This window comes from Dromiciops gliroides, chromosome 2 (assembly GCF_019393635.1).
Source record: "Dromiciops gliroides isolate mDroGli1 chromosome 2, mDroGli1.pri, whole genome shotgun sequence".
Taxonomy (NCBI): Eukaryota; Metazoa; Chordata; class Mammalia; order Microbiotheria; family Microbiotheriidae; genus Dromiciops; species Dromiciops gliroides.
The window spans coordinates 148340628-148458338 of record NC_057862.1 but is presented as its reverse complement, the minus strand read 5'-3'; the positions used below and the strand labels follow the sequence as shown (position 1 = coordinate 148458338).

The 117711-nt window shown below is 44.4% G+C and overlaps 2 protein-coding genes across 3 annotated transcripts; one reads left to right on the top strand and one right to left on the bottom strand.

Moving 5' to 3' along the window:
* Positions 1-63218: 63218 nt before the first annotated feature.
* Positions 63219-63944, top strand: LOC122743711 (ubiquitin-conjugating enzyme E2 C-like). The gene is made up of 2 exons (XM_043988831.1): positions 63219-63322; positions 63490-63944. Exons 1-2 carry the CDS (start codon positions 63219-63221, stop codon positions 63761-63763), a joined length of 378 nt encoding a protein of 125 aa, XP_043844766.1. The 3' UTR covers positions 63764-63944.
* A 12861-nt stretch (positions 63945-76805) lies between these two features.
* Positions 76806-115373, bottom strand: PLEKHO2 (pleckstrin homology domain containing O2). 2 transcript variants are annotated; one of them, XM_043986395.1, is made up of 6 exons: positions 115219-115373; positions 106102-106251; positions 98497-98613; positions 87576-87680; positions 84223-84321; positions 76806-78057 (listed from the first exon to the last, which is right to left on the bottom strand). In XM_043986395.1, the coding sequence occupies exons 1-6, from the start codon at positions 115228-115230 to the stop codon at positions 76843-76845; spliced, it is 1698 nt and encodes a 565-aa protein (XP_043842330.1). In that variant the 5' UTR covers positions 115231-115373; the 3' UTR covers positions 76806-76842. The 2 variants fall into 2 exon arrangements, with proteins under 2 accessions (XP_043842330.1, XP_043842329.1); XM_043986394.1 differs by lacking the exon at positions 115219-115373 and adding an exon at positions 106422-106568.
* Positions 115374-117711: the final 2338 nt, after the last annotated feature.

Below are 117711 nucleotides of genomic sequence, written 5' to 3'. Positions count from 1 at the left end.
AGGAGGGCAGGAACTGTCTTAAATAAACATTTCATCTTTCTGGAGCCAGAAAGATCTGGATTTAGATCCTGCCTTCATCACTTCTAACTGTGGTACCACGGGCAAGTCATTCAAACTCTCCGAAATTCAGTTTCTTGAATAAGGTAAAGACAAAAATGCCTCTCTCTCTCTCTCTCTCTCTCTCTCTCTCTCTCTCTCTCTCACTGGGGCAGCTAGGTGGTACAGTAGATAGAGTGCTGGACAGAGTGCTGGACCTGGAGTCAGGAAGACTCATCTTCCTGAGTTCAAATCTGGCCTCAGACACTTATTATCTGTATGACCCTGGGCAAGTCACTTAACCCTGTTTGCCTCAGTTTCCTCATCTGTAAAATGAGCTGGAGAAGGAAATGGCAAGCCACTCCAGTATCTTTGCCAAGAAAACCCCCAAATAGGGATGAGACAGAACTGAACAACAAAACACCTCTCTCATAAGGTTTTTGTGGCACTCAAAAGAAATAATTTATAGAAAACTTGGCAAAGTTTAAACTGCTACAGTATTGAAATGTCAGTTATGGTATTATCATCATCTCCCCCAAAATGAAGGATATTACCCTGAACACAGTAGGCCCATAACTGTAAATGTAACCTAACACCTTTACCCCACAGGAAAATGAAGTAACACTTAAGATGTGAGGAAGAGCTACTGTACCAAACCAGACCACACACAGAGGAAACCCCTTCTGAAGACCACACAATTTTGAAAGCACTGAATCATATCTTACAAGATATCTTAGAAAAAGGACCACACTAAAGGAGGGGGTAAAAGATTGGACCTAGGGTATAGGAAACTCTCTGGTAAAGAATCTCCCTCTTCTGATGAAAGTCTATACCTTCTCTGCAACTTCTGGTCTTGGACAATTGCCTAGAGCACTGGGAGGTTAAGTCATTTGCCTAGGGTCACACAGTTAGTGCACACTAGGGATAGCCTTGAGCCCAGTTCATTGTCCAGGTAGCTCTGATGCTGGCTTTCTATTTAAAAAAAAAATAGAGGGGCAGCTAGGTTGTGCAGTGGTTAAAGCACCCGCCCTGAATTCAGGAGGACCTGAGTTCAAATCTGGCCTCAGACCCTTGACACTTACTAGCTGTGTGACCCTGGGCAAGTCACTTAACCCCAACTGCCTCACCAAAAAAAATAAATAAGTAAAGAGAAAAAGTTATAATGTTGGATAGCTCTAAATACACAATCTTATGGTCCTACCTCCTACCCCCAAAGATAATCAAGAAGATATCAGTAATACTAACCCACAGGCTGCCTTTCTCATCACTATGACATCTCTATGAGAATGATCTACTAAAGATAGTAACTCTGGCACTCCAAAGCATCTGTGATCTCATTGATGTGGCTAATCTCTCCAGTGATACTTTCCACCCATCAGTGCCTTCTCATTCTGTGAGACTGACCCTTGACCACATCCTCACATAAATTCTCCACAGGGGATCTACCCAAGGTAGTGGGAGTCTTCTTTTAGAGTCTAAGAAACTGTTTCATGTTGTTTGTCCTTCATTCTTGAAGAGGACTGTGACATTGGAGTGATGTCATGACTTGCAATGAATTGGATTTAAGTGAAGGAGTGCTGTGCAAGGTCACTAACCTCACTCTCTCCTCCAGAGCCATCTGAGTCCAGTGGCAAGATAAATATCAGGACAACTAGAGATGGCCCCAAGATGTTTAAGGCAATTGGAGTTAAGTGACTTGCCCAGGGTCACATAGCTAGTAAGTGTCTGAGGTGAGATTTGAACTCATGTCCTTATGACTCCAGGGCCATGCTTTATCCACGGTGCCACTTACCTGCCCCAAGCAATCCCCTGCTGTCATGACATGACCATCCCACCTTCTCTTCTTCCAGTCAAAAATTTATGTCTTTGATGTTATTCATTCTGTTGCTTTTCTGTCATGACTGGTAATAATCACAATCTACTCTCACCTATCCAGTGTTTTTCAACTGTCTTTTGGGTCACTAGTGGCTTTAATTTATCAGAAGCCGTGGTATTCCATGATTTGCCACTGTGTGTGCTCCCTCCAAAAACATTAAATATTAAAAAATTGTCGGGGCAGCTAGGTGGCACAGTGGATAGAGCACTGGCCCTGGATTCAGGAGGACCTGACACTTGACATTTACTAGCTATGTGACTCTGGGCAAGTCACTTAACCCCAATTGCCTCACAAAAAACATCAAAGCTCTAAATATTAAATATTAAAAATTGTTGTTGTTCAGTCGTGTTTGACTCTTGGTGACCCTATCTGGAGTTTTCTTGGCAAAGATACTGAAGTGGTTTGCCATTTCCTTCTCCAACCCATTTTATAGATGAGGAAACTAAGGCAAACAGGGTTAAGTGACTTGCCCAGGGTCACACAGCTACTAAGTGTCTGAGGATAAATTTGAACTCAGGAAGATGAGTCTTCCTGATTCCAAGCCCAGTGCTCTATCCACTGAGCCACCTCACTGCCCCTAAATATTAAACTTTTTTTTTTTTTTAGTGAGGCAATTGGGGTTAAGTGACTTGCCCAGGGTCACACAGCTAGTAAGTGTTAAGTGTCTGAGGTCGGATTTGAACTCAGGAACTCCCGACTCCAGGGCCGGTGCTCTATCCACTGTGCCACCTAGCTGCCCCAATATTAAACTTTTTAAAACGGGCCTTCTTTTCAGAAAGAAGCTTGGTGTCATTTCAATAACCTGCAATGACTAATTCTCCTTTCCTATACTATTCTGCACCTAGTCCATTTTCACACATTGTACCTGTCCAAGAGATGTATTCTGGTGGAGCAGTTCTGTGGGCTGACTATTCTACTCCATATCATAGATTACAAATAGGCATCCTTCATCCTCTGTGGATGGTTAAGCCAAATTCTCTAGAATGATTAAGGATCTCATTTAGGAAGCTCTTCAGTGTTCCAGGGACTGTGGCATTCATTCAGCACATTGTCAAACAGAAGTGACCAAAGAATCTCATCATCTATGGGAAATTGGCGGGGGGGGGGGGGGGGGGGGTCAGTGGAACTGGGGGGGGGGTAAATATAATGAGTTCTATTGGAAATGTTGAATTTTAGATGCCATGGGGCAGCTAGGTGGCTCAGTGGATAGATAAAGCACCAGTCCTGGATTCAGGAGGACCTGAATTCAAATCCAACCTCAGACACTTGATACTTACTAGCTATGTGACCCTGGGCAAGTCACTTAACCCTCATTGCCCCGCCAAAAAAAAAAAAGAGTTTTAGATGCCCAGAAGGAAACAATCAACCTCTACACCTTTGTACAAATGGTAGCCCAGATCTGGAATCTGCCTCTCCATCTCCACCCCTTGGAATGTTTAAAGTAAAGTTCACAACCTACATGAGACCTTTGATTTCAGAGCATCAAATTGTCATTTTAAAGGATCCCCTCCAACAAGGTGTGTTCCCTATATGTGTCAAAAAACAAACAAGATTCCTTGAAAAATGTAACAGCAGCACTAATTTTGTTTGGTGACCCTCTAATTATTCCTATCAAGCACAGCATAGGTGCGAGGTGGCACAGTGGATAACGTTCTAGGCCTGGAGTCAGGAAGTACCCTCTTCCTGAGTTCAAATCTGACCTCATACATTTACATGGTCATCAAATAGTTGGGCACGACTGAACCACAAATAGCATAAGACAAGGGGATGGATGCCTGGCTACCAAAGGTGTTTGCCATCATGAAAAATATCCAGCACAGAGTTCAAATTGGGAATATTCTTGATGAAAACAGGAGAAGGGAACCAACAAGTTTTCTCGAATGACTATCATAAATCACATTTTTACAGTCACATAACTGACTGTGAGGTAGGTGCTCAGAGTATCAGACCCCAGGTTTATTTTTTCTTGCTTGTAAAAAGCACTTGACTCAGAAGTGAGCAGAGCCAAGACAACTGTTTCTACAGTGATGATGACATCATTAAGGAAAATAAAAGACAAACGATTATGTGTTTTGATTTTTTTTTCCAATTTGCTGGAGAAGAGAAAATAAATGCATGTTCCTAAAAAAAATTTTTTTAATTGTCAAGTAGAAAAAGCATTACACTTGCTCTGTTTGGCCCCAAAAGGAGAAGGAGGAGCAATGGGTAGTGGTAAGAAAAAGGCAGATTTAGTCTCAAAGTTAGGAAAAAAATTTCCCAACAGTTAGAACTATCTAAAAAGGAGCATGGGCTGCCTTGGGTTCTCTCACTAGAGGCCTTCAAGCACCGTTTGGACGGGCTTTTGTTAGTTATATTACGACTCTAGGATTCCCTATTTCACCAGATACTGGCATATTTGGGGGAGGTTCCAGCAAGAGCCTAGACGAAGATCCCTTCAAGCCAACCTAGACGCCACCTCATGGATCTTTGGAGCAACTACACACTCAGCCCAAGCAAGCCTGACAGCGTTATAGACTATTTACACCTTCCCATAAGCGTCATTCTTAAATCTCCCTCTTAAATCACGTTGAGTCCAAGCCTTTATCTTTGATTTTCACTTTCTTCAGCCCAATTTCCCTGGCATGTTTGGAAGAGACTGTGTCAGCTGATCCAATACCCTGTTTGTACAAGCAGTTGCTATCCTGTAAGCTTCTTGCCTGAAGATGAGGTGATAAGGAGGGGGTCTTTCCTCCCCCTCTCATCCTCTGAGTGTGATCCAGGGGACAATAGCAGAAAACATCTCCTTCTCCTGGAGAGAGAAACAGGGACAGAGACAGAGACAGAGAAAGAGACAGACACAGACAGACACAGACACAGACACAGACACAGACACAGACAGAGAAAGAGACAGACACAGACACAGAGAGAGAGAGAGAGAGAGAGAGAGAGAGAGAGAGAGAGAGAGAGAGAGAGAGAGAGAGAAGAGAGAGAGAGAGAGAGAGGAAATCAAATCAGGATGACTTTTGGCAAGAAATCTCTTCCTACCACTAACAGTGATTAGTCAGGGTCCTGCTCTTTGGTCTTTTCCGCTGTGGGGCAGTCCCAATAGAGCTCGTTGTCTGTGCTACAAGGAAACACTTAAGTCCCAAAGGACTAACTGATGAACTGGAGCTCAGAGCTCCAGACACACAGCCAGCAAATAAATGGTCCTGATGGCTGTTGTCCTTCCTGTAATTTATCTTCATCAGGCAGACAGTGCAAGACCTCAGGTCAGCCTCCAAACATCACAAGTAGGGGGAAAGATGGTTTACACTGGGGAAGCGTCAGTGGCAACAATAACAATGATTAATATTGGTAGCCTAAAACTTCACCAAGACTTTTGGGACATCCTGTATTAAGGTTAACAGAATTTTTGGTTTTGTGGGTGTTGTTATTGGTGGTGGTGGTGGTGGTGTTTTACATACAGCATGAGGCTTACTACTTGTGTGACCCAGGACAAAAATCACTCAACCTCACTGGGCCTCAGTTTCCGCATCTGTAAAATGAAAACTTTGGACTAGCTGGCCTCTGAGGCTCTTTCTAGCTGTAGATTTCTAATCTTTTGGTTTCATTCAAACCTGATAACAACCTTGTAAGGTAAGTATTACAGATTTTTTTTTCATTTTACATTTCATTAGAGGGAAACTGAGGCAGTTTAAGTGACTCCTCCAGAATTACACAAATAGTAAATGTCTGTGGCTGAATTCAAATCTGGGTCTCCCTGATTGCAAGTCCAACATTCTGTTCACTGTGTTTTATTGACCTCAAGTCACTGAATAGTTTCTCTCTAACAGGTAAGTGGAGCAGTGGGTGGAGAGCACTGGGCCTGGAATCTGGAGAGACTGAGTTCAAATCTGGCCTCAGACACTTACTATCTGTGTGACCCTGGGCAATTCTGAGGTTAACTCTGTCTCACTTTCCTCCTTAACTGTGAAATGGGGAGAATAACACCTATATACTAGGGTTGTTAGGATCAAGTAAGATAAAATGCATAAAGTACTTAGCACAATGCCTGGTACATAGTAAGACACTCAACAGATGCTTATTCCTGTCCTTTTTTTTTTTTTTTTTTTTTGGTGAGGCAACGAGGGTTAAGTGACTTGCCCAGGGTCATACAGCTAGTAAATGTCAACTGTCTGAGGCCAGATTTTAACTCAGGTCCTCCTGAATCCAGGGCCAGTGCTTTATTCTCTTTGACACCTAGCTGCCCCTATTCCCTGCCTTCTTCCTCCCCACCTCCACCCCCCCAATCCTGATTGCAATCAAAATCCAATTTGGAATGCACTGCCCCTCTAGCCACTATTCAAAGCTCAGTTCAACATAGGAAAGTCAGAATTTGTTTTGCTTGATTATGTTACCAGGATTTTGTTTTTCTCCTTTTTTCCATTGTGGGTTGGAGGTTATTATTACATATTATTATTGGAGGGAGAGAACATTGATTCTTGTTCACTGAAAAATATAATTTAAGTTTAAAAAATTTTAAAGCTCAGTTCAAACTCTACCTCTTCCATAATTCCCCTGACCAGTTCAATCTACAAATGATGGGGGGGCAAGGGGAAGAGGGGTGTTGGGTTGGCTCAGGGGCAGCTAGGTGCCACAGTGGATAAAGCACGGGCCCTGGATTCAGGGGGACCTGAGTTAAAATCCAGCCTCAGACACTTGACACTCACTAGCTGTATGACCCTGAGCAAGTTACTTAACCCTCCTTGCCCCTCAAAAAGAAAAAAACAAAATAACCATGAGATTTCAAATGAAAGACATTGGTTTGAGTGTCAGCTGTACAAACATAGACAAGTCATATAAATTCTCTGGATTCTATTATTGTTTCTATGCACTTAACTCTCAGATCTATGTGTCTAGCCCTAACCTTCTGCTCTCCATCTTGAATCCACAACTGCCTATTGGACATCTTGAACTTAGTGTTCCTTGGATATCTTAAACTCAACAGGTCTTAAACCAAATTCATTTACTCTGGCCCCAAACCCTCCCCTCTTCCTAAGTGCCCTGTCTCTGTCAAAGGTACCACCACCTTCTCAGTAATCTAAGCTTGTAACCTTGGTGTCTTCCTCAACTTGTCACTATCTCTCACCTCCCATAGCTAAACTGTTGCCAAGTCCTGTCAATTCTACATTCATAACATTTCTTTTTTGTTCATTTGTTTTTTGTTTGTCTTTTTGCAGGGTAATGAGGGTTAAGTGACTTGCCCAGGATCACACAGCTAGTAAGTGTCAAGTGTCTGAGGCTGGATTTGAACTCAGGTCCTCCTGAATCCAGGGTTGGTGCTTCATCCACTGTTCCACCTAGCTATTCCCCATAACATTTCTTAAACATGACCCCTTCTCTCCTCTAACACTGTGACTACCCCAGTGTGGGCCCTCCTGGACCATTGCAATAGCTTTCAAGTTGGTCTCCCCATCTCAAGTGTCTCCCCACTCCAGTCTGTCTTCCATTCATCTCTCAAATTGATCATCCCTCCCTCTCCTAAATTCAATTAGCTGTAGTGTTTCCCCATTACCTCCAGGAACAAATACAAAATCCTCTGTTGGCTTTGAAAACCCTTCATAACATGACCCCTCCCTCCTACCTTTCTGGGCTTCATATACCTTATGCCTCTTCCCACCCCCAGGTTACTGAGATTCAGTGGCACTGGCCTCTTTGCTTCTCTTCAGACAAGATGCCCTATCACCCAACTCAAAGCATTTTCACTAGTTATCTGCCATGCTTTTGACCATCTTTCCTCTTTATCTCTCCCTTCTGGCTTCCTTCACATCTCAGCTAAAGGCTGACCTTTTCTACAAAGCCTTTACCAGTCCTCCTTTAATCTTAGTGCCTTCCCTTGGCTGATAATCTCTCATTTACTCTGTGTATATCTTGTTTGTATATTTTGTTGTTCAGTTGTTTCAGTCATGTCTGACTTTTCATGACTCCATGGAGTTTTCTTTGCCTGAGGCCAGATTTGAATTCTGGAAGATTGAGTCTCTATCCACTGCATCACCTAGCTGCTCTATATGTTGATGTATGTATATTGTCTCCCTCATTAGAATATGAGCCCCTAAAAAAAAAAAGAATGTAAGAATGTGAGCTCCTGGAGAGCAGGGACCACAGGTGTTTGGCATATTGCCTAGCATACAGTAGGTAATAATAAATGCTTTGTTTACTGACCGTTCTTGAGGTATCTCAGTTGTGTCCAATTCTTCATGACCCCATTTGGGGTCTTCTTGACAAAGATACTGGACTGGTTTGCCATTTCCTTCTCCAGCTCATTTTATAGATGAGGAAACTGAGGCAAACGGGTGACGTGACTTGCCCAAGGTCACACAGCTAGTAAATGTCTGAGACCAGGTTTGAACTCAGGAAGATGAGTCTTCCTGACTTCAGGCCCAGCATGCTATCTACTGTGCCACCCAACTGTCCTTGTTGACTGAATAAGCATCTATTTTCTTATCTGCAAAAATGAAAATAACAACAGTTATGCTGCTACAGGCTTTCAGAGTTTGTGGCAAGGTTCAAAGGTTCAAAGATCCATGTGCTTTGTATCCATGGATCTAAAGGCTGGCACTTTATTTTACACCAACTTGTATCATTGCCTCATTGTCTGATATATGTTCATCTTATGTTCTGAAATAGACTACAAGTCCCAACAGTCCCCAGAGAACATAACTTCTACAGGAGTACCCAGTAAAGCAATGGGCACATAGTAGCTATTCAAACATCATTGACTTGATTCATGGGCTTCGTGGGAACTTTGGGTTAGAAGCAAGAGTCTGCTAGAAGCAGATTCTTACATTTTGGGTATAAGCACTTATGCCTTGGAAATCAGCAAACATTATAAATAATGGTGTGATTTATCCGGATTTACATTTATTTTTTAAAAACCATTAAGATGCACAACCTGGCTAATGTGGAAATGTTTCGCATGGCTGCTCATGTATAGCTTATATTAAATTGCTTGAGTTCTTGGCGGGGGGAGGGAGGGAGGAGGAGAATTTGGAATACAAAGTTTTTAAAAATTGATGTCAAAATTTGTATTCTACATGTAATTTGGGAAAATAAAATTCTAAATAATAAAAAACCATTAAGATGAACAATCCCAAGGGCAGCTAGGTGGCACAGTGGATAAAGCACCGGTCCTGGAGTCAGGAGAACCTGAGTTCAAATCTAGTCTCAGACACTAGACACTTACTAGCTATGTGACCTTGGGCAAGTCACTTAACCCTCACTGCCCCACAAAAAAAAAAAAAAGATGAAAAATTACTTTTTAAAAATTTTGGTCTAGAACTCTAATTTCATCAGTAGAGACAACTCCTTATGTGTAGAAACTCCTATGGGCAGGTCATCTGTAATCTATAGTCATTTAGAGAGTTGTCTGAGATCACTGAGAAGTTAAATGAGGACTTAAACATAGGTATTCCTGGATAGAGTGTTGGGCCCAGAGTCAGGGATCTTCTTCCTAAGTTCAAATCTGGTCTGAGACACTTACTAGCTGTGTGACCCTGGGCAAGTCACTTAATCCTGTTTGCCTCAGTTTCCTCATCTGTAAAACAAGCTAGAGAAGGAAATGGTAACCACTCTAGTATCTAGTATCTTTGCCAAGAAAATCCCAAATGGAGTCACAGGGTCAGACATGACTGAAAACACTAAACAACAACAACAATACATGTACATAAGAAAGAGGACTAAACTTGGTACATGAGTTCAAATCTCAACTGTCACTTACTATATGTATGACCTTAGGCAAGTCTCTTGACCTCTTTGAGGCTCAGTTTTCTCATCTGCAAAATGAGAGATTGGACAAGATAGCCTGTGGGGTCCTTTTTACCTCTAAATCCATAAATTTAGATCTGATTCCATGATGGGCTACCTATCCAATCACTGTATATCATTTTTCTTTTTTTTTTTAGTGAGGCAATTGGGGTTAAGTGACTTGCCCAGGGTCTGAGGCCGGATTTAAACTCAGGTACTCCTGACTCCAGGGCCAGTGCTCTATCCACTGTGCCACCTAGCTGCCCCTAATCACTGTATATCTTAACCCAACATTAACTGATATCTAGTCATTTCTCTAAAGAAACTGAGGAAAGTGATTTGTCCAAAGTCATATAAATAGTAAGAGTCAGGATTTGAATATCAAACTTCATGCACAGAATCCCTTTCAGCATGCTGCCTCTCTGTGAGTAGTCTCAGAAAAATATCACAAGATGAGAAATTAAATATTGCCTTTAGAAAACTATCAGAAACAATTGGGGGATGACTGAACAAGTTGTGGTAAATGATTATGATGGAATACTATTGTGATGTGAGAAATGATGAGCAGGATGGTTTCAGAAAAGCCTGGGAAGATTTATATGAACTGATGCAGGGTGAAGTGAACAGAACCAGGAGAACATTGAATACAGTTAGTTATAGCAGTATTGTAACAATGATCAACTGTGAAAGACTTGGCTGCTCTTATGAATACAATGATCCAAGACAATTCTGTAGGACTCATGATGAAAAAATGCTCTCCACCCCCAGAGAAAGAACTGATGAAGTCTGAGTGCAAATTAAAGTATATTTTTTTCACTTTCTTTTTCTTGCCTTTTTTTTTTTTGCAACATGGCTAATATGGAAGTGATTTGGATGATTTCACATGTATAATTGATATCATATTGCTTGCCTTCTCAGTGGGTAGAGGAAGGACTAGAGGAAGGGAGAGAATTTGGAACTCAAATTTTTTAAAAAATGAATGTTAAAAATAGGCAATACATTTATTAAAAGAAGAAAAACTGCTCTGCACAAAGCACCATGCTAGGCACTAGGGAATGATTAAAATGTTAAAGTAAACATAATAAAACAGAAAATAAAAATATCAGAAAAAGGCCAGTTACTTCCATTGTCTGCTAGTGTCTAGCACATAGTAAGTGCTTGTTGAATGATTCATTCCTTTAGGATGCCTCAAAGAATTGGCAGGTTGGCTGAGAGATAAGTTGATTACCAAACTGCCATAGTTTTTCTCTCCACATGGGGGTGCCAATGCTGCTGACAGAGAAGTCATGAGACTGCCTTCATTGATTTGAAAGTCTGAATAAACTCCCTGGATTTCTAATATTTGTCAAGAAAGAGGAACTTTCCCAAAAGTCAAGAGTTGTATTGAAACACGAGTTTAGCTGTAGCTCAAAGAGGAAGCTAGGAAGTTATGAAAGCTGAACTCTCCCTACTTTAGGGAGATTCTAAAGATAGACCCCCAGCATAGTCTTAGGGAGCCAGGGGCCAGGTAACTTCTAAGGCCAGACCCCTCCCCTCAGTTCCTCAATCACAGAGGACATACAAGAGGCTCCATGGATAAAACACTCCTTTAAAGCCCAAAGCAGAGGCCCAGGAGTTTCGTCCAAGTCTCACCAAGGCAGATTTCACAGAAGAAAGCCTTGTGCAGGAGAACTGGGTGAGATGCCATTTTTTTCCAACAAAAACCCCAAAGCATTTCTGAAGTCAAATATTAGTGAGATAGAGCTGGTTTACTTCATGTGGATGTTCAGCGTTTATAGAGTCCCTCCTGTTTACAGAGCCTTGTGGGAGAAGCCTTTTCCCTCCTCCTGCTTCCAGTCTAGGCTGATACAACACATAAGCAAATCAGTACAGAGCCAGTTAGAATGTGATGTGTGTCACAGAAGGGACTTCGGAGAAAGGAGAGGCCAGTTCTCTGAAAGGGCACAGATTCCTATATTTCCCTGCTACGTGACACCATCAACCACCTTCTCCTGGCTATGAGCTCCCTTAGCCTTCCTGACATGGAAAGAAGAGTAATGGGAATTTATTTTATAGTCCACAGAACTCATCCCTCTTCCAAACTTCCCCATTTCCATCAAGAGTACCACCCTTGGGGCAGCTAGGTGGCACAGTTGATAAAGCTCTGGCCCTGGATTCAGAAGTGCCTGAGTTCAAATCCGGCCTCAGACACTTGACACTTACTAGCTGTGTGACCCTGGGCAAGTCACTTAACCCCCATTGCCCCGCAAAAAACCAAACAAACAAAGAGTACCACCCTTCTTCTAGTCACCCTGATTCATAGCCTTAGAGTTACTTACTCTTGGCTCTTCACTCTCCCTCATTCTTCACATTCCGTATTCTGGCAGGTCTTGTCAATTCAACTTTTACATCATTTTTCACATCTGTCATTTTCTGTCCACTTGAATAACCTCTATTTTGGTTGAGGCTCTCATTACCTTTTTTTTTGGTGAGGCAATTGGGGTTAAGTGACTTGCCCAGGATCACACAGCTAGTAAGTGTCAAGTGTCTGAGGTCGGATTTGAACTCAGGTCCTCCTGACTCCAGAGCTCTAACCACTGCCCCACCTAGCTGCCTTTCTCATTACCTTTTGCCTAGACAATGACAATAGCCTCCTAACTGGCATCTCTTCTTCCATTCTCTCTGCCCTCCAATCCATCCTTCACGTAGAATCACAAAATTTAAGAGTAGTTGCCATCTAGTCCAACCCATACATGAAAGGAATCCCCATTATAGCATTGTTGTTGTTGTTGTTGTTGTTGTTTGTCCTTCCTTGGAGAAGACCATGACATCAGGAGGTGATGTCATGACCTACAGTGAATTGGATTTAAATGAGGCAGGGCTGTGTGCAATGTCACCAACCTCACTCTCCCCTCCAGAGTCATCTGGGTTCAATGGCAAGTTATACATCAGGACAACTGGAGATGGCCCCAGATGTTTAAGGCAATCGGGATTAAGTGACTTGCCCAGGGTCACACACCATTATAAGATACCAGGCAATTGATCACCCAGTCTCCACTTAAAGACCATCAGAGAGGGGGACCCACCACTATCTCCCAAAGCAGCCCACTCTACTTTGGGCCAGCTCTAATTGCTAGGATAATTTTCCTGTTGTTTAGTCATTTTTCAGTCCTATCTGACTCTTCATAACTCCATTTGGGGTTTTCTTGGCAGGGATACTGGAATGGTTTGCCATTTCCTTCTCCAGCTCATTTTACCAATGAGGAAATTGAGGCAAACAGGGTTAAATGGCTTGTGTCTGAGACCGGATTTGAATTCAGGAAAATGAGTCTTCCTGACTCCAGGCCTGGCACTCTATCCACTGCATCTCCAATCTAGCAGTACAGAGGTTTAACTCCAATCCACTCAAAAGCCAACCTATCTAAGTCTACTGTCAGCTGGAAATCTCCCATCACTGCTACTTCCTCTCTACTGATTTATGATGGGAGGGATGGTCCTAGGCTGCAAGATCTGGAAGGGAAATTTGTTTTTCACATTTCTCTGTAGCACTGTTGTTGTGAGGATTAAAATGTGATGTCTGTAAAGAGATTTGCAAACTTCGAAGCCCTAGATAAGTGTTGATATTATTGCATGAAGAACACAGGGAATGTTCAGGGTATTTCTAAGGGGACAGCCTCTGCCTTTGGCGCTCACCGCTGACCTTGTTTCCAATTTGCTGGTGCAGGAGCACGGCAGTAGATCTTTCTTTCAGATTATCACCTGGCAGCATTTTTGGTTTCATTTTCTGAAAGCCTAAATTAGTTATGCCCCATTCTCCCTCCACCCTCTAAATTCTTTCCTTTTCTCCTCCTTTCTCCCCTAGACTAACCCTCCCCATCTCTTCCTTTCTTCCACTTCCTTCTTCTCCTATTCCTCCCTCCTCCCTAGCCTTCCTCCCTTTTGCCCCCAAACCTCTTCCCTCCCACTTCATCATTCTTCCTCTCTACCTCTTCCCTTCCTCCTCTGCATCTTTCCTCCCTCTCATCTATTCCTCCCTCCCCTTTTGCCTTCCTCTTCCCCGTCTCCCTCCATCAATTCCTTCTTTCCTCCTCCCTCTCTCTCTATTAATCTCCTTTCTTTCCACTCCCTTTGCCCCCCTTTCCTCCCCAGAAGCACAGACTGAGGTGGAAGAGACCCCCGAGGTCATATAGTTTAACCTGTACCCTTCCACCACTCTGGATTCCCTCCCTCCTTGTTTCCCCTGTCCTTTCCCACTTCCCATTTCTCCTTCCTCTTTCCCCTGGCCCTCCTTCTCTTCCCCACCCAGAAACCCAGAATGAGACCCAGAGCCCTGTACTAAGCGATCATAGCTTCTTGCGAGCTGGGCTCTGTGGAGGGGAGGGAGCCTGCTTTGGAGGAGGGGAAAGTTTTAGGTGGAAATAAGGAGGATCAGATCTGAGGGACAAAAGGGCTGCCTTCTCCAAAATGCTCACCCCGCCCCCACCCCCAGCACTCTAGAGGGATTTATGAGATACGTGCATTTTCTGTCCCGGCAGAGCAGTTGTGGTATAAAGAGTGATAGACACAAGTCAGGAGACCTGAGGCTAGATAATCATTCGGGTCTCGTCCAGCTCTGAGGATAGGATTCTCTGACTCAGAAGGAGGTGGAAGGATGGGGTGGGGAGGTGGTTAGGAGAAACTCAAGCATTCTTCCGTCCTCTTACAAAGAAACCCAGATAATCTCTGGTGACCTACCGACAAATGCTGTCCTCCAGGGCATGAGGGTGGCTACCCACATTAAAGAGTTACCCCTCCCTTCACTTTGGGATTGTATGTCTTGAGGCCACTCTGTGCAGATTAGGGGAGGCTAGCAGGCTGGTGCTCTGAGCCTGGACAGTGCCTCTGACACCCACCCCAAACCCTCACCCTCCTTTAACTGCCTACCCCCTTGTCTTTTCTGTAAAATGAGTCTCCCTTTGTATTAGGTTTCAACTAACCCCTCTCAGAGATCAGTGGGGCCTATATGCAAAGGCCATTTATATGGTATGACTTCAGGGGTGCTGAGATAGTCCTGCTTGAAACATCTTCCCTTAGCAATTATCCGGGTGCCTGAAATTCCACCATTAGGGACGCATTCTTTTGGGTTAGTATGGCACAAACATTTATTAAGCATTTAATGGTGTTTAGATACTTAGGAAGAAGAGAAAAAATAAATAAATAACACAAGGTCCCCATCCCCAAAGAGCTTCCCTTCTAGGAGGTGAATAAAACATGAACACAAAACTAAATAGAGGGGGCAGCTAGGTGGCACAGTGGATAAAGCACCAGCCCTGGAATCAGGAGTACCTGAGTTCAAATCCAGCCTCGGGCACTTGACACTTACTAGCTGGGTAACCCTGGGCAAATCACTTAACCCTCATTGCCAAGCAAAAACAGTAACACCACCAAAAACAAACACACACACACACACAGAAAACCTAAATAGAACTGGGGCATCTAGGTGGTGCAATGGATAAAGCATGGATCCTGGATTCAGGAGAACATGAGTTCAAATCCAACCACAGACACTTGCCACTTACTAGCTGTGTGACCCTGGGCAAGTCACTTAATCCCCATTGCCCCCCCAAAACAAAACTATACTAAACTAAACTAACTAAACAGAACTAAAACAAAATAGAATATACATGGTAAGGGCATGAGAAAGCAACAAATAAGGCTCTATGTTGGCTGTCCCCTTTAAAAGGGAGAACGTCCTGAGGGGATAAGCAAAGTGAAGTTCTCTCAAATCATCCATACCTTAATGTGAATTAGTGACTATGACACTTCTTTAGCTAGGAGCAGAGCAGCCAGAGAATGAGTTCTGATGGAGGAAGACAAAGGAGTCTTTTTGGAATGGTAGGGGAAAGGGAGGGGAGAGACAGAATTTAGAACTGGAGAGAGAGAGCAGTTTCCAGTGGGGTGAGAGGAGGGAAGAGAAAAAGGAAGGAAACATGCATTTATTAAGCATCTACTATATGCCATCTGATGTGCTAAGGACTTTGCAAATATGATCTCATTTGATTCTCACAACAATCCTGGGAGATAGTTGCTATTGATCTCCACTTTAAAATTGAGGAAACTGAGACAGAAAGGTTAAGTGACTTGCCCAGGATCACAGAGCTAGTATCTGAGGCTAGATTTTAACTCAGGTCTTCGGGATTCCAGGCCCACCACCTCTCCACTGAGCCACCTAGCTACCAGGTTTTAGAGAGGCATAACAGGAGAATGTGTCCTCAGAGAAGGAGGGCTTCAGGAATTTTAGACGACAGCCTAGGCCAGGACTTGGGATTCTCAGTGAATGCTGTCAGGAGAATGTGAACAGAGCCACCGAGACCTGAGTCTCTGGACACTCTGCCTTATTCTGACCCGGCTTCCTGGGGACAGCTGAAGCTGGTGGACTCTGGCTTATATTATGCTTCTGATAAGATGTTATGAACAGTATAAAGACAGTACCACATATACTGGTCCCAAAAACTGGGCAGAGACTAGAAAACTAAACCTGAACCGAGCAGCTGAAACCAAAAGAGAAAAAGAACCCCACACAGAAAATGCTCAAGGGTGGGGAACTCAGTTTCAAAGAGAACAGAGGTTTCTGTGTTTTCTCCTTACGGGATAAACCAAGGGTAACTGCAGGCGGTCTTGGCCACCTCTGTGGCCCCAGTTACTCTGAGGTCTGAGGCCCTCCCCCCTCATACCCTCTGAGCCTCTGTAGAAATCCTGTGCCCTGTTCACATGGTTGGGAGAACAGGACTGCATCAGTTGGCCAGTCAGTTGGGAGCTACATTTTTGTGCATCCAGAGACATTCAACCCAGAAAGACAAACCACCACCACCATCATCATCATTTTCACCTGGACCTGTGATTTTATCAGCATAGGGAACCCCTTTTGACAAATTGCCTTTACCAATACAGATTGGCATCTCCTCTCTGTTATAGTTTTAGAGATGCCTGGAGAATTGGGATAGGTTAAAGGATTTGCTCAGGGTCATATAACCAATATATATCACAGACAGGATTTGAACCCAGATCTTCCCAATTCCAAGGCCAGTTCCTTATCTACTATGAGTTGCTGATTGTCTAAAGAATAATACTAACACAATACTATAATACTAATACTAATACTAATTAATACTAATACCAGCTAGGTGGCACAGTGGATCAGTCTCATACACTGCCTAGCTGTTGTTGTTTGTCCTTCATTTTCTTTCTTCTTTCTTCTTTTTTTTTTAATTTTTAATTTTTTTTTTTTTTAGTGAGGCAACTGGGGTTAAGTGACTTGCCCAGGGTCACACAGCTAGTAAGTGTTAAGTGTCTGAGGCCAGATTTGAACTCAGGTACTCCTGACTCCAGGGTTGGTGCTCTATCCACTGTGCCACCTAGCTGCCCCTGTCCTTCATTTTTGAAGAGGAGGTGATGTCATGACTTGCAGTAAACTGGATTTAAGTGAGGAAGGGCTGTGCAAAGTCACCAACCTCACTCTTTCCTCTAGAGCCATCTGGGTCCAGTGGCAAGATATACATCAGGATGACTGGAGATGACCCTGGATGGTTGTTGTTTTTTCAAGACAATTGGGGTTAAATGACTTGCTCAGGGGGCAGCTAGGTGGAGCAGTGGATAGAGCACCAGCCTTGGAGTCAGGAGTACCTGAGTTCAAATCCGGCCTCAGACACTTAACACTTACTACCTGTGTGACCCTGGACAAGTCACTTAACCCCAATTGCCTCACTAAATGACTTGCTCAGGGTCACAGAGCTAGTAAGTATCTGAGGTGAGATTTGAACTCAGGTCCTCTTGACTCCAGGACCAGGGTTCTATCCACTTAGCCACCTAGCTGAGCCACTTCCTAGCTAGTGATTCTGAACAAATCACTCAAATTTCTGCTTGCCTCAGTTTCCCCAATTGTACAATAAGGATAATAACCGTGTCGACTTTACAAGGATTGTTTTGAGGATCAAATGAGACTCTTTGTAAAATGAGGATCAAATGAGACACTTTGTAAAACAGTGCTTAGCACCATGCCTGGCATGTAGTAGGCACTATATAAATGTTTATTCCCTTCCCTTCCACCACAACCACCACCACCACCACCACCACCACCATCATCAATTACTAAGGAAAAGAATGTGCCGGTAAACCATTGCTGTTTATTTTAGAGAAACTCAGTGTGATTATTTAAAAACAAATGTTTGACTGGCACAGTGATAGAGCCAAAGACTTTGAAATCCCCAGGCTGAAAGGAATGACCAGGAGGCATCCAGTGAAGTTTATCTTGACAAAGGGTAAAATTTCTCAAAGAAGTTTTGGCAGCTAGGTGGTCCAGCCGACAGAGAGATGGGCCTGGATTCAGGAAGACGAGTTCAAATTCAATCCCAGACACTTACTAGTTCTGTGACCTTGAACAAATCACTTAACATCTGTCTGCCTCAGTTTCCTCAACTGTAAAATAGAGATAATAATAGCACCCACCTCATGCTAGTAAGAGCATGTGAGAATCTGATGAAATAGTATTTGTAAAGGCACTTAGCACAGTGCCTGACACACAGAAGCCCGCTCCTTCCAGGCAGCAGGGAGTAGTACAAAGTGCTCTAGACTTGGGGTCAGGACGGGACTATTTGTGTAACTTTGGCCAAATCACTTAATTTCTCTGAGGCTCAGTTTTCTCATCTATAAAATGGTGATAATAATATTTGTACTACCTCTCCCAGGGTTACTATGAGAGGGCTCTAAATAAACACAAACAGCTATTGTTATTACAATTAGATTCTGAATAAACTATGAGGAGATTACCCTTTTTTGTTCTGTTCCAGAATACTAGATTTAGAGCAGGAAAGGATCTTAATGACTACATAGTTTCCCCCATTAGATTGTAAGCCCCTTGAGGGCACTCTCTTTTACCTCTTTTTGTATCACTGGTGATTAGCACAGTACCTGACACATAGCAGGCACTTAATAAATGTTTATTGTTTGAGGGGAAGCTAGGTGGCACAGTGGATAGAGCACCAGCCCTGAAGTCAGGAGTAGTTGAGTTCAAATCTGACCTCAGACACTTAATACTTACTGGCTGTGTGACCCTGGGCAAGTCACTTAACCCCAGTTGCCTCACTAAAAAAAAAAAATTAAAAATTAAAAAAAAAAGAAGAAAGAAGAAAGAAAATGAAGGACAAACAACAACAGCTAGGCAGTCACTTAACCCCAATTGCCTCTCTCTCTCACACATACACACACAAACACACACACACACACACAAAAGAAATGTTTATTGATTGATTGGTAGTCCAGTGGTTCTCAAATGGCCGAGATAGACGTGCTGTGAATTACATGGAAGTTACACTTGCAATCATATGTATACGATAGAGTCTCCCTCTATTTCCTACTATGCCCCATTCCTCTCAGCAAAAAACAATGCTGTGTCATGCGTACAAGAACACTTGAGAACCATTGATGTAGTCCAGCCTCTTCATTTATAGGCAGGGAACATATGTGTGCTGCCCATGTAGGTTATGTATATCCACATTGGTTGTCAAAATGTGGCTCAAGGATGGATTGATAGATAACTCTGGAATCTTGTACTACACTTACCCTTCCCCCTCCCCACCCCCCCATGAGAGGAACCAGAAAAGGAGTCATAAGGCTGGACAATCTGTTCTCTGAAAAGGGGGGGCACCAGACTAGAATTATATCTGCTCCCCTAAATATTATTTTATGCTTTTTTTTAGGTTCAAACCACTTTCCTGATCAGTATCCCTTGAAAGGGAAAGGGTCACACCAAGCTTACCCCTGCAGGCTCTTGACTCATTCTCACCAAATGCTAGTTATACAAAAGACCACAACAGGGGCAGCTAGGTGGCGCAGTGGATAAAGCACCGGCCCTGGAGTCAGGAGTACCTGAGTTCAAATCTGACCTCGGAACATTGACACTTACTAGCTGTGTGACCCTGGACAAGTCACTTAACCCCAATTGCCTCACCAAAAAAAAAAATAAATAAATAAGAACAAAAGACCACAACAGAGAATATTGAGTAAGCCCATTTATCAAAGCAGATGGCAAACAGAATTGGAGACATTATATAAATTAGAATAGGGGGCAGCTAGGTGGCGCAGTGGATAAGGCACCAACCTTGGATTCAGGAGGACCTGAGTTCAAACCCAGCCTCAGACACTTACTAGCTGTGTGACCCTGGGCAAGTCACTTAACCCCAATTGCCTCACCAAAAAAAAAAATAAGAAGAAGAACAAAAGACCACAACAAATAGAGAATATTGAGTAAGCCCATTTATCAAAGCAGATGGCAAACAGAATTGGGGACATTATATAAATTAGAATAGGGGGCAGCTAGGTGGCGCAGTGGATAAGGCACCAACCTTGGATTCAGGAGGACCTGAGTTCAAACCCAGCCTCAGACACTTACTAGCTGTGTGACCCTGGGCAAGTCACTTAACCCCCATTGCCCTGCAAAAAAAAAAATTATAAAAAAAAATAGAATATACCAGAAAATGCACAGAGTAAATAAGTTCTGACACTGGGGGAAAAAAATCTCATCTCAACTGAGAGAGAGGTCTTCTTCAGCTCATCCAAAGGGAAATTCCCCAAAGTCTCTAGGGAGACAAACTGGAGGGGCAGCTAGGTGGCAAAGTGGATAGAGCACCGGCCCTGGAGTCAGGAGGACCTGAGTTCAAATCTGACCTCAGACACTTTACACTTACTGGCTGTGTGACCCTAGGCAAGTCACTTAACCCAATTGCCTCACCAAAAAAAAAAAAGAGAGAGAGAGAGAGACAAACTAGAAATCAAGGGCGTGTAGAAGTGCCCACTCCTACTCCTCTGCTTATCTACCATTTCCCAAACTCTTTTCTCTTTCTCCAAATGTCTTTTCCCCAATGGGAGTCTGGAATTCCATATGTATTTCTCTCAAAGCAGGAATGAAGAATCTCTCTCCTCTCAAAACAAACAAACAAAAAACAAACCCAACAACTCCACCCCTCCCATGGGTACACAAAGAATCATTCTCTCTACCAATCCAGAATCACACCTAAGCAGCAGCATGCATACACAGTCAGGTATGGATGACACAAAGATTGGTTTTTCTTAATTGTCCTTGTTCAAAGGAGGGTCCAACAAGGAATGCGGTCAGTTGGTGGTATGTTGTAAATATGTAAACATCAAGGGACAGGGAGATGAGAGAATGAAAATAAATGTCTATTAATAGAACTAAATAATAAAAATTTTAAATTTAATGTGAAAAAATAAATATGAAAGCCAAATATCTTAGGGCTTCACAGTGGACAGGTAGACTGTGATATACCAGTAGGGGACCCCTGATACAGGTTTTCAGGATCCGGAGTACTCAGTGCATCCTTTGGAAGAGATGAAGTTTGATCCTGAATTAGGTCTCCCAGGTAAATCACCTTTTAACTTAACTTAAAGAGCAGTTAGGTGGTGAAGTGGAGAGAGAGACAAAGTGCCTGGCCTGGAGTCAGGAAGACCTAAATTCAAATCCAGCCTCAGATACTTACTAGCTATGTGACCCGGGGCAAGTCACTTAACCCTGTTTGTCTGTAAAAATGAAGTGGAGAGGGGGCGGCTAGGTGGCGCAGTGGATAAAGCACCAGCTCTGGATTCAGGAGTTCCTGAGTTCAAATCCGGCCTCAGACACTTGACACTTACTAGCTGTGTGACCTTGGGCAAGTCACTTAACCCTCATTGCCCCGCCAAAAAAAAAAAATGAGGTGGAGAAGGAAAAAATGGCAAACCACTTGAGTATCTATGCCAAGAAAACCCCAAATGGGGTCATGAAGAGTCAAATGACTGATGACAAACAACAACAAAATTAACATGCAAAGGTTACTATGGTTCCTGTTCTCCTCTGGCTTGCCACCATAAAGGAGACTTTGCAGGCCATGGAGGCCAATCCTTCTCATGATCCCAAGGTCACAGAAGAGTTAAGTGACAGAGCCAGGATTTGAACCCAGGTCCTCCAATCCTAAATCCAATGCTTAAATTCTAAATTTTTTTTTCGCTCGCTCACTGGCTCGCTCGGCACACAGACGCTGACTCAGGTTCGATAGCATGGTCCTTGGTGATCGGCCTGGTCCTCCGTAATAGCACGTGCTTGATGCGGTTCTCAGCCTCAGAGGTGACCTTGGGTTTTTGGTAAATTCTATACGGAATATAGACTAAGCTTAGATCTAAGACTATTTATTTGTATTTCTACTTTCCTATCTCTCTAATCAACATCACCTTGTTTTGTTGGCTAATTAATTCCCAAACAATAAAAGCTCTAACTAAAGCTCAGAGGCTTCTTTCACTTACTGGTCTGGGAAATATATAAGGGAAAGGTTAAAGGGGAGTTTAATGCTCTTGTATCCAATTTTAAATCTCAAAGTTTGCCAGTTAAAAAACCCAAGCCTGGGCCAGATGGTAAACCTGTTTATCGTTTTGTGCAAGATCTTAGAGCGATTAATTATTATGTTATTCCTAGACATGCTATAGTGGCTTCCCCTTCTATGATAATTTCTTCCATTCCTTGCCAATCTACATGCTTCACAGTGGTAGACCTCTGCTCTGCTTTTTGCTCTGCTTTTTTCTCCATACCAGTACATGAGGACTTTCAATATTTATTTGCTTTTACCTGGAAAAATACACAGTGGACCTGGACTAGACTCTCACAGGGATTTGTAGACAGTCCCACATTATTTTCCCAAATTTTACAGCAGGATCTGGCCTCCATTACCTTTAAAGGTTCCACACTAGTACAATATGTTGATGACTTACTTTTGGCCTCCCCTAATGCTAAAATTTGTCAGGAAGATAGCTGTCACTTACTGCTGGAGCTGCACAAGAGAGGACACAAAAGCTCTAACTAAAGCTCAGAGGCTTCTTTCACTTACTGGTCTGGGAGATATATAAGGGAAAGGTTAAAGGGGAGTTTAATGCTCTTGTATCCAATTTTAAATCTCACATGGAGGCCAATCCTTCTCATGATCCCAAGGTCACAGAAGAGTTAAGTGACAGAGCCAGGATTTGAACCCAGGTCCTCCAATTCTAAATTGTAATGCTTCATTACGTCCTACATGAAGAAGGACAAATGACTGATATTATGAACTAACATTGTGATCCAAATTACTACCGGGTGCACTGAGAGGCCTAAGGTGATATAATTATTAACTGGTGGATGTAGTAGCCAATCTCCAAAAGAGGAGTGATATTTAACATTAGATGGGTCTCCAAGGCTACATCTGGCAGGCCTTACCAAACTTTGAAGGCTCCAAGCACAGGCATGGCTATGAGTCATGGCTCCCTTCTATGTGACAAGTCTAACCAGGATGACAGAAAGTTAGATTGAGGGCTAGAAAGGACCTTGAAGATCATCTAATTCAACACCCTCCCCATCTTAGGGATGAGAAAACTGAACTCCAAAGAGGTTCTATGACTTGCCCCATGAAATGCCAGAGTCAAAATTGGAACTCCAGTCCTCAAAATCAAATGCTGTTTTCTCTACACCACAGTGTCTATCCAGCTCAGCCCAGAGAAATTCATCACCTTTGCCACACCCTGGCCAGACCAGAGACACCATAGAAATAAAAAAATCTTGACTTGGGTTTAAGGGCTGGACAGATTACTGTCCCTCTGCCAAGGCCCCCCCCACAGAAACTTCTGAGGAAACACTAAGCAAGAAGATAGTTATGAAATATCAGAAGGGCCCTAATTGATCCTGCACAGGAAGTCAGTCTTTTTTTTTTTTTTTTGCTGTGAGCCGGCTAAACCACAGGGGCTAATAACATGTACACACACACACACACACACACACACACACACACACACATACATAATCTTTTCTATGGAGATTCACTGTAGATCAGAGACAGCATCACACAGCCTGTCTCTGGCCTCAGACTCTAGCTGTGTGACCCTGGGCAAGTCACTTAACCCTGTTTGCCTCAGTTTCCTCATCTGTAAAATGGGAATAATAATCATAGTACCTATCTGCCAGGGTTGTTGTGAGGATCAAATGAGATGATGTTTGTAAATCACCTACCACAGTGCCTGACACATGGTAGGAACTTAATAAATATTGACTGATTGAAGCAAGAGTTGGGCCTCCCTGTCTTTCCTCTAGACACTAATCCACAGAGGACTCCTGAAAGTCTCTCCCCACCCTTATCCACGGGGCTGTCCCTGGCTGCTCCCTGGGTAAGCCACCATCATCCTTCCTCCTCCCAAGTCCTCTTACAGTCCCCTTCCTGTCCCACAGTGCTTCCCCAAAATGCCTCTGCCAACTTCCTGTGGGATGAAGCAGAAATGGGTGACTGGCCGAGTGACCCTCTGTGTGGGCTGAGTGGGACTTTTGGGGTGGTTTTTTTTTCCCTAAATTGAAGGCTGGTTCCCAAATTGCCCACACTTTCTAAAACTGAAAGAGCAGGTGAACTCTGACACTTTGTAAATCTGAGGCTCACAGGCCTCTTGCTGTCCTCGCCCAAGACTATGGGAGCTTCCAAATGAGCCCAATTAGATGGAGTGGTGAGGTGAAAGGTACATTGATTCCACAAGATAGCTCTTGTTCAGGACCTCCTAACTTGGAGGAGCTTTTTAAAATATTTCAATCACTTTATTTCAGCTTCCTTTGTAATCCTGGGTATTTTATTGTATACACTTAAAAACATGGTTCTGAAGAAGCTTTACCAGACCGCTAAAAGGGTCCATAATATTCACACATAATAATAGCTCACATTTATAGAGCGCCTACTGTATGCCACAGACTGTGCCAAGTTTGCTTTACAAATATCTTATTTTATCCTCACAACAACCCTGGGAGATAGGTCTTATTATTATCTCCATTTTACAGTTGAGGAAACTGAAGCAAAGAAAGGTGAAGTGACTTTCCCCTCGTGGTCCCCAACACTCCTGAATGTAATGGGAATCAGATTTAAAATATAATTAGAGAGGCAGCTAGGTGGTTCAGTGGATAGAGCACTGGCCCTGGATTCAGGAGAACCTGAGTTTAAATCCGGCCTCAGACACTTTACACACTTACTAGCTGTGTGACCCTGGGCAAGTCACTTAACCCCAACTGCCTCACCAAAAAAAAAAAAATTATATATATATAAATTGGGAAATACTTAACAAAAATAAATAAAAATGCAATAAAACATAGATAATGTTGATATGTGGTTTTCTAAGTTAACATTTGCCCCCCAGGGATCCTTATATATGATTTAGTGCCCCCCTCATTCCTAGTTGAGTTTGATACCACTGTTCAACACTAACCCAAACCATTATTCATGTTTTCCCCTGCCTTCCTCTGCCCCACCCCCAAAATAGCCTCAGGGACCAATATTTGCTTCCAGATCTTTTGTTCCACCATGATCTCTGGGTGAAATATGGCTCCAGTGTCAGAAATCACTAAGCAGGAACATTTGGGTATAGAAGATTCAGGAGGGGATGGGAGAAACACACACACACACACACACACACACACACACACACACACAGAATTCCAAAAAGACTAGTCTTTCCTGGCAGGAGGTCATGTTAGGTCATTGCTTTTCCCCCAAAGAAGCTCTCTTGAAGTAAGAGACATAGCATCCTCTGGGGCTTCGATCTAGGACCTTGCTATACATATAGCAGAAGGGTACGGGCAACACCTGGAACTGAACACAAGACCAGGTGACTGGGGCCTGGGAAGCTGGCGAATGGTCATGTCAGGACAAGATGTGGGTCAGAGGACAGACTGGGAACAGGCAAACCCAGTGTCCAAGGAATTTGGCAGGCAGTATAGTCCAGAAGCCCAGCAGAGTCAGGAATTGGGAAGTCTGTAATTGGAGGAGGGTAATAGAGATCAGCATCCCTGGGAAAGACCCCAAACAAGGAGTATGTAGTATTGCCAGCTGCAAGACAAGGACTCAACACCACCAGGCCAGATCTTTGCTCAGGCCAGGGAGCACAGAGGCGGTGAGACGGGTCTCCAGAGGTCCTTAGCCAATTCATTATCTTTCCACTGAGAAAGCCAGAACCACTCCCTGAAGCTTTGACAATCAGGGAGCTTGCTCCAACAGTCATGGGCTATGTGAGGTGTTGCCTCCTCTAAATAAAATGCTAAGTCCTTGAGGATAAGAATTGTTCCATTTTTACCTTTATGGACCCAGAACCTACCATGATGTCTGGCTCATTGCACTTAAGAAATGCTGATCTACTGAAGATTGATTGAGTTGGAGTAGCCCAAGGCAGGAGGAAGAAGCTGTGGTGAGGGGACAGATGGATCTTGGCAGGGAGGACAGGGAAGAGTGGGGATGATGAGGCCAGAGGGGAAGGATTGCTCGGAGGCCAAATACTCAATGAAAACCAACCCGATGAGGAGAGTAGCCTGCTTCTTGGTACCATTCTAGCAGCTGCCCCCTAGCTTAAGACTGAGCGGCAACATGGTAAAAGTAGATAGAGTGATGGACTTGGAGTCAGGAAGATCTGGATTTGAATCCCACCTCATTATGGGACCCAGAGCCAGTTGCTTAACCTTTCTCATCTTGGGAGTTCAACTATAAATTGTGTCCATTTGCATGATAGAACTTTTCTATGTGGGGACACAATCCAGACTCCCCTTTCTCCCTGCGCCCCCTCCCAGCTTCCTCTCCCCCTCCCCTCCCCCCAAAAAACATGCCTTCAAGTTTTAGAACCTCAATCATGCAGATAACTCTATGCTTGCTCCTGGGTAAGATCTGACAATCTAGTCGCCTTTGGCCCCACTCACCTCATTTAGAATGTAAGCTTCTAGAAGGTAGGGACTGCCTTACCTTTTGTATTGGATCTCCAGCATATGATACAGTATTTGGTAATAAACACTTAACAGATGCTTTTTCACTTGTATGTAAAATGCTTGGTAAACTTTAAGACCTGAATAAAATATGACCTATTGTCTAACCAAGCCTTCCATGAGCTCCTCAAAACCAGTTTCTACCATTGACTGGTAGTTTTCCTTTCCTCAAGTATCGCATCATCATCTCTTGTCCCCTCTTTTCCCTCTTCCCACAAAGTAGGAGAAGAGATTTGGAGCTGAGACTTTAGAAGTTCACCTAGTGCACCCCTCCCTTCATTTTACAGATGAAAAAACTGAATGATTTGTCCAAGGTCAAATAGGCATTAAGTGGTGGATAGTGGATTTGAACCCAGGGCCTCTGACTTCAGTTCCAGTACTTTACTATGCTCTCTCAAAGTCCTACTTATAGCTGCTGGCCTGTCCACCTGAGACGGGTCATCTAGACTGCTTCAGGAGAGGAAGCCGGTGGGCACCCTAGGTAAGCCAGCCCTCCCCACAAGAATAAAGCTGGCAAAGGGCATCCTGACTGCACAGGGCTGTCCATCAGTTGTTTGGTGGAGGAATGAGCCAGGGAATGAAAAGGACAATTGGGGCCCAACCTCTAGCTTGTCGTGTGTTCAAGATGAGAGATAATGATTACAGAGCTCACACTTGGCGTGGCCAAGGAAGGGTGCTTTGGTTTAGCAAATCCAGATTACATATTTATACACATATATACATACACATATGCATGTGCATATACATACATGCGTACACATGTGTGTGCATGTGTGTGCACATGCATAATGTATAAAGCACTTTACGTGTATGTACGTGTGTATGCATGTATGCATATGTGTGTGTGAAGTGCTTTACATACCTTAAAATAAGATATAACTGGCTTCCAAGCAAGCCTGGGGACTTTTTCTTGCTGCTGTCTATGTAAAAGGAAATGTGGCTCTGGACTGATGGAGAGAAGGATGCTGGATGGGATGCAGGTGGAGAATGGTTCTCTAGGGATGTGGAGGAGACAGAGTAGCAAATGACTGCCGTCCCTGGGAATCTGGCTCCATCAGGTCTCTGAGCCTGCCTGTAATTCTGGAGACTGATAGCATGTTCTTCTTCCTGGTGAGAATGTTCTTTCTTCTCATAGTTTGGGTTATCTCATCTCCCTCTCAGCCAAAGAGCTCATTCCCTCTTGTATATTCTTAGTATGTTCTAATCTGCATAAGTCCTCAAATTTCTATTTCCTATTTATTTATATAAATAGGTTTACCAGCTATCCCCCTATCTGTGATGGACTTTTGCATCGTTAGATTTTTTTTTTAATAATAAACATTTTTATTTAAAGTTTTGAGTTCCAAATTCTATCCCTCCTTCCCTGCCTCCCCTCCCCATCCCTGAGGTGGTAAGCAGATATTGGTTATATCTATGCAATTATGCAAAACATTACCATACGGCATCACTAGTATTTGGTGAGTGTGAGCTAAGGATTCCCCTTCCGCCTAAAAAGCAATGGGGAAGCAACTTTCCTTCTGAGTCAAAATTTGTATATGGAGATCAGATATAGTTGGGGGAAGACAGAGATAGATATGATTCAAGCCCAGTACCTTCTCGGAAACTGGAGAATCAGATCAAATAGCACCCAGTCTCTCAGCACTCCTGTTCTGTTTCTACCTGTCCCTTACCTCCCCCCTCCTTATACCCCTTAGTGGGGTATAGCAACAAGAAAAACTCCTCACGACCTAACCTGGCAGCCTTGCCTGCCCTATCTAGATCCCCACAAATATAAAAAATTCCACATCCTCCATGAGTTCTCTCTAGTGGCTGCCAATGAGCCAATAAGATTTTGTTATCTCTCTCCCCTTTCCCCCCACCAAGGAGCAGAATGCAGGCTTCTGGAGGTTGCCGGGTCTTTGTAATCTGTATCCCCCAAAGCCTTGCCCGTGCCAAGGAAATAGCAGGAATTTAAATATTCACTGAACTGAATTGAATGGGACCCTCCTTCTTAACTTAGCCCTACCATAGATAATATAGGGAAGAAAGAGCTTACAGGGGCAGCTAGGTGGCACAGTGGATAGAGCACCAGCCCTGGAGTCAGGAGGATCTGAGTTCAAATCCGACCTCAGACACTTGACATTTAACTAGCAAGTCACTTAACCCCTACTGCCTCACACCGCCCCCCCCCCCCAAAAAAAAAGAGCTTAGGGATGATTTGGTCCAGGGCCTAAATTTTATATATGTTAGGATCATAGAATTTAGAGATGGAAAGGATCATAGTAGATATGTGGAAGCATGTTTAAAAACAAAAACCTTTTCAGTTCAACTGAAAAGACTTACCTGAAGGAAGGTAACTTCTTCAGTACTTAAACTTCTCAGGAAACAATGCCCTCTACTAAAATCTACCCCGCCCCCCTTCTCTTAGGAAAGTGATCAAGAACAAAAGTTATAACCCCAGGAAATGGATTAAAAGTGATAAATAAATTTAGAAAGAGAAATGGGTCAGATTCAGTTAAAGTTCTCACCTTCCTGTAGGCCAGAAGGACTTACTGTATACCTCTGACCCACATAAAGGCAACTGTACTCTTTTCCCCAAGGTCTTGAAGAGAATAGGGTTTTTTGGTCAGTGGAAAGAGGTCCTTTAGATTGCTTCAGGTCACCTTTGACCAGTTTGAGGAAAGCCCTGGAAGGGAGAGATCAAAGAGGGATTGGGTAGAGGATGATTGCCTGAAAGATAAAGTGCCTCTTTTACTAGTGAAAGGAGAATGTTAACCTTAAGCTATGTAGCTAGGTTTCCCCATATTGTGAAATTGGCCTCAAGATTCCCATAAAAATTTAGGGCTGACCTATCACCCACCCACACTACATTCAATAAACTCCAGTGGCTTTCTGTTACTTCTAGGATCAAACCCTCTATTTGTTTCTGGAAGCCTTTTATAACCTGGTGCAGCGGCTAGGGGACACTGGCCTCAGACACTGACTAGCTGTGTGACCCTGGGCAAGTCACTTAACCCTGTTTTCCTGTTTCTTCATCTGTAAAATGAGTTGGAGAAGGAAATGGCAAACCATCTTTGCCAAGAAAATTCCAGATGGGGTCACGGGGAGTCGGACACAACTGAAAACAACTAAAGAACAACATAACCTAGCTCCTTATTACCTTTCCAGACTTACCTGTTATCTCCTCCACATATTCTGTGATCCAATGACAATGGCCTCCTTGATGTTCCTCCGACAAGATACTTCATCACAACTTCAAGCATTTTCAACAACTGCCCCTCAGACCTATAACGCTCCATTTCTGCTTCCTCACTTCCAAAGGCACCTAGGTGGCCCAATGAATATAATGATGGGCCTCAACAGGAAGACCTGAGTTCAAATTGGACCTCAGACACTCTCTGGCTGTGTGGACCACAGGAAAGTCACTTAACCTCTGTTTGCCCCAGTTTCTTCAACTGTAAAATGAGGATAATAGCACCACCTATCTCCCACAGTTATTGTAAGGGTGAGATATTTGGAAAGTGTTTAGCATAGTGTCTGGTATACAGTAGGTGTTTAATAAATGCCACTTTTCCTTCCTTCCTATAGTCTCACCTTCTGCAAGAAGTTTTTCCCAGACCTCTTTTTTTTTTTTTGCAGTCCAATTGGGGTTAAGTGACTTGCCCAGGGTCACACAGCTAGTAAGTGTTAAGTGTCTGAGGTCATATTTGAACTCAGGTCCTCCTGAATCCAGGGCCAGTGCTCTATCCACTGTGCCACCTAGCTGCCCCCTTTCCCAGACCTCTTTAATCTTTTTTTGTCTTGTTTTGTTTTTGTTTTTTTGCAGGTCAATGGGGGTTAAGTGACTTGCCCAGGGTCACACAGCTAGTAAGTGTCAAGTGTCTGAGGCCGGATTTGAACTCAGGTACTCCTGAATCCAGGGCCGGTGCTTTATCCACTGCACCACCTAGCCACCCCAGACCTCTTTAATCTTAATGCCTCCCCTCTGAGATTACTCCCAATTTATTCTGTCTATATCTTGTTTAGTTATTTACATGTTGTCTTCCCCATTAGACTGGGAGATCCTTGAGAGCAAGATTTTTTTTTTTTGCCTTTCTTTGTATCCCATCTCTTAATACAATGCCTGACAGGGGGCAGCTAGATGGCGCAGTGGTAAAGCACCAGCCCTGGATTCAGGAGTACCTGAGTTCAAATCCGGCCTCAGATACTTGACACTTACTTAGCTGTGTGACCCTGGGCAAGTCACTTAACCCTCATTGCCCTGCAAAAAAATAAAAACAAAACAAAAAAAATACAATGCCTGACACACAGTAGATGCTTACTACTTGTTGACTGAGAGTGAAACTGCATTCCACAGTGGTTCTTCCAAACCTTCTCACCTCTCCTCATATCTCCCATGGTTCTTCCTTCTCTCACTCTCTCCGTAGAGATCATTAGTGGCAAAGCTGGGATTAGATGCCTGGTCTCCTGCCTCCTGGCCCTATGCTCTTTCCCACTATAGCAGGCTGCTCCTCTTGTCTATGCCTGTTTAGCTGTGAGGGAAAACAATCTTCTCAATAATTCTCAGGAACTCAGCAGCGATGTGACAAAGGCTCGTTTATTCCCTTCTCTTGAGCAGGAGGCACCCTAGTGTGCAGCAAGTGGGTGCAAAGAATGGGGGCTCGCAAGCTCTGTTTTAAGCCCTAGTCCCTAACGTGAATGGACACTCCCCTTTTTCATCATTGGTCTGATTACTCAAGGGTTACAATCTATGCACAAAAACTAGCTAATCAGAACACAGTATTCCCATCCCTAATCAGTTCTTCCTTATATGGGCACAACTCAGGAGTGAACCTTATTGAGACCAGGGCTCCTTGAACCATGTGATTTTGTTAGGCAGAGGGAGAGGAGGGGATTCGAGACCTTTGTCCTAAAAACAGGTCAGGTGGAGTATGATTGATTGTTATATCCTCATTGAGAGGAGACAACTACCCATTTTCTCACATTAGTTAGGAGACCATTGCCTCTAGCCACTGCCCCTTTAGCTGCCCCATACCACCCTTATCCCCCCTCCAAGGTCTATAGGAATCTCACCTCCTATCATTCCTCCCTGACCCCAAATTATACATTTATTCTTATTTTCATATGGTCTTTGTTACCATACCTGATCATTTAAGCATTGCAGGGGTTACTTAAGAAATACCTCTTACTAGGGAGGGTTATTTCCTTCAGATATATATCCACTATAGGTAAGAAACAAATCCAGGATTATTTTTTCTTTATAAGATTGGAGATCTCTAACTTGAAGCAGACACAGGGGAGTAGTTTCAGGAATGTGATACGGCAGAAGCACCAGAAGAGCAGGCTGGGCAGCTGAGGTATAGTTCCCATTCCCTCCACTAATCCTCATGACTTTGATGTGGGATGGAATTAGGGTGATCAAATTGATCGTGATGTGTCCCAAAGACTCAGTGAGTCAGTTTCTCAAGTTTTATTGAAAGACTGTCGACCACAGGGAGAGAACCAGAAAAATGGAAAGGTATCTCTGGAATAAGGAAAGAAAAGACTTATATTTATAGTCTAGATAAATTGATTATCAGTCTCATTATAATAATCTCCACTTTAGGGAGGTACAGGGGAGGGTTTAGCCTAATTTGGAGTTCCTGGGGTCCTAAACTGACCCCTGGGGCGGGTGCCTTTTTCCATGGAGGTGTGTTTTGGGGGTTTACATGTCTTAAGGTGAACTGGGGACAAATTTGGCCTTTTCTGCACGTTACCTCAATTTGCCAAGGTCAGAGTGTCCCTGTGTTTTTCATTCTCAGGCCTAGTTTCTGGGTATTAACATTTATCAGTTAAGATTTTTATAGCCTGTCCCTATGTTTTTGTTGTAGTTAGGTGATCTGTGACCTGTCTCTTTATGTTTTTGTTATGTGTGTTGATTAATGGGGGTAATTAATAGGAGTCAGACCTCCAGGTACCGAGAACCTAGGCCCTGACTTTGATGAGGGCCCAAGTCTTAAGTTATCCATTAATCCCTTTCAGAACTGGGGTCTGCAAGTTATAGTCCCTCTTGGAGCTCAGATCTAAATTAAAGCTTGGATCTTAGGTTTGTCTGTTAACCCCTTTTAGGTACTATTGATAGCTACTATTGATAGGTTATCTGTTAACCCTTTTAGCCTCCTCCATCAACCTTAGACAAGTCATTTAACCCAAGGCCTCAGTTGCTTCATCTATAAATCAGGAAATGTGAGAGTGCTGAAGTTGGAGTCAGGAAGACCTGAGTTAAAGTCTTTCCTCAGATTCCTATTAGCTGTATGACCCTTAGCAAGTGACTTAACCTCTCTGATCCTCATTTTCCTCATCTCTAAAATGGGGAGAATCGGGGCAGCTAGGTGGCGCAGTGGATAAAGCACCAGCCCTGGATTCAGGAGGACCTGAGTTCAAATCCGGCCTCAGACACTTGACACTTACTAGCTGTGTGACCCTGGGCAAGTCACTTAACCCCCATTGCCCTGCAGAAAAACAACAACAACAAAAAAAAAAACAACCTAAAATGGGGAGAATCGTATCATTGGCTTCACATGGAATGATGTTTATTAAGCACTCTCCAAAACTGATCTCCTAAGGTTCCTCCCAGTTCTGAGATCTAGGCTCTAGGATCTTTGAATGGAACTCAAATGAAGACAAGTTGTGACCTCCTTGAGCCTCCCCTTCTTTGGACCAGCAGGAGATTCTGCCTTCCCCCTCTGGACCTAACTCCTCTCTTCTTTTCTCACCTCCAATCCTGCCAACCCCTCCAGCTTCACCTGGAGTTGGGAAATTGCCAGTCCCAGGAGATGCTGACGCAGACACTACCTCCCTAACAAAAACACCTCTCCCTGAGGGCTGGTCACCTGAAAAGACTGGCTTTGTGAGGGCTCTGAGTGGGTCACCCACTGAGTGGGCCAGGCCCTCTCCAAAGCAGCCGCCTTCCCTAATCTTCCTCCATCTCAAAGAGGAGATGCAGGGCACCCGATAACAGAGGCAGCTGATATTTTTGTTGCAAAGGAAGCCTGAAAATGCAAAACACATTTATCAGGGCATAGGAGTCGATTTATTGTTTTCTGTACAAGCTAAACTCTAAGCTCTAAGGGAAAGAGAAAGAGGCTTGTCCTTTTCTCAAGTTTTCCCCTCCCCTCCCAGTCTAGGGAGAAAAAAAGGAATTTGATAAACAAATGGAGAGAAAAACTTGAATGAGGAAACAGAGGTATCATAAACAAAGCTCCAGAGGGGAACGTGAGACACTGGAGGTCATAAGAATCAGAGGTAGCAGAAACCCAGATGGTTACACCTTATTTTTCAGATAAGAAAGTTGAAATCCAGACGTTAAAGGATTTCATAAGATTATAGATTTCGAGCTTGGAAAGACTTTCCAGGCCAAACAGTCCCATTTTCTTCATTTAACTAAAGAGGAAACTGAGGCCCCCAGAGGTTATTTTATAACTGGAAGGGACTTAGGGGTCATATAGTCCAACCTGTCATTTGACTGATGATGGTCAAAAAGATGCAGTAACTCAGAAAAAAATAGGCAGGTGGTAAACAACAAAACTGGAATTGGAACCCGGGTCTCCAGATTCTAAGTTCCTATTGCACCACACAAGGTCACTAAAAAGCTGAGTGACTTTGGGTAAGTCACTTAATTTTCTAGAACTCTTGTTTCTTTAACCATAAAATCATGGTAGAAGGAAGGAAAGGAAGGAAATGAGAACCTATTAAGCAGTGTGCCAGGGGACTGTGCTAAACACTTTATCAACTGTTATCTCATTTGATCCTCACAACCACCTTGTGGGAAGAAGGTACTCTTATTATCTCCATTTTAGAGTTGAGAAGACTGAGGTGGACAAAGATTAAAGTGATTTGCCTAGATTCACAGAACTAGTAAGTGTCTGGGGCTAGATTTGAACTTAGGTCTTCCTGACTCTAGATCTAGCGCTCAAACTGTCACCAATAAAATTAAGCGATTTTGGACTTTTCTTTCTAGGACTTTGTTTCCTCAACTGTAAGATGATGGTGGGATTCTTATTGTGTCCAACTCTCCATGACCCCATTTGGGGTTTTCTTGGCAAAGATCTTAGAGTAGTTTGCCATTTCCTTCTCTGGCTCATTTTACAAATGAGGAAACTGAGGCAAACAAGGTTAAAGGTCACACAGCTAAGTGCTAAGTATCTAGTAGGTGTCTAATGTCAGATTTGAACTCATGTCTTCCTGACTCCAGGCCTAGCACTCTATTCACTGCACCATCAAGCTGCCCCACTGATTTTATAATTGATAGAGCAATATTAGTGACTGAAAAGTGAGAAGCCACCCATCCTGGCCCACCCCAGGTCAGGAAAACCCCCCTAGGTTTAGCTCCTGTGGCCAGCCTATGTTTGCAGGGCCAAGTCTCATCCCTATCCCCATAGCCAGTGGCTCACACAGAGAAGCTCTTCTCCATGAGATGCTTATTGGAAACCCTACAAGACAGGACTTATGGTGAGATGCATGTTAAACAGAGCTCAGCTCCAAGCCAACAAAGCGTGGCAGCTCAGGCCTGGGGCAGCCAGGCCAATTTCCTTTCAGGCCCAGGGCCACTAGAGGATAAAGAGATGATTATTAGTATAGCCTCCTGGCTGCCAAATCATGGAAAGTGAGGGGCTGGACTAGATGGTCAATGAGTTCCCTTCCAGCGCTGATATTCTTTGCTTCTAAGATTCTGTGTCTCCCAAAAGACTTAAAAGCCAACACTGTGACAGCACCCTGTGGGACAGCCAAGACTTCTTGGCCAGAGAAGGATCGAGAAAGGAAAAATTGGGGACAGAGTCTTCCTTGATCAGATAGTAAGAAATGCATTCCTAGTCTATTTAACCCTCCTCGAGATTTCAACAGAGAGCAGCATTTTAATCCCTTAGTTCCCATCAGATTGTAGGTGCCTTCACAGTCATCATCTCATTTAACAATTGACCACTGATTTCCCAGAGATTCAAGAATTTAGAGCTAACGAGTTCAGGGGTTCCCATGTAATTCGATGGTGTGAAGGGTCCATGCTAAAATTCTTCAGTGATGCATCAAGCAGTAGATACTTGCAGAATATTATGAATAGCACATTAAATTACCCTGGGGGCTCACAATATATCTTTTGTTGTTGTTGTTAAAAGAGCTTCCTGAGGGGCAGCTAGGTGGCACAGTGAATAGAGCACCGGCCCTGGAGTCAGGAGGACCTGAGTTCAAATCCGACCTCAGACACTTAACACTTATTGGCTGTGTGACCCTGGGCAAGTCACTTAACCCCAATTGCCTCACTAAAAAAAAAAAAAAAAGAGCTTCCTGAGTAACAAAACTAAAAAACATTGGGAACTACTGATTTAGGCCCATTCCCCTTATCTCCCAGCCATTTCTAGTGAATAGAGTGGGGGCAGCTAGGTAGCACAATGGATAGAGCACTGGCCCTGAAGTCAAGAGGACTGAGTTCAAATCTCATCTCAGACACTTATTGCTGTGTGACCCTGAGCAAGTCACTTAATCCAACTGCCTTAAATATCCAGGATTATGTCCAGTTGTCCTGATTATATCTTGTCACTAGACCCAGATGGCTTTGGAGGAGAGAGTGAAGTTGGTGACCTTGCATAGCCCTCTCTCACTTAAATCCAATTCAGTGCAAGTCATGACATCACCCCAATATCATGGTCCCCTTTGAGAATGAAGGACAAACAACAAGTAAATAGAGTGAGGGCAGCTAGGTGGCAGAGTGGATAGAGTTGACTCTGAAGTCAGGAAGACTCATCTTCCTGAGTTCAAACCTGACTTCAGACACTTACTGGACCCTGGGCAAGTCACTTAACCCTGTTTGCCTCAGCTTCCTCATCTATAAAATGAGCTGCAAAAGGAAATATATCTTTCTACTCCAGGGTCTTTGCCAAGAAAAACCCAAATGGGGTCATGAAGAGTTGGACATGACTGAACCCAGGAAGACCTGGGTTTGAAGCCTGCCTCTAACAGTTACCAGCTATGGGGATAGAAAACATTTGAGGGGCAGCTAGGTGGCACAGTGAATAAAGCACTGGCCCTGGATTCAGGAGGACCTGAGTTCAAATTCAGCCTCAGACACTTGACATTTACTAGCTGTGTGACCCTGGGCAAGTCACTTAACCCTCACTTCTTTTGACCTCAGGTTTCTTCATGTGTAAGACAAGGATAATGGTACCTATAGTAAAAAATGTTAATGGGAAGAACCACAACCATGAATGTGACAAAATTACAAAAATAATCTTGATTACAAAAGAGAGATGAGAAGTCAATCCCACGCCTCCTTTGCAGAGAGGGAGGGATCCAGGTGTGCAATATTACCTATCATATCCAATATTTTTCACTGTATTGATTGGTTTTGCTGACTTTTCTCTTTTAAAAATTCTTTTTTTAGGGGCAGCTAGGTGGCACAGTAGATAGAGCACCAGCCCTGGAATCAGGAGGACCTGAGTTCAAATCTGGCCTCAGACACTTGACACTTACTAGCTGTGTGATCCTGGGCAAGTCACTTTAACCCCAATTGCCTCACAAAAAAAATTAAATAAAATAAAAATTCTTTTTTATAAGGGATGGCTCTTTGAAAGGGACAACTAGAAGGCAGAAGGTGACACAGGGAGATCCAGGTGATATGAAAATAGGTTAATGATAAAAATCTATTAAAAATACCTGTACTGGGGGCAGCTAGGTGGCACAGTGGATAAAGCACTGGCCTTGGATTCAGGAGGACCTGAGTTCAAATCCAGCCTCAGACACTTGACACTTAACTAGCTGTGTGACCCTGGGCAAGTCACTTAACCCTCATTGCCCTGCAAAAAAAAAAATACCTGTATTGGGGCAGCTAGATGGCACAGTGGTTAAAGCACCAGCCCTGGATTCAGGAGTACCTGAGTTCAAATCCGACCTCAGACACTTGACACTTACTAGCTGTGTGACCCTGGGCAAGTCACTTAACCCCCATTGCCTGCAAAAAAAAAAAATACCTGTACTACCTACCTCACATGAATGTTGTGAGACTCAAATGAGATAATATGTAAAGTGTTTCGCAAAACTTAATGATAATATGTATAATAATAAATGACTTTATTATTATAGATAAGGAATCTGAGGTTCAGAAAAATGGAGTGACTTGTCCAAGATCACACAGCTGGTGACTATTAGAGCAAGGTGGTAAACTTGGGTTTCAGAGCAAAACTTTTTTTTTTTTTGCAGGGCAATGAAGGTTAAGTGATTTGCCTTGGGCCACACAGCTAGTAAGTGGCAAGTATCTGAGGTCAAATTTGAACTCAGGTCCTCTTGAATCCAGGGTTAGAAGCCTATCCACTGTGCCACCAGCTGCCCCAAGATATTTTTCCTCTTTTTCTCTTCCCAAAATGGAAACTAATGAAAAATGAAAAGTCATCAGACAATGGCAGCTAGAAGGAACAGAAAGAAAACAAGGGAATTAATAGATTCTCTTAAGTCCTGTCCTCCATTTTGCCTTCTTTCACTCAACACCAAATGGCTTGGTTTGGTAATTTTGTAAAATATTAGTAGGTATTTCTGAGTTCAAAACCCAAGATAATATTCCTTTATTTAATGTCCCTGGGCTTCAATTTTCTTATCAATAAAATAAGAGGATTCTACAAGATGACCTCTGAAGTCTCTTTCAACTCCATACCTGTGATCCTATGAAATTGTGGTCCCTCAGAGAAAAGGTTTAATACATCTTATCTAACCTTGGGAAGTAGACTTCTCCATGTGGAAAAGGGTTACTCTGCTTGAAGCCAGGCATTGGCACCTGGGAGACAGCTGCCTTCTATTTCAAATGAGATTTAAATTAAAAAACCAACCACATGTATACAACCTTGTTAAAGAAACTTACGGACCTCTTACAAAGCAGATTGAGTCTACCCTGGGCACTTCCATAAAGGAGACAAGGAGGAAAAAAACAACAGTCAAAGGTGATAAGGTCTTGAAAAAATGTCTTATTAAAATAAAATTTCAAAATCTATAAAGCACAAGAGACAGAAAGGAATAAAAACTCTTCTGAGAACTCAAGGTGGGAGGGGCAGTCCCCTCATAGCTAAGGGGATGAGATGATTAGAATTGACCCAAGGCCCTGAAACCCACTATGGTTCTGTGAGGTCTGTCCATCCACTAAGTGAGGCTATACCTCTGTAGAGGCTTCTGTCTGAACCGGGGATAGTTTATCATGGTGAGGGCTGAAAGGTGTTGCCACCTGCGGTTCCGGATTTGATATTCCACACTAGAGACTTGGTCCATCAAGGCATACAACTCACCTAAGGACCCTTGGTGCAGAGCCCTAGGTTTTGGTACATGAGTAACGCCATTCTTGAGTGAAATCTGCATCTTCGGTTCTAGTTCCACTCGTGAAAATCTCGGATACTTACTCCTTGCTCTGGTTGGTAGGAGTGGGGTGATTTTGCTTAATCTTGTCTCATGTGCTATCATCTTCCCAGAATCCTTGCCTAGGATGATGCGTTTGCTTGATGATGAGGGAACAGCTGGGGACCGGCTTGCACCACTGATTTTATGTCTTCTATTCCCCAGAGATGATTTCCCATCAGAGGGGCTACCTGTCTGTTCCAAGGTCAAAGAGATTAAAGGGGTAGGCATATCACGACAAGGCATTTTGGTCCCATAGACCATCTGTTGACGGCTACCTTTGGAATGTTTGGGTCCTTCCCAAACAGAGCTAGCAGAGGTGATTTCTTCATGCCCAGTCAAAGGTTTGCTATTATTGCGACTAGTGCCATCCTTGATCCCATCTTCCCCCAGGTGGGAAGGTCTTCCGAAGCGGTCTGCATTCCTGCAGGCGTCTTTGGAAGACTCCATCTTATCCTTTCCAAGTGCGCCATTCCAAACGATTGGCTTAAATGGTGGGAAAGTGGTTACTTTCAAAAGATTCTTTTCTGGTGCAGAGGGTCTGCTAGACAGTTTGGTGGGAATGCGGTTGTGACTAGCTGGCGTACTTACCTGCGGTAGCTGGAGGGTACTGGCTAGCCCAGTTCCAAGCTCCGAGCTACATGGTGAATTTATGTCTTGGGGAGAGTCAAGTGACACACAACCTTCTCTCCCTAGCTTCTCCATTTGACCACCTACATTTTTTAGCCCTCTACCTGGAGAGGACTGATCATTTAGGGAGTCATCATCCTTCAAAAGCTCCTGGATCTCTTCTTCAGTGTAACTGAAGGGACTATCATCCTCTTCTCCATCTGAGAGTTCCAGTAAAGAGTCATCTAACTCGTCTTCATCTTGTCCTAATGTAGCCCAAGAGGTGCCAGGAGCTGGCAGAAGATTCTGGCCAGACCCTGAGCTATCACACCCAGGAGGAGATTCTAAGCAGCAACTCATATCTTTTGATGTGATGAGTTAATCCCTCTTTCTGGTACAGACTCAACAGTAAAGGTGTCTTCTTGCTTCAGCTGAGGCTGTTGAGAAGCTGCTGTATCCAGGAGCCCAGGGGGAGCTTTCCTAAAAGGTTTCCCTGTACATGACTTCCAAGAGGCCTCATGAAAGCCATAGAAACAAGCCTCACTTGGCCCCTGGTGCCATTTTGTCTCACTCCTTCTCAGCAATGCTCCCCCTGCTAAGCTGAGAACTTCATAGTGACAAGTAACCAGAGGAGAGAACTTTGAGATGGATGATGTCACAAGGCTGACTGTCCCACCTTCCCTCCTGCTCCTCCCCCACCCCTGGCAAGAATTAGCAAGAATTGAAAGCTTCTAGAGAGATCTTTGTAAGTACCTTAGTCCAAATAGAGGCTATATACCTAAAAAGCGATCTCTTTGAAAAGAAAATAAATATATAGGCATACACTGAAATAGAATTACACAAAATTACTATGTACTGGGGGCAGCTAGGTGGGGGTGGGGCAGCTAGATGGCGCAGTGGTTAAAGCACCGGCCCTGAATTCAGGAGTACCTGAGTTCAAATCCGACCTCAGACACTTGACACTTACTAGCTGTGTGACCCTGGGCAAGTCACTTAACCCTCATTGCCCTGCAAAAAACAAAACAAAACAAAAAAACCAAAATTACTATGTACAAAAGCACTGACCTATTTGGGAGGAAACTTTTTCCAAAACTTATTCCATACAGATAAGTAAGGTATCATAATCAGTGAGAGGAAATCCAGGAAAGTGAGGACTTTCAGATTGGAAAATAAACCAGGGGAATAGAGTACTGGGTTTGGAGTTAGAGAATTCCAGATGTGACTCAGTCAGTCAATAAACATTAAGTACAATGTTTGTCAATCTGACCGAGGCTTTTGATATTTTCAGTTGTGAGGGCTTATGGAAGATCATGGCAAAATTTGGTTGCCCAGAGAAGTTCATCACTAATGTATACCAGTTCCATGACAGGAATGCTCACATGGGTTCTGGATAAGGGAAGATGTTCTTACACTTTCCCAGTTACCAATGGAGTGAAGTAGGGCTATGTGCTTGCTCCCATGCTTTTTAGCATGATGTTTTCAGCAATGTTGTCAGATGTCATCAATGAAGATGAAGATGGTATTTAGGTCAGCTACTTCACTGACAGTGAAGTTTTTTTTGGTTTTGGTTTTTTTGGTGAGGCAGTTGGGGTTAAGTGACTTGCCCAGAGTCACACAGCTAGTAAGTATTAAGTGTCTGAGGCCGGATTTGAACTCAGGTCCTCCTGAATCCAGGGCCAGTGCTCTATCCACTGCGCCACCTAGCTGCCCCCACCACCTAGCTGCCCTGACAGTGAAGTATTTAACTTGAAGTTAAGTTGAAAAGGCTACAAGCCTTGGACTAAAGTAGGGACACAGTTGGTGAGTGACTTTTTGTTCACAGATGATTGGACACAATGCAGCCTCTGAGGCTGAGATGCAGCACAGTAGGAATTGATTCTCTGCCACTTGCGCTAATTTTGGCCTAACAATTAACACCAAGAAAACAGATGTTCTCTACCAGTCAACAGCACACCATCCATACATGGAACCATTGGTTACAGCAGTAAATGGGAAAATTTTGAACGCTGTGGATAAATTCACCTATCTTGGCAGTATACTTTCCAGGGATGTACACACAGATGATGAGGATGACACACACATTTTCAGAGCTAGTTCAGTGCTTGGGAGACCCCAAAGGAATATGTGAAAGAAAAGAAGTATTAAGACACTTACCAAATTAAAAGTCTGTGGAACCCGTTGTACTGACCTCATTGTTGTATGCCTGTGAAACCTGGACAATATACATGCCAGGAAACCGAATCACTTCCATCTGAATTGTCTTAGTGGGGCAGCTAGGTGGCACAGTGGATAAAGCACCAGCCCTGGATTCAGGAGGACCTGAGTTCAAATCTGGCCTCAGACACTTGACACTTACTAGCTGTGTGACCCTGGGCAAGTCATTTAACTCTCATTGCCGGGGGCGGGGGGGGGGGGGGATCATCTTAGGAAGATTTTGGAGATCACCTGGCAGGATGGGGAACCAGACACTGAAGTCCTTTCTCAAGCTGAACAGCCAACTCTTCAAACTCTACTGCAGAGCACAACTCCAATGGGCTGGCTGAGTTTTTCAAATGTCAAACATCTTTTACCTAAGAGACTGTTTTATGGAGAACTCACACAACACAAGAAGTCACATGGAGGTCAGAAGGAGCGATACAAGGACACTCTCAAGTTCTCTCTGAAGAACTTTGAAATCAGTTTTGAGACATGGGAGACACTAGTAGCTCAAAAGAAATGTGAAATGTGCATATTTAGAGACATCTCCACTCCAAATGTTCATATGGACTACTTGTGCCTGACCTGTGCTAAAAGTCTTATGAGCTCATATTGGTTTAGTCAGCCACGGTCAAACCCACCGTACCTTGACCCCAACATAGTGGTGTCATTTTGGTCCTCCTGAAGAACAGAGGACAACCAACCAATTAAGTAAGCATCCACACTGTGTGTCAGGCACTATACTAAGCACTGGAGAAACAAACAGAAAAAGAAAGGCAGTCCCTGCCCACAAGGAGTTTATAATCTAATGAGAGAAGAAAACACAAAAGAAAGCTATTGAGGGGTGGGGATGGAGAAAGTACCTGACCACAGGGCATGATGGCCAAGGCCAGAGGCTTAGGAAATGAAGATATGACTGCCCTGGACCTCTTCCTTAAATGGAGATTCTGGGAAGCTCTCTCCAATGAGAGAGGAGGAGGCTCAAGGAGCAGAGGGTATTGACAAGGTGTAAATTCCAGGGCTAGTGATCTCACAGGATGAAAATATTCTTGGAGCATGATGCTGAAGACCAGAGGATTTGCAGCCCAGTGGAAAATGAGGAAGTGGCTGACCTGGACCCTCTTCTTAAATGCCATGAAGACAGCGACATTCTCTTTCTTAGTACAGGCCTCAAGTTAGCCTTCCACATTTTCCTTTTTTTTTAATCATAAAAGAATTTTATTATTTTCCAGTTACATGTAAAGATAGTTTTCAACATTTGTTTTCATAAGATTTTGAGTTCCAAATTTTTCTCCCTCCCCCTCCCCAAGACAGCAAGCAATCTAATATAGGTTTTATATGTATAATCACATTAAACATATTTCTGCATTAGTCATGTTGTGAAAGAAGAATCAGAACCAAAGGGGAAAACCTCCAAAAAAACACCAAAAAAAAAAATAGAAACAGTATGGTTCAATCTGCATTCAGAATCCACAGTTCTTTTTTCTGGATGTGGAGAACATTTTCTATCATGTCCTTTGGAGTTGTCTTGGATCATTGTATTGCTGAGAAGAGTTAAGTCTATCACAGTTGATCATCGCACAATGTTGCTGTTACTGTGTACAATGTTCTCCTGGTTCTGCTCACTTCACTCAGCATCTGTCTACTTAAGTCTTTCCAGGTTTTTCTGAAATCTGCCTACTCATCATTTCTTACAGCACAATGGTATTCCATTACATTTATATACCACAACTTGTTCAGCCATTCCCCAATGGATGGGCATTCCCTCGATTTCCAATTCTTTGCCAACACAAAAAGAGCTGCTATAAATATTTTTGTACATGAGATTCCCACATTTTCAAGACTAACTGTGCATCCCAGCTTCCAAAAACTCCATGGTCTGACTCTACTACTCACTTAGTTGGGTGACCTTCAGGAAGTCATTACTTCCTCTAGACCTTAGTTCCTTCATCCTTACAGTGAAGAGGTTGGAGTAAATGACCTCCACATCTGAATTCTAAGTCTTTATAAGATTGTCTGAATAATATGGAAGAGATTTTATATTATATATGAGTGTATGTGTATATATTTATAAATATATACAAATATGCACATCATAACTTTTAAATGGCTATGCTGATTTACCTAATGAAATTTTAACTACAGTAAATATATTTCACAGAGCTCTACGGACCATGGCAGAGCTACCCACTTCCTCTGGGCTTACAGCTGGTACCTTGGTAACTAGCAAACAAATTGGCAACATTTAGGGTTTCCCCATTTCTACCAGTTTATTAACTGTATTTTGATCAAACTTCTCTGGGTATTGGCGTAATGTCTGAGCAGAACTCAACAGTGAGACAAAAAACAACAGAGAAATAACAGTTAATCAATAATCATTTATAAAGCTTTACTGTGTGCTAGCCACTGTGCTAAGTTAAGAAGATGCAAATAAAGGTAAAAATAGTCCTAGCCCTGAAGGAGTTTACATTCTAATAGGGGAGATAACAAGGAAATAGCAATGCACAGACAAGATATATAGTATAAATTAAAGATATAGATAGATAGATATAGATTAGATTAGATAGATATAGATGATATAGATATATACACATGGATATAGTAGACATGGATACATAGCATATAATATAAATGAAAGATATCTATATAATATACACATGTATATAGTACATATGGATAAATAGCATATAGCAAAAATGAGTTATATATAAATCTGTATAGTATATGTAGATACATAGCATATAGTATAAATGAAAGATATATGTACACATGTGTACAGTAGACATGGATACATAGCATATAGTATAAATGAGTTATATATAAATCTGCATACTATATGTGGGTACAGCAAATATTATAAATGAAAGATATATATATGATATACACATGTATATAGTGAATAAGGATACATAGTATATAGTATAAATGAAAGAGAGATATTACATATTTATATAAAATATATAGATACATAGTATATGTAGTAGGTACAAATGAAAGGAAGGCCATGGAAACATTTTAAATAGTGTCCAAAGGAATCTAGAAGGAAGTTTGGGAGTCACAGATAAGGACAGTTTTGAAAGTAACAGGTGGAATTTATCATATACTTTTTTTTAAGTCAAGCAGCATGAAGTAGATATTCATGGCTTCATATGCAATCCTTTTTGCTGTTGTTGTTCTACTTTGTATATGGAAATGTTCAATTTTGGGTACTTGTTAAGTCTAGATTTTTTTTTTTTTGCGGAGCAATGGGGGTTAATTGACTTGCTCAGGGTCACACAGCTAGTAAGTGTCAAGTGTCTGAGGTCAAATTTGAACTCAGGTCCTCCTGAATCCAGGACCGGTGCTTTATCCACTGCACCACCTAGCTGCCCCCCAGAATTTTTTTAAAAATGTTTTACTAAAATACAACTGTGATCTCTCTCTCCTCCTCCTCCTCTTCTACCCCCCTCCTCATCTCATCTTGACTTGCAACCCTGTCACAAAAATAAATCAGTGTATGCTGGCCTGAGCTTCTCTTGAGGAAGTCATCCAAGCTCACCAGACCACCCCTTCCTTTCTAGATTCACTAACCATTCCATTAATAACTTCTACTAAAATTTGGCTAAGGTCTGAAGTCTGTCTCACTAGCTACATTTTGCACATTGCATTCTCTTCTCTTCTTTGAAAATAAAGACCTTTGCCTTTTCCCAGTCTCTCCAAGATCCCTGGTGGTGACTTAGCAATTACATCTACCAGTTTTCTCAGGACCCTGGTCAGGGGAGTCACAGGTCTCAAGATAGTCCAACTGCTAAATTTTCAAAGTAAGCATTTATACCTCAGAAATAGGCAAACATTACCAATAAGGAATTACCTTTTTTTTAAAATTATTTTCTAGGATTCAGATTAAACTTAAAAGGTGTCCTGCACAGATATTGGTTCTCCATCTCCTCTGAGAGCTGGTCCTTAAACATTTGCCAGCATACCCCTAGATACAGTTTACTCAAGTCTAATCATTTGAACTCATTGAGGTTATCTAGATGTCCTCTTTGGGCAGCTAGGTGGCACAGTGGATAGAGTGCCAGGTATGGAGTCAGGAAGACCTGAGTTCAAATCCAGCCTTAGACACTTACTGGCTATGTGACCTTGGGCAAGTAATTTAACCTTGTTTGCCTCAGTTTCCTCATCTGGTGAATGGAAATGTGGGGGGGAACAGAGAAACTTAGCCCTCCCCTCAAAAGGGCAACTCTCAGGAGTCCTTCACCATGGAATGCTTCACTACTCTTCTGGCCTGCTGCTAGAATATGAGATTTCAAACTAGTTAGCAGCATTAGACATGAGCCCAAATTGCCTCATTCTTTAGAGACATTCCCTGTGCAACATCACCCATGTTCATCCAGTGATGGTAGCACTTCACTCCTCTAAGACTGATGAAGGAATTTTCCTTCACCTAGTTTGCATCTTTGATTAACACAGTCAAGATGTCTGGGTGTTCTATGTTTACCTCAATTCGGGTAGAGATAGAAACCTCCCACCACCACCACCACCATACCCTTACAAGATGCTATAGTAGTTCCCTACTACCTCTGAGATAGAAACAAATGCTTCTGTTTGACATTTAAAGCCCTTCACAATCACTGCTCCAGTTTTATTCTACATTACTCCTTTTCATTCATTCTGTGATGTTGAGATAAACAGGTCTACTTGCTGTTACCCATATACAACCATTACATCTCTCATCTTTCCACCTTTACAAAGGATGTTCCCTGGGGCAGCTAGGTGGTGCAGTGGATAAAGCATCGGCCCTGGAGTCAGGAGTATCTGAGTTCAAATCCGGCTTCAGTCACTTAACACTTACTAGCTGTGTGACCCTGGGCAAGTCACTTAACCCCAATTGCCTCACTAAAAAAAAAAACAAACCACAAAACAAAGGATGTTCCCCATGTCTGAACCACACTTGCTCTCTACCTTTGCCTTAGAGTGTCCTTAGCTTCATTTAATGCTCAGATGCCACCTCCTACATCAGTAGGACCAGGTAATATTGTCCTCCCTGGTCTACTGATCTCTCCTGAATTGGATTTTACTATTCAATATTCATTCATTTAATTTAATATGTTAAAATGCAAGCTCCTCAGAGACACCACACATCATCTTGACAGCCAAGAATGTCTGAGTGTGAGGAGAGGGTAGAGGAAGGAGGGCTGGCCAGCAAGAATTCAGTCTTGGAGCATGAAGTTCAATTCGTTTATCAGATACTTTCCTGAGAGCCGTTTTCATAGGGGGAGACAGAGTAAATGGATGCTACATATCTGTAAAGGGGGAAGGCAAAGTGCTGACAAGTGAGAAAGGAGAATAAAAATGGCAATGGGAGAGACTCAAAAGCAAAGGTTTCCAAAGGCTGGCTCTAGTGATCCAAACCCTGGGATCATCTGTCCCTTCTATGCCCTCAAATCTTACCCAGCTCCCAAGTCCTAGACCTACATACAACAGGAGTCATCCCATGGAGCTGGTATGGGGATGGGCTTATGCCCTGGGTCCTTCCAGCAGGATATGTGCTCTGGGAAATACATGACCAGAGGCTCCTGGCTGGTCCCTTGGTCCCAGAGTGGGAAGGGGAGGAAACTGGAGAAGAGGGATGTATCAAAGAAGGTGGCAACTGAGCCAAGAACAGCTGCCCACTTGGTGGACTGAGGAGAGATGGTGATGGCTTCCTCCACTTTGTTGAAACACAGCCAATGTCAACTTTCCCTTGGACTTCTAGTGAGGGGGAAGTGATTTCTCTCCCTTTCTTCTCCCCAGCAACATCTATGGTGTCTACACAAATATGGCAATGCAAACTGCCTAGCTAAGCCTGAGACCGGAACCCAAGCTTCTGCCTGCCTTTCTTGCTCTGTATTTGAATAAAATAAAAAGCATTAAGTATTTACTATATGAAAAGAACTGTCCTAAGCACTGAGGATACAAATAGGTAAAGCTGAGATAGTCCCTCTATTTATTTCCCTTGACCACAGACAGAGGTTCTGAGAGATGGATGTTTCCAACTTTGGTAACTACCATGTGAATGTGAGGGGTCACTGAATCAGGTGCTGGTTGCCCAGTAGGGTGTGTTTCCTGCAGCTACACCCTTCTCAGAGAAAATGATCTCCACCAGGAGGATGAGTCATACATGTCTGGCTGGCTAGAAGATATAGACCTTGGGTTGCTGACCACACAGTATAAATCTAAGGTGACTGTTAAGTAGTCCCACAAGTCTGCTGGGAGTCTTCACCTACCAAAAAAGTATCATAGAGGTGATGGGTTATAGTTTACATTGTAAGAATGTGTTATTGTCTCTTTTGTGTTCTACGCATTTCTTTTTTGGTAGAGAAAATTAATAGTTGTCCTATACCTAATGTCTACTACTTTATACATTGAATACCCTTTCTAAAGGAATCCCTTTTAGGGAAGACTCTAGATATGAGCCATACCTAAGCAATATAGGGAGATTTTCCTCAAAGAACTCCTGGAATAGCATGAAAGTAAATGAGTCAGAAAATGTGAGAAAAAGCCTGAATCCTCTCCCTTTGGATTAAACTCTCAGAGGACTGAACCTAGTCTACATGAGTCCGGAGCTGGTGGCTCATGTGGGAAAGTAGTATCCCCAAGACCAATATTTCTTAAGGGTATTTTTTTTAATTCAATTTTAGTTTACTCTTCGTTCCAAGTTCTCTTCCTCATTCTGTCCCCTCCTCCACCCATTGGGAAGACAAGAAAAACAAAACCCATGACAAATATGTATAGTCATGCAAAACACATTTCCACATTTGGGGGGAGGGGGGAGACAGAAAGAGAGAGAGAGAGAGAGAGAGAGAGGGGTTTTAATTTGCACCCCCCCCAATAGCAAAGAAACCCATTTATCCAAATCATAGCAAAACAGAAATCAGAGGAGGTACACACAGGAGAACATCTACTGGACAATACAAAGCAAAGTAGCTCTCCCATTGAGAGAGAGTTAACTTAGCTCAACCACCAAGAGAGAGGGCTCTGGATCTCACTCAAGGGGAAAATCCCTGAAGTCTGAGTAGCAGCTCTTGAGTTCATCAGCTCTCTATTTGGTGGTAGATCGCATGTTTCACCATGAATTTAAGCCTTTTCAAGGCAACCTTTTTGTGCTTCACTGATGCACCAGCAAAATTATTTTCAAGGCAACCTCATCCATTGGGGGAATGTTTTCCCCAGCCTATGGGCCAGCAGGGGTGGGGGATGTTGTACCAGAAACCATTTCAGGTGCAGCACTTGGAGAAATCACTCTCTTCATTGTTTCCTCAAGGTTCTTTCCTTCCCAACTCAAGTCTCCATTTGCAGAGCTTTGTTTTCCAGCAGCTGTCATCTGCTAATCCATTTGGGATTAGATCTGGTTTCTAATGGGAAACTCCCTGGAAGGTCTTCAGTTCCTCTCTCATGTGACTTATTCATAGGGATCCTGGCAGGGAACTGCAATGCTGATGTCCAGCAAAAGCAGGATCAAGAGAACTTCAGATTTCTAATAGGGGTTCCTAAACTTTTTTGGATCCTGGTCCCTTTTCATGAAGCCTATGGACCCCTCCTCAGAATGATGTTTTTAAATGCATAAAATAAATTATACAGGACTCCGGAGGAAACCAATTACATTGGAATATAGCTATCAAAATATTTTTTTAAAAGACAAGTTGATGGACCCTAGGTTAAGAACCCCTATTCCAGAGGAAGACAGAGCAGAGACCAAGACTCTGGCAGAGTGAGAGAGAATCAAAAGCAAAGAATTTTGGCCTCCAGTTGAGTCAGAGCTGGGAGAGATCTTAGAGATTGAGTACAACTTCCTTCCTTTTCAATGAGGGAACTAAGTCACAGGGAAGAGAAGTGTCTAAAGTCTTTCAGCTAGTTAGTAACAGAGACTGGATTGAAACTCAGATCTCCTGACTCCCAGACCTTTACTTCCAATGCAAGAGACAACTTCCCGAAACCAATATTGGCCATAGGCAAAGTTTGCCTTTGGTGTTCCTCTACCGGGGTTATGATGATTAAAGTTTAACAACCAGCTTTGGGTGTGTGGGTGGAATTGTGCCCAACACACACTTTTAAGTTTAATTCATAATATTAACATTTTCTCCATCACTTTTTAAGTCTATAACGTGAACAAAATAATAAATCAAGCCCTGATTTGTAGCCTTTTCCAATTGCTGAGGTATAAATGCTCACTCTGAGAATTTAACCATTGACTCTTTGGGGGGGGCATTAAGTGACTTGCCCAGGGTCACACAGCTAGTGTCAAGTGTCTGAGGCTGGATTTGAACTCAGGTCCTCCTGAATTCAGGGCTGGTGCTTTATCCACTGTGCCATCTATCTGCCCCGCATTGACTCTTTCAAGCTGGTTCAGCTGGCTCCAACACATCTCTGTCCTCCACACCACTTTTATGGCCAAGTTAGACTTCAGTCCCTTCCACTTCCTTTCCTGGTTTTCTCCCCATTTTAATCTTTATCCTCACTAGCTTACCCAGTGCTCTCCTGCTGGCCTCTGACTTCCCAGCTGGGCTTCTCTCCACAATCCACACCTTTCTTTCTTCTCTTTCCCTCCTTCATTTAACTTTGCAATCCTGTGAACCATCCTCTCTGTTTTCAAAGTTGATGAAAGCAATATGGTATAGGATAAAGAACTAGTCTGGGAGTAAGAAAATGGGTTTGAGCCCTGTATTTGACACTTTAGTAGGTTGCGTGGCTTTGAACAATTCATTTTAATGAAAATGTATCACATGCCTATGAAGCACAAGGCACTAGGGTATCTAGGGATGATAGGATCAGAGATTTAGAGGTCATCAGAGGTCATCTAGTTCAAACCTTTCATTTTACAGATTAGGGAACAAAGTTCTATAGAGGTCAAGTGGCTTGTTCAATGTCACACAAGAAGGAAGTGGCAAAGTTGGAATCTGAACCCAGGTCCTTTGATATTCCACCAAATATGATACTCCCCTTTATCAAACTGCCTCCCATTATAAAGACAGACAAGTAAAAAACAACATAGGGCCTTCCCCATAGGAGTCTATAGTCTTAAAGGAAGCTATGACAGTTATGAAAATAAGACAGACAAGCCACTTAATCTCTGGGGCTAGTTTCCTCATCTCTAAAATTAGGAGGTTATTCTAGATTGTTGTTGTTCAATTGTGTCCTACTCTTTATGACCCTGTTTGAGTTTTTCTTGGCAAAGATAATGGAGGGGTTTGCCATTTCCTTCTCCAGCTCATTTTACAGATGAAGAAACTGAGGCAAGCAGGGTTAAGTGACTTGTCCAAGGTCACACAGCTAGTAAGTGTCTGAGGCCAGATTTGAACTCAGGTCTTCCTAATTGTAAGCATGGCACTCTATCCACTATGCCACCTAGCTGCCCCCTGTTCTAGATCAGGGCTTTTTAAACTTTTTCCACTCATGACCCCTTTTCACCTGAGAAATTGTTATATGACCCCAGGTATGTAGGTATATAAAATAGATATGCATAACCTTTTACTGTTGCCAAATTTTTCATGAACCCCACATTCAGTTATGTGACCCCATATGGGGCCATGACCCACATTTTAAGGATCTGGGGTCTAGATTAGGGCATTCTTAACCCTTAGAAGTCCTTAGATAGAATTCAAGGATTGTGTAAATTTAAATGGGGAAAAAATTACACTTTTATTCTCATTCACCTCTAACTAAAAATCAGCATTTCCTTCAATTATGATTTTTTAATTTAAATCAAATGTTATTCTGAATAGGGGTCCATAGGCTTCACATAATGTGACTTGAAGATGCACTGGACTTAATTCATGGAACCATGACTTATATCTCTCTCACCACCTGACTGGGTGAATTAAGGTTTAAGAAAAGAGAGAAGTATTTTAAGCCAGAGGTCCTGGCCAGGGATCCTCAAGTCACATTGTGTAGGCAATCATATACTCTGTCTAAATGTAAAGGTGGCTTTGACCAAAACATGATGAGAGTTTGGAAACTTATGTTGAAAGAACGCCAGGAAATGGGACTGAAAGAACCCTTCTCACACCCTTCCAGCATATGTGAACTTGCTTCCTTTTTACATGTGATTCATTTGTTTTGTCTTAGCAACCGTTTCTAGTCTTTGGGAACCTGAAGCTACTGGGGGAGTTTGATAGAAATTCCTGAAAAATAAGACAATATAGAGGTTCCATGGTTGGTCATCTCTGGTCAACATCAAATGATATTTCTGAGGGCTTCTCATAGATGAAGATATTGGACTAATCAATGTTGTAGGAAAGACAAGCACACTAATGCTCTGTTGGTGGAGCTGTGAATTGGTCCAACCACTTTGGAAAGCAATTTTGCTCAGAAAGTGGCTAATTTTTTTTAAGTGGCTAAAATATCTTATGCTCTTTAATCCAGAGATAGTTCTACTGGTCACAGATCCCCTCTTCCCTCCAAGTAGATCAAAGCTAGGAAGCAAGGTCTTCCTAACTGCAAGCATGGCACTCTATCCACTATGCCACCTAGCTGCTCCCTGTTCTAGATCAAAGTATTTATAGCATCATTTTTTGTGATATTAAAGAAATGCAAACAAAATAGATGCCTATTGATTTGAGGAATGGTTGGTCAAATAAATTGTGGTAATTGGTGTGATGTAACATTGCTATACCCTAAGGAATGATGAAGACAATACTGGGAAGCATGGGAAATCATATGAACTGATGCAAAGTTAAGTAAGCAGAAGCTGGAAGACAATCAGGATGCCTACAACAATATAACCAGAAAGAACCGCTATGAAAATAGGAACTGGGGACAGCTAGGTGGCACAGTGGATAAAGCATTGGCCCTGGATTCAGGAGGACCCAAGTTCAAAGCCTGCCTCAGACATTTGACACTTACTAGCTGTATGACCCTGGACAAGTCACTTAATCCTCATTGCCCCGCAAAAAAGAAAGAAAGAAAGAAAGAAAGAAAGAAAGAAAGAAAGAAAGAAAGAAAGAAAGAAAGAAAGAAAGAAAGAAAAATAGGAACTGAGTTCTGTTGATTATGATATCATAGTTTGAACAGAAGAAGAGATTGAAGACTCTGAATGTGGGGTGTTACATATAATATTGGACTTGATTAGTTTTATTGAATTAGTTTTTTCCCCTTTATTTCTTTTTTTTATTTTTAGTTATAAAAGATGGCTCTCTGGGTGGAGGAAGGGGAGTATATTCACAAATGAAAGTGATATAAAAACAAAAGTTTTCAAAAATTTTAAAAAGAAATTAGAGTGCGGCAGCTAGGTGGCACAGTGGATAAAGCATGGGTCCTGGATCCAAGAGGACCTGAGTTCAAATGCAAGCTCAAACAACACTTACTAGCTGTGTGACCCTGGGCAAGTCACTTAACTCTCATTGCCCACCAAAAAAAGAAAAAGAAATTAGAGTAACCTAGTCTAAACCTCAAATTCCTCTATATTTGTATACTGCTTCTTACTTTTCAAAGTCCTCTTCTATGCATTATAGTATTGGGTCCACAAAACCATCCTGGGATCATCAGCAGGACTAGATAGAGCGAGGGTTCTTACTCGGGTCATATAAGTTGGCTAGCAACAGAGCCAGATCACCTAACTCTTACTCTAAGTTGGTTCCACTGTCTCTACAGAGAAAAATCATATTTCATAAGAAAAGGGGGCAGGCAGGAAGAGAGCTTGAACAGCTAGCCAACACTGCCAAATCTGAAGAGAGTTTTGTAACCTGTTTCTAGCTTGCCAGTGGATGCTAAATAAAAATACCACATATATCCCTAAGTAGCAAGCAATAGTTAACCCCAAGAGGACTGGTGATATGTGAGCACTTGACCCTCAGAAATGGGTCTCCCCCAGTAGCACTAATAATCTGACCAATTCCCTCAACAGATGCCAATGCCCCTCCTACATAAGACTTAGAAGAATTCCTAGAGTGGTGTCCCCCCAAAAAGGTCCTCTATTTAAGCTAGTTAATGCCTTCTGTAAGCCAAATTGAGCCCTATGCAGGCCCAAGGGAGGAGGAGAATTCAATCACTTTAGGAGTGTGATTTCAGGGGCTCTTGGAAGAACCTGACTTTTTGGAAGTAATTCTCTTATGGAAATATACCTAATTCACTCTCATATTATTCCTTCTTCTGCATAAAAACATTGTCTCCAGAAAGACTTTGTTAATAATCTTTTATATTAGCATTTTCTGATTTACAAGCCATTTAACATACATTATCCAATTTTATCCTTAGAGAAAACCTACAAAGTAGGACAGCTACATTATCTTTATTTTACACATTAAATTAGGTGAGACTCCAGACCACCATTAGGTGAAGTCACTCAGGTGCCAAGACTAGAAATGCAGGTCTTCTGGTCCTGATTCCAGTGTTTCCTCTATTACACCCCAGTGTAGATGATAGGGCAAATCCTACCTGGAAAGGATAACATATTACATCCCTACCACAGCTAGGTGGTATGGTGGATAGAATGTAAGGCCTGGAATCAGGAAGAACTGTGTTCAAATTCAGTCTCAGACATTAGTTTCTACCACTGTGATTCTGGTCAAGTCACTTGATTTTTTTCTGCCTCCATTTCCTGAATTGTAAATTGGGGAAGGGGGGCAACTAGGTGGCACAGTGGATGAAGCGCCAGCCCTGGATTCAGGAGGACCTGAGTTCAAATTTGGCCTCAGAGACTTGACACTTCCTAGCTGTGTGACCCTGGGCAAGTCAATTAACCCTCATTGCCCCACAAAATAAAAAATAAAAAAATAACATTTTTTAAAAAATGTAAATTGGGGATAATAGCACTTACCTTGAAAATCAGGGCACATCCTGTCCCCTTCCCTCAGGTATCCTCATGAACTCTTCTCCTGTTCATTGTAAGCTTTGACCAGTGAAATGACCTCTTCTCTGCAACATCACCATCTTCTCAGAATCTCTTACTTCGTTCAATGCTCAATTCATGCGCTAACTCCTACAAGAAGCCTGTTCTGATTTCTTAGTTGTAAGTATGCCCTTCCTTGTGAAATGCTCAAGGATCTATTTATGTGGGGACAGCTGGGTGCCACAGTGATTAGAGCACCAGACCTGGTATCAGGAAGACCTGAGTTCAAATCCAGCCTCAGACTTACTGGCCAAGTGACCCTGGGCAAATCACTTAACCCTGTTTGTCTCAGTTTCCTCATCTATAAAATGAGCTGGAGAAGGAAATGGCAAACCACTCCAATACCTCTGCCAAGAAAACCCCAAATGCGGTTACAAAGAGTTGGACACGACTGAACAACAAGAATCCTCACTGTATCCTTGTTGCATATACTTGCTGTGTTAGGGCAAAATAAACCTCTTTTTGTTAACTGTTAATGAATCGTGAGCTCTTCATTTTATCTCAACCTGAACCGGGTGCTAATGTTAAACCCACCTCTAAAAAAAGAACTGGACCTTTGATTTCAGTGGTACAGAGAGAGAATACCCGCCTAATGCAGGCTGCCAATGCTAATTAATTGACTGGAGAAGGCTGGAGAGGACATACGCACTAGCCAGTAGCTGATAGCCCAGGATGACTTTGACCTCAGGAAGACTGCACTCCTAATAAATTGTGGCCACAGCAAAGTATCTCCACACCCCAGACTGCCTGGGATCTCACAAACCCCAGAGTTAGGTTTGGTGAAGGCTGCAAAAATTTTATGAGCTCAGAGTTGCCCCCTGCCAGGCATCCACTCAGCCAGGATCAATTTCTGGGTTCCCGGGGAGTTTAAAGGATAATAAATCCCTCTTGGTTCATAGAAAGAATGACCCAGTTTGGCCTCAGAGAAGAGTTCAAGGACTGCACCTCTTTCCCTTTGCAGATGGGAGACTATGGGTAAGAAACATCACATGTACTATCACACATGGTTGATGTGCTTCACTGAACTGCTTTTTTTCTCTTTCTTTTTTTTTTTTTTAGTGAGACAATTGGGGTTAAGTGACTTGCCCAGGGTCACACAGCTAGTAAGTGTTAATTGTCTGAGGCTGGATTTGAACTCAGGTACTCCTGACTCCAGGGCCGGTGCTCTATCCACTGCGCCACCTAGCTGCCCCTTTTCTCTTTCTTTTAAAATTTTTTATTATAAGGGATTGCTTGTTGTACAGGGGTAGGGGAATAGCAGTATATTCCAGAATCATATAAATTTTTAAAGTATCAGCAAAAAAATTTTTTTAAAAACAGATTGAACATTTGTTATATACAATGCCCTGACAGCGTCTTACAAACTTCATTGTTGTTTGTTCTTCATTCCCAAAGAGGACCACAACATCAGGGTAATGTCATGACTTGCAGTAAATTGGATTTTAGTGAGGGAGGACTGTGCAAGGTCATCAAACTCACTCTTTCCTCCAGAGCCATCTGGGTCCAGTGGCAAGATATATATCAGGATGACTGGACATGACCCTGAATGTTTCAGGCAATTGGAGTTAAGTGACTTGCCCAGGATCACACAGCTAGTAAGTGTCTGAGGTGAGATTTGAACTCAGGTCCTTTTGACTCCAGGGCTGGTGTTCTATCCAGTGCGCCACCTAGCTGCCACCTTGTGAACTTAATTAGTGGACAATGGGTTGAATGAGATTCTCCATTATGATGTGGAGGGAGGGAGTACAAAGTCATAGAAGTTAAGGAATGGGGACGGCTGGGTGGCTCAGTGGATAGAGCACCGGCCCTGGATTCAGGAGTTCCTGAGTTCAAATACGGCCTCAGACACTTGACACTTACTGGCTGTGTGACCCTGAGCAAGTCACTTAACCCCCATTGCCCCACAAAAAAAAAAAAAAAAAAAAAAAAGAAGTTAAGGAATCATAAGATCATGGTTTTGGTTTTTGTTTTTGTTTTGCAGGGCAATGAGGGTTAAGTGACTTGCCCAGGGTCACACAGCTAGTGTCAAGTGTCTGAGGCTGGATTTGAACTCGGGTCCTCCTGAATCCAGGGCCAGTGCTCTATCCACTGCGCCACCTAGCTGCCCCCAAGATCATAGATTTTTATCTGGAAGAGGCCTCAGAGGTCATCTAGTCCAACCACCTCATTTTAAAATTAAAGAAAAGGAGGCCTAACAAAGCTACGCAACTTGATCCAGCATCTGACATAGAAGGAACTTAATAAATACTTGTCGATTGATTGATGGCCTACGGTTACATGGGTAATAATCAGTCAATGAACATTTATTAAGCACCTACTATGTGCCGGGCATTGTGTTAAGTGCTGGAGATACAAATATGAGAAAAGACAGTCCTTGCCCTCAAGAAGCTTATAGTCTCGGGGCAGCTAGGTGGCGCAGTGGATAAAGCACCGGTCTTGGATTCAGGAGGACCTGAGTTCAAATCCAGCCTCAGACACTTGACACTTACTAGCTGTGTGACCCCGGGCAAGTCACAAAACCCCCATTGCCTCGCCCCCCTCCAAAAAAAAAAGAATATGAGAAGCTTACAGTCTTACAGGAAAAGGCAACACACAAAAGGTAACTGAAAAGAGTTGGAGGAGGTATGAGAGTATGGTGAAGTCAAAGATATCCAAAAGTGCTGCAGTCAGGTGAGAAATGAGATGTTCTGAAATGGAAGTTTCAGAGTTCACAGCTCTGTCGTGGGAATTGACTCAGATTCTGTGACCCCAGAACCAGAGCTCTCTCTGCTGTCCCACACACATGGCCTTTTGTCTTCTGCAGAGGAATCCAGCTAGAGATTCCTGAGCTGCAGAGGGAAGGAGGAGACCAAGGAACCTAACCAGAGCAACTTGGTCTCTTCCTGCCTCCTTCTGAACACCTCTGAAGTCTATCATTGTGTACCTTGCCTCCTCTTTTCCCTTTGGTCCCAGAGGAGCCAAGCCTGGGTGAGAAATCCAGACATGTTGCCAGCCACATGCCCACAAGAGTTTCCTGTGTAATTGGGGGGATTAGATATGACACTGGTCTCAGGGGCCTCAACAGGTTTATCTCCCCCTAGCTGATCCCCAGTAGAGCATGAGTGTGACAGAAACAGCCCCAAAGTGGGAGTCAGGAACCTTGGTTCTCCAACTTCGTAGCCCTGTGACCTTGAAAAAAAATCTCTTCCCCTAGGTTATTTTTTGTTTGGTCGATGGTTTGGTTTTTGCAGGGCAATGAGGGTTAAGTGACTTGCCCAGGGTCACGTAGCTAGTAAGTGTCAAATGTCTGAGGCTGGATTTGAACTCAGGTCATCCTCAATCCAGGGTCAGTGCTCTAACCATTGTGCCACCTAGATGCCCCCCCCCCCGCCCCCAACCAGGTTATTTAATGGGGATAACCAAGCACCATACAAATGTACCATTGGCCTCTTCCCACTCCTTTGCACAGAGGTAGGAGTCCACAGGTGTAGAACATTGCACATTAGGGTATACAGTGTTTTTTTAATGTCTTGATTATGTATTGATGTTTTGCTGCAATTTGTCTTCTTTTTCTTTTTTCTTTAAAAAAGGTATTTGTTGTACTCATGATGAAAAATGCTGTCCATCTCCAGAAAGAGAACTGACGGCATCTGAGGGCAGACTGAAGCACAAGTTTTTTTCTCATTATTCTCCTTGTTTCCTCTCCCTTCCCACACCTGCCCCACCCAACCCACCACAACATGGCTAATGTGGAAATAGGTTTTTGCATGACTTCATGTATATAATGTATTTATGTATATGTATAACATATGTATAAATGTATATGTATATATTATTTTTATATCGAATTGTATTTCTTGCCTTCTTAATGTATGGGGAAAGAGACAGAGGCAGGGGGAAATTTGAAATTGAAAAGAAAAATATTTTTATTTAATTTAAATGAAAAATAAATTCTTGGCTCTTTGGGAGGGAGAGAGGAAAGAATACATGGGGAAATCTAGGTGATACGGAAAAGATAGCAATAAGATCTATTTTTAATGGAAGGTAGATTTTTTATTTTTTTTGTTTTGTTTTGTTTTTATGGGGCAATGGGGGTTAAGTGACTTGCCCAGGGTCACGCAGCTAGTAAGTGTCAAGTGTCTGAGGCTGGATTTTAACTCAGGTACTCCTGAATCCAGGGCCTGTGCTTTATTCACTGCACCACCTAACCGCCCGAAGGTAGATTTTTTTATAAGTAGAGACAATGGGACACAGGATAGAGTCAGGAAGAGCCTGGGTTCAAATCCAGAATCTGAGAGATACCGGCTCTGTGACCCTGAAAAATCACTTAACCTCTCAGTGTCCCAGGCAAGTCTCTCATTTTATAAATTACAGAGAAGCTTCTTATTTGCATCGGTAAAAGGAGTTTCCTAATTAGGAGTTTCTTCTATGATGAAAAAACAAATTTACACTTAAAAAAAGATTCTCTTAAATGGTCCTTTTCCCCCCACCAAACCATGTTCGTGACACACAATCCATTGCATTTCTGAGCTGAGCTGAGCTGAGCTGATGCAGGAACCTAAGGCTCTTAGCTTTGGTTCTTCAGTCAACTTGCAGACCCTGAGCCCAGGACTCAGTTCATCCATTTCTGAAATGGGTGGTTGGGGGTAGTGCTGAGCATGGAGGAGGACTTTGTCACATTGCCAAGGTGACCAGAAGAGAGAAAGGAAACCACTCCTCTAACCTCTTACTGTAGTGACTACCATTATTAGTAGGAGCAGGACCACATGACCCCAGCCCAGAGTCACCTTTATTCAGGGAAACAGCCACATCCTATTTGAGTTCTTTACTTCTCTCTCTGTGTGTCTCAATTTCTCTATTTCTCTCTGTGTGTCTCTCTCTGTCTCTGTCTCTGTGTGTCTCTATGTGTCTGTCTCTCTTTGTCTCTCTGTGTCTCTGTCTTTGTCTCTGTCTCTGTCTCTCTGTCTCTCCCTCTCCCTCTCCCTCTTCTCCCTCTCATGATTTCTCCAAATTCTGAAGCAGCTGCCACAGCTTTATTTAAGACAGCCCTGCCGAGGTTGGAAGGGGACGACTTGCCGGACAGGACTATTCCTGTTGCCCTATTTCCTGGTCACCGATCCAGCACCAGCTGAATGGAACAGACAAGAAACAGCTGCTCGGTGTTTGGGGCTTTTAAAAAAGAGTCGGCAAAAAATGGAACAATTGGACTTCATTTCCTGGATGTGGGTGGGAAGACACATGGTTAGAACTAGACTCGGGTCATGCTTGACCGACCTTGTTTCCTTTTCTGAAGGTCAGGCTAGTGGGCTCAGAGATACTAGGTTTCAGCTAGCCTCCAGGTCTCTCATGCTGCTTGTGGGTGAGATGTAGAGATGGAGTGAGAGCAGTAGGTGGATTTGGGACTAACTGGATTTCAGAATACACAGCACAGTCTTTGCTGGTTTGATTTCCCCACAGAAAGACGTTTCCAGTGGAATGCCTTATGGTGTCATGCTTGGCCCTGGGTTAACGTAGGTTAGTTGTCGTTCAGTCGTTTCTGAATGTTTCTGACCCCATTGAAGTTTTTCTTGGCAAAGACACTGGAGTGGTTTGCCATTTCCTTCCCCAGCTCATTTTACAAATGAGGAAACTGAGGCAAAGAGGGTAGAGTGACTTGCCCAGAGTCACACAGCTAGTGTCTGAAGCCTGATTTGAACTCAGGAAGATGAGTCTTCCTGACTCCAGGCCCAGCATTCTATCCACTTCACCCATAGGATCCTAAAACAAAAACTTGAAGAGTCCTTCTAATCCAGGAGTTTTAAATTTTTTTCATGTTGTGGACCCCTTTGGCAATCTGGTGAAGCCTAAGGACATCTTTCCGGACTGATGCCTTTAAATGCATAAAATATAATACAAAGGAATACAAAGGAAATAACTTCCCCAAGATCCCCCAACTACTATGGATCGGAGGCTAGATGTAAAACTTTCTGCCTCCAAGCCCAGAACACAGTCCACAACACTACACTGCCACAACAGTAGTGATACAGAATTCAAAAATATTAGTGCAGGGGGCAACTAGGTGGTGCAGTGGATAAAGCACTGGCCCTGGATTCAGGAGGATCTGAGTTCAAATACGACCTCAGACACTGCGTGACCCTGGGCTAGTCACTTAACCCTCATTGTTCCGCAAAAAAAAAAAAAAAAATAGTGCATTTTAATGTGCCTTAAGAGAAGCAATTAATAGTACCACTATGCTCTGCACTGGGAGGATCATATCCTAGAGTATTGGGTTCAGTTTTTGGGGGTCTATCATATTTTTAATAACATTGATAATCTGAAGAGTATCCAGAGGAGGGTAACCAGGATCAATCAATCAATATTTATTAAGCACCTCCTATGCACCAGGCATTGTGCTAAGCTCTGAAGATACAAAAAGGCAAAAGACAATTCCTGTCCTCAAGGAACTTAGAATCTAATGGTGGAGACTACATGCAAATAAAAATAAACAAACTATAGTATAGGAAAAATAGGAACCAAGATGGGGAGGAGCCTTGAGATCAAGCCATAGAAGGATCACTGAAGGAAATGGGAGTGTTTATTCAATGGTGTTCTGATCAAAGGATTACTTTATAGAACTAGAAAAAGAATAAAAATTGAAATTCATCTGAAAAAACAAAAGTCAAGACTCTCAAGAGAGATAATGAAAAAAGTCCCAAATCTCAAACTATGCTACAAAGCAGCAATCATCAGAACAGTTTGGTACTAGTTAAGAAACAGATGGAGGGCCCAGCTAGGTGGTGCAGTGGAAAAGGCACTGGCCCTGGATTCAGGAGGACCTGAGTTCAAATCCGGCCTCAGACACTTGACGCTTACTAGCTATGTGACCCTGGGAAAGTCACTTAACCCTCATTGCCCTGCCCCCCCCCCAACAAAAAGAAACAGATGGAACAGATTAGGTCCACAACATATAGAAGCAAATGAACATGGTAGCCTTGTGTTGGATAAACCCCCAAGTCCCCAAGTATTTTCCCCAAGTATGGGGGAAAAAGCTCATTCTTCAGCAAAAACTTCTGGGAAAACCAGAAGGAGATTGGCAGAAGCTGTGTGGACCTGAATGTTACACCAAATATGAAAATAAGCCCCAAATAGATATAAAGGGTGACATCATAAATATATTCAAAGAGCCAAGAAGGTATCTTTCAGATCTATGGATAGGGGAATAATTCATAACTAAACAAGGAATAAAAATCACAGAAAATAAAATGGATAATTCTGATTACATAAAAGTAAAATGTTTTTGCACATAATTGTTTGCATGTTGTCTCCCCACAGTTGTTTGCATGAACATTACAAGAACAGTTCATAGACTTGAGAGCAGGGACTGGTTTTTGCTTTTCTTTATAGCTTCAGCCTTTAGTACATTGCCTGGTACAGAGTAAGTACTTGTCAACTGACTGACACAAATAAAAACTGCAGCAAAAATAAGAGGTGGGGGTGTGCTGATAAAATGTTTAACAACTGGCTCTCCCTTGCAAAAAAATGTACATACAAGACACTTAAGTTTAATCCGTATCGTGTGTTTTTTTAATCTGTATTGTTAACATTTTCTCTATCACTTTCTTAAGTTTAGACAATGAACAAAATAATACAAGCCCTGATTTACAGCATTTTTCCACTTCTGAGGTATAAATACCATACTGACAATTTAACAATCAGCTCTCCTGAGGGCCAGTTGGACCTGGCTGTAGCACATTCTTGGAAGCAAGTCACTGGAAGAAAAAAAAAATCATTGCAACAACTTTCCCTGATAAAGGCCATATTAATGAACTGTTGGTGGAGATGTGAATTGCTCCAGTCATTCTGGAGAGCAATATAGGACTATGCCCCAAAAGTCACTAAACTATGCACTCTCAGCAAAACCACTCCCAGGCCTGTACCTCAAAGAAAATTTAAAAAGAGGTTAAGGACCCATATGCAAAAAAAATATATATTTATAATAGATCATGTTGTAGTGGCAAAGAACTGGAAACAAAGGAGCATCTGTTGGTTGGGGAATGGCTGAACAATTTGTGTTATATGAATATAAGAGAATACAGTGCAACAATGAATGACAAAAGATATAAAAGAGAAACCTGGGTAGACTTATATGAACTGATGTGGAGTGGAGTGAGCAAAACCAGAAGAACAATCTATACATTAACAACAACAAATTGTAAAGAAAACTGAAGACAAAAGAACTCCGTCAATACTATAATGAAACATGATGTCAGATGACCAATAGCATAAAGCATGCTATTCACCTTCTACCAGAGAGGTGATGGACTCAGGATAGAGAATGAGACAAATAATTTGGAGGCAAGGCCAATGTGGGGTTCAGTTTTGCTTGATTATGCATATTTGTTGTAAGGGTTTGGTTTTTCTTTTTTCCTTTTTTTTTCCAGTGAGGAAGGAAGAAAGGAGAGAAAAATAAGTTTTATTAATTGAAAAAAAAAACTTTTAAAGTGAAAAATAAATAAAATCTTAAATGTAAAAGGGAAGACCTTTAAGGTACAAAGAAAAGATTCCATACCTTAGAAAGAGATTGAGCAGTTACCACCTGGGAGTTTCTCTTGCTTTATCTCTGGTCCACCTTGGCCTCGCAGAACCTTGACCCGGCTGTGGCCAGCACCGCCGCAGCCTCCCATAAAGGGGCCAAGCCTGGGGCAGTAGCGGCCCTCGGATCCACGGACAAGAGGTTACAGCAGGAATGGATGACCCCAATGATGTCTGGAGACAAAGGAATTTCTGCCTTCCCAGGGTCTGACAATCTCTTCAAATGGATTGGGACCATCCATGGGGCTGCTGGGACAGTTATATGAAGACCTGAAGGGGGCGGCTAGGTGGCACAGTGGATAAAGCACTGGCCTTGGATTCAGGAGGACCTGAGTTCAAATCCAGCCTCAGACACTTGACACTTACTAGCTGTGTGACCCTGGGCAAGTCACTTAACCCTCATTGCCCCGCCAAAAAAAAAAAAAAAAAAAAAGACCTGTGGTACAAGCTCTCCCTGGAGTTCCCCAGTAGCTACCCATATAATGCTCCCACTGTGAAACTTGTCATACCTTGTTACCATCCTAATGTGGATACCCAAGGCAATATCTGTTATGACATCCTCAAGGACAGGTTTTCAGCTCCGTATGATGTCAGGACCATTCTAGTATCTATCCAGAGCCTGCTAGGAGAACCCAACATTGACAGCCCATTGAACACACATGCTGCTGAACTTTGGACAAACCCCACACCCTTTAAAAAGTAGCTGCTGGAAACCTACATGAAGCAGGTGACTAGTCAGGAGCCCTGACCCCAGATGCCTAGATGCCCTTCATCTTGTTCGTATGTGTATGTGTATGCGTGCATCTTTTCCCCTTCCTTATAACCTGTCTTCTCTCTTCTGTACAGGAATGTACCATACTGTTTTCCTTTTTTCTTAAACTCTAGTCCAGCCCTCAACATTAATGTATAAATAAATTTGGTTTTGGTTTAAAAAAAAAAAGAAAGAAAGAGCTTGGGGCTTGCATAGTTCAGTGACATATGAACTTTCCTCAGGGCACAGACTACTTCAACATCCTTTGTCCTAGGACCTAACAAGAGTCTGAGGACCAAAACTGGAGCCCCCCAAAATAAGTAAAGGGGGAGTGCTGTACTACTATGATAAGCCATCTTTGAACCAGGAAGGATTCGTGAACCAGATTAACTAGTTTTCTTGAATCTCCTGCCTGGATATAGGCTCTGAAAAAATCAAAGTGCAGAGGCTTCTGTCAATCCTTGGCTTAGGGTCATGGCTAAAATGAAGGTTATAATAAACAGATGAACGACAGGTTTAAATTGGTGAAGACTGTAGCTGCCCACAGAAGATGGGCTGATGCCCAGGAAGCTCAATTAGCAGACCATCTGGCAGAGATGCTGCAGCTTCATCCAGTATCTGTGACCTGCTCAGCTCAGTCCAACAACAGCCGCCTAGCAGTAGGGTGTCCTGCCTGGCCTGGCCCAGAAGCAGTCATGGGCCAGTGGCTGAGCAGCCTGTTTAGTTCAGCATGGCTACTGCCAAGCCCAGTGAGGAGCCAGCTCAATAGCCAAGTGGTTTGCTCCACCTATCCAGACAATCCCCACTAAATTTACTATAAGGAACTGATATTGATGGATGAGTTGCTCAGTCACTCGCTTGGGCTGGCTCTTCACAGTAAGGATTCTCTGGAGAGAGGATATCATTCTCAATTCTTCACTTTCCTTTCCCACCCCCCGTCAGTTGCCAAGTCTTGTTGATTTTCCCTCTCCAACCTCTTTCATATCTGTCCCCTTCTCACTATACAAATAGCACTATCCTTTCAGGACCTCATTGCTTCTCTCTCACCTAGACCTTCACAATAGATCTCCCTTCTTCCAGTCTCTTCTATACCCAATCCATCCTCCACATAGCTGCCAAACTGATAACCCAAAGCAAAGACCAGATCACTGTTTAAGAAGCCCTGGTGGTTCCCTGTTTGATCTATAATAAAATGCAAATTCCTCTGTTTGGCGATCAAAACCTTCACAATCTGGCTCTCAGAAGCTAGACTCCGTATTCCATAGAGTGTCTTGGGGATGGTGTGGTGCAAAGGAAAGCGTGCTAGATGTTAAGTCAAAAGACTTGAGTTTGAATTCTGACTCTGCCACTTACTGGCTTTGAAACTTTGGGCAAAATCACTAATCTTCTCTGGGCCTCCATTTCTTCAGCTATAAGATAAAGGAGTTGGATTAAGGTCCTTTCCAACTCTTAAAATTATGCTCATAATTCCTTTCTACTGCTAATGTTCTGTGGCTATAATGAACTTGAGGGTCCACAGTAAGCATTTTACAACATGCCTACCTCGGTCTCCTCATCCAGAAAATGTGGACAATAACAGTACTCATATATTTATTATATGCTTGATATATTTATTATACATTTATGTGATGCCTATTTGTAAGAATAAAGCTGGACAGTGTCGATGAGTAAGAAAAGAGAACCTTCATCCTTTCAGGTCTGTAAGTGAAGCCCTATAGCACCTAACAGCTAGGAGACTGGTGTTTCTGCTCTCCAAAGCCTTTCTAAAGGACCCCAGACATCTGGACATTAGCCCCTGGATTGGGCCCAAGGGAGAGTCAGTTCCAAGACCAGTGAGTCATCCCTGACCTTGGAGCCCTGAGGATTTTGTTTTTGTTTCTCTCTTTTTGGGGAAGGGTGGTGGTGGAAGGGAGTAAGGAACTGACAGGTGGGTAAGTTCATGGGGAGATGCTTTCCAACTGCTCCCACAAACCCCCAGTTATCTGTGAATGAATAAGTCCTTCATTGAAGGGAATTCTTCCCAGAGACTGAGGCCAGATCCCAGGGGGACCCTAGTGGTTTGCATTTGTCTGGGTATCCAGCATCTGACTGGGATTTTCAAGTGTCTCCTGAGGTTGTAGGGAAGGGAAGCCCGTGGCTGTTTGTGGGGCCCCGCCAGAGGAGAGAGAGGTTGTCATGTGCTACTCATACTTTCCTAGTACACTAATCAGGCCTTCAGATGGCCCCCTGGTTTCCGGCTAGTAGTCACACACATCCCACTTTCATAAGCACACACTTTCACAAAGGGTGTTTATACACTCCTTCTACCCTCTCCAACCCCCACACAATTTACCTACACACAGAATCAGATGCATTTATACACACTGGCAAGATGGACTCACAAATACACACACACTCACAAGCACACAAATACACAAATATACACAGGCATATAAATATCCTTCCATTAGTGTCTTCTGCACATGGTAATTTTCAGTCCCTCCCTCCCTCCCTCCTTCCCTGGTGGGGGCTCTCTTCCTCCCTAGCCAACTCTAACCACCAAACTTCCCTGCCTCCTGGGTGGCCTCGACGTCTGACTGACGCTTTGATTAAACATTTCATTTGATTTCTAACCTAGCCGAAGTGTGGGTAGTTATCTGAGCCAAAAGGGGCTTTCTATTGTCAAAAGGATGGAGCAGAGCAGGCTTTCCCCTCAAGCCCATGGACCAAACAGGGGAAGGAGAGGCTGTGAAAAGGCAAAAATGCTGAGTCAGACCTCAGTGAGACTGCAAGGTGAGGGACCCCAGGGAGACCACAGCTTCCTGGGTTTGGAAAGCCATTGGTCCCATTCATTCTTTTTGGTTTTTTTAGTGAGGCAATTGGGGTTAAGTGACTTGCCCAGGGTCACACAGCTAGTAAGTGTCAAGCGTCTGAGGCAGGATTTGAACTCAGGAACCCCTGACTCCATGGTCGGTGCTCTATCCACTGCACCACCTAGCTGTCCCATCCAGCTGCTCGATCTCCAATACAGCCCCTACCTCCTTTTTCTGGGTCAGGCTTCCATTCCCACTAATAATTTCAGTAGTAACAATAATGATGATAATATGATATATCATGTCATAATTGATATATGATGTTATTAATCAAGTAACATTACTATAATAGCATTGATATTATAAGAGTTTGTGAAGAGCTTTACATAGATAGCTAGTTCTTACAATGTATAGAGTGCAGGACTTAGAGCCAAAAAGACCCGAGTTCAGTTCCTTCCTCAGACACTTATAAGCTACATAACCCTGGGCAAGTCATTTAACCGTTGCCTGGCTCAGTTTCCTCATCTAGAAAATAGGGATAACAGCATATCCTCCCAGCAGTGTTGTGAGAATCAAAGGAATTAATATTAACAGGTGCAGTTTTTAGGTATCACCAATCTGAATGGGGACCTTAGAGGTCATCTGGTCCAACACACTTATTTTATGGGTCCTGAGAAGTTAAATGACTTGCTCAGGGTCACACAGGTAATAAGTGCAAATAAGAGGAATCAAACTAAGAACTCCTAAGCCAACATTCTTTCCACTGCACCATTGATCTAACAAACTGACTCACTACCAATGTGTTAAGGGCTAATATGGCTTCTTTAGGCTCCCAGATCATAGGATCATAAATTTATAATCTTTCTATAGCTGAAAGGAAACTCAGACCATATAATTCAAACCACCTTATTTTACAGATAAGGAAACTGAGTCACAGGAAACTTAGGTGATTCCTATAGGTAGTAAATATCAGAGGCAAAATTTGAACCCATGTCATCTGACTCTGTTAGGCAGCTAGGTGGCACCATAATGCATAGAGCACCAGGCCAGGAGTCAGGAAGACTCATCTTCCTGAGTTCAAATCTGACCCCAGACACTTATTAGCTGTGTGACCCTGGGCTAGTCACTTAAGCCTGTTTGCCTCAATTTCCTCATCTTTAAAAATGAGCTGGAGAAGGAAATGACAGTATCTTTGCTAAGAAAACCCCAAATACAGTCACAAAGAGCCAGACATGACTGAGAAAGGATTGAACAACATCTGACTCCATATAGCCCATGATCTTTCCACTGTATTATATAGATGATGCTAATTTAACAGAGTCCTTCAGTGCTTGGATATTTCAGGACTATGAATGCATCAGTAATTGGTACCTAGAAATGTTAAAAGACTTGCCGGAAGGCCACCAGGAAGTAAAGTAGTCCAATCTATGGAAGGTTTATGAAAAAAAAAAAAAAGGATAAGTATAGCACAGGAGGAGAAGGACGGGTGTATGGAATGTGGTCTGCATGGCTACAGGGAGTACCCACATAAGTGAGACCACAGACCCCTTGAAGTATGTATGCAGTGTTCAGTACCTTAATCCAAAGAATGGGTTCTAATGGCATGATATCAGCTTCTCCGGCCAGAGGTTTGGAGCCAGTGGTTCAGTCTTTCAGATATCACTGGCATTTTTACAGAGGCCAGGGTCAGGTCCTTGGCAGCGCCCCCCCATCCCCATCCCACCACTTGGGTGGCCACTTTCTCAGCTTCTGATATAATAAGTTGTGAATGAAGTCTGCTTTTCCTTTCTTTGATCAAAAGGCTGATTCTGGACATCCAAAAAGGTCAGTTCTCTCCCTCTGGGCTGAGTAAAAATAACTGGTATTTGTATAATACTTTAAGATTTGCAAAGTATTTTACAAATATTATTTCACTTTATCCTCCCAACAACCCTGGAGGTAGATACTATTATTATCTCATTTCTTAAAAAAAAAAAACAACACAGATGAGGGAACTAAGGCCAACATAGGTTAAGTGACGCTCAGGATGACATAACTAGTAAGAGTTTAAGACCAAATTTGAACTCGAGTCTTCCTGACCTGAGTTATCTAACTGCCTCCAATGGATGTCTGCACTGATCATTTACTATTTGTTCAACTTTATGCTGGGTGCCTTGGGCTAATACAAAGAAAGATAATCCCTCTGACTTTAAAGAGCAGAAAATCTTATTGATGGGCAGGGAGGGCTGGGGTAGTTTGGAAAGGCTTCCTTGAAGAGTTAGCACTTGAAAAAGAGCATTCATATAGGTAAGTCAGGGACAGGTCATGAGCAAGGGCACAAAATCTTATCTGGGGGACAAATGAAGAGGCTGTCCTGGATGCTAAACCACATTTCTACAGCTCTTTGCAATGCTTTCCTCACAACAATCCTATGAAGTAGGCAGTAAAACTATCGTTCCTATTTTAGGGGTGAGGAAATTGTGGTTCAGAAAAGCTAAAGTCACAAAGTTGGGAGAGGCTGTATTCAAGCCACATCCCTGTGGACCCCCGCTGAGTGCAGCCCTCTTTCCATTATGCCATGATATATGGACAGAGTGGGACCAGATTATGGAGGGAGGGTGCTGAGAGCCCAGCAGCACTCGGTGGTGGTACAATCCAACTACACGCCTAGAGGACAATTTATAACGCTATTGCTTCAGTTTCTCTCATGGAGCCTGTTCCCTAGCTCTGTTCTCCATACCCCTCCTCACCCCCACCCTCAAAGAGAGACTGTTTGCAGCTGGCCTTTCTGTATTCTCACCCCTACACCTGTCCCACTTTCCACAGGTTCAGGGATTGGTCTATCCCCATTGTCAGGACTTCCCCTGACCACTGGAGGTGCGCTAATTTTCCCCAACTCATTCAATGAAAACTATCTTTTTCTTTAGGTCAACAGGAAACAAAGTATTTGGGGAGAGGGAGGGAAAAGGAATTTTTATTGGGAAATGAAGGGACAACACACATACACACATGAAACCAAAGAAACTCTGGAGCTAACAGTTTACAAAAGTCTAATCTTCTCTTCAACTAATGGCTAACCAATGATCAGCTCATCTACTTCCCAGGGTTTAGTCCAATTCATATTTCAGTTGGTAATACTTCCAGCCCTTCCAAGTCTGGAATGATTCTGCAATCCCTGCCAAAACCAGCTTCCTACCCTTATCTCCAAGGTATGACCTCCCAGGTCATTGTTTCTGGTCCTAGGTTGCATTGTACTCTTAGATTCTAGCAGTCCTGGGCCCTGTCCTAGTTCCAGTGTTAGAAAGGTACTTCCTGGGGACAGCTAGGTGGAGCAGTGGATAAAGCACCAGCCCTGGATTCAGGAGTACCTGAGTTCAAATCAGGCCTCAGACACTTGACACTTACTAGCTGTGTGACCCTGGGCAAGTCACTTAATCTCCATTGCCCTGAAAAAAAAAAAGGTACTTCCCTATTAGACCCCTAAAAGTCCTCCCCTGGACTTCTGGCTGTCCACTACAGGTTCAGCTCTCTACCCTTGGTGCTACCTAGCAGCTTGGTCTACTCTCTACAGGGACTGCCTGGCCTGTGTCTGGCGCCCCATCTTTATTGCGAGCCAAGCTCCACCACCTCGCTCTTCCAAGAGCCAGAAGCCAACTCCCTATCCATTCTCATCTCTCAACCACTCTTTCCTTTTGAGCCACTCACTAAAATCCTTCTTCCTTTCTGAAACATGCCTCCAGTTCCTGATTCATTTGCTCTTCGGAGATGACTGACAGGTCCTGAGTTCAGTGAAGAGTCTGCAGGCTCAGGTTACCTACTAGTTCCACTCACTTCCCTGCCTTCTCTTTGCTGAATCATCATCCCCCATACTCTACTCCCCTCCCGGACCCATGCAGACTGTCTAATACAATCATTATCACTCCAATTTTACAATACTCAAAATAAATACTTCAAATGCAAAATATTGAAGTTTCCAACAAAGTATAAGAAAAGGGTAATTTTTCCTCTGTTTCCATCAAATTAAGGGCCCTGATAATTTCATTGGATATGTGGGTATCCAGACCGAGTGGGTGGCTCTCTGCTAATATGATTTTAGGGATGTTAGGTTTGCCCTGACTGCCCCCAAACTTCCTTCCCCAGCATCCTGTGACCATACCAGGAATTCCCCCATTAATCACTTCTTTCTTCAGTTTAAGGCACTGAAGGCCACTGTTAAAATATTAATTTATCACCTGGGACAGACAACACATTAACCTGTCATCTATGGGTAATCAACTCCACAGCATGAATGAGCAGGTGGTTTGCTGGAGGGAACCCTGCAAAGGGGCGGGGAGAGTATAGAGTGGGAAACTGAATTTGAAATCAGATCACATGGTCCAAATCCCAGCTCTCTGTGAGTTCAGACAAATCACTTGAACTTCCTGGGCTTCTGTTTCTTTCTGTAAAACGAAGGACCCTTCTAGCCTTAAATCTATGATCCCATGAACCTAGGAATCAGGACACCTAGGGTTTAAGGCCTAGGTCTGCCATTAACTAGTTCGATTACAGTGGGCAAGTGACTTCAGCTCTCAAGGCTCCAGTTTCATTTGTAAAGCAAGGAAATTATACCAGAAGGTCTATAGAGTCCCTCCAGTCCCAACAGTCTCTGGACTGATCAGATTAGCTGGACAAGAGAAGAGGAGCCTAAGGGAGCTGGGGTGGGGGGTAGGGGGTAGGGAAGGACCCAGAACCAAGTCAGGAGAGACCCTGGAAAGGTACAGAATAAGGACCAGTGTCCTGAGAGGTCAAGGCATCATGTCAAGAGAGTTGAGAGGGACAATTTTTTTTAAATCTATAGGAGGCAAGTAGGTGGCTCAGTGGATAAAGCACCGGCCTTGGATTCAGGAGGACCTGAGTTCAAATCCAGACTCAGACACTTGACACTTACTAGCTATGTGACCCTGGGCAAGTCACTTAACCCTCATTGCCCCGCAAAAAAAAAAAAATCTATAGCTGCCATTACAATTTTACTGATTCAATGAGCATTTATTAAGTACCTACTGAGTACCAAGCATAGGGTGTATATTCAGTATGAGAGGCTGGACCACTGGAAAACCTCAAATTGAAGCTTGATGAGTCTGGGGCAGTTTGGGGTGGGGAGTGTAAACCTGAAGCTTGGATGACGGACTACAAATGTTGATTCAGAAAATGGGTCCCTCCAATTCAGTGCAATGGCCTCTCAAAGCTAGCCTCTTAGCTTTTCCTTCCCCTGCCCAAGAGTCACATCCAGGCCCAGAACTTCTGGAAAGCCCCAAGTGTGGTTTTCGCCCTCCCTCCCTCCCTATTATTCTTGGCTCTGGAAGGCCAGGAAGCCCATCCCCTCAGCTGGCTAGGCAGCCCAGGGCTCTGAGGGCTGCTCCCAGGGCCTCTGTTCTCTGCAGGAAGAGGAAAGGGGCGGCTGGGGCCTCGTGTGTGAGTTCCTGTGGTGAGTGGGGCCTCAGCTGATGCTTGCTGCTCCTGCTATCTGTCAGCTGCAGTAGTTGTAACACACTCATTTCCCCTTCCCCCTCCCCAGCGGGAGGGCCTGGGGGTGGGCCAGAGGGGGCTGGGGCAGGACAGGGTCACAGTTTCATCATGACATTTCAGATATCCTTATAAGGGAACATTCCCTCCTGTGCCCGCCCGCCTCGCAGCTCTGTAGCTAGCCTAAACTGCAGAGCTGGCTGGGGTGAGGGGAGATTCTCCAGGTCCACAGAGGGAAGGAAGGGGGTGGGGTGGAGATGAACAGGCCAGTCTCTGGCTCCGCCCAGCCCAGACTTAGAGAACTTTCGAAGTAGTAGTAGGTGCTCTGCGAATGGAAAGGAGCATCCCTGCTTGGCCCTTGCTCCTAGCATATGCCTGAAGGTAAAAAGCTTAGGGAGGTAGGCCTCCAAGCCCATCCTGAAGAACCCATCCTTAGCCCCCAACTCACTACTTACTCTCCCTGCTGCTCCCCAGCCTGAGGAGCTTCCTCCCTCAGCTTCCCCTTAGGTACAAAGATTTCACCCTCTGCAAAACATTTAGGATTTTAAAACCACTGAGAAATTATCTTTTAGTGCTTTTTGTAATAGAAAGTTATTTATTTCCTCTGAATGTAGTAGGCTTCTATTGGCCTAAAGATAGCTACTTGCCACTCACCTTTCCCCTTCCCCCCACAATTGCCGTGAGGTTCAAAAGAACTGAGAGTTCTCTTCCTGACCTCTGTTAGTTCAATAATAAATACACTGAGAACTAAAGAAGCTAAGGCCCCCGCAAGGTCTGTCCCTCCCCCAGCCATCAGGTTTCCTAGACTGGACACACACACACACACACACACACACACCCAGCTCAGGGAGGAAGGCAGCAGAGGGCTACCTCCCCCCAGCCTGAGCCTTCTGGTCCTAACTATTATCATACTGCCTCACTCCTGTGGATCCCATTCTGAGCATAGTCCTGGCTGGCCTGGGGGGTGGAGTCCTGAGGGAAGAGTGGGAGGGGGCCCTTTGGAGAACATGGCCATGAGACACTCTTTGCTGCCATGTTGATGGCTGGGGGCGGGGAGGGTGGCCCTCACATGTTGTCACTTGTCATGGTCACCAGCTCCTCTACAGGAACCATTTCCAATCCCCTTCCATGGGTTCTGAAAGATAATAGTGGAACAAAACTGAGAGGGGAAAAATTGAAATGAAAGGTGCCCTGCTGAAGTTCAGATGGAAGATTTGAGAAAAGGCATAGCACTTCCAGCCAGGCTTATAAAGAAGGGTTAATGAAACTCTCCAAGACCTGGATCCCAAGGACCCAAGCTGGCAAGACCATCCATCTTCTTCAACAGATGCTCCAGAGAAGATGCTAAGACCCAAGGCTCGGTGTCCGCCCCAAGCACCCTGGTCCTTCTTTTCTTCCCAGTTGACAGTCTCGTCACCAACAAACAGCTCCAGGGCAGACATACTTAAAAAGGGGTTTTATTGCCAACTCTCAAAAATTATGTCGCGCTCTAAAAGCGAAAGATGCCGGATGCTATTTCTCCTCTTCCTCTTCCTCCGGCCAGGAAGGTGGAGCCACCAACATTCACATTTCTTGTTGCCCCCCCCTTTCCAGGCCCTCTTTATTAAGAAAGGGGAATCCTACACACATATGAAACTGATACCAGACTGGCCTTAAGAGGGAGTTGACTGGGACAAGACGCTACAGATCAATGTAGAACAATGATTCAGTTTTTTAAACCAGCACCCCTTGAGAGGTGGAGGTGGGGAGGGAAAGAGAGGACAGTGGGGATCCTTTGTATAATATACACATTGGCTCTTATGTACATGAAATATAAGCCTGCTACCTAGTCTGGGGTTGCATCTCCTCTTGGAGACCCCCACCCTTCTCTCTCTGTGCCCCCTCTTACCGTCACTCCCCAGTAACCGGTGGCCCTACAGTGACCTCCAGGAATGGGAGATGCATCTCATCTCCCATCCCCATTCAGCCCTGTGTGTGGTAGAGAACTGAGGTGTGTGTCTCAAATTTAGAGGGAGCTGAAGGCTGTTAGCAAACAAGCCCCCATACACCTCTCTAAAGCAGTCAATTATATCCCATACCTCCAACACCACCCTGGAGAAAAGCCAACTTACTCATGGCGATATCTTGTATTACAAGATAAAATTTCGGTAAATAAGGCATCAACTTGCATTGCTCATTTCTGCCGTAGCCAGTGCCAGTGCCTGACAAAGGCCAGCCCACCATTCCAACATTAAATGACAACTGTGTGCAAGGCACCATGCCACGTGCTGCATTCTTAGGAAGGTCTGTGGTGGCATTCTCTCTTTTTTTAATCCTTCACTAAACAAAAAGTGCTCATGCAAAAAAAAAAAAAAAAGTCTGGAAAATATCTGATCCCAGCATAGACTTTGGGGGCCTTTTATGAAATTTCCAGAATAGATTAGGCCCCTGAGCAGGCATTCTGTGGCTATAACAGGTAACTATTAGTTGCATACACCTGGGAATGTTGAGCTCTAGGCTATTCCTAGGGCAGCAGCTGAACAACTGCTGAAAATGCAGAGTCTGATCTTGGTCGGTGGAGGGAACAAGGCCAGGGAAGCAAACATTGCCAGACAGTAAAATGAATGATTTCTGATGACACACAAGGCAAACTGACTATGACATCTCTCCTGTACCACCCAGTCCTCCCTCCCCCTACAAACCCTGGAAGAGGACACCGTTTTGAGGCCAGGGAGAGAAAGGTAGGGAAAATGTCATTCCTGTCACTTCACCAGCCCTTCCTTCTTTCCACTGAACCATCCAAGTCTCCAGGTCCAGGGAAAAGGGGGGGGTGTGGTTAGGAGGGATAAGGGGAGGCCAGAGGACACAAGTCACCACAAGGTCCATCTCTATCCCAAATCATCCAAACTGATGTTGGTGGAAATCACTAGAAATCACTGGCCTGGTCTCATTATCCACTGGTATGGCTGAGAGAAATGATTCATTCCCAGGACAAGTTCCATCAATTCGATTGCTGTAACTACTAGCACTGTCTGTGGTTATTGACAAGAAATGGCCTGATTGACACCACTAATGGCTGTTTAACCAATGCAGGTGGGGGCCGCTAGGTGGCGCAGTAGATAAAGCACCGGCCCTGGATTCAGGAGTACCTGAGTTCAAATCCAGCCTCAGACACTTGACATTTACTAGCTGTGTGACCCTGGGCAAGTCACTTAACCCCCTTTGCCCTGCAAAAACAAAAACAAAAACAAAAACAAAACCAATGCAGATGAAGGGAGGAGGCTAAGTGTATAGAAGGCATCCATGTAAATGTCACTCAAGGAGGACAAAAATTATCATCCTCCTATAGGTGAGTTTATTTTTTAATCTAAAAAAAAAAGGGGGGGGTTGAGTGTCCAGAATCAAAACTAACAAGAATTTAAGAATTGGGTAGCCTGCATCACAATCCTGCACAAAAGTAGGGAAATGAACCAGGTGACCCCTTGAGAGCCCTTCCAACGAGAACCATGGAAACCTATGTTGGCTCAGGATTCCATAGCTAATTGGTCCCCTAAGGCCAACCAGTGCCCCTCCTCCTTATCCCTCCTTATTCTGCAGCAGCGACCTCCCACCAGTCTGGAAAAGGGTCTCAGCTTGACCGTTTGCGTTTTAGGAACCAAAAAGTAGACAATACATCTAGGAACCACGTAGGGGGTCCTTGAGTATTTGGAAATGAAGTTGCCTCCAGATTCCCTTTCCCCAGAGGACACAGCAAAGTGATGTAATGATAGGCCCTGGAGCCCAGAATGTAAACTCTTGCACACCTTCAACCCCCTTCAGGACATAGGGCTAATGCACCCAAAGCTAACTGAAAGTGGCCAAAACAACAAATACTGAGACATTAACAATGATCAAACACAGCCATGACTTTTCTCCCTGAGTGGGTAGGGGACACTATAGTCATTCATCTCTCTCTATGCTGCCCACGCAGGGCACCAAGATAAGGGCAGAGGGAAACACAAGCCAAGAATACACCTGGTCTGGTCTCTAGGGACCAGGGATCCCTGGTGAACTCTGGGCAAATGACTTGTCCCAGACACTTGGCTCTCTCTTAGGCTATAGCCTAGGCCATGCTGGGGAAGCCCTAGCCCTTGCCTCAACCCATGGATATGGTCAGCACCACCACACAACTATTCCCCATTCAGAGGAGGGGGAACAGAATTTCCAGAATAGCTACAGTATATGGCTTCTGGCAAAACTGGCCTTCCTTCCAAAGATGCCTTTCCTCTCCTAATTGATAGAATGGCAGACATCCAAGCTGATTTCATCTTCAAATGAGCACACAGACGGCCAGAAGGTGAGGGCAGACATTCCGCTGGAGAGCAAACAGTAGAGATGAGCCTGGAAGTTCACAGCCACCCCTAGAAGGATCCCCTTCCCTTTGAGGCCAAGCACCCTGAGGCATGCTGGGTATAATCCAGCTATTTGGGGTTAGATGGAGACCCTGCAGGGCTGAGAGATGGAGATGCAGGATTGACCATCATCCCTTGTGCCCTCTACAGTAGCAACTTTCTGTGCCGTGTCAATGACGAGAAGACTTCACTAGAAAGAGAGCGTTAAAGAGGAAAAGGGGCCATTGCTAAGAAAGTGGCTGGACAAGGGGGTAGGGCCAAGCCTACACCCATTACTGCCTGCTGCCCCAGCCACAGCACTGATGAATAAAAATCTTCAGGGAGACCATAAAAGGGCGGGGGGGGGGGGGGGGGGGGGGGAGAAGAAAAAAAAGTGCTTAAGCATGCCCTAGGGAGCACTTCTCCTATACAGAGTCACTAGGTCCTTCTGCTTTTCTTTCTGCTTCTCTATCAGGGTGGTCGGTGGTTCCTTGTTCAGTTCTCCTAAAACTTTAATTTCTTGCAAGACTTGGGTCGCTTGCCTCAGCTGCTCTACTGCCTGGTTGAGCAATGTCTCAGCATTGGCCGGGGGTCCATTTCCCTCCTGGTTGTGCTCCAACTCTCTGCCTAGGACCTGATTCAAGAGCTGTTCAGTCTTTTCCCTTTCGGAGGTCACCTTCTTCTCTATCTTGACCAGCTGGTGCCTGTCCAGGGGCATACGCTGACCCTTGTCGCTCTCCGACAGCAGGTTCCCTAGGGAGGCACATCGGGGCTGGAGGGGTGACAGAACAGGGGGTCCATCCGGGAGGGTTGCTCCTGAGCCCTCCTCGGCTCCCTCGTCCTCCAAGGAGGCTGGGCTGGGCTCCAAAGAGGCTAGCTGGCCCTTGTCCCCCTCCTTCAGGGGAGTCTTCTGGTCACTGCTATCCTCTGTGGCTCTCTGCAGGCTCGATTCTGCAATGGGCTCGATCCCATTGTCACTGTCGGTCACGCCATTCACTGAAACTTGCGAACAACCTGGGTCAGGGTCAGGGCTCTTGGAAGCCTGGGAGTCCTGGCATTGGTCTTGGCTGGTGGTCTGCCTCATAGATGCTTTCAATTTCTCAGACAGGATCTTTGGTGGAGGGGCTGGAGGCTTCCCTCCCTCCCTGGAAGCGGTCTCTGAACTTGTAGATTGATCTGATTCTTTGCCAACAGGGGTGGGAGGCTCTGGGCTTGGATTTTCCCAGCTTACTTTCAGTTTGTCAGGCTGAACCTTGGGAGGTAGCTCCAGAGCCTTTTCTCCACTCTTATTTCCTTCCGTCAGGTTCTCCTTACTGCCCCCAGGCAGGGCCGAGGTTTCCAAGTCTTCTTCACTTGTTTCTGCCACACTCTGGTCCTCCGGATGGTCTGGGGAATTATCAGGAGCAGTAGCTGGGGGACTCTCGTCTGCCTCTGGCTTCTCAGCAATATCTTCCAAATTTGGCTTCTCTGGGTCCTGGGAGGGTTTGGTTGGAGGCATGGGTGGTCGAGGTTTCTCTCGAGGAGGGGAATCGCTAATGTTGTTGCTGGAAATGAAAGAGGGGGGCCCACTGTCTGGAACATCAAGGTCCAGCCTCAACAACCCGTCTGATGCAGCACTGGCCACCTGGTTGGGAGAGAAAAGAGTGATTGAGAACCATCTTCCACACTGGATATTGTTCAAGGCAAGGATAAGTTAATGCAGAGAGTGGTGAGGACAGCCTCCAAATGGCATTAGTCCCCTTCCCAAAGGTCACCTGAGTCAAGGGGATCAAGCAATTGCTTTAGGTAAGTTTCAGGGTTGCCACACATTGATCTACCCTGAACTCCCCCACCATAGGCATCCAACAGGATTCTATGACATTCTAGAGACACCAGAATAGAAAGGAAAAGAAGGAGCTTATTATTTATAATAATTATAAATGGGAAAAAAGCATTGAGCTGAAAGGCAGGGGAGCTGGGTTCTAGTCTCAGCTCTGTTAGTAACTGTTTGACTTTAGTTCTTTTTGTTGGGAGGGGGGCTTTTTTTGGAGACTGAGTCTCCTTATCTTGCACAGGCTGGAAGTGTAGCAGCCCCTCACAGATCCACCCCCACTGAAGATTGGCACAAAAGCTCTGACAAGTTCTATCTCTGACCTGGACCAGTTTGCCCTTCCATGGGCCACTTGGTGGGCCCCTATTCCCAAGGGAACACTGTAGTGGTTCTGGACTTAGCTCGGATGCCTGAAACCTTCAGCTTAGAACTCTGAAGCTCAAAGGATCCACCAACCTCAGTGTTCCCAAGTAGTAGGAATTACAGGCACGAGCCACTGAGCCTGGCCACTTATGTGACTGGGCAGGTCACAACATCTCTGGGCCTCAGTTTTGACTATAGGACTTCCAAAGTTTCGGCTAATACTCTCTGACTCTGCCTCTATCTCCTTCAGAGCTATGGCCTGATCTCTTCTGAGTTGGGCTCACCTGTGTACAGATCATTCTATATGTTGTGGATTTAGTCTGTACTTGGAGGGTAAAATGGAGGGAGGGAGAGAGAATAAGACTGAGCAGGGTCCCTGAAGTTGTGGCTTCTCCCTACCAAACTGGGATGGCTTTTCCCACATCAGCTTCACAGCACCACTACCTTGGGGGGTAAAAACCAAAAACTATTCCCAGGACACCATGGACAGTAATGTTCCTCCAGTGAAAAAGAGTTTTGAATAAGGACAATGAACCAAACTCAAGCCTAGTGAGTTGTGTGGAAATCGAGGAAGTCACCCATGAAGACTAGGTAGTAAGTCCATTAGTCAACTAGCTGGGCACCAGCAAGAAGATGATCAGTAGGAAAAGCTTATGTAAATATGAACAAAAAAGAACATTAGATTGAACCCAGGATACCTGGGTCCTAGTCTCAGATCTCTCACTAATATACTGTGTAACCTGGGACAAGTCACTTCTCTCTGGGTATCAGTTTCCCTGTATATAAAACGAAGGGTTTGGACAAGAGAATCAATAAGGTTCCTCAAAGCTCTAAAACTCTATGATGGAAACGATCTCCTCGAGACTATTCATGGTCTCATGAGCTTCATAAATATCCTTAGGTGGGGAAAGTGGGAAATGACCAAGTTATTCATCAAAGGTCTATCTTCTAAGACCTAGATGGACAAAGTGCCAACCCTTCTCCCCGTTCTCCCTCACCATTCTTATCCCTCTTGACCAGTATCCCTTTCTTCCTCACAAAGGTTTTTGTGTTTGTTTTTTTCAACCCCTCCCCTCCTCCCTCCTCACTTCAGAAGGAATGATGGGGAGGGGTTGCTGGGTCAGTAAATGCCCTCTACAATTCGATCTGAGCTCTGTCTGGAACTTGCTCCAACCACCCTATGTCTAGTTAGGTCACTACGTTTGGGGAGAAACTGAGGCATAAAGTAGTGAACGGTCATGTTTTACAACTGATCAGCAGCAAAATTCAAATGTATTCTACCCACCCCCAAGTCCTTTCCTTAATGGACTATGTTTTTTCCCTTCTAGAATCAGGTATGTCTGACCTTCTAGGGGAAGTGTATTATGTCTAATGGGAGTAGTGGGGTAGGGGAAGACAGGTTCCCCTTCCTCTCCCATGTTTCACAAGAGCCTGAGAAGAAACCAGGGCACTGTGTGTTATAGACAGGAAGTTGTTATGAATTAGGGTCCTATTTAGAAGAAGAAAAAAAAAAACAGAACAGCTCAGTAGCCTCCCCAGAGACCTTGCTCTGAGGTACTCTGTCTTGGCTCTGTGGGTTGGCACAGCTAATCCCAAGCAATTCTTAATCCAGTGAGAGTCCTCAGTCCTATTATCCAGGGGAACATTCTCCCCAAAGGAAGAATGAACAGTCACAGATACAGGAGAAATCCAAAGGTTAAGTAAGGGTCAGTCCCCAAACCACAGTTTATTTTCAGGAGGAAAGAAAATAGTTGCATAATAAACATACCAAAAAGTCCCTATTTCTCCCCTGCTCCCTGCCTGTCTAGAGGGTTCTGTGGAACTGAGACATGATGACTTGCTCCTCAAGCTTGCCCAGGCCCCCACTGATCTTTGGTGAGTCTAGGAGGCCCTGGAAAGCAGGAATCCCACCTTGTACTCAGGATACTAATCTCTCCCGAGAGATCCTTGAAGGTTCTTGTAATGTCTGAGTGGGGACACTCCCACTGTACAACTTAACCCCTAAAACCCAGAGATTCTCTCCAACTGCACATTCACAAAGACACATACACAGCCCCCTCCTTCACTTCTTCCTTTCTTCTTGCCTCTTTCCCAGACCTCGAAGGCTATTCTAACCCCACTGGGATTTGCTTCCCTCAATTCTCTCCAGTATCTTCACCTTTGTTATCTGCTTTTCCCAATTTTGGAAACAACCTTCACTTCCTCCTCTGACTAGGATCCTATTTCCTTACTTCCTTTCACACCCAAACTATCTACTTGAATGAGTGGCACGTTCCCACTGCCTCCCTCTCTTCTCTATCTTTGTCTCTCTCTGCCTCTGTCTCATGAGGTTAAGTGACTTGCCCAGGGTCACAAAGTTAGTAAGTGCCTGAGGCCAGATTTAAACTCAGGTGCTCTATCTACTGCACCACCTAGCTGCCCCTAAAACTGCTGTCTCAAAAGTCACCCATGACATCCAAACTGCCAAATCTAATAGCTTTTCCTGCTTTCCTCCAACCTGTGGCTTTATTTGACACTGCTTACCAGACCCTCCCATTTAAAATTCTCTCCTCTTTAAAAAAAAAAATTCTCTCCTCTGAGACTTTGGGACACTGGGACACTGAACTTTTGCAATAGCCTCCTCCCTTATCTCTCTCCTCAAGTGTCTTCCCTTCTCCAAACCATCCTTCACAAAGCTACCAAAGGGATTTTCCATAGCCCAGGTCTGCCCCTGCTCACAAAGCTCCTGTGGCTCCCTATCACCTCTAGGATCAAATGCACAACCTTCTTCCTTTCTGGCCTTGTTGTACATGATAACTCTCCTTCATGCATGCTACAGTCCAGATAAACTGGTCTTCTAACTGTCTCTCCCACGAGACATTCCAGCTTCCATGTCTTTACATTGGCTGTTTCCCATGTCTCCAATAGACTTTCTTCTTACTTCTGTTTCTCGGAATCCCTAGCTTCCTTCGAAGCTCACCTCAAGTACGACCTTCAATGAGTCTTCTTCTGAGCTGCTAGTGACTCCCTCCCCACCCCATCCCCATTACCTTGCATTAATTTAGTATAATATAAATGTGTGTGTATATATATGCATATACAGACATATGGACATATATGTATAAATATATATATTCCATCTCCATATGACCTTCTATGTCATATATATAGATATATGTGTATATAAAATAGGATAGAGTCTAAGATCCTTGAGGGCAGAGACTTTCATTTTTGTTTATCCCCAGTGCTCAGCACCTAACAGGCCCTGAATAAATGCTTGCTGATTGCTTGGTTCTCTTCCTACTTCTGTGACCATTTTACCGGCTCCTCTTCCTGCTCTCGCTCCCTAGAAGGGTATATTTCTCAGGTTTGGGTCTCTGCTCTTAGCCGTTCTCTCCCTTAGTGATCTCGCCCATGCTCACTGCTTTCTCCGTCCCCTTTGTATGAACAAGGCCTAAATCTCCATGTCCAACCCTAATCTGGCTTCTGAGATTTAGCCCCACATTTCTACTACTTAGTGGTTATCTTCCCTTGGATGCGTCCCTCCTGCCCCATATCAAATGAATTATTCAAGAGTTGTTATTTTCACTGTATTTAAGAGGGAACTCTCCATCTTCTCCCTCCCTCTCTGCTTAAATGAACTCCCCCATATCTGGTAATGGCGCCCTCATCCTCCTGCTCCCCCAGGCTTGACACTTCAGTCATATTAGCCTCTTCCCTCTTCCTCAATCCCCAAATCAGTCAATCACCAAGCTGGTCAGTTCTTCCTTTATAACTTCTCTCATCTATATCCATCCTCCTCCTCTTGATTCCCTGTACCACTGCCCTCATTCTAGCCCTTACTGGAATCACCTCACTCATGGACTAATGTCACATCTTCCTCAATGGCCTTGCTCTTTGTCCAGTCTTTCTTCTCTTTAATGCCCCCTCTGATTTATGTGCAGGAAGCACAAGTCTGATCGTTATCATTACCCTACTTGAAAACAAAACAAAGAAATAACTCTAATGACTCCCTATTTCCTAAACAGGGTCCAAAATTCCTAGTTTGCCACTGAAGGCTCTCCACAATCTGTTCCCAAAATACCTTGCCAGCCTAAGCTCCCAGATTGTATACAAACTCCCAAACTCCAGCCAAACTGAGCTAAGCGAGTCTTTTATATTTCTGGCTCAGCCTTTAAGCATGCCTCTGCTTTGTTATAGTGGCTTCCCCCATCAGCCCTGCTAATCAACATCCATCTTTTGAGGCTCAGCTTACACGGTTGCCATCTTCCAGAAAGCCTTCACTGCTCGTTACAGCCAAAAATTCTCTCTAACTTCTCTGAGATTATAGAGCCTTTTGTTTAAGGCAGCTAAGTGACATAGTAGATGGAGCACTGGATGCAGAGTCAGGAAGACAGCCTCAGACGCACGCTAGCTGTGTGACCTTGAGCAATCTCTCCTTAGCCTCAGTTTTCTTATCTCTAAAATGGAGATAAATAATATTGATAGTTTCGAGGATCACACATGTCATTTAGTACATGTAAAATGCTTTGCAAACTTAAAAACACTCTATAAACATCAGCCATTATTAGTGTTGTTATTACTCATGCCATTTCACATGTATATATGTTCTATTTCCAACTAGGCTATATAGAGACTCCCTGAGAAGGCCCACATTGTAACCTCCTTCCGCATGTCCCTTTGTGCCTATACAGCACAAAGCAGAGAGTCCCAAAGTACTTACTGAATGAATATTTAGACAATAAATATAGCCTCTCAGACTGGGACACACACACCCCTCAGAACAGTCATCCCCACACGCCCATTTCCCATCAGTCACTCTGATTTTAGACTTCCTTGGGACTCTCCATCATGTCCCACCTGCACTGGGTACCTCCTCCCATCCTCTGCCCCTCCCCCATTTTCAGCTTCTTTTTGTGTCTGTGGTCTTCCCCCTATTAGATTGCAAATTCCTCAAAGGCAGGGGCTGTCTTTGGATTTGTATCTTCAGCACATAGTAGGTGCTTAATAAATATTCTGTTGTTTTTGTTGTGTTGTGGTGGTGGTGTTATACACACCGGGAAGCTGACAGGCACAGAAAGTGACACAAGTGCAAGTATACCCTCTCAGGCACACAAACATCCATTTGAACTTCACACATGCATGCACATACACATACATGCACAGTCGTCCCTCCAGCTTTATCTAAATTAAACAGAAGTCCCCTTCCCCTGACTGTGAGCCTATTTCTTCTCACAGAGGTATATGGCCTTTGAGCCCTGCTCCAGACCTCAGGGATATGCACTAACACACCAGCCTCTCCAGGGGCCCAGGACAAAGCCACAGTGTGGTCCTGTACCAGGCACTATCCTGTGCCTGATACCGAGACTGACCCTTCCCCCTTCCCCAGGATAAGGGGATTCTAATGGACAAAGACAGAATCTCTGGGGACGCTGGTCCCCCAGACCTCGCCAGCTGTTATCTGGTGACAAAGGAGCTATACAACCCCCACGTTCCTTCTTCCCTGCTGCCTGTATTGTAGTCACCCCTGTGTGTGTGTGTGTGTTGGGGGGGACTACTAGGGGAAAGGAGAAGACATTCATGGGGTGGGGTGGGGTGTGGTGCCCAGTCCTCAGCCACAGCCTGAACTGTCCTCACCTCTTTCAGGTGGATTCTTGTAGGTGGTCGTCGCCGCTGCCCACCTCTCACCCGATCCCGAGTCACATGTTCCAGGGCACAGCTCTTGTCTACCTTAACCTGAAAATGTTAATAAGACTCAAGTCAGTTGTCTGATGAAAGCCTTAAAAGGAAGGGGAAAAAATGCTCTGGAATTTAATCTAAAACTATTCCAACCAATTAATAAATATTTGTTAGTATACAGATTATATAGAGAGATTAATTTCTAGATTGGGCACTGTTTTATGTGCTGGGAAAACAAAGACAAAAATGAAACCACCCCTGTCCTCAGGAGACTTACATTCTATTGGGGGAAATGACATATGCAAGTATGTATGTATGTATGTATGTGTGTATGTATAAACAGAAGGTAGTGCTTAAGATAAGCTTTGAAGGAATACAGGGTTCCAAAACCTGGGGTCCCCCTTTGTTCCTTTCTCCATCCCTCCTCATCACTCTCAAGTACCTCTGGAGGTACTAGGAGAACTTTGGCAGGTCATTTCCCATCTCTGGGCCTCATCTTCCCCATCCATACAAGAGGGATGGCAATCTCTATGTCCCCAAAGTTATTCTCTAGTTGAATTGGAGTGACAGTATCTGTCACATACATGCCTATACTTCCAACTCACTAGAAATCTGCCTCAGGGCCTCAGACACTTAACACTTACTAGCTGTGTGACCCTGGGCAAGTCACTTAACCCCAATTGCCTCACTAAAAAAAAAAAGAAAGAAAGAAAGAAAGAAAGAAAGAAAGAAAGAAAGAAAGAAAGAAAGAAATCTGCCTCAGGAAAAAATTCAGCTGCTGTTCCGGGCCCTGACCAGGAGCCAGGGCCTTCCCTAGCACTCCCTAGGCTCACAGGGAGCTGTTCACCACAGGAGGATGGATGGACAGCAGTCTCCTACTTCAGACACAACAGGCACAATGTCTCCATCTAAAATAGCACAGAAACAAAGGAAAGAAGATGGAAGCAAGGAAGAAGGGAGGAAGGGAAAGGAAGGGAAGGAGGAAGGGAGAGGAGAGTAAAAGAGAGAATAGAAGATGGGAGGGAGAGGAGAGAAGAGGGGGAGGGATGGGAAGAGGGGGAGGGTGAAAGAGAGAGGGAGGGAGAAGGGGAGGGGGAGGGAGGGGGAAGAGAGACATCTATAGCCTACCCAACACCCTCAGCAGGTGGGTCAATCACAATAGTCTATATTCATGAGGCAGTTAGTGGGGCTCTTCCGGGGGAGGTGGTACTGTGGAAAGAGTGCTGGATTTGGGGTCAGAGGACATGGGTTAGAATCCTAGCTCTTACACATACTACCTATTCAACATAGAGAAAAAATCATTTAACTTCTCTGCCTCAGTTTCCTCATCCATAAAATGGGGAGAAAGGGATTGGATAAATGACCTCTAAATTTCTTTCCAACTCAGAATTTATGATCCCAGGAGCCTATAGGCAAAAGCTGACATTCTCAGGAAAAACCCAAGTCTGCTCACAGAGCTGGTCCTCTTTCAAAGCCTCAGCACCAGCATAAAAGGAAAAAGGAAGGAAATAGGGTGTGCAGCTAGGGCTATAATCACATCAGAGGACCCTCTACAGGCTCTGAGAGTCCTAAAGGCAAGGCAGGTCTTTGGATAATACCCAGGGGACTTGTTTTCTCCTTTGGCCATGGTCTTTATTTTTTGATTCCAGCCTAGGATCTCATTAGCATTGGGAATGCCTAGTGTAGAAATTCTCTCCACTAATTCAGACTAACAACCTCACTGGGGGGCAGCTAGGTGGTGCAGTGGATAAGTACCGGCCCTGGATTCAGAAGGACCTGAGTTCAAATCCGTCCTCAGACACTTAACACTTACTAGCTGTGTGACCCTGGGCAAGTCACCTAACCCCCATTGCCTCGCAAAAAACAAAACAAAACAAAAAAAAAAAAAAAAAAAACCCAACCTTACTGTAACTTAGAGTTCTAGTGAGCAAGTTGGGGGGACAAGGTTAAGTGGTTCACCCCGGGTTACAAAGGCAGAAGTGGGAAGTAAATCCAAATACTGCTGACTCCAAGGTCAGATCTCTATCCACTATGGCCGAATATGTGTCTTCCTTTATTAGAATTTCTATATCCCCCATCCTAGACTTTCACTGCCAATAACTGGAAAGGATCTGACTATCAGGAGCTGAGCTATGGCTCACTGATAACAGGTTGAGTAAATTGCTACTTCCCAGGTCTTCACACTTTGGCAAGGGGCAAAGGAATCAATACTTCAAGGATCTGTGGTTTCACCATTGTAGGCCCACCTACCCCCCTCCACTGATATACATCACAACCCCTCTACCGCTTGGTAGACTGTTGAAATTACATCACCCTGTGGCCATCTCATTGAATTTAGGAAGGCTGGTCCTCAGGTGACAAATACAGATATCTGTTCATGGGCCCACATTCAAAGCTTTTCCAAATAGGACCTGCCAGAGCTTGCATTTTAGTTAGGGTTGGGAGGCCTGCCTTTGCTACACATTGCCAGGGTTCTCTATGCCACTGAAACCAAAGGTCTGGCCTATATCTTACCCCCACCCCCTTTAAGGTAGATAGACAAAGCACTTGGGATGGGTTTCTTTTCTTTCTTTCTTTCTTTCTTTCTTTTTTTTTTTTAGTGAGGCAATTGGGATTAAGTGACTTGCCCAGGGTCACACAGCTAGTAAGTGTTAAGTGTCTGAGGCCGGATTTGAACTCAGGTACTCCGGACTCTAGGGCCAGTTCTCTATCCACTGCGCCACCTAGCTGCCCCTCTTTCTTTTTTTTGAAGGCAATCAGGGGTTAAGTGACTTGCCCAGGGTCACATAGTAAGTATCTGAGGCCAGATTTGAACTCAGGTCCTCCTGACCTCAGGGTCAGTGCTCTATCCACTGTACCACTTAGCTGCAGCAACTTGGGATGGATTTCAAAGCTAGTGCATTTGTCTCTGGCCTCACCTCAAAAATCACACACAGCCTGTGGGTAGCCCTACCCACTGACACTACCTGGAGAAAAGGCCAAGCAAGAGCAGAGGCAAACCCAGTATTCTGCTGCTGACCAGTCTTTATTGCTCCAAGCAAGTCACTTCCCTTTCCTGAGACTCAGTTTTCCTTCTCTGTAAAATGAGGGGAGCAGGGGCAGCTAGGTGGTACAGTGGATAAAGCACCAGCCCTGGATTCAGGAGTACCTGAGTTCAAATCCAGCCTCTGACACTTGACACTTACTAGCTGTGTGACCCTGGGCAAGTCACTTAACCCCAATTGCCTCACCAAAAAAAAAAATCTAGTAAAATGAGGAGAGCAGACTAGTTGACCTCTAAGACTTTTCCAGTTCCAGCCTAGGATTCTTACCTCATCAAAGGCTTTATTCTTGCCTTTGTTGATGCCTTCATTGAGGGCTTTGATCCAGGACTCCTTCTCTTCCCCATTCTGAGCCTGGAATTTGATGTCATGAACCTGTTTAGAGAAATAAATACAGTTTAACAGGTTTCAGATGTTGTATCTATTAGGGCATGAATCCCAACCACAATCTGCAAGGTGACAAAGAATGTAGTCTTTGAAAGCAAGACTGTACCCTGCCTCCCAAAACACACACACACACAAACACACACACACACACACTCACTACCATTTAGCTTCCAATAGTCTGTCAGATGCATAAATGCTCCTCAGCCAGGGTTATGTTCAGGGAGTGGAGAAATAATGGAATTACAATATTTTCTAACTCCCAGACCCAAGCACGACACCTGACACCTCCATTTGGGAAAAGGGTGGTAGGGAGGAAAAGAGGAGGAGAAGAGGGAGAAGGGAATAAGAGCGGAGGAAAAAAGGGGAAAGGCAGGAAGGGCCCTCAATCCAAAGGAGCTTTCAACTGCTCCCAGTTGGAAAAGCAGAATAAAAAAGATGGAGTGGAAAGACCTCCAGGGCTAAATAAAAATAACAGCAGCTGACATCTATATAGTACTTTGAAGTTTACAAAGAGCTCTCAGCTCACAACAACCCCGGTAGATAGGTTGTGTTGTTCCCATTTATCAAATTGAGGAAACTGAGGCACAGAAAGGCGACACAGTTGGCCCAAAGATACAACTAGTAAACATCATAGCCAGAATTCACACTCGGGTCTTCCCACTCCAAGTTCAATACTCCTTCCATTACACTCCATTCAACACTGGTGGAACTGAAGCCAGCTCTCCTAAGCACACACCCCTTAACCTCAGCTTCTAGGCCTACCTTGGTCACTAACTCACTGCTTAGAAAAGATCCCAAATAGCAGCTAGAGTCTATCCCTGTTGTTCGCCATCACCATAAACTGAGGTGCACATTCTCTCGCTAGCTCTCTCTCTCTCTCTCTCTCTCTCTCTCTCTCTCTCTCTCTCTCTCCACCTTCACCAGTATTTCTGGCCAGAGTTCCTCCCTCCTCTTTGCATTCTGTGTTTTGCTCTAAGAGCAGACCTGTCTGCTGCCAGAGTTTCCCCTCCAGGACACAGGCTCCCTTCCCACCAACGAGAAAGGGAATAGTAAGGAGAGAAGAGGGCTCTTCACTGGATTTTATAACCAATTAACCTTAGAAGAGTGGCTTGACTTTATAGAGTATTTTTATTGTGTGAAAGCATCAACATAAGCTTTATTATCCCCATTTTACAGGTAGAGAAAGTGAAACTCAGGTACTCATCACCTGTTAGAACTGGCAAGGACCTTGGGCATCCAGTAGACCAGGAGTTCTCAAACCCTTTTTGTGTTATGAACCTTTCTGGCTGTAAAGTCAAGCCTATAGACTTTTTTTTTTTTTTGCTGGGCAATAAGGGTTAAGTGACTTGCCCAGGGTCACACAGCTAGTAAGTGTCAAGTATCTGCGGTCAGATTTGAACTTAGGTCCTCCTGAATCCAGGGCCGGTGCTTTATCCACTGTGCCACCTAGCTACCCCCTTCTATCAACTCCTTCTAAGAAGAATGCTTTTAAACACATTAAATATGATATATAATATTACAAAAGAAACCAAATATATCAAACTAAAGATGTGAATTTTTCCCATCTAAGGTCATGATCACCACAGGGGTAAAGTGGAGCCAGAGTTGAGAAGCCCTGATCTAGACTGATTTCCTCACAATGAGAGAAATGAGTCCCAGGGCTACTGGCTCCAACTCTAAAGCTCTTTCTTCTTTCTATGTCACCTTTCTCCTATCCAAAAAAAATCCATTTATTTGTTGGATTTGTAGAAGGCATTTCTCCTGTTTCCACTTTGTTATTATATATCAGCTTCACACTTTCCTTGTTATATAATACCTTCTCCTTATAATTCATTGTTATATAACACCTTCCTTTGCTTTTGTATTCTATAGAACATTCCCCCAGCCCCTTTCCTCAACACCCAAGCGGTGGCATAGTGTAGTGTATATGGCACTAGACTTGGAGTCAAAAAGAGCTGGGTTCAAATTCTACCTCAGATACTTACTAGCTTACTAGCTGGACAAGTCACTTAACCTCTCTGGGCCTCATTTCCAAATCTGTAAAACGAGAGGGTAAAACTTGAGGGCTTCTAATATCAGTTCCAGCTCTAAATCTATGATAGGCAGCTGAGTGGCATGGTGAATAGAGCTTTGAACCTGGAGCCAGGAAGACCTGAGTTCAAATCTAGCCTCAGACACTTATTAGCTATTTGACTGCAAGTCACTTAACCTCGTCTACCTCAGTAACCTCGTCTGTAAAATGGGATAATATTAACACCACCTGGCAGGGTTGTTGTGAGAATAAAGTGAGGTGATATTTGTAAAGTGCTTTGTAAACCTGAAAGCCCTGTATTAATCCCAGTTAGTATTATCATCATCCTACAATTTAACCATGTACTAATTTGCATGCAGGCCATCAGGTAAGAACTAAAGGCTCCCCCTCCTCAACACCAGACCACAGAGATAAAGTCTGGCAGGTCAAGGGTGAGAGCAGAGTGGATAGTTGTCCCAGGAGAGACAGCAGGAAAACAGTGCCCTTTCATTAATATTTCCTCCATACTCCTAAAACGTGGGTCTTTTTATTGGGGGGAACTTAGAGGAAGTGCATTGAGTTGAAAGAAAGACCAGGTTCAGTTCCAATGGAGAATGGTGGCCGCATAATATATTCAATGAGCCTCTCTCCCTCCTCATCTCCAACTCCTAACTTCCCAGGCTTTGAATTTGCAGCTAAAGTTCCACCTTCAGTAACAAAGCCTTTCCTGGTCCGATTTAACACTAATTCCTTTGCTCTGAGCTTATCTAGTTTATCCTGTATATGTATTCTTTGTACATAGTTGTTTGCATGCTGTCTCCCCCATTAGATTGTAAGCTTCCTGAGGGCAGGGACTATTTTTGCCTTTCCTTGTCCAAATAGCCCCAGCACTTATCACAGCACACCTTACACATAGAAGACGCTTAATAAAAGTTTGTTGACAATCCAGACAAAAGGAAACCCAGGGGGAGGCTAGGTGGCGCAGTGGATAGAGCACCGGCCCTGGAGTCAGGAGTACCTGAGTTCAAATCTGGCCTCGGACACTTAACACTTACTCGCTGTGTGACCCTGGGCAAGTCACTTAACCCCAATTGCCTCACTAAAAAAAAAAAAAAGGAAACCCAGGTTTTTGTCCCATTTTAGCCACTAATTAGCTGTGACTTGATCAGATCTCTTCATCTTTGAGCTCCCTATGGGTAAAAATGAAGGGGTAGGACTAAGCTGTTTTGGCACAGTGAGTATTATCCCATTTTCAGATATGCTGGAGAAAACCGGGAATGCAGGAAAAATGCACAGGTCCCAAGTGGGATGGATATGCAAAAATGCGCCAGTCTGCAGGAGTTACCACTTCCACAGCCATAACATTTCCTTCTCACTCTAGACACAGAATTCCCTGTCATCATCATTAATGAAAATTTTTTCTACCCTTCAACCCTGAAGGAAGTATTAGCTCTCATTCCCCAAGAAAATGCTACATTCTGGGAACCTCAGGTACAGAAGAAAAATGTCATTCCAGTTAATCACATCATATAGCACTTTATCCTTCTCAAAGTTCTTTCATATCCATGATCTCACCTGCTCACTACAATCCAATGAAGTAAATTAGATGGGGACCAGTTGGCCCACTCTACCAATGGAGAAACAGAGGCGCAGAAATTTGAAAGGGCTTGCCCAAGGCCACTTAGTGGCAGAGTTGAAACTAAAACCCAGAGGCTCCTGAGTTTTCCACTGAACCAAGCTATCTAGCACCCTCACTGCTTAGCTGTCTGTGCCTTCAGGAATTAAAAAAAAAAAAAAACCTTGTCTATTCAATGCAATGACCATTGGGTCAGGCTGGTGATCCCTCTGCTAGAGTTCAGGGGGCCTCTTCCTCCTAGGAACATGGGCTCAGCTTCACACTGGGACTTTTAAAAAAAAAGGCTTTTAAAAGTCCCACTTTGGTGCCACATTTTAGAATTCTTCATTCAGCTGTTTCAATTTCCCTGACATATTTCAGGCCTCTCTCTTTACCCCAAATGAATAAAAGGCTGGAATGAGCTGGACACAGGCCAGAGAGGCCGCTGTCCTAGTATAAGAAAAAAGAAAGAGAAGAGAGGGAAAGGAAGAAGAAAGAAAGGAGAGAAGAGAGGAAGGAAGAGAAATGAGAGAAAGGAAGGAGAGAAGAGAAGAAAAAGGAAGAGGGAGAGAAAGGTTAAGTGGGAACCAGCCAAGATGGGAAGGGCCAGAATTGAGCACCAAATTATCCCAGTAGTCCCAAAGCCTGGCTGACAGTTTCTGAGCATGACCTCATGGGTCAGGGGCATGGGGACCCAGGGAGGCACAAAGGGAGGGGGTATACAAGACACTAGGGCTTTTGTTTATTTAATTAAAGGGGGGAAAAGGTCCCTGGACTAGACAGCATTGCCCACGTGACCTTCATAGCCAGTCCTGTGGAGTATGAAGGGGAACACACAGGGAGACAGAAAACATCCTGGAGCCTGGTTGATGAGGGGGGTTGGAGAGGGAAGAAAGGGATGGTGATGACCCAATACAGGCAGAGAGCACAAGGAAAAGGGCATCTCTAACGTGGCAGCCCCTCTTCTCAGGAGAACGGGCCTGCCTCCCTGCAGGCAACAAAGAGAGTGCCTTCCCTATGGCAGGCTCTGGGGGAAAGTTGGGGAAGGGGTGGGGGTGGGAAACCTGCTCCAGGAAATCAGAGAGAAACAGGGAAATGTAGGATCCCCACCCCAAGGGATGGCTAATGCTTCATAGCCTCCTCTCCCTCCACTTCTCAGGGCTGGCCAGAACTCCATGAAGACAAGAGGCACTGAAGGGGGCTCCCCAAGAGCTCCCATAACTCAAGCTGGACCAACTCCCTCCCTTTTCCCTTTCCCCATTCATTCACTCAAACAAGCAGGTTATTCCTGTTTTCACCCTCAGGGAAAAGGGAGGGGGTTAGACTAAATGACCTCTAAGGTCATTCCTAGGCAAAAATTCTATGAGCACCCAGAAGCTCAACCAGAAGAGGCAGATGGGGGAGAGGTTTGAGGTTGCCCACCATCCCAATGCTACCCCAGTAGAGGCTCTTATTAGCACTCTCCAGGACTATTTGGGGGGGGGGCAGGGCAATGAGGGTTAAGTGACTCGCCCAGGGTCACACAGCTAGTAAGTGTCAAGTGTTTTGAGGTCGGATTTGAACTCAGGTCCTCCTGAATCCAGGGCTGGTGCTTTATCCACAGCACTACCTAGCTCCCCTCCTCCAGGACTATTTTAATAGCTTCCTAATAAGACTTACCACTTTTACTCTCTCCAAATAATCCTTCACACCTTCCCTTTCTCATGCATAGATCTGCTTTAGTAACTCATCCAGTCAGAACCCTCCAATGGCTCCCTATTGTCTGTCAAGAGAAGCTAGACTGGAGCCACTTCACCTTTTTAACACTCTCTACTTCTACTCTCCTTTCCCTGTATACTTTCAGTGCTTTCCAGTCTTTAGTCACACAGTTCTCTACTCTTGTAAAGCCTCCTGCTGCCTTCCACCCTATGGGATTGCCCTACACATCCTTTATTGCCCAACTCAAATACAACCTCCTCCAAGAAGCCCTCCCTGATTCCCTTCCTCAATAAATAATGACTTTTTTGCTCTCAGACCTCACAAAGTAATCTGTTTGCATTTATCTTATATGTTATGTTGTATCATTTTGTTACATTACGTTTCTTATTTGTGGTTATGACATATCCCGCCCCCCCCCATAGACTATAAACTTTGTGAGAGCAAGAAACATGTGTAATGAATGAAAACTTTATTTTCTCCTGATCACCTGATCCTCTGTTCAAAGGAATCGCCTGTTAAATATGTGTTAAATTGAATTTGTTGAAAGCCAGGTTCTAGGGACATGTTAAGGGGTCCCTGAGCTTCTCCTCAGTTATGAGTCAAAGCTTTTCATGGGCTGCCCTACCCTCTGAAGGGGCAGGAGCCCAAGCACATGAGGGCAGTCTCAAGTGTCACGGGACCTTCCTCAGACACAAAGGACACTAACAAAGTTAAGATACCACAGTAAAGATGAAGCTTCTGAAGACAGAAGAGTTCAGATCCCTGTTCCCGTAGTCTGTCACCTGACACCTGGAATTTGGGGTGTCCAGATATTTTTAGCATTGTGGTTATAGACACAGACCTCAGGTCAATCAATATCTCCAGCCTCGGGGTCACCTACCCCTTAATCCTAGGGCTATTAAAAAAAACCCACCCCAGGCCTATGATCCCATTTCTCTAAGCTCCCCAGCCCCACTCATCAAAATGAGTTCTCCTTTTCTAGCCTTTCCCTGCTCCATCCCATAAAGTGGCAAGGGGAGCTCTGGGATTCATTAGGGGAGAAAGAGAGTTGAAGAAGAGAAGAAAGGTGGTGAGATTGAGAAAGGGAGGAAGAGCAAGAAAGGAAAGGAGGGAGATAGCAAGAAAGGGGGAGATAGCCCAATAAGGGGGAAGAGGGCAAGAAAAGAGGAAGGAAGAGGAAAGAGGGGAGAGAGCAAAGAAGGAGGAGGGAGGGAGGGAAAGAGAGAGAACAGGAGATAGCACAAGAAGGGGAGGAGAGAGCAAGAAAGGAGAGTGAGCAAGAAAGAGGGAGAGAGAACAAAAAGGGAGGGGAAAGAAAGCCCAAAAAAGAGAGTAAGAAAGGGAAGGAAAAAGATTAGGCAAGAAGGGAGAGAATGAACATGAGCAAAAGAACTCCCAGCTGAGGATCTCACAGCTTCTCCATTTCTGCCCTCCCTAGCTCCATTTTGGATGTTTCTCAGAAACTGAGTCACCCAGAATTTCAACATAATGCCCAGCTCGCCAGCCCACAGCGTCCTCCAAAAGCACCACTTTAAACATCTGACCTTCCCGTGGTCCCTGAAACACATGCCTGGAGGTGTGGTCTTTCCCTCCTTGTTCCCCTCTTCAGGCTCAGATCCCCATCCCCTTCCCAGTGGCTCCCAGGGTCACCTGCGCTTCTAGGAGAACAGGGGGAGGGAGGCAGCTGAAGCCAGAGAACATCTGAACTGAGAGGGTCACCCCAACAGGTGATGCACGAAGACATCATCCAGAAAAATGGTTTGGATTTTTCTTTTTGCTTAGTTTATTATCAGGGGATTGAAGGAGAGGGAGAACATGGTTAAGACAGAACACTGCTCTGTGACATCGATAAGGCAAGAAACCTACAGGCAAAGCCCCCTCCCCCATCTCCACTCCTGTTTTCCCAACATATCCCCACAACATATGTACACAGGCAGATTTACATGGGCTTATATGAAGGCAGAGACACACACACAGGCACTCCACATGAACATCCCCACACACTCCCACCCAGATCTGGGTGTGGGGCTGCAAGGTCCTAAACCTTCAAAGGAAACTCATCTGCCAGACAAACCAGGTCCGAGCCCTTTTCCATCAGGGAGCAAAGATTAAGTAACTACTGTCAGCACAAACCTGGCCTGAGGAGCAACCTTTGCCCCAGTCCCACTAACTTCTCTTACTCGAAAAAGTCAATACTCGAAACAACGATAATAATATCAGTATTAATAATAGCTAGCATTTATGTAGAGTTTTAAGGTTTGAAAAGTGTTTTTAAAAGATCATCATTGGGCAGCTAGGTGACACAGTGGATAGAGCACCGGCCCTGGATTCAGGAGGACCTGAGTTCAAATCTAGCCTCAGACACTTGACACTTACTAGCTGTGTGACCCTGGGCAAATCACTTAACCCCAATTGCCTCACCCCCCAAAAGAGATCATTTTATTTTACCCTTACAACAACTCTGGGAGGGAGCTGCTATTATCTTCATTTTACAGATAAAGAAACTGAGGCAGGCAAGGTTAAGTGACTAGCCCAGGGTCACACAGTTGGTAAGTATCTGAGGCCAGACTTGAACTTGGGATCTTCTGGACTCCAGATCTATTGTTCCATCCACTTGGACACTTAGATTGTGAGCTCCTCAAGGGCAGGGATTGTCTTTTTCCTTTCTTTGTATCCCCAGAGTTAGTGGAGTTTCTGGCTCACAGTAGGGGCTTAATAAATATTTACTAAGTGACTGAGCTGGTTGCCTCAGTCCTTGGTCTGGTTTGTCCATCTTCCTCCAGGGCAACAGGAAGAGATAACACCTCCTCAAATGCTCTATGAGGTCCTCAAATCTCTCTAGTGCCTCCCAGACTTCCCATTCCAACTTCATACCTTGAGTCAGAACCCATCCCTCACTGGGAGGACAAGGGTTAAGGAACTAATTCTTGAAAACACAAAGCCTCCAGTGCACGAGGCACAACAAGTATGATCAGGTACCAGGAAAGAAAGGAGTGGTGGAGGAGTACATTGGGCTGAGGTGGAGAAATGCCATGGAGGCTAGGGGAGGGACAGGATGACCTCTGGAGGAGGGGGGGGGAATAGAAAAATGAGTTGGCAAAGAGAATCTATGATTCAGCCTCACACAATTGTGCCTGCTGCACATCACAAATGGAAAATGTTGGGTGGGTAACACAGCATACCACACAGCTGCACATGGAAGTTGGGGGGGGGGAGGGAAAAGAACGCAATCTGAACTCTGTCTCAACATCTGTGAAAGTATGCTGTGTGTCAACACCCACTACAGACTCCCAGCCAAAGAAAAAATGGTACAAACAGAAAACTTTTCATCTGCAACCCACTCCCCCCAATCTTTTTTTTTTTTGGCCACAGAGGAATCTTGCCAGCAAGAAATCATACCCAGGCTCAGATAGAAATGAAATCAGCGAAATAGGGAGGGTGGAGCTCTTTAAAGCCGTTGGGATCTCCCAGCAGAGAATGATAGGGGTAGCGCCTAGAAATTCAGGGGGGTCAGTGCTGAGATCATGCCCAGGGACTAGGGGAGCAAGATGAGGCCAAGACCCTCCAGCATTCCTTCCAGGGTGTTTTCAAAACACTCTCTATTAGTACATTACTTAGGGATAGGAGTTGGAAGGTTAGTGTTGGGGGAGGGGGGGAGATGAAATAGGAAGACCACCATGGGCACCTAGACACCTAGGGGCCACCTGAATCCAGAGGTAGCCAACCTATCCTTGAGCTATGTCCCAAGGTCCCCAGCCTCCAACTCTCCAGAGCTCAAAGTAATTCAGCCCCACTTTTTCCATCTCCAAACCTCGGCCTCAAACTTGTATACACATACAAACTGCCCCGGTCAGACTCCACTTCCCCTATGGAAAACTAAGGAGTAGGACCCACTTGAGGTTCAGTTAGGGGCAGGTTCTACTGACCAGGGACCCACCAAAGGAAAACTTACAGAATCAGCCTGGGTACATACTGTCTTCTGGCAGAAAAGGCGGGTAAAAGCTATGCTAAAGATACACTTGCTCAATACACAAAGAGGTTTAAATGCATCTCCTGTCAATAATCAACTGGGGAGATGCCCAAGAGAGAATTATTAAAAGGACCCACCTGTAGCAGGCACCTCAGTCAGACCACTTCAGATGCCAATTAATGGAGAATCTATGTGCGGCAGCAAGGGGAGGGGATGTCTGGTCAAACCCTTTTAGCCAAACTCTTGGAAGTGGGGGACAGAAGCATGCTGCCCCAAGCATCCAAGAATTGGCCAAGTCGCTTCTAAGGAGGCCGGCAGCAAGATAGAAGGGCCACAGGGCTGAGCTAGATGAAGCAATCATGCTTTGGACATTTTCCAGAAGAGTCTCAGTTTTAGGAAAAGGAAATACACTTATCAACTGAGAGGTGGCTTGGGTGTAGTAGAAAGGGCTTGGGGATCAGGAGACACCTGAGTTCAAATTTCACCTTTCATCTTACAAAGTCACTCCCTGGGAGACCTTGTTTCCAAACCTCCATGGATTCAGGAGGACCTGATCTCAAATCCTGCCTCAGACACTTGACACTTACTAGCCATGTGACCCTGGGCAAGTCACTTAACTCTCATTGCCCCGCAAAACAAAACAAAAAACCCTGTAGAAGCTACCTACTTCAGAGTGGTCAGGAGGTTTATTTGAGAGGATGGATGTACATCTTAAAGCACTAGATATTAATTTGTTATTATAAATATTGGTGTTATCAATAAAAATAATATCATTTTCCAAAAGAAATATCCTTTGTCAGACTTTTGTTGTTCATCTGTGCCTGACTCTACGTGACCCTATGGACTTTGTCTTTGGAGTTTTCTTGGCAAAAATCCTCCAGTGATTTACCATTCCTTTCTCCAGTGTGTACCTATTTTATAGATAAGGAGCTGAGGTAAATAGGGGTTAAGTGACTTGTCCAGGGTCACAGAGCTAGTAAGTGTTTGAGGCTGAACTTGAACTCAGATCTTCCTGACTCTAGGCCCAGTGCTCTATCCACTGCACCAACTAGCTGCCCCTTTATCACACTACATGCCTTTATTTTTGGTCTGAAAAATATGGTGAATATTGTGCTAGATCACAAAGCTTATATTAAATTGAGGTATTTGTCCAAAAGCACCTAGCACAGTTCCTACATAGTAGGAACTATAGAAAATGCTTGTTCTTTTGCCTTCCCCCTGCATAGAGCTTATAGGACCATCTTCCAGAATGGGATGATAAAAAGACCATTATACCTACATTCAGGAGTACCTGGGTTTGCCTACTGGTTATAAGATACTTGCTAGATGTGGGACCCTGGGCAAGTCACTTAACCCCAATTGCCTCACCAAAAAAAAAAAAAATCTTATCATAAGAGCCAGCCTTGAGACATACTAATGTATAATTGAATACTGGCCAATAAAAAAATGATGAGGACTTGGGATAGGAGGCATAGAAAGAAGGAAGGGGACAAAGGAGGGATTTTCTTACCTTGTTCCCAGGAGATCGAAGCAAAATAAACCGATGCTTCCTCTTTAAGAGAGCTCGCAAGTCTTGGCACTTCTCATAGCTGCCCAGTTCTACAGTCTCTATGCACTTCTGCTCATCCTGGGGGGAAGAAAGAAAGGTGATCACTAGGTTAATTAGAGGATGAAATTCCACCTTAGTCCCAACCCCACATACACACATACACACACACACACACACACACACACACACACACACACACACACACACACACACACAGCAAGGGCTAGAGCTTAGGAAGACCAGCAGCCACTTCTAGGGTGTTATGTGTAAGGGGAGATTTTAAGGGAAGGGAAATTTTAAAATACTACTTTTTAATAAATGCACAAGTTTTACATCAAGTATTTATTGGTGGAAATCTCATGTTAGAGTGAAGATTCAGAGCTACTGCTGGATGACTACAAACAGGGTGTACACTTTTTAAACCCGACTGAGCATGCCCCTCAATGTGATATTGATGAGATATGATAGATCAGACACAACTGCAAATGGAAACAACTTCCTAGGGATGCTCACCATCGATAGTGACCACAGCATATTGGCTTTCCCTGACTTGCAGATTCTTGATTTGTAAAAGAGCTCTGAGGAGGGAGACTGATGGTACAATGAGGAAACAACTATTTATTGTATGAGTTCTGAATAGCAAGGTACATCACTGAGCAACACTAGAAATGCAATTCAGCATAAAAGGGTTTTATTACCCTCAAAAAGCTTACTGCCTAAGTGGGAGACAGGATATACAGAAAAAAGGAAAAATAGTAACAATAAGGTAGAATCCTAGAATTAGGAAGAAAGTGTGAGAAAATAATGGGATCTGGCAGATACTCAAAGGCTCCACCTAGAAATTAATCTAAAGTGATTGAATTAAGTGAGAGTGATTGACTTTGCTGATTAGCCTACTTCAAGTTGATTAGATTGTAACCACACCTGGTGGACCCTTAAGAATGTATTGTTCTCAGAAGCTAAGGGCTTTGAACTCAATTCGAGATCACCTTTAAATCCAGTGAACAAATGGTTTTGGATGACACTAACCAATTAGCTTGAAGCAGTGTGTAAGGACCGCCTCTCCTCCTGACCTATAAAAAACTTCCACACTCAGTTTGCTCAGGCAATTCATGGTTGAAGCAGGCTCATGGTAGAGGACTTGAGGAAGAACCAGACCAGACCAGGCTGGAACTCTAGGCTAGATAGGCCTTTTCTTAACTTTCTGAACTCCGCGTGTTCTCTTTTTACTAATACCTAGTATACTTTAATAAATTCTTAATGCCCAAATACTGGTGCTAAAGCTTCTAATTTAAGATGACCCCACATTTAGAAGGAAGGAAGCAAGGAAGGAAGGGAGGAAGGGAGGGAGGGAGGGAGGGAGGGAAATGAAAACAGAAAAATTTTTTAGCACTGAAGAAAACAAAAGGAAGGTCAGAAGGAAAACATAAACAAGGACAGCTTTGAAAGTTACATGTGGATGAAAAAGACAACTCATCTCCAGACAGAGAAATAACAGACTCAGGGGACAGATTAAGAAATTTGGGGGCGGGGCACGGAGTATGGGGAGGCATGGTCAATTTTGTTTTGTTTGATTATACATGTTAGTGAGGAGGGGTTGTTTTTCTTGCTTTCTCAATTGGGAGAGTAATAAGAGGTTTTAAGGAGAGAAAGAAGATCTTAATATGAAAAAAAATTAATTTAGAAAAGTTTATATGTTGAATTTTTATGTAATTTAAAAGCATAACAATACATAAGAGATTCACAGTTTCATATACAATCCCTAAAATGCTGGCCTAGTTTGCAGTTTCCCCAGTGAGCCCTCATTTACTTATTTTACAGATGAGGAAACTGAGGTACAGAGAGGTAAAGAGATTTGCTCAGAGTTACTAATGCAGTTAGTGGCAGAACCAGGATTCAAACTCAGCTCTTCTGGCTCCAAATCCAGTTCACTTTCTTGAGTTGGGCATTGAAAGATTGCAGGGATTTTAAGTGAAAATGGAGAATGGCATTCTATAGAGAACAGCATGTGCACAAAAGGGGGAGGGAAACATGGAATGGCCAGGGGACTATAAGCCTTTCCACTAACCTACTTGGTGACTTTGGGGTTCTGGAGCAAGACTATTTCCCCTGAAGCAGCACGGAGAGATTAGTCTCACCTTGTTCTTAGACTCCAGATGCTGCTGTGAAGGTGGAATTAATACCTGCTCCAGGGAAGAATGTCAACTAAGGATAAATGCAGGCCCTTTAGAGATCATGAAGTCCAAGGGTTCTTGGATAGATTTCTGGGGGTCTGTGAACTTGGATGGGGGGAAAAATTATATCTTTATTCAATATAATTGGCTTCCTTTGTAATTTTACTTTATGTATTTAAAAAACATGATCCTGAGAAGAGGTTCATAGACTTCACCAGACTGCCCAAGGAGGGGTCAATGATACAAAAAGTATTAAGAACACTTGATATATGGTCCTACTGCCTCATTAGAGAGTAAACTAAGACCCAGAGAGGGAAATAGATTTGCCTAATATCCTATAGCCAGTTTGTCAACAGCTCCATTAACCAGTCAACTAACAACAAGCATTTATTAAGTGCCAAGTATATACTAGGCACAAGGGAATACAAAGACAAAAAGACCTGAAATAGTTTGGTTTGCCCAATCAATTGATCAAAAGGGTCCCGTCTTGGGCTATCAAATCCTTGTGTTTCTTGGTCACTGGAACAAATGCAAAGACTAACAGTTCTGGGGACAATGCTATGATGGGAATCCGGAGGACAGTTCCCATGGTCAGCCACGGGAAGCCCTTAGTGGCCACACATCTCCCTGAATCCTCTGATTAAACCAAACATCAGACACCAACAGAGTTTGCAGCCTTCACGCCCAATCTCACCACCACCACCACACACACTTCATTTGCATAGCCCCTTCTAGATCTTCATGGGATTTTCACTGTTTCAGGGTGACACCCCTCCCCCCCAGCCCAACACACACAAGACACAGGAGGTGGATGGGGGGCAGGTTTCTGAGCTCCAGGAACAAGCCAATTTAACCTATTTTCTCCTCCCTTTCTCTGCCACCACCCCCCCCCCAACTAGTTAATTGGTTTATCCCCTGGGTGTGACTAAGTTAAAGCATTCTTCCTGGGTGTGGCTTTCTCTTCCCAGAGGGAGTTCTGAAGTAGCAGAAGCGGATCTAGTCTGGCCTGGAACACACAGAGCCTGAGGCTGAATCCTCCAGTAACCCAGGCACCCTAAAAGAGGTAGCAACTACCAGCAGAGAGGCCGAGACTGGGTACCACAGAGACAGCCAGCAGGAAACAGCAAAGGGCCTGCCTGTTTCTGGATGTTACTAACCTGAGCTAAGGATTTTTGACAGTTTGTCACCTGTAAGGCACTGCTGAGGAGATGTACTAATAGGGCTTGAAAATTCATGTGTAGGGGCAGCTCGGTGGTGCAGTGGATAGAGCACCAGCCCTGGATTCAAGAGTACCTGAGTTCAAATTTGGCCTCAGACACTTGACACATACTAGCTGTGTGACCCTGGGCAAGTCATTTAACCCCCATTGCCCCACAAAAAAAAAAAAAGAAGAAGAAGAAGAAGAAAGAAAGAAAGAATAATGAAAATTCATGTGTAGAAGCAGACATCTGATATAAAAGGCTGGTTCTTCGGTCTCTAAGAACGCTGTTGTCATAAGGTGCTCAAGGCCTGGGAACCTGTACCACACCCGTCCTGGATCACTGTCACCTTCAAACTCAGGCTTCTTACATGCATTTTCCCTTCCTGGTTCTACCCTACCTACTCCTATCCCTCAAGACCTAGCTCAAGTCCCCCCACCCCACCCAGGAAAGCTTTCTGAGACCCCACCAATCCACAGTGATCTCTTCACACACACACACCCCAGCAATGATGTATTCCTAATTCGGCATCTATAGAAGACCAGAACATTAGGGTTTACAAAGTGCTTTCTTCACAACATCCCCATCAGGTAGGTGGGGAGCTCCTGCCTGCACAAGGATTATTATTCCTATGTTCTAGATAAAGAAACTGAGATTCAAAGAAGTATAGGGACTTGCCCAGAGTCCCTATTCCAACCTGAGGCTCCTACCTTCTAGTCCTATCCTTGCCTCTACAACACTGCCTTCTAAACGATGATCAAGAGGGATAGAATTTGGAACTCAAAGCTTTAAATAAAAATGCTTATTATTATTATTTTTTAATGACGATCAAATTGTATATGAGGAATGACTGACTGAATAAGGGCACCAAGGGGCTTCTCCATGAACTCTGATGAGGTGGATCCTGGTAGAGAAAGGAGCAGTTTCTAAGATAAGCCATTGCTATTCACAGGTCTGCAGAGGCAACCTCTGAGCTGGACAAATAGAAACACAAACACCACACACACACACACACACACACACACACACACACACACACACACACACACACACACGATAGAATATTATAGCTAGGGGTGGGGGTAAGAGGAAGTAAGGCCAGCCTTCTGCCGCTGTCATTGCCAGGCAATGTTATTCCTGAATGGCCAGCTAGCTACCAGCTGCCTGCTCATACCCACCCCAGCTGGGGGAGAATTTCTGGGCATTCTGAGCTTAGGCTCAGCTCAAATTGCTGAATCATTCCCAACCTTCTACGGCTCAAAAAACTACCCCCTCAAACAAGAAACCCAAAGCATTAGGAGAAGCATCTTTGGAATATCAGCTTCTCTGGCAGCTAGGGACAGAGAGCCAGAAGCATTCTTTAGGATCTCTGTTCCTTGTCTCAAAAAAAAAAAAAAAAAGGAGGAGGAAGAAGTGTTAAGAGTCGTTTCTTAATTCCTGCCCCACAGCCAAATCCCCCCCCTCCCCACCTCCGGTCCTCCCCCCTTGCCCAAAGTGTTAAATTCTTGAAATTGCATTTGTTTCAAATAGTGAGCCTTTTTTTAAAAAAATGGATTCTTTTCTCTCCTCCTCTTAAATCAGACCCGGATGGAGCAATAGGTAATTCCTCAGCTTAGTATGGTCAGGTTCCCACCAGATGTGGCCAAGGGCATGCCCTACAGAGTCTGACAGCCCCACAGCTGCTGGGCTGTCACTCATCCCCACAGGAACTGGGAAGCGGAGCTGTGACAAGACCATTTCTTTATATACCACCACGAATCCATGTTTCCAGCTCAGGCACATCCAAATTTGGCAATGGCAGCCACGGCAGCAGTGTCTGATACATCTGGAGGTATGTCTCCATTCTCAACCACTGCTCTCCTGTTTCCCCAAACACTACGTTCCCCGAGTTGGACTCAGGCAGGTGAAAGATGAGATGCCCTGCAAAGGCAGCACCTTTTGAGAAGAATCTAAATTCGTGCTTCTCAACTTTTTTTTAGTCTGTGACACATTTGTGAACTTGTTGAGACATACTGGAGCACTCTAGGGAAGGGAGGGCTCCTGCTTCCTTAGCTCCTTGGGCCAGCTATTCTCTGACACAGTCATCTAATTTCACCCCCCAACCATGGACAGTAACATCTCATTTATTCAGAGCTCAAACATGATCTCAGTCCATTAACCCTTGAAAGAGCAGATACGTAGTCCTAGAGGCCTTGGACTTTATTCCTCAGGACCTTCCAGAGAGTTTTTGTTGTTGTGTTTTTTTTTTTAGTGAGGCAATTGGGGTTAAGTGACTTGCCCAGGGTCACACAGCTAGTAAGTGTTAAGTGTCTGAGGCCGGATTTGAACTCAGGTACTCCTGACTCCAGGGCCGGTGCTCTATCCACTGCGCCATCTAGCTTCCCCCTTCCAGAGAGTTTTATTGACTCTTACTTAACCAAGAATTCTAACAAACTCAATGATCTAGTTTCTCAAGTCACAGAAGATTAAAGATAGGGGGTAGGGGTTGATGCTATTAGAGGCAGGCGCAATGACAGTGGAAGTGACAACTGACAGCCTGTCACTGAAGAGAGATAGAAAAACTAATAGAACACAGAAGCAGATTGCTATCCAATACAATAATGGATGTTTGTAAGGCTGACGCTGAGTCATCAAGAAAGTTAAGTTGCATTTAGTAGTCTCTATTTAGTAAAGTAGACTATAACATATTTAATAAAGACTTCCATTCAAAATTGTTAGAGCAAAATAATTTTAAAGTTTTTTTTAAAAAAAACTCATACTTTCAGCCTCCTCTGCTCTTTCCAGAAGTGCATCATCTCTACATCCTGAGATCCCTCATAGCACTGTCTGCATCTCTCTTATATCACATTCTACCTTGAATTATAATCACCAGTGACCTTATCATCTCTCGAAGTAGATTACAAGCTTTTCCTCATCAGGGACCATGTCTTACTCACTTTTGTACTAATTAGTAATGCTCACTGAATTTAATTTCATAGGAAAAGTTCAATGATGTGAAATCCTTCATTCCCAAAGTATGCTTGATCAATGAGATATTGAACTGGATCAGCTCTCCCCACACATATGCCCACACCACACGCTTGCCAGTCATGCCCACTCCTCTTTTCACCATGGACCCAGCCACTTCCACCATATCGAAGTGTCCTGCAGATTCATAGTCCAGGAAACAGTGATCTAAATCAATGTGTCCATACTTCTCCAGCCTCCTCCCTAAGCATCAGGGAAGGAGATACTGTAAAGTCTTTAGAAACTGATCTGGTCCAAACACCCTCCTTCAGGGCCATCACGTCCACACAGCACGTTGCTAAGCCAACAGCAGAATAGATAAAGTGTCCGAAATTGTACAGGAAACAGGAGGCTGAGCCATAAGCAGAGCTCTTTAGGAAGTGGTGGGAATGAAAACAATATGACTGAATGGCTGTTCCAGGGTGGGGCTCAGAAACAGCTCCAGCCATGTTCCTTTGGCTGAATTCCACTTCACTTTATCACTAAGCCCACTGTGATGATAGCTAATAATTATTTTTATTAACCATAAAAATAATGATGAGCCTGATGATAATGATACTATCCCACATACTGTAAAGCATGCTTTTCCTATCTGTTATCTCGTGCATTACTCAGAATAACTCTGGAATGGAGGTAGAGCAGGTTTTATTACCCCTGTTTTGCAAATGAAGAACCAAAACCCAGAGGAAGTAAGTGATTTACCCAAGGTCACACTGTATGTTAGAGGCAGAGCTAGACACAGAAGTAACAACAGCATTTATATAAGCACTTTAAGGCTTAAGCACTTTGTACATATGATCTCATTTGTTCTTCACATCAGCCCTGTGAGGAAGGTACTATTGTTATTTATCCCCATTTTACAGATGAGGAAATTGAGGCTAAGCAAGGTTAAGTGACTTGCCTCAGGGTCACATGGCTAGTAAGTGTGAGGAGAGATCTGAACTCAGGTCTTCTTGACTCCAAGTCCAGCACTCTACTCACTGTGCTGCGTGGTTCTGCCTCTTCTGTACTCTCCACTAGACTCTGCTGCCTTCCCATTTCTTCCATGTTTTTTAGAATGGACAACTTTCCCATCTTCTCCCTCTGTGGTCCTCTCACCTGCCACTCCCCCCTGACCCTCCCCAATCTGCTGTTCTGATTCCCAAGTCTTACAGTTACATCTTGACTGAACTGGCTGGGTTCCTTACCTCGTTCTCATAGACAAGAAGTTGTGCCTTGCAGAGCAGGAGATATCGGTCTTTCCAAAGTCCCAGGAGGCCCCCACTGCTCTTCTTGATCCATCCAGCCTTATCTGCCATCTGGGCACCCCGGAGCTTCTCACCACCCTCTTTCGTGCCCTGAAATGATAGCAATGGACACACCCATATGAGGAATAGACTCCAGAGCCAAGTTGAGAGGGAACTTCCCTCAGCCCCAAGCACTGACTCTCAGTTATCTTGGGAGGACAATCATCATAAACCATTGTTAAAAAACATACCATAATAAATAAATAAATAAAAAGCCATACCATAGACCCTGCTGAAATGGGGATGGAAACCATTTTTACACTGGGAACCTTCTCCCAGTAGCTTCTGCTGGGCATTTCAGGATTTTACATTTTATACCCATCTTAGCTGACTTAGACTGTCAAGTTTGCATGACTGTGTATACCCAGTGTGAGTTTATGTGGGGAAGAGGGGAGGTGTCAAAATCCGGAGGATGCTAGAGGAAAATTAGCATTTACTAATTTTGGACACTTTATTATTTACATAAAACTAAAAAAAAAGGTCCAATCAAAAGTAAAAGTGGCTGTACCCCTCCTCCTCCTCCTCCTCCTCCTCTTCATGGGCCCTATGGAAACAGCCAGAAAAGCTGCCTCTGGAAGAACACACATATGCAAATTTATTTTGTCTCCCGAAATGTTCACAGAGGCACCCTGTGTGTAGCAGAACAGAGCTTTGCCACCCGTCAGGAAAAATTGACCCCTTAGGCTTCGGAAAGCCCTAGCTAACCCTCTTCACACACCCCCCCACACCCCCTAGACCTTCTCTTCTGGTATCCGTGGATCCCCTTCTGAATCCAGGGCAAAATCAAATAATCTCATACTATATGGCTCTCTCTTGGGATTTTCTGCCAAGGTCATTTCTCTCACTTGGAACCTGTCGTCTTATTGAGTTAAACCCCATAAACAAAGCCTCTAAAGCTCCCCCACCCCCACCCCTGGTTCTTGACCTCTTCCAGGGAAGCAAGAGATCCTTTTAGGGTTGTCCAAGCTCAAACTGGCACTGTGTCCCTTACAAAGAAGACATAGCATGAAGGGCTATAGTTATCTATCCCCCCCACCCCCATCCCCACCACAAGCATCTCTACAGAATTTCTGGGATAGAACAACTCCAGTCCTTCAAATGAAAGAAACGAGTTGGGGGCAGCTAGGTGGCACAGTGGATAGAGCACCGGCCCTGGAGTCAGGAGTACCTGAGTTCAAATCCGGCCTCAGACACTTAACACTTACTAGCTGTGTGACCCTGGGCAAGTCACTTAACCCTAACTGTCTCACTAAAAAAAAAAAAAGAAAGAAAGAAAGAAGCAAGTTACTTCAATAGTGCCCAAGTAGCTCATATTTGTAAAGTGCTTTACAGTATACCAAGAATTTTCCTCACATAATCCTATGAAATAGGTTGTATTTTTAGGGTTTGGGGTTTGAGGTTTTTTGCATTCACATTTATTTTATTTTTTTATCATTTATTTATTTGTTTGTTTGTTTGTTCTGCATTCACATTTTACAAAGGAAGAAATTGAGGTTAAGTGACCTGCCCATAGTCACACGGCTGGGAAATCATAGAGACTCAGTCAGGGACCTACTCTTCTGACTCCAATATTCTTTCCTCTACATTATACTGCCTCTCTTTGCACTTGGGGGAATGAAGAAACTGGAAGGGTTCATCCAGAAGCACAGAGCCCTGTTAAGAGAATCCTCTAAAAAAAGTTGCTTTCAAGCCCTTCTGGAAGGAAATGGGACTCTCCTCCTCACCCCCTTTCCCCCAATCCTACCTCTCACTAATTCAAAGATAGTCCATACCTCTTTGGTCAGAATCTGGCCCTGGTCTGGTAGTCTAGAAAGTAAGATCTAATCCCAGTTCTTCATCAAATGAACATTGTAACTCTCAGATTTCTCCCTGGTAATTTTGGAACACAGGTTACCAAGATATCACTCAGGCTATTGGGATATGAGTTGATATCATCCAGGAGAAGTTTGATAGAGAAAGAAGATGGGCCAATTATGCAACAAGACTGAGGGACTGCCCAAGTGTTTCACTGGTACCCATATGGGATGTAAGCTACTTGAGGACAAGGACTGCTTCCCTTTTTTTTTTTAATCCTCTGTGCCTAGCACTGTTTCCTAGGACTTAGTAAACTTTTTTTAAATAGAATTTTATTTTCCAAAATATATGTAAAAACAAAATTTTAACATCAATTTTTTACTTAGTAAACATTTAACAACCGTTTGATTGATGCTTGTTGACTGAAAAGATAGACTCCAACTCATTGAATGAACCCCCAATGGACCAAGAGTAACACAAGATGAGAAGGCATGGAATGGTTGGAACTCTGTACCATAGGAGACAACACACACGTTGAGATCATGGCTCCACTGGAGGGCTGACATAGACCATGGAGACAATGAGGCCAGGCTACTTCTCCAGGGACTTATCAAGCTGTGTAACTACCAGCCAGAGGACATTTCTGCAGGGATACAATATAGTCCCAGTGCACAAACCCAAGGTCCAGAAAAAATCCAGCCCCCCCCCCACACACACACACTGCCCACACATAAAAAAGAGGCAAGCAGTATTTTTAAACTGCATTTTTGCATTGCCTTGTTCCTCTCTGGGTTTTTGATGAGCTGTCTTCAGATTTGATCTTCCTAGAATACCAGTGGGATCAGAACAGTTAGGGACAAGGTAGCAACAACCATGATCTCAGCAAGTTCAAATTCCAACAATTACTGAATGTCCAGGAAAAGTCTTACAATATGGCCCCTTCTCAAGAAGCTCAGTTGGCACAGAAATGAGAAGGCATGGAAAGCTCACATCATGTACTATTAGAAGCAATGTTGGAGATATGATTAATGCTTGGGAACTATTACCTTGCCATACAAGACAGAATCAAAGTGGTGCTAAATGATGTGGCATAGACTAGATGTAAAAGGAATTCACAGCAACAGGAAATCAAATAGGGTCACAAAAGACTTTGTGGACGAAGTGTCTCCTTCCTAAATAAGCTCTAGTCCCACCTTCTCCATTAAGCCTTGGAAAGAGCACCAAATCCGGAGATAGAGGACCCAGGTTCAAATGTCATCTCTAGGGGCAGCTAGGTGGCACAGTGGATAGAGCACCAGCCCTGGATTCAGGAGGACCTGAGTTCAAATCTGGCCTCAGACACTTGACACTTACTAGCTGTGTGACCCTGGACAAGTCACTTAACCCTCATTGCCCTGCAAAAAAAATAATAAAATAAAAATAAAATGTCATCTCTAATGCTTACTATCTACTCTCTGAGCAAGATATTAACTTCTCCGGGCTTCGATTTCCTCATTTGTAAAAGAAATGAGGATAGTCTAAATAATCTCTAAGATCCCTCCCAGCTCCAAATCCAAGATCCTACCCTAACCACCCCAGTCCACAGGGATTTCTCCCTCCTCTGAACATTTACTGAATTTACTTTTTTTTTTACTATTCATTTTATATTTTCCCATATGAAGCTGCAGAAAGTTATTTGGTTCATGTCTTGTCTTCCTAAATAAATTATAAACTCCTTGAAGGCAGGAAATCACTTGGGATATATCTTTGTATTGTCCTTCCCTCTCCCCGTCAAATGCTCAGGAAACCAGATGAACAATAATACGTAAGTATTAGGCAGGAAGTGTACAGGTAGTTATTTAACAACCAGCTCTTGGGCGGGGGAGAGGATGGGGGCAAGACACACTTTGAAGTTTATTCTGCATTATTAAAGTTTTCTCCATTCCTTTCTTAAGTCCAGACAATCAACAAAACAATAAACCAAGCCCCGATTTGTGGTCTTTGCTGATTTTTGAGGTATTCACACTGAAAACTGCACAATAGTCAGAGCCAGTGTGAACAGATTCCAACACACCCCTGATACCAATAAATTAAAGATGGTCTAAGGCTAGGGTGAGGGGCTACTGGAATGCCTGCACTAAGTAGAGAATGTTAATCCTGAAAAGTGTAGTGCTCCATAAAGGTGGATCAAATCAATCTGTTGTGTCATGGAAATAGGGTGCAGGATTTGCAGGAAGAAGACCTGAATTTGAATCCTGGCTCTGCTGCGCACTAGGGATGAAGCCCTTGGTGAGTCACTTCAGCTTTTGGGGCCTCAGTTTCTTCACCTGTAAAATGTGGCATTCAGATCAGAAGAGTGCTGAGGTGGCTACCAGCTCCAAACCTATAAGCCTATAAAGTAGGACTTAAACTAGTCCTTGAAGGACATGTAAGATCATAGAAGTGGAAGAGACCTTAGAGAACATCTCATCTAGCCCTCTCATCCTGAAACAATTGGAAAATTGAGGTCCAGGAAGTGACTTGTCCAAGGTCATACACTCTGACATCCTCTGCCAAAGAATAAGCAGAGGTAACACCTGAAACCATGACACTCTTAGTGTCATGTCACAGATTTAGGTTGGTAGAATGAGGAAAGGACAGGCATAGGAAACAGCATGACCCAACGTAGGAAGGAATGTCTTTTATTATTGAGCATCGTCATCATCCCCACACATCACACATGGTCCCCCCGCCTTTTGCAGATGGCTAAGTTTGGATATAGGCTGTTCCTGCTGTCACTCTGTCCCACCTGCCTCCTCCTTTTTCCTCCTCCCCCTCAGACTTGGAGCCACCCTCCCCCCCCTACTCCATGAGGTCAGGGGATTGGCAATACACCCGGAAGTTTTAATAAGCCATCCCCTTTCCTTGGCGCAGCAAGCCTCTGCCACAGTGGAGGCTTTGTCCTTCTCAGCCCAGTTTCACGGCTGCCTCTCCTCTCACTCACTGACCGGCTGACCATGGCCTTTTCTGCTTTTCCCTTCCTCTTCCCTCCTCCCAATCATCAGGTCTCCATGGAATCCTTTGGGTACCTTCTGCTACATCCCAAAACCACTCAGCATCAGTACTCCTCTTCCCAGGGGCATCTTAGCCAAGGACAAGATGCCAACATACCCACTACAGGGGAGGTTTTTCAGTAGGGGACAGAGGGACCAAACTGCATATTCTGCTAAACAAAAAAACCACGGACAAGACTCAAGGGGGATCCAAAAGCAAAGCCCTAAATGGCTTACAGAGCACCCTATACACTGAGCTTCCTTTAATCAAATACAACAAATCTTTAACCTGATGTACTAGGTAAAACAGAGATGGCAAATGCTAGAACTAGAGGCAACGGGAATGCCTAAAGTCAAGTCTGGAGGAGGGGAAACCCTACTTCCTGTAGGAAGTAAGTTCTGAGCAGTTCTGAAGATAGAAAGGGACATACTCTGGCAATCATAAGGGTGAGGACATATCAAGGACAGGAAATGTTCCCAGGTCAATCAGCATCATAGAACGTTAAAGTTTATAAAATCATAGAAATCAGGGCAGCTAGGTGGCGCAGTGGAGAGAGCACCGGCCCTGGATTCAGGAGGACCTGAGTTCAAATGCAGTCTCAGACACTTAACAATTATTAGCTGTGTGACCCTAGGCAAGTCACTTAACCCCAATTGCCTTATCAAAAAAAAAATTTTTTTAATAAAATAAAATCATAGAAATCACAGAAGATAAGACATGGAAGTGAGCTTATTGCCAATTCCAAACCCCTCATCTTATACATTGGGAAATGGAGACCACCGAGATGAAGTAACTAGATAGTGGCAAAGCTGGCACCTAGAACCTGAGTCAATCTGCCCAGTGTTCTTTCCACTGCCCAACACTGCCTCTGCACAAAGGGAAGAGGTCTGCTGGGAGCATAAAGAAGATTGCATAGATTGGGAGCAGATAAAGCCAATGAGTTAGAGACAGACATGTCCGGGAATTGAAATTTGATTCAGAAGAAACAGAGAAGAGATGAGAGTTTCTGGGAAAGGGAGTGGCAGTATCAAAATGATGCTAAATGGAGACTTTCTTCACTTCCCTACACAAGAGGAGGAAGTTATTGTCCAGGTGTGAGGAGACGGAAGCCTGGATTAGGCCTGTGCTTGTGAGCCAGGGGAGGAAAAAGTTAGAACTGAGAAATAAAATTTTTTAAATTTTTTTTTGGTGGGGCAATTGGGGTTAAGTGACTTGCCCAGGGTCACACAGCTAGTAAGTGTTAAGTGTCTGAGGCCTGATTTGACCTCAGGTCCTCCTGACTCCAGGGCCAGTGCTCTATCCACTGCACCACCTAGCTGCCCCTGAGAAATAATTTAGGATAAATATAATTAGGATTTGGTACCAAGACAGATATAAAGGAGAAGATAGAAGGCGAGAAAATAAAAGGCATTGAAGATGACTTCCATTTGGGGGGGAGGGCAAGGAATGAAGGATGAGGACTCCAGTGGCAGTGACCAAAATGGTGGGTGGGAGGATGAGGGGAAAAGATGAACACCATATTTTTACTTTTTTAGTTTCAGTTGTTCTCCTTAATGGGGAACAGGATGTGTCCAGAGTCTCTCAGTCTCCAGCGGAGAAAGTTTGGGGGCTGGCTCCCAATACCCTCTCTAAAGAGTCTTTGACCTGAAAGGTTGTTTATTTCCTTGCTGGTCAGCTCCTGTCCCAACTACCCACTGGCAGGAAACCAGATCATCCTGTCCCAACATTGGCCATGCTGCCCCAGCTTACCAAGAAGTGTTTGGGAATCCATGCAGAAGAAAAGACTATTAAACCTGGAAGGGGGGCAGCTAAGTGGCACAGTGGATAAAGCACCAGCCCTGGATTCAGGAGGACCTGAGTCAAATCCAGCCTCAGACACTTGACACTTACTAGCTGTGTGACCCTGGGCAAGTCACTTAACCCTCATTGCCCTGAAAAAAGAAAGAGAAAAAAGAAAAGAAAAAGAAAAAGAAACCTGGAAGGACTTAATATTAAATACTCTAATACTAAATACTCTAAAAGAGTATAGGCAAGTCACTTAACCTTTTGGGGTATCGGTGTTATTACCTGTAAAAAGAGGGGGTTAGACTAGATAACCACTAAGGTCCAGCTCTAAATCTATGATCCTATAAACCATCTCATTTTTTAGATGAAGACACTGAAGTCCAAAGAAGAAAAATATTATTCCTACCTCCTACATGAGGCATTTCCAGATCCTCCAGCTGCTAGGCTCCCCCCAAAATAATATCTTGCATTTATTTTTATATATTTTTTCTATTTATTAAAATAGAAAATTTCCTGCTATGGAACTTGAGCTCCTTGAAGGCAAAGAATTTTTGGTTTTTGTCTTTGTCAACTTCTGTCACCTAGCAGAGTGCCAGGCACATAGTAGGTACTTAAGAAGCCTACTTGCTGCCAGAAGTTACAGAATGAATGGCAGAGATGAGACTAGAATCTCCTCAATACCAGTCTGGTGACTAGCCATGTTGCTACCCAGTGGTCATGTCTGTGACCACTGAGACATAAGGAAGGACAGCAGCTACTTCTCTGATCAAATGGTTGTTTCCAGCTGACCATCTGGAAAAGGTTTCTGGCCCAGTCAGTCAGGACCTTGGTATGCTCAGCTATCACTTCAGCCAGGGGTTAGGAACTTGGGCTCAGGGAGCCCTGAGCACCATTGTGGTACCACTAGATTCTTCCTAACACCATAGAGATTCAACATCTTCCCTTGACCACAAGGGCTCAGGCCACCCTGGCCAAGAAGGAGCCCATCTTAACCCATCTTTAGCCTCTGAAGCTCTTGCTTTCTGTTTTCACTAGAATCTGAGGCTCCAGAGATTTCCTCTCAATGGAAGATTAAGGAAGATAAAGTAAGTTGCCATCCTCCAAATCCACCTCCAATTACCTAAATATTCCCCCACACCCCTGAACCACCACGACCATTCTAGGTAACAGAAATTCTCTGGCCCTTCCTTTGCACTATATCTGTCTCTTGTGGAAAGGCTTGAGGAAATCCTGGACCGAGTTGGGAAAAGGGCTGCGGCCTGCCATCAGGACTGACACTTCTCCCCCACTGCCATCCTCCCCCTCTCTACTTTCCTTCCAGATCTCTTTGCTACAGGGAAGCTGCTCCTCGCACCCGGCAGAGTGAGGGGGAAAGGGGGACACCCAAAGCCAAAGACATCATCTGCAGCCGTGTGGGTCTGTCTGTCTGCTCAGCCAAGAGAAACAACGACCCAGGCTACCCACCACAGTCTTGTTAACCGCCTCTGCCCTCCTCCTTCCCCCCACCCCCCACCACACGGTGTCCCTTGGACAGATGTGGTCCGGTGGGTGGGACTACATAAAGGACCTTTTTCTGGATAGAAAAATGCAACTTTTTGGCCAACCCTCAGCCCTGAGCTTGAAAAGAGGGGTGTGTGTGCGTGTGTGTGTGATCTCTGTTCTATCTGGCACTGTAGATTCCCCCAACAACCTCTCAGAACTTATAAAAGAAAGGTTCCCCTCCACTGCCAGACACCCCCCTTTACAGCCAGACACGAGAACACGCTTACAGGGTGTTTCTCCTACCGCAAGAGTAGAGTTGAATTTCAGGGACCACAGCAGCTGTTCCCCTACCCTAAATGAGGGGGTGGTCCACGCTGTCAGAGCGCGAGTCCGGGGTGAGGGAGACAGAAAAAGTGGGGTAGTCGTCCCAGGGCTGGAGGTAGGGATCTGGCCACAGAAGAAGCCCCCCACCCAGCCCACAATCCCTCTACTCCGAGGATTAGCAGCGCCGCCAGTCCTTCGTGCCCTCGAAGGCATCCTCACTCGGACTCCCCGAACCACTAGCCTCCCGCCCGCCCCCGCCCTTCCTCCTGGTCTCTTCCCCGGACTCTCCCTCCACTCCCACAGTCGATCTCGCCCCAGTCAGCGGATCCGGAGCCCGTGCCCCATGCCCACAGCCTTGAGCTGAGCCGGGCGCACCGCACGCCCGGCTCCGCCGCCGCCCCTCCCGGCCGAGAGGGAGATACGCGCCTAGGAGCGAGGACCCCCGGGCAGCAACGGGGGAGGGGTCCAGGACGACCCCGGCCCAGGCCAGCCAGCTGCCTGAGGTTGGAGCGCGACGGCCGGGAGTCGGGCAGGGGCGCGCCCGTCCCCGCCGAGGCCGGGCTCGGCAGCCCCCTCTCCTCCCTCCACCCCTCCCGGGGGGCCCCCTGCCGCCGGCCTCACCTCCTCCTCCATGGCCGGGCTGAGCGGGAGGCGAGGGGGGGAGGGACGGGCGGGCGGCTCCCGCTCCTGCCGCTCCGCCCCGGGAATCACTAGCCCGTCCGCCGCGGGGCCCCTACGGCTCTGCTCGCCCCCATCCCGGCCGGGCGGCGGCTACTCCCCTCTGTCTGTCCCGCCCGCAGCTCCGCCAGAAGAAGAAACTTCGGCGGGGGGCGGAGCCGGAGGCGGGGAGAAATCGCTGGGGCCGGGGCGGGGATGGGGGCGGGGCGAGGAGGCCGGGAAGGCTTGGTAGGGCCCGAGTCGGGGTGGGGTCGGACCCGGGGTTGGCGGGGGAGGGAGGGATGAGAGGGATCGGGAGGAGTTGTTGTGTTAGTGGGGCCAGAACCTGGGCGGGGCCGGGGGCGGGACGGGGAGGCGGTCGGGATGGGTCGGTGTATTGATGGGGCAGGAGCCTGGGCGGGGCCCGTGGGCGGGACCGAGGGGCCGGAGGGAATGTGGGGCCGGGGCCGAGGAGGGGCAGGGGCCGGAACCAGAGGCGGGGCGGGTCCTTTCTTTCCTATGGACCCTTCTCAGAGCCAGCGGCTGGGGTGGGATGTAGGATAGGGGACCCTCGAATGCACGGCCGCACTCTGAAGCCACCTGTCCGGAGAAGAGCCTGGGTTAGGGAGACAGAGAGAGCTCCGGAACCGGCCCAAAACTCTGGCTGGGCTCGGGGCGGGGGCTGGAGATGGAGGGCTAGAGGCTAAGGATGGGCCAAACCAGATAAGTCTAAGACGGAGCCAGCCCCTGAATGGGCTGAACCAGGCGGAGCTAGGACTTGGAGGAGGAGGAGTCGAAGCTGCCAGAGTTAAAACCCCCGGCCGCTCACCTCCTGAGACGTGACTCTAGTCCAGCCCCTCATCCCCTCCCCCCCTTTCTTCAAGCCTGGCTTCTGGTTGGCTGGTCCTGGGACCCGCCGGTAGCGCCTCTTTGGCCCTGGGTACCACTCACTGCCTCCCTCCGTCTAATCAGAGTGGTGGTCCAGGAGGGGGGAAACCAAGAGGAGAGGCAGAAGAAGGCTAGGTGGGTTATAAGAGTTAAAGCGGGGCCTGTACGGCTTCTCTCTGCAATGGGTTGCCATCAATCTGCTCACCTCCCTCCCAGGCCTGTCAGAGAGCTGGGAATTAGGACACCTGGGTTCTTTTGGCAGGTCAGGTTCTGACTCACAATGTCTTTCAGAGCTCCACTCTTCCCCTCGTGGGCCTCAATTTTCCCTGGTACACAGGCAGTGCTAAATAGAGGAAAGAGAGTTGAACTTGGAATTAAGAGAAAACTGGGTTGCCGATCCAGCTTCTTAGGACTTACCTCTTTTGTAAACTTGGACACAAGTCATGTAGCCAAACTTCAGTTTCCCCATTTTAATAATAATAATAGTAATACCTATAGTACTTGTCTCCCAGGGCTGCTGTGAGGATTAGATGAGTACTTGGCAAACTTTAACGTGCCACATAAATAGCAGCTATTATTACTATGTAGCCTAGACAAAAGGAACTCCGGAAGCAGCAGCAACTGGACTTCCCGAGAGCCTGGGCAATTCACTCTAAGATCCTTTCCGGGTGTAACTATGCGATTTTCAGTGAGGCTGCAGCTAATTCTAGTTCTCCCCTCTCTCCTCTTATCAGGAGCTGGTTCATGCTCTTCCCTCCAAGTTGGTCCCCAAATAAGACAGCCACTACTTTCCAGATGAAATCCCCTCCCCCAAGCCACAAACATCATGCCATGCTCTTTTTTTCTCCTTCAGCAGACTTGTATTCCCTCTCATCTCTCAAGTTGTTTGAGAAGAAGCTGGCAGTGTCTTTGAGGGGCTTAGCATTGTCCCCTTCCCATTACAAAACTTTCTCATTGCACAGTCCAGCCATGGGACCTGCTGACTAGCACCAGCTGGCATTTGGGATCTCTGGGAGTCCTAGCACCACAGAAAGGGTTAAGTCAGACTTGCAGGATCGGTTGTGACCTCCTTAGCCTCTTACTTCCACTGCAGCAACTTTATACAGTAGTTGGGTCTCGACTTCCAACTCTGCCCTTTCCCAGACAACTGTCTCTCCTGAGCTGGGCCCAGGGCACCCCAACCTGATTTCAGGCTTGTGTCCTGAATGAGCAGTTTGAGGACCTGATGCCCCAGAGGTAACAGTGCCCCTGGCCTGGTTTGTCACATGAAGAATAAAGAGAAAAGCATTCCACTCGCAACTCTCAGGATAGATTTGGGCCATCAGAAAAAGGTACTGGACACACTGAGAGATCACTGAGTCTGTGGACACATGGAACATGAGGAAGGTGGGGAACTGTAGTGACCCGGGCTCCTGGACCCTCCTCTCCTTTGTTCTCCCCCACACACACCCCACACAAACCCCAACTTGATATCACAAGGTCATAGATTTAGAGCTCAAGGGACTTTAAAGGTCATTTGCTCCACTTCTTCATTTTGCAGATGAAGAAACTGAGGCCCAGAGAAATTAT

Coding starts and splice junctions, on each gene's coding strand:
- LOC122743711 (XM_043988831.1), top strand. CDS start 63,219: ATGACCCCAATGATGTCTGGAGACAAAGGAATTTCTGCCTTCCCAGGG. Junction 63,323..63,489: donor GGGGCTGCTGGGACAGTTAT/ATGAAGACCTGA, acceptor AAAAAAAAAAAA/AAAAGACCTGTGGTACAAGC.
- PLEKHO2 (XM_043986394.1), bottom strand. CDS start 106,496: ATGCCCAGCAGAAGCTACTGGGAGAAGGTTCCCAGTGTAAAAATGGTT. Junction 106,252..106,421: donor CCATTTCAGCAGGGTCTATG/GTATGGCTTTTT, acceptor CTATCATTTCAG/GGCACGAAAGAGGGTGGTGA. Junction 84,322..87,575: donor AGAATAAAGCCTTTGATGAG/GTAAGAATCCTA, acceptor TAACATTTTCAG/GTTAAGGTAGACAAGAGCTG.